The 144,179-nt window shown below is 34.1% G+C and overlaps 7 protein-coding genes across 11 annotated transcripts in view; 3 read left to right on the forward strand and 4 right to left on the reverse strand.

Moving 5' to 3' along the window:
• The first annotated feature begins 357 nt into the window (after positions 1-357).
• Positions 358-71,833, forward strand: LOC136415819 (uncharacterized). The gene is made up of 9 exons (XM_066400654.1): positions 358-651; positions 21,254-21,383; positions 48,812-48,926; positions 55,413-55,573; positions 56,846-56,994; positions 62,023-62,277; positions 62,337-62,576; positions 64,799-65,027; positions 65,088-71,833. The coding sequence occupies exons 1-9, from the start codon at positions 577-579 to the stop codon at positions 66,110-66,112; spliced, it is 2,379 nt and encodes a 792-aa protein (XP_066256751.1). The 5' UTR covers positions 358-576; the 3' UTR covers positions 66,113-71,833.
• An 11,926-nt stretch (positions 71,834-83,759) lies between these two features.
• Positions 83,760-86,546, reverse strand: LOC136416001 (anillin-like). The gene is made up of 6 exons (XM_066400953.1): positions 86,484-86,546; positions 85,768-86,424; positions 84,960-85,197; positions 84,555-84,889; positions 84,066-84,491; positions 83,760-83,997 (listed from the first exon to the last, which is right to left on the reverse strand). The coding sequence occupies exons 1-6, from the start codon at positions 86,544-86,546 to the stop codon at positions 83,779-83,781; spliced, it is 1,938 nt and encodes a 645-aa protein (XP_066257050.1). The 3' UTR covers positions 83,760-83,778.
• Positions 86,547-97,909: 11,363 nt separating this feature from the next.
• On the forward strand, positions 97,910-121,987 carry Mct1 (Monocarboxylate transporter 1). 4 transcript variants are annotated; one of them, XM_066400669.1, is made up of 8 exons: positions 97,910-98,334; positions 100,253-100,309; positions 100,373-100,606; positions 109,178-109,297; positions 116,754-117,414; positions 118,597-119,117; positions 119,900-120,100; positions 120,394-121,985. In XM_066400669.1, the coding sequence occupies exons 3-8, from the start codon at positions 100,489-100,491 to the stop codon at positions 120,546-120,548; spliced, it is 1,776 nt and encodes a 591-aa protein (XP_066256766.1). In that variant the 5' UTR covers positions 97,910-98,334; positions 100,253-100,309; positions 100,373-100,488; the 3' UTR covers positions 120,549-121,985. The 4 variants fall into 4 exon arrangements, with proteins under 4 accessions (XP_066256766.1, XP_066256767.1, XP_066256765.1 ...); XM_066400670.1 differs by having other exon boundaries at positions 100,379-100,606; XM_066400668.1 differs by lacking the exons at positions 97,910-98,334; positions 100,253-100,309 and having other exon boundaries at positions 100,316-100,606.
• A 120-nt stretch (positions 121,988-122,107) lies between these two features.
• LOC136415829 (SET domain-containing protein SmydA-8-like) lies at positions 122,108-127,104 on the reverse strand. Of its 2 annotated transcripts, XM_066400674.1 has the most exons (6): positions 126,803-127,103; positions 125,664-126,058; positions 125,229-125,609; positions 125,013-125,174; positions 124,788-124,957; positions 122,653-122,867 (listed from the first exon to the last, which is right to left on the reverse strand). In XM_066400674.1, exons 1-6 carry the CDS (start codon positions 127,042-127,044, stop codon positions 122,733-122,735), a joined length of 1,485 nt encoding a protein of 494 aa, XP_066256771.1. In that variant the 5' UTR covers positions 127,045-127,103; the 3' UTR covers positions 122,653-122,732. The 2 variants fall into 2 exon arrangements, with proteins under 2 accessions (XP_066256769.1, XP_066256771.1); XM_066400672.1 differs by having other exon boundaries at positions 122,108-122,867; positions 125,013-125,609; positions 126,803-127,104.
• Positions 127,105-129,097: 1,993 nt separating this feature from the next.
• ATPsynE (ATP synthase, subunit E) lies at positions 129,098-129,611 on the forward strand. The gene is made up of 2 exons (XM_066400710.1): positions 129,098-129,252; positions 129,327-129,611. The coding sequence occupies exons 1-2, from the start codon at positions 129,214-129,216 to the stop codon at positions 129,516-129,518; spliced, it is 231 nt and encodes a 76-aa protein (XP_066256807.1). The 5' UTR covers positions 129,098-129,213; the 3' UTR covers positions 129,519-129,611.
• An 870-nt stretch (positions 129,612-130,481) lies between these two features.
• On the reverse strand, positions 130,482-134,429 carry LOC136415821 (death domain-associated protein 6-like). The gene is made up of 6 exons (XM_066400658.1): positions 134,235-134,429; positions 133,433-134,155; positions 132,785-133,215; positions 132,478-132,728; positions 132,126-132,309; positions 130,482-132,069 (listed from the first exon to the last, which is right to left on the reverse strand). Exons 1-6 carry the CDS (start codon positions 134,307-134,309, stop codon positions 131,478-131,480), a joined length of 2,256 nt encoding a protein of 751 aa, XP_066256755.1. The 5' UTR covers positions 134,310-134,429; the 3' UTR covers positions 130,482-131,477.
• A 1,480-nt stretch (positions 134,430-135,909) lies between these two features.
• The window catches only part of LOC136415846 (uncharacterized), an 11,625-nt gene continuing 3,355 nt past the window's right edge, over positions 135,910-144,179 (reverse strand). The window contains exons 2-6 of the mRNA XM_066400700.1: positions 143,726-143,919; positions 143,541-143,663; positions 137,654-137,794; positions 137,419-137,550; positions 135,910-137,205 (exon numbers count right to left, since the gene is read on the reverse strand). Coding sequence (XP_066256797.1) covers positions 136,979-137,205; positions 137,419-137,550; positions 137,654-137,794; positions 143,541-143,663; positions 143,726-143,783 — 681 coding nt within the window. The 5' untranslated portion in view covers positions 143,784-143,919 and the 3' untranslated portion in view covers positions 135,910-136,978. The remainder of the gene's footprint in view (positions 137,206-137,418; positions 137,551-137,653; positions 137,795-143,540; positions 143,664-143,725; positions 143,920-144,179) is intronic.

The raw sequence follows: 144,179 nt of genomic DNA on the forward strand, positions 1-144,179 counted from the left end.
GATACTTCAATATTTCAGTGCAATCCTGAAGTTTGATGGCTGACCGAAAAACATACGTTTTTTGTTGATATACGTATATATGTTTATAGTATAACTTATTCTGTGATCTTTGTGTGATAGCAGTATGTTGTTAAATAATAATTTTTTGTTACTTTATCATCCCTTTTCTGTTTATTTTTTCTTTGAGGGATATTGAATTTTCAAAAAGTAGAAATTAGTAATGGCAAGAAACGACTGCACATGCTTACGTACCACTACAACAATCTATATTTTGTGTTGAAACTCCTACGTTAAGAATAACAGATCCCAGTAGATTGACGTAACGTTACGTCAATATATAATTCCAGCTTGAATCCTTTCCAAAGCAAAATTTGGTCAATATTCCTTATTTAACTGATATCCTCTACCAGCAGATGGCTCTATATTACATTTTACAATTGTGGCCAGTCACGTGTCCTCCCTGCAAGTGCGCGAGCTTTTTAAAAACCCGTATTTACTGTTCCCACGGACACCCGACAGACACCGAAGGTTTTATCATCAGTGTATCGCGCGAATCGGTCCTGTGAGGTGGCAGAAATGTCATCCGGTAAGCGACGTATCTTGATCATCTACGCGATTGTCACTCTCATTGGAATCGTCCATTCACGAGCAGTAAGTTTCTAGTACTAATTTAAAAAGTTAATTAGGAATGTTTTTAGGTACGCTTATGATAAATTTTTCGACGTAAAAAATACGAATACCTAATAAGTATATGTGAACATAATCTGATGTGCTATGATGCACGCTTTATTATATTTACTATTCAACTTAAGTTTTCACTACTCATGAATGGAAGTTTTACATATCCGATCAGGAAATGCATAATTTTCCATCTTTGAGTAAGGAGCGCAAATGAGGGAGACGTGAGGTTCCAAAATATGATATGCAATAGTATATTATATATCAAAAGATTTAAGTAAATCTTTTAATACTGCTGGGAGTTTGCTGCCCGACCGCAGAAAATCGCTAAGGGATTAAAAAACACTTTAGTTGCGAGGTATATATGCTATTTTTTGCACCCCGAAATGGGGGTATTCTTATTATTTTCAAGTAAAATAATGTTGAGTGTTAAGTGTTATTCTGTGTAGATTCACATGTTGTCATGGAACAATAGGTAATGTCGATTGTCAAGGAATGTCAATAATAACTGTCAAACATACATAATTATTTCAGTTATATAAGTAATGAGTTAAGTCTAACGTCCTGAATCTCACCATGGAAGATGCAGCCGAAAAAGCCACTGTAGCACTTGTAAATGCACTAACTTGATATACTTGACATGATGTATGGATTTCAAAAAATGGCGCGAAGAGTGAGAAGTAGGCGAAGATTGCATAGAAAGCGTGTTCCTGACATATTTTTATGATGGATCGAAACAACTACAGGGATTAACCCTTCAGGTCGAGTTCTTTATACTAAGGGCACCCTTGATCGCTAAGGATAATGCGAACCTTTCAGAAATTCCTACTGGATGCACCCGAGATTGCTATCTATTCGCGACATAAATGGTAATAATGCGGAACACATTTCCATACGCTTTTAGCACATCCCGGTGCCAATGTAGAACAACTGAAGAGACTGGAACGTTAGAAAAGTGGATCGTTTGCTGAAGGATATGTGGATAATTTTGATAATAGCAAGACAATGCAGCTAACCAATTTTTGCTTGAGCGATCAAGTAAAATTGGAAAGACGATGTTAGGAAACCCTGTGATACGTGGTTCTACTTATTGGCCTCATCAGACATGTACATGCATATAGTAGGTATACACACATCATGCTGCGCATGTCCAAAGGCATACGCACATACAGATGTAGCCTGAAAAGGATGGACGGAAATAAAGAGGGAACCACAAGCAGGGATCAGCTCAGCCTATTGTGGAAACACCCAAAGTTCCCCAATTTCCGGGATAATTTCAGGATATCCTTGGCAACTTTGCTATGGATACCTGCTGTGATTTACTACCCAGTCAGGAATGTCAAAAACGTGGAAAGTTGCGTGCGAATGAATATCGACATTAAAATTAATAGTGCTACTAGGAATTCGTGTAAATTATCTTAGAAATAGTTTTAAATATTGTTCAGAATAGAGAAAAGCAATAATATAAAAATTATTAATGAAAAAATAATTTAGTTCTTAGAATAAGCAACAACTTTGCTTTACTATTTATTTAGTATTAAAAGATATGTGTATTTAGAACGTGAACAACAGAAATATTTAAAAGAACGACAAATTGTATCAAAAAACCTTGGCAACAGTACTAATACCTCATCGGCACCTACATGGATAAGTATAAAGTTCTTCAAAAAGCTGTTTGTTTTCCAATACGCCTTTTTAGTCCTGCATGTATACACCCAACTCACTCAAGATCACAAATAAATTATAAAAAATTTAAACTTCTTGGGCACACTTTAGGTATTACAGTTCGCCAAGCTTTTGTATCAAAATCACCTAGCATGTTCATTTTAGGCATACGTATATTTTAAAATTACTTGACCTCTGCTAACAGTATCCAGAATACAGCGATATTTTGTATTGGTATATTAGAACGAGTATAATGAATGGGATCATTTAGTATTTTCTGAGAGGAGTGACTGTCATTATACAGGGTAACGCTATTCTCAAACGGCAATTTCAACTTTTAAGTCTTTTAAAAGTTCCTGCAAAACTGCACTTAGGTAGATAGCTTCTTGCGAATGTTAGCGACATGTTTAGCTTCTGTTTAAGGCAGTGCAATTGAACTCTGTTTACGACATCCTCATTCGACATTTCTCAAGATTAAAGCTTTTGGCCCTAAAAGCTTTTTAAAATACGATTCGGCCCGTATATATGTATATTATATAAAATTACATATATTACCTTTATTTGCTGAATATGCACTTTCTCACCAGTGTCTGTAAAATGTCTGTAAATTTTTATAAAGACCACGTGTCCGGTTTTTTGTAAATGTCTAACATATCATCGAGCGTAAATCACCCTGTACATGCGAGTGCCAGGGACGGTCTTGCAACAAACCAAAACTGTCCGTGGTCTCTATAACTTTTAAGCAACCATTTTTCCACTAAATTAACGTTATCAATATTTTTTGTTGTTCCATTTTCTTTATAATCATCAGAACCTCAAGCATATACGATTTTTTTCTCAATTAGAATTAAATCGCTTAATTTATAGTTCAATTTTGATTTCAGAGATTTTATTAAATATCTCAAGTAACCTGTAACCAATACCACTGTCCACTTCAATCATGTAGATCTGGATCTGAATTTCATCCCTGGTTATTGTTGCTATGCGTTCTAAACTAACAATAATAATAATAATGAGAAGGAAAAACAAATTTAACACAAGGATAGGAAGTATCTGAATCCGAAGGTATGATTTTTCTAGGAGATGTACATACTGCTTATTCTGCATTTCAAAATTAATTTCAAACGTGTAAATGTTAAACATCTATACAGACATAGTCAGCTGTATTGGAATAAGTTACGGATACTCCCGGCAAATTTGAGCAAAATGTGGCCCTACCTGGAACAATGATTTGTGCTACCTCCAAACACGCCATAAAGTTGTAATTTCTATAGGGATTGCAGAAAAAGGCTCTAAATGTATCTCTTTGTATAAAATTCCGCTTTAGAAATTTACATCTGTAGAAACTTTTTAGAACATGGCAATTAAACTTGAGCCGACTAAGTTTCGGTATTTACATCCCCACACTTATTCTCAAGAGGTTTGAGCCCTCTAAAATATAGGCACAAATTTACGATTCAAATAACAAACAGTGAAACCGTCTAAATTATCTTTCATTGCTGTATTTAAACCCTTCAATCACTATGAATATTCCGCTTAGCTTGACTCGTTAAAGAGAACTTGGGGACAAAAGGTTTTAAATTGCTGATTCTTGAATGAAAGGCAAGATTCTTATAAAATAAAAGATTATATACAATTATTAAATTTGGCTGCAAAATATGAGTTACTTACTTGCGGTTTCCCAAAGTGGTTGTGAAGCTGGATTGCTAACGTGCTTTTAGCCTGGGAATATGAGAATAGAGTAGAAATAAAAGGGCGTTTTGTAAAAACCTGGAAATCTTTCTACGCGATACCAAATTTCCTTAACGGAACGGTGTCCAGGTTCGGGAAAATTTAGAGCTCCGGGCCAAGTTTCGATAATATTATGTCAATACAACTTTTCTCATTTATTATCCAATTTGGTATCAACTTTGCGAGTTTAGAAAACTGAGTTGCCAACTTTATCTTGTTTCCGTTGCGACTTCAGAACGAGACCTTTGCATTTTGGTAACACGCCTGAATATTGTGTTCTGTTTTGTGAATGTCCAATTTAAATAAGTTTTAAAATAATGATTTTTAGTACGTTTTTTACGCATATTTAATTGTTTACTAATTAAGCGGTCGTGAAAAAATGAATTAAATTTTAGATTGAATCTGACTACCCTCGCGCTTTTTGGGGGCAATAATCTATTTTGCGGGTTTTAGTTAATAATTTATTCTACTACCCTAGGTGTGTTATTCCGAAGTCAAAACCAACCATTTTTTTTTACCTACTATCTTTACTAACCTTTTTTTAGATACTGATACGGCACCACCTTTCAAAAAGTTGAAATCACAGTTTTAGCCTTGCCAAAATCTGCACTGTTTCGTTCTTAAAAAGTTGTCGAATATACATACAGAAAAACACCGTAGCGGTAGTTAACATCTACAGATGCGTACTTTCAGAATAAAAGATGGAAATGCTAATAGCGCTAACGCTTTCCGGGCGTGAGATCTTACCGTACCGTTATGTTATGACAAATTGTCAATCGCAAGGAAACATACAAAGAAAACATTTATTTTTTAGAAGAAAATCTTAAGAAAGGCCTAGGGAAATTGTTGATGGTTTATAAAAGCAGAAGCGCGATAATATTTCACTATTGTATCGTCGACGACGCTTCTCGCGAGTAGTTCTAAAGAAAGTCTTTTCCACAATATTACAACCGTTTAAAGAACGGAGGCCCAAATCTGATTACTGATTTACGTAAATAGACCTAAAATACGAAACGTACATTTGACGTACACAACACAACTGGATTTTTACTAGGCAAGATGACAATTCGTTTCAGATTTTGGAGGCTTCGTACTTACCGGGTACTGCATTTCATATGACTCTTCCGAGACCCAGATGTTCAGTGAGTTTCTAGTCTTTCTTTGAAATACTTTCATTCTATTTTCCCGACTCTAGTTTCATTTCTTTATTTTGTTTATTACTCTTTATACGACTATTGTTTCAGAAGTCATTCTAACTTTTAGAAATGAAAACTTCCTCTATATACTTGTCTCATACTCCTAAAAGGAGACTCCGTTAACTATTGCAACTAAAATTCTCCTTTTCATTAAATCCTGTCTCGTCTCTTATTAATATTTAATGCAAATACGACAAATGATGTACCCCTGCGTTGTATTACACACATATATGTACATATATACATCTATATCCTTTCCCCGTAATTAACTGTTTGATTTAAATAAATTCATTTAGATTTATATGCATGTAGTAGGGCTGATATTTTATTATTAGTCTCGTTTTCAAGTACGCAAAACTCGTGAGGTGTACCCTAATGAACTACGTCAATAAAGCATTTGTTATGAACAGTTCAATTTACAACGAAACCATACAGAACATTCTATAAGAAAAATAACAGCTTTTGTCCACTCTAAGTACATTTCACTCAAAATGAAATCTTTAATAACATATCTAAACACTATGTAAAACTCTGATAATAACGAGTTTTTGAATACTGAAAATGTGAAAAAAAAATTTAATGTTAATTCCGGGATAATTCCCCATAGTTAGTCATGCGCAAAAAAATTATGACGTTAAAATTTGACATAACTTTGATTTTTTGACATTCATGTTTGTGATAATAAGTCAGGTTATTTGTGTAGTCAATGGTCAATTTTTTTAATTTGTCAAGTTTGTAGAAAAAAATAGTGAGTGATACTCGTGATAAAAGTGAGGTTAAAGAATTTTTCGTGAGTTATGCACTGTGATGTTTATATTTTCATGCTTTTTCCAATTTTATTTGATCGCGCCCAATTTTGCCGATGTAGTACTTTCCCACCAAACTTTTGTTTTGCTAGAATTCCTTCTGAAAACATTGAAACAATAAAGCAATTTAAATGAAAAGCCTTTCTACTGACATCAGATTTAACACCGTTGTTTGACACGCTTGTAAAGCCGTTTTATGTTCTTTGAATTCGAATAAAGCCCTCTTTACATCCTCGCTTTGTTGTCCCACAATCTCACAACTGATTTTATTAATTTCTTCAGCATTCACTGCTACACCTCTCGGTCTGCGCTCTTGTAACAATTTCGCTTATACTGATTCTCGGTGTTAAATATCTTTTGTACTACAATGGAAATGGATTGGGTTAAAATCTACAGCCACAGAAAATGTAATAAATCATTAAGGAATTGATTTAAGAAGGTAGTATCAGCGGGATCTACTTCTTTAAATTTCTCTTAGGAATGGACGCATTTAGTTATTGAAATATGAGTGCTTTATAACGCGGAGTAATTATAGCTAGCAGCCACGAAATTAATGAAGGCGATTAATAATCGAAACGGTTTAATGCGTAAACGAGCGCGTTAATAGAGTTGAGACATAACTAACATAGTTAAAATCATCTATAATTCCAATTTGAAAGAAAGGTGTGACAGTGATGTGTGAACGCTGTCCGCTATTGATGAATGATGAGGGAAATATGCAAGTTGCTTATTTCAAAAATTGAATTTCGATGACAATGACAGAACCATAACATGAAGCAGAAGGACAGATGACAAAAACTGAGTAGCTTATCTCTGTGTCTTGATAAGTATGCGTAAAGTAAGAAGACAATACCGGTGTTGTTGGATTTTATGTGCTTAGCCGCCTATACTGAAATCGTGCATTAAAGTAAAACAATTGAAAAATTGAACAGTAAAGTGGATTATTAATGATACCAGTGTTTTCGACAAGGAACTGATTCGTTTCGTTGCTCACTGGTCAGCGTTAGAGCTTCTTCAGCTCGTAAATCAATTGAGCATACATTTGTGCTAATGTCAGGGCCACCGTGGGTCATCTGATAAACAGGAACCATATTAACATTCTGCTCTGGTTTCAATTCGAAGTTTTCCAGTCGAATATAGCTGAAAGCGCATTTATTACGGGCGATATTCAAATTCATTGTTAAATTTGGTCTAAATAATTATTTCAGAATTAATTACTTTAGAAATAATTATTAACTCCAATCTAAAAATGTTTTAGGTGAATTGCCCCCCATGGTTTTAGTGTGCCATCAATTGTTCAGATTTTTCTAGTTTTTGCATAATCGATCGATGCAACTCTCAGAGGACCACTTTGTATATTCTGTGCCAATAGTCCATTTGGAAGGGACAACATAACAGGCAGATTTTCGTCGTTCGTGATAATGTCCTATTATTTCATATTATGAGAAATTAATATCTCAGTTTACAAACATTATGCATGATACACGCAAATCAATTTTTAGCTTTTATCAGTAGAATGACTAAAATAGGCTGTTCGCCAACTACATGTGGAAATCAAATAAGTGACTAAATGAGTACTGTAACAACGCATAATGGACATGCATCCTATACCATTTTTCCCATTACTAGCTTTAAAAGACACTATTGTTGGGTTTGTTGAGTGACTGAAGTAAGTTTTCTCACCTTTTTTTAAATAAACTAATCTAACAGGTAAATTATGACATCTACATGGCTCATTAATTACCTAGCGAAGTAATCGGCTACAATGTCGTCATCATCTCCGTTGTTTGAGAAGATTAAGGTCTATCACGACTTTATGCCTCACTCCAGCTCTGCGTTTAATTAACTCGAGCACCCCGAAGACCGGTTGCGATCCTATTAGATCTCGTCTGTTTGGTTCATCTCGAGTCAATGAAACCCAGGCAGAAATCGGCAATGTCAACTGCAAGTATGTTGAACCTCCAAGACAATATCCTACCACCGTCGTCTCCCGTGCCTTTTTTGCTGCATTTACAATCTTCTCGTGTGAGCAGCGGAGAGACTTAGTAAAAATTAGTCCTTGCTAAATCTTTGGACCTGGCAGTAGAGACCGAGTTTGACTATACAGGGTTATTCACCCAAACCGTTCATTAGAAGTTTACTAGGATCTAAAAGTGATACGAATTTGAAAATTTGGAGTTAAGTTAAGTTCGACATATACTATTTTTTTAAAATATTTTCAACTTGCTGTCACTTCCGGTTTAACCGGAAATAGCTGCAACTTGCTTATTTCAAATGGAACCCCCAGTATATTATTTTATTTTTAGATTCTACGTAATATTTTAGGTACATTTTCTGTATAATGTTCTATACTTAGTTCTTACCGTTTTTGAGATATTTGACTTTGAATTAAAAACGTGCCTCTGTAATGACCAATTTTAAAATTGCACATCTCCGCAGTTATTAAAGACATAATCACCATATTTTGCAGAATGTCAATACATAGTCTTAGGTTCACACTTTCACTAGTTTTATGGCTTAGTATTATACAGGGTGTCCAAAATTCAGCTCCTAACATTTACATTTTTGAAGTTGCAAAAGTCGTTTTTTTTAAATGGGACACCCTATAACTTTAAGCAGTATCAAGTAGAAAATGTAATTCTTTATCGAACTGTATTAGGGTTACCTATACCTATTCCAAACCATTTTCGAAATAATTAAGTTTATGTGAAACTAGTAGTACATATTCATTCTGGTAAATTTTTATTATTTGCGTAGTTGGCCGTGGAAAAGAAATAATGACAGTTATTTGTTAATAATGACAGTTATTGTACGTTTTTGTTTTTCGGTGGCTGTTAGTAGCAAAATTAAAGTGAAACTTTCAATCAAAATGGAAGAATACACAAACGCTGATATTCTCAATTTGTTTTATATTCACGGAGAATGTTACAAAATTTTGGAGAGAACTTGCCGTGTATTTAGTGAACGACATCCCCATTTGCCGCCAATGAACAAGACAAAATTCAGGAGAATTGAAACTAACTTTTTACAATTCGGGAAAGTTAGCGCTACAAAAAATGTTCCTAAATCATTGCTGAATAAAGAAGTACATAATAATAATAAATAAGATTAATAAACTAATTATTGTAACTAAATTTCAACAATCGTCTATACAAAGAAATTGTATTATAATAAATGTTCAATATGTTGACCGTTCATCTGAAGGCACAGATCAATTCTTCTTTGGACTCCTTCTACAGCTTGTCGGATTTGATTATTATCCAGTTCGTCAAACGCTGTCCGCACCCTGTTGAGCAAATCTTCGCGGGTATTTACTGGAGAAGAATAAACCTTGCTTTTAATATAGCCTCATAAAAAAAAATCTAAGGGTGTTAAGTCAGGCGACCGCGGTGGCCACCTCCAAGGGCCAATGAGTCCAATCCAGCGATCATCAAACATTCGTGACAATTGTAAGTAAACTTCGCGAGAATTGTGTGCAGGAGCCCCGTCTAACTGATACCAGCAATTTTGACGATCACCAATAGGAATTTCTTCTACAAATTGAGTAACAGTTTCTCGAAGAATTTCCAAATATTTGTCACTATTTAAATTTTCATTGTAAATACAATACCGAACCTGATCATGGCATAATACACTGAAAACATTAAAACTAAACATGTCTTGGAAATGTACATTGCGTAAAACATGTGGATTTTCTACTGCCCAGAAATGCTGATTCTTTCTATTTGTTATTCCTTCTCTAGAAAACTTCGACTCATCTGTCCAAAGTTTTTTTGGAAAGAAATTGAGGGTCTTCTTGAATTTTTAGCAGCATAAATTCGCAAAATTCTATTCGCCGAAGATCATCGCCTGCTCTAAAAGCCTGCACGTATTGGAAAGAGTAAGGGTGCATACGATGTTCTTTCAGAATTCTTTGAATAGACGAAGCTGAAACTCCCAAATCCTTTTCTGCAGATGTTGTTGAACTTTGCGGAAATGCGTTAAAATATGCCAGTGTACTTATTATATTACCCTCGTCATTAGTCACTCGTTTAGGAACATTTTTTGTAGCGCTAACTTTCCCGAATTGTAAAAAGTTAGTTTCAATTCTCCTGAATTTTGTCTTGTTCATTGGCGGCAAATGGGGATGTCGTTCACTAAATACACGGCAAGTTCTCTCCAAAATTTTGTAACATTCTCCGTGAATATAAAACAAATTGAGAATATCAGCGTTTGTGTATTCTTCCATTTTGATTGAAAGTTTCACTTTAATTTTGCTACTAACAGCCACCGAAAAACAAAAACGTACAATAACTGTCATTATTAACAAATAACTGTCATTATTTCTTTTCCACGGCCAACTACGCAAATAATAAAAATTTACCAGAATGAATATGTACTACTAGTTTCACATAAACTTAATTATTTCGAAAATGGTTTGGAATAGGTATAGGTAACCCTAATACAGTTCGATAAAGAATTACATTTTCTACTTGATACTGCTTAAAGTTATAGGGTGTCCCATTTAAAAAAAACGACTTTTGCAACTTCAAAAATGTAAATGTTAGGAGCTGAATTTTGGACACCCTGTATAATACTAAGCCATAAAACTAGTGAAAGTGTGAACCTAAGACTATGTATTGACATTCTGCAAAATATGGTGATTATGTCTTTAATAACTGCGGAGATGTGCAATTTTAAAATTGGTCATTACAGAGGCACGTTTTTAATTCAAAGTCAAATATCTCAAAAACGGTAAGAACTAAGTATAGAACATTATACAGAAAATGTACCTAAAATATTACGTAGAATCTAAAAATAAAATAATATACTGGGGGTTCCATTTGAAATAAGCAAGTTGCAGCTATTTCCGGTTAAACCGGAAGTGACAGCAAGTTGAAAATATTTTAAAAAAATAGTATATGTCGAACTTAACTTAACTCCAAATTTTCAAATTCGTATCACTTTTAGATCCTAGTAAACTTCTAATGAACGGTTTGGGTGAATAACCCTGTACAGTGAGGATAAAAAGTCTGGAACAAATTGATTTAAAATTCCTAAGTTTATTTTGGGAAAAAACGCTGGAACTCGCGGAATTTTATTTTTGGCTGTGATTTTTCTAACGGTAAATTCATGTATACGGGGTAACCAAAAACCAAATTACGACAACAAACTTGCGTAGAATTCAAAAATGAAATAAAAAATAGGTGTTTCCATTTGAAAAAACAAAGTTGGTGGTCGTACCTCATTTTTGGACTATCCTGAATACAAGAATTTACCATAAAAAAAACCGCAAGAAAAAATAAAAATCGACGTGTCCGAAGATTTTGGCTGCATATGTTCGGCATCTTAGTTATATGGACTGTTCCGTTGAAAACGTCCACACTGTATTTTTTTTTCATTTTGGAATTCTGCTTCAATTTCTAAGCATATTTCATGCAGCATATCTTTTACCTAAACTCAATAGTTTCCGAGAAATTTACAACTGAATATCATAAAACGCACTAGCGAAATAAATTCATCTAATTGTAAGTCAAAATGCTTTAGCTAATCTTGGTTGTCATGGAAGTTACCTTGATAACTCACTCGATAAACTTTTTTATGTTGTTAAATATTTTTAATGTAACATTTTTTCAATTATTTTTTCTTTGTTCTCTTTTGTTCATCATCATTTTATTTAAAGTTAAATGTAGAAATTTAAGAAGTATAAGTTATTTTGAGTTTTATTTTTAAAATGAAACTCACTGAGGCACAAAGAATAGTAATTCTTATTATGAAAGGATTTGGTGATAGAGCAAGGACTCAAGAAAAAGTGTGTCACTTATTCAATGAAAAATATCCTAATCGCCAGCCAATTTCACATTCAACAGTAACTAAAATAAGCACAAATTTCTTTTGCTCGGTCATGTTCAAAATGCCTTAAGAAACGGTCGTTCAACGATTACTGATGAAAAAAGTTGAACGTGTTATTAAGTGTTCAAGAAAATCCCCATATTAATTCTAAAAAGATAGCTACAAGTTTAGATATTGCCAAGAGAACAGTATTAAATGTACTGCATCAGAATAAGTACCATCCTTTTAAGATGCAAGTCCTTCAGGACCTTTATGAAAATGATTATGAGCGGCATCTTCAGTTTTGTGAACTTTTACAAGAAATGTGCTTTAGAGATCCTGATTTTGTTAAAAATATTATTTGTTCTGATGAATCCGCATTTTCCTTGAATGGTGAAATCATCACACAAAATTTTCGGTATTGGCCAAACGTAAATCCAAACTGAATGAGAGAGGGCACATATAGTATAAACAAAAAATAAATGTGTAGCGTGGAATTGTGGATGATGTCATTATAGGACCGATCTTTTTTAATGAGAGTTTAACTAGTAAAAGATATTTGAAGTTTCTGGAAGATGATCTTGTTACATTCTTTGCTACACTATTTCCTAAAGAATAAAATACAGATTTATCCAACCTTAATATTTGGTTACAACAAGACTGTGCCTCGCCTCATTACTCAGCAGAGTTCGTGCTTATCAGAATAATATTTTTGAAAACCGATGAATTGGCAGAGGGGGGTCTATTGGACGGTCGCCAAAGTCTCCCGACTTAACCTCTCTCGTTTTTTTTTCTGTGGGGGTTACCATAAAGGTAAGGTTTTTCAAACTAAACAAATTAACATTGAGGACCTAAAACATCGAATTACCCATAAAATACGATCAATCACTCCATAAATTGTTAAAAATGTTGAAAAAGAGATTATCGATCATGTAGATTACTGCGAATTAACTAATGGAAGACATTTGCAATATTTAATAAAGTGATAAAACATTGATTATTATTTAATTTAATTTATAATTTCAAACTTTAACTGTCGGAAAATCAAAAATATTTGAGTTTAGGTATAGGACATATTACAATTAGATGAATTTATTTTGTGAGTGCGTTTTATGATATTTAATTGTAACCTTCTCGGTAACTGTTGAGTTTAGGTAAAAGACATGCTGCATAAAATATGCTTAGAATTTGAAACAAAATTCAAAAATGAAATAAAAAATATGTTTCCATTTGAAAAATTGAAGTTTGTTGTCGTAACTTGGTTTTTGGTTACCCTGTATACATGAATTTACCGTCAACAAAATCGCAGCAACAAATAATAATCGACGGTTCTCAGCGTTTTTTCCGAAAATAAACTTAGGAATTTTAAATCAATTTGTTCAAGACTTTTTGTCCTCACTGTATATAGAGAATCCTAACTAAAATTTGCACTCCTTGAAATTTCCGATTTTGTCAAAATGTGGGAAAAATACTAAAATATGTCAATTTTAACTTGAAAGGGACCAAATTTATCTTGACTTGGAAATAATTTCTGCATCCCTCTCGCGCCCAAAGCCATCCCTTCAAAAACTTTAAATGGCAAGAGTGGCCGAGTGACATCATTTTGAAGCCTCTTCCATTCTCTATGCAAGCAAGTCGTTTTTTCAAGTTTGAGCGATTGGTTTTTCAGAATCACAAAATTGTTGAGGACTCATTGAAATTTTCAACATTCCGGTACACTCATTCAAATTGTCAATTTTTTTTTTGGTAGGAACGAACTAAAAATTATTACCTTATCTACACTGATGTTTGCAATTTTTAACCCCCTAGATTTGTTTTTCTAGGACCACTTAAAGTCTAACGTTTATGCTACACCACCTGCATCTCTACAAATGTTTCGAGAACGAATTGTCGCAAAGTGCCGTTTGATCACGCCAGAAATGTTGCAATACGTTAGAGAAGCTTTTCAAAACCACTGTTGTATGGAAATTAGTCGTGGACATTTTGAGCAATACATTCGTTAAATTAAATTGTTTTTTCATAATTACTTTTTTTTTTCTTTTCAAAGTCATCTAGACAGTGTTCTGAAAAACTAATCGCTCAAACGAGACACGAACATGATTATATAGAGAGTGAAAGCAGCTTCAAAATAATGTGTCACTCTGCCCCCCTTGCCATTTAAAGTTTTTGAAGGGGTGGTTCTGGGCGCTAGAGGAATGCAGAAATTACTTCGAGACTAAAATAAAATTTGGCCCCCTCTCAAGTTAAAATTGACATATTTTTGCATTTTTCTCACATTTGGACGAAATCAAAGATTTTATGGGGTGCAAATTTTACTAGGGACGCCCTGTATAGATCAGAATATCCATTCACTTAACACTTCCATAAAACTGGGCTTAAAATAAGATCATCATTGCCAGAAAGTAAACTAGGGGTGGACCAAAAGATAAGCTGACAGAGGGAAAGACATTTTCATTTATCTTCATTGTTAACAGCTTATTGCGTCGTGTATTTAGTTGTTTATCGACTTGAAGGATACGAAGCTTACGAACAAAGGATTCAGTACCGTTAATCAAGCTCCTGCAATATCTACATTATTGCGAGAGGTCATGTGTAAAAAAAGTATAGTCTTCTCAGTTCTCTAACTTAAGCGGTGAAAATTGAGATTAACGAGTGTGTATCCAGATCGCGGTGCAGCTCAAAATCGCATGCCCTTTTTTGCGGTGTTATAGTGAAATGAAGCCAGGGGTGTATATGATTTCGCTAATGGAAGGTAACAATGAATTCTTCACTCACCGAGATGAACTTACTTGCGAATTATACAATTCTGGTTATAGTCTGATAAAAACTGAAGGTACCCTTTTTCGCTGGTCTTCCGGGATAGAGGGCAAAAAAAGATAGGAATAAAATAATCTACGTCTACGAGCTCGATTCTTTAAGTTAGTTTTTTGGTCAAAGAGAATCGCTCTATATATTTACTACTTTTGATTCCTCATTAAAAAATGTATAGACATGCAACAACTGCGTAGCGTAATACTGCTTTGCAACAAATATGGGACCGTGATTGGGATTGCAAGTGTGAATGTGATTTCCAAATGAGCATTGTAAGTGTTTTGGTTCACGTACATATATACGTATGATAATATAAGAGTTCAGGTTAGTTCATCCTCACTCATTTTGCCATTGGCTATTCAGATGATGTCCCACCTAAAAGGGAAAGGATCCAAGTGCACTCTCCTCCTCTTCCGATTTTAATGAAATTTCGCAGAGAAGTAGTTTAGACCTATTTAAGAATAGTGCTGTATATTTTACGTGCCATTTTCAAGGCTTAAGGGGTGAAAACTACCCCCAAAGTTTTGTCAATTTTTTGTTTTTTGACGATGACTTTTGATCCGTATGAGTTAGAAGAACAAAAATAGCAAAATGTTCCTTATTCAATTCGCCATCGACTTGTCAAGGTCCGGAAAAATATCACTTTTAGTTTTTTTTTCGAAATTTCACTTTTTTTGGCCCCGTTTTACACGCGTCCAGCTGTCTTGTTCAATTTTTTACCATTTAATAGAGAAAACATTTCTCAATAAAAGCAGAGCTCGATACCATGTTTCTACCAAAAGTAATAAGTATGTACGCCATGTTCGACCACTTATAACGTCAGAACTGTAGGTAGCAGAAGAAAATTTCTCATAATAAAAAAGACTTTATTTAATGAGTATTAAAAAATGGTACCATCAAGAATATATTTTCAATTGAAAATTAGATTAACATTATCTTTGTAGGTAACAAGTATTATTATGTGTTATACATTAGCGTAGAGCATTTTTCCATATATGAATTAAATACTACCCAGATTTTCTGAATAAACATAAAAATTTCGTTGTCCCTAATCTATAAAATCACTTTGAGGCATTCTATCAATCGTCAGTATTTAACCACCACAGCAAAGAAACGATTTACTGGTTGTGCTGCTTTGTGCAGAATGGTGCTGGTTTTACACCGCCATGCAGTTTTTTCTCAATTCTGGGTATTTTTCTTCGTCTTAAAGTTTTTCTTCAATTTTTCCCTATATGTCTTGACATTTCCTTCAATATATTCATTTTATTCTTTTTTATAGCACAACTTGTAGATCAAGCGACACCATATTTTTTGTAATTTGTAATACTTGTGCTGTTTTCTAAACGTTTCATAATGTTACTTTTTTCTGATAACGTTAAAACCTTTGGCTTCATATTGATAAATGTACTGTACTTAAACCAGGAAATATGTACGTGTTACGCTTAATACAACCGACACCTTTATTATACTGAACTGGTATGTAATTTATAGGGCTTTTCGCGCTGTTAGGGAAAGTCCCGGATATTTATGGGAGATCCCGTTTTCAAGTCTACCAATATACCAACATGCAAATGCATATTACCCCACTCTGTTCACTTAATCGAAATCAAAGCTGTTCACTCTATAGAATCTGATATGATTGAATTTAAATGTTCACCGTTGCGAATAGTTCATATAATGAAGCGATAAAGCATTTGCGAGATGGAGATTAAATGCATGTACGATTTCGCGTGTAATTTGGCCATTTGGCCCACTTTCCATCTTTTCCATTTAAATCTACGAGTACAAACACTCAGAAATTATTGTAGATTTCGATTGTTCTCAAAATTGTTCTTGGAAGTAACTAACAAAAAACTTATTTTTCTCGTCCGACACGAAAACTTACGTAAAAAAGTAGAATCAAGGGTCTAAATTGCCCTTCCATGAGAGTAATTTAATTACATTGAATCTCAATCTTTTCAGTGATACAACAATAGTGCCAAATATGAAAAAGATACAAGTGGCGAAAAAGTTTTTAAATGAAACAAGGAATTGAAATTTAGTGGTATAAGGTGGCGCACCACCGAAAAGTTTTTGGGGGATAAAAAGGGGAATTACCGGAAGTAAAGGTGGGTCGGTCTGGCCGGAATCGTTTCGTCGGAAATAATCCGTAGTTGGACCGAATGAAAATTTTTAAACAACTTCTTTCAGTTTCAGTCCAGACTGGACCCCAGATTAGAGAAGGGCATTTATACGTTTGCAGATTTCTTAAAATTTTGACGTAAAAAATATTTTTACGCTTAAAGAAAGTAAAAAAACGTAACTAATACAATTGATATTTCTGATTGACATATGTAGTTAACATTAAACACAGCTCTAAAAGTTAGTAATAGGCAGTTGATAGCGTTAACCCTATTTAACGTTTACTTTTGTTAATTAATATAATATATAAAATAGTGGCACATTACGGTTTCTAAATTGCAACTGTCGTCTCTTAGGTTAATTGAACATAATATACCTATCGCATGGCCAGTAGCCAGTTTGGGTGGTTAGAGTGGCAGTAGCCGCAGGGTCTAAAACAAGCTCCAATGCGTAAATTTTATTAATTTGAAGTTTCGGAGGTGATTGCTGATGTCAATTAAATGTTGTGTAAATGTATTTAGTTGAATATTCATTACCGAACTAAATACCTTCATTTTATGCCCAATAATTAGATAAAGGATGAAGTTAAAAATAACTGAAATTCAACCTTGTATAATTGTGCAATAATGTGAAAACACCTTCACATTCTTAAAGGGTGCTAAATGAGGCATCTCCGTTTAGCCAACTCTGCAACTATGCCATTTCGAAGATTTGCCACGTGTCCCTCGTTATGGAGGGTTGGTAAACAAAAACGGTGATAAACGAAACAAAATAATCAATCTAAAGCCCTGACTCCATTAAACCGCGTTCACTAATTACTTTGTCCGCTTTAAGGGGCAAATATCCAGCAGCTACTCTAGAACGAAGAGTGGTCATGAGTATTATAGGACTTTAAAAATTGAATCTCCTACTATAATTAACCCAGGATGCTGCGCAGAGGGAGGGATGTAGAAACTATTGCTGAAAGTGGAAGCCCAATGAGACCGCTAAGTTCCCCGGCATCAGGACAAAGACAAGCGTCTTTGTCCTGATGCCGGGATTTGGATCCAATCTGTACATATTTATTAAATTAAACGTATTAAAATTAATTAATCCAAAGTGAAAGTGAGGTGTAGTTATAACACATTAAACACCAAAAACCTTTAATCTCGATAATCCACTCTACACTATTTACTTATTGGGGTTGGAATAATTAAATACATCGAGACAGGTATAATTTTGGGATCAACGAATAGGAGTGACGGAAAACAGCTACTGGGGGCTTAACATTTTAACGTCACAATTTATAATTAATAATTAAATATTTGTTTGGGGCTTGTGTTTCAAGACGCGTTTAATTAGTTTAGTATTAATAATTGTGCTAATTGAATCCTTAGATGAAGCAGTAATTCACACAAAACACGAGGTATACCTAGGTATGGAACATATACGTAGATTATCGTGTACAAAGGGGCAATATATGACATGATGGGAGAAGTAAAGCGAACTAAAGTTGTGAATATCTGATGGCTGTGAAGTATGGCCTTCCACATAGCCAGTAGTAATGGTTAACCCCAAATGAAATTGAACCACCCACCTGCGGTCTTGTGAACGATATTGAATTCACTAGTTTGTTAGCCTGAAACCAGTGTGAGGGTACCTACCCACACTAAAGAAGCATTAGTGATTGCAATAAACTCATTAATGTCACTCTATCGTTAATACTTCTTTGCCTAAATAATTCTGACTGCCACCACCGTTTTTCTTTTTTTGCAAGATTCCATAAAAATGAATGCGGCACTAGCCATATCTAGAAGGTATGGCTATTAACTAACGAGACTGATGCTGTAAAACATTTTTTTTTTAAATTTCATACGTATTTACTTATTGTCACCTTCAATATATACCTCTCCTCTAGCCCTATAATGCTCCACGCGAATCTACCATTGTTTGAAACAGTGCTGGAAGTCTTCTGTTAGCTCCTTCAGGGCACGTGCCGCTTTCTCCTTCACAGCTTCAACGGACTCAAATCTTGTTCCTTTTAATGCAGATTTCACCTTAGGAAACAGATAGGAGTCGCACGATGCAAGATCCGGTGAATAAGGAGGATGGTTTAACACTGGGATGCTGAACTTGGCTAGAAAACTCTTGACAGACAATGTGGAATGAGGCGGTGCATTGTCTTAGTGGAGAATCCATGACTTGTCCTTCCACAATTCGGGTTGTTTTTCCTTATTCCTTCACGGAGTTCAGCTAGAACGTGAAGTAGGAATATTGATTAATAGTTTGACCTTCAGTAACCAAATTACCTATTTTTTCGATATTGTCATCTGTTTTTGACGTGGAAGGCCGACCCGGGCGTAAATCGTCTTCAACGTCTTCTTGGTCACCTTGAAAAAGCTTAAATTATTCAAAGACACGTGCACGTAATAAACATTCATTGCCATACACTTCTTTCAATAAATTATAAGTTTCAGTAGCAGCTTTTCAAAGTTTCATATGAAATTTCATAACAATTCGTTGCTTTTTTGTTACATTTAACATTTTTCCATCGAAACTAAAACTCTAATGCGAACGAAGGCTATGGTTATACGAATTTGTTTATAAAAGCGAGAGGCACTGCATTCTAAAGAGAAAGCTCGTATAAATCTCTATATTCTAAATAGTCCAATCTATAAATCTGCAATTTCAACACCGACTAACCGCCTAATAAACAGCGGGACAACATAGAGTCAAGCATTCAAAATGAGAGCATTCGTGGCTCTAAGAAGACAGCATTGTAGTGTAACGTTCATTTTGTGTTTTACATTACAAAGATCTACTCAAGTCAGTTTTCGGAGTACCAACACAACGATGGCAGGTTGTCTGCTTATTGATAACCAGCTACTGTTAGTACCGCAAATTTAATAAACTTTTAAATCAAACAACATAAGCAAACATAAGCAAAACACCTGCTAGAAGTGTAAGTATATACCTAATTATAGCGGGTTTTCACAAGCTTTTTCTCGTTGATTTAAAAGTTATCTAAATTTTCGGCGCTTCTTGGAAACCGGGGTACGTTTATTATTGGCTAGTTACACCAGTGGGTATACTAAACGCAGGGATTGACTTACGAAGAAGCTTAAGCTTAAGCAAAGCTTACGAATCTGAGAACAGAAACGGTTCACACACTTGTTCGCAAATGTTTTTTCTAGCCCTATCCAAATTAGTGTTTCGTTTGCTGTACGGTTCGTTGGATAGTTCGTTCTTCGGCGAAATGTTAAATTCTGACAAAACTCAAATTTGGGACTTACTACAATATTATTTGAGATAGAGATGACGTCACATAAAAGTTTTTCAGTTTTTGTCGCCTCTAAATATGCAATTTTTAAGTTCCACTCAAAGTTTTAATGCTTTAAGCAGCCCGAGAAAGTTTGATTAAAAGTTGGGGAAAACTTTGAAATATTTAAGGAAAATAAATCCTAAGTTGTTTAATTTAAAGGCATTGGAAATCTTTTAGATGTAGAAAGTACAGGAATTTTCAGTAGGTGCTCTTTGAATATGTCTTTTGAGTAAATGTAAAAATTTTATGAAATAACCTTGCAACTTTTTTATTTTCAGATTACTCGTATTATATCTTTTTCACAAAAGTGGATGAAATTCTTTCTCTGCTTTATGGGTATATTTTTATAAATTAAATGTATGTCTTAGTATTACCTTCCTGCTATTTTTCCGAATCATCCAAGTTGTAAAGCCTCTTGATTAAATAATATTGTTCTGTTCCGAGCGTCTGCCTGTACAGAGGAGTAAGTGCTTAGAAATGTGGCCAAGGGACCGTTTAGATAGTGAAATTTTAAGTCCAGTGGTCTGCTCTTTTAGATTTTAAAGATTGCAATAAAACACAGAAGTATTATTTAAGAAACTCAGAAAATTGTTTGCATTTGCCAAATAATAAAAATATATTTTGCAATTTATAATAGTTATCGAGAAACCTACCAATCTTAAGTCTCTAACTAGTGAAGGCGGTGCCCTCAGGCTCTGCTCCTTAAACTTTCTGATTTAATGGTATTGTACGCTTCATACATTTGGAATTTATTTATAATGCCATTTGTTCCTTACAGGTGCTATGCGCCACGCGTTATAATATATCTAAGATCCTTTTCATCATTTTTCCCGTACAATTCTTCTGGAGTTCGATAAAGCCGGAAAAACTGTATGGGTCTCTAGATCATAAACTCGGGAATTCTCAAATCAATAAAAGAATTACTTGATGCAAGTTGAAGCTTTATTTCAAAGCCATATTTATTACTTTCGAACTGAGGGCAAAATCATTTATGTTGTTTGTTTAATGAAAATTAATTAAGTTGACTAATGATAAATTGCTTTAAGAGTTAGTAATACTAATCTTGTTGTCACTATACCTAGAAAAATTGAGTTCTAGACCATATTAACGAAGCGCTTCCTATCAATTTTCAGGTGAATATTAGCAATACATGGATGTTGCCTGAAGAGGGATTTTCCGTATTCTACCGCTATTTTCGAGATCGCATTTCGTGGTATGAAGCAGACGCTGTGTGCCAGTTTCATCATGCTAACTTAGTTACAGGTCAGTAAAATGTTAGGTTTAGTAAATTTTTTTAGAATACACAAGGTTACATTAAACAGGATGTCCTGCTAAGGTCGAAGGTCGACTCCATAACCGAATTTGCCATCAGTTGTCAAATGTGGAAGATATGCCTCTGTATTGAGTCTATTTAAATAGAAATATACTACTGTGTTTCAGCCGTTACCATAGGATGAACTCGTTTTAAAAAATGTATAATTATTAGGTATTTGCACTAACGGTTCTCCACATACAGGATATAGAAGTTTTTGAATGTCGAAAATCCTCCTAATTTTCTCATTTAGATTCCACCTCCTATTTACTAAAAGAAAAATTTAAATACACTTTCTTGTGTAAAATTTTTGGAATGCCAAATCCGCAGTCGGAATATACAGTAGTGACCATAATTATAGCAACTTTTAAAAAATCTAAATAACTTCGTCAAAACCATTTCAATTAACTTGAACTTAAAATACAATCTTTGTTGACTACTTTATTGTTTATGATTAAAAAAAGAACAATATTTTCTTAACACAAAAAATAAATACATTAATAAATATTAAGTTGGATAAAAATATAGCAATTTTAATTTCAAAACATATTTTTTGTAATTAAAGAAATTATAAAATTAATACTAATTTTTGGTGTAATATCCCTTTTGTCGTATAACTTCTGTACACCGTTGCGGCATGGACTCAATTAGTTTCTAGATATAGCACTTGTCAATATATTCCCCAAGTATTCTAAAGTTCTGTGAAGAATTCGTTAAGATTTGAATAAGTTCTATGCCTTATTTTATTATCAATATGATCCCACATGTTTTCTATGAGGTTCAAGTCTGGTGACTGTAGAGGCCAAGTCAAAACATTGACATTCTTATCCTGTGACCACTCTGATAAGTTTTAATTTGTGTTTGGGGTCGTTGTCATACTGAAAAATACTTCTTAAGGGCATTGTATCATCAAAATAAGAAACTAACTTGTTGTTTAAGATGTTCTTGTACATAAATCGATCCATATGTCCTTCTATACGATATAGTGGACCTACGCTAAAACCTGAGAAACATTCCTAAACCATAATGAAACCGCCACCATGTTTCACAGTGGGAATAATAAATTTTTCGTCAAGTCTTGACCCTACAGGTCGTCTGACATAAGAAGGCTCATCACTTCTAAATAAATTAAACTTAAATTCGTCGCTAAAAATTACCCGTTTCCATGGCTCTAGCGTCCATTGAATGTGTTCCTGAGCAAAGTGAAGTCGAGCCAACACATTTTTTTTAGAGCAGCAGCTTTTTTACCAGTCTTCGACGAAAAAGACCGTTATCCACCAACTTTTTTCTTATGGTACTTGAACTTACTGTAGCAAGTCTCATTTCTTCAAGGGTGGCTTTAATTTGCACTGATGATAAAAATTAATTTTGTTTTGACATCCGAATTATGCATTTATCGGTCTTTCTAGTCGTTTTCCTGATCCGTCCAGAGTTTTTTGATGCTGTCACTTGCCCAATTAAGCAAAATGTTTTGATAATTCGGGAAACGATCGATTTATTCAGATGCAAACTATTAGCAATATCAACTTGCTTCTCTCCATCTTGGTAATGTTGAATTATAATTTTTTTTATGACCAATGAGACAGTTTTACCACGATCTTTTATCAAAAATGAATAAAAAAACTAACAAATAATTCACAAACGTTCATTAAAAAGTCGCAAGGAGCAATGAATAAGGCGAGAATGACAAAGTTGCTATAATTTTGTCCACCTCAAAATAAAAAAATGTATACAGATTTCTAAGTGATGAGAAAATATTGGAATGTGATATGCTGTAAACAACAGGAACTCAAACCGACAAATATTTTATAAACTCGTGTCAAGTTGAAATGGTCTAGCTTATGATTTTTTTAATTTTTAGAAAGTTGCTATAATTATGGCCACTACTGTACGTCAGTTGTCAAATATGACAGATCTCTGATAGAAAGTTGTGATTTATAAACAGTATAACCTGCTGTATAGGTTACTGTACTATTTTGTCGGCAGTAGAAGACACTATTATTAATAAATTTGAACGGAGTTTCCCACTATTCTGTTAGATTTGACAAGCCAAGATTATTCTACGGAAGAAATTCCACATCATAACTGATGACATCACATACACCATGAGACAGATCCATACACAATGGAGTAACAAATCAATTTTGACGCAGAAATTTGAAGGAGGTCTGAGACATGGGACATCAAGGAACAAGATAATGGTGACATTAGATTTTTGTGCACGCACAAGATGTCACAGCAAATTACTTATAAACATAATTTGCATAAATTCGGCAGGCTTGCGCAACATTGTGAGACAAATTATGGTGCAAATACTCATTACCTTCGAAGAGCTGTATAAAATATGTATGTCAGATCTTCCGAAATTTCCCAATTATGGCATATATAACTGAAATGTCTTAAGTTTAGCCGGAACTTTAGTAGGTGGCTTTCATTTTCCGTACATGTTTGGCGCGATTAAAGTTACGAACCCTTATAATCCCGGTTTCCTGGCACGTAAATTTTGGCTTTACAAATTAGGTTATACTGGATTTGCAAACAAATGACAGGACTAGCTGAAGGGAGGTGCACTATCTAGTTCTGTTGAACAGTAAAAGAAAATAGTGTATTTTTTTGTCAAGCGAATAAAGTAAGTTTTCTCCTTCCGCGGCGATGTTTATTAAGGGATTAAAAGATGCTTTAGTCTCGAGGCATACTCGCTCTTTTTTGCAATTCAAAATTTTATTATATTTATATAAAATATATTATAATAATATAAAATTTATTATATTTCTACAAAATACAAAAAAGTAAACTTGCAGAAACCTTTGACCATATCATCAACTTTGTCAAAAAATAAAACCATTTTCCCAAATCACTTTTTCCAGAACAAAGTAATTATGTATTTTGATAAGATATTTCGGCATCCCGGAAAAATGTTTTGGGAGAAATATTTTAGTTTTGCTTTAAATGGCTCACTTAAGTGAGGCACTCTATAAAATTTATGGGTGCCCACATTCCAGTTTCACACCTAATATTTCAAAATCGTAACCTTTTTTAATCGGAGTAATCGTTTGGTTATTAGTCCCTGTATCGCTCGGTATAGCACAATATGAGGCACAATTCTCGAGATACTCTACCTAAAGAAGCCTCTTGAATTAGTAAACACTTTCATAAAACCGCAGACATGAAACTCGAAACTTGATAGTCTCTTTGGCTCTTTTGTGCCGTTCCTAAACGTGGATGCACATTTTCAAAGCTTTAGTGTTTCGCTAGAGTAAATTTAGGATTCTCCTTCGAGATAAAGTATCGTAGTTTTATTGTTCCACGGTGCCTAAATTGATAATAAATGATTTGTTGAAAAAGAATTTTTCCCTACCAAGAATATGAAAGGATGTTTTCAATACAAGAATTTGGTTTAAGTGATAATTTCACGAAAAATATCCTATACAGAGGGACCCGAATTCGCTACAGCAATAAATAAAATAATTTAAAAAAATACTAAGTAACATTTATTCGCTATGAGATACGCCATTGAAATTCAACTGAAAAGCTCTAAAATATTGCTATTTGACTTATTGTGCTTTGAAGCGCCTAAAAAGTTCCAAGTGAAGGGTGTAAATAGTTTTGCCAGTTTTATTTCAAATTCTTGGTACAATAATATGTACGTGAACGTCATCTTTCCGTTTCATTTTGTCACTTTTGACATGTGACAGTTAAGACAGGTATGTCAAAGTTAAAGATATTCAAAGTAATGCTACGCTCTCAAGGAATTCCATACAAAAACAATTCAAGTTATTAGATATTTACTATTGTACGTATGCAATGTAGATTCCCATATGAATTACGTGTAGGGGATATGTACGGCCGCTCCTGAGTTTATTTTAGCTTGTCACGCCCAATTGGCCTTTCGATCAGAACAGTCGATATAGATACTAGTTAATGAACATGATGCGATGTTACTGCTAGTTGTTTCGCTATACCTGGTGTAGGCAAGTTTAGGTCCAATTAAGTGGGTTGCTGTATCCTACACCCCCATTTATCTGCATTTTATTGTTCACTAAGCTTCATCATTGAAATCTAATAAATTTTACATTTAAGTTCAAATTCAAAATTACTTTAAGTTTAACAATTTCTTATCCTTTACAGTTTTACGTTGTCGTATGATTTTTGACTGCAGAGGTTAGCGGTGGGGTGGTGATGTCCGGCCGAATGAAATCAAAATTTATGGTCAAAACTCCTCCATACAGGGGCAATAAGGAGCCACACTTATCGTTGCTGACATGTTTCTAGAAATTCTTCGATGCAGCCACCATATCTCAAAATTAGATTTTGAGGACACTGAATTTTTCTTGTTCCGAGCAACACCGCTTGCAGCTGTATTTTCCCGTCAAAATTTTAAAATTATTATTCTTACTATTCCTCCTCGTATCTGTTCCAGGAGTTATGATAACGAATAACCATATATTAGACAGATGATATGTAGCAAACGGAGCAATAGAAATCGCCTTCGTTGCTAAGACAACAAAAAAACCCTAAAGGGAGAGATCGTCAATTATGGATACGTGCCGTCGACAAGGATAGCTTAAAATTAGTATGAGAACTTGGCTAGGAGTTTTGGGGTTGTGGTGCGGGTGATCATTAAAAGTAACGGGTGATCGTTAAAAAAAGAACTCGCAGTAGGCGGTGAACCATAAACGTAGGGTGTTGATTAAGACATCTGACTGACAGAAAGTAACAGATGAATTTATCTAAGACGCGCCTCTAATATTTTAACGGCTACTTGAAGCTCTTTTAACGGTTACCCTTTATTAAAAAGGTCTTTGGTTGTCATCTATATAATATAATCTGATTTTTTTCTTTTTTTTTCTTTCAGATGATCTTGTTCTTTTGTTTGATGCTTAATGATGGGATAAAGTTTTAAAGATATTTTGTTTCGTATATCGATTCTCGCAATTCAACAAAGCAGCTCTGATGTAATGCATGCACATAAAACCGATTCCGTATTATTACTGAAAGATTCTAAAACGATTCAAAACGTATGATTGTGATGAACTTTAGGACATCCATACGTATAGAAGGCAATTCTCCCTTTGATTTAAAGATAGATTTTTTTATATAGGTAATGGTCCGGAAATGCTTCGCTGGTGAGATATAGGATGTCAAAATTTGAAAATAGACCTGAATCTTTCTTTCGCAGCTTCTAGACCGCATTGCAGCTTTCAGGCTGGGTGCTAGCATTAAGACTATAGACGATATGACGTCTAAGTTGGTGTTGAACATCTACAGGGTGACTTTATTGTGGGGCATAATAAGTATTAAAAATGAAGAGGAAATGACTCCAAAACAATTTTTACTTTCTAGATTTTCAGTGCCAATTGTAATCCCATATCGTGTATACCTTTAAAATTGGGAGTTCCGTGAATTTGAATTAAATATGTCACAAATTTTACGAACGGATGCAAAGGACAAGATTGAGAGCCAATTTTGAACTATGACAACCTGTATCTTACTAACCAAGTATTTCCTTTACATTATGATTGTTATTCCTACTACATTGCAGTTGGAGGAAGCAAAAATTAAAAACATAGTCCGTGTTCATGCAGTTTTCAGGCTACTGCTCGTTTTAATAAATCTGGAGAATGTTAATTTAAAAAGCTCCCGCTAGTAAATACATACGCGTTTTAACAGTTCTTTAACGGAGAAGTGTATTAATCTTCGTATATAAAGCTAAAATAACTCTATGAGAATAGATGTCAAGATTATTAAGCGCTCATTAAAATACTTGTTAATTCCAACGTTGATACAAAGCATTTTAAACGTTTCTGCTTACTTTTATATTTTCAGTTCTTTTTTACTTACAGTAACTCTACTAAGCAAGATAGTGAATTAAGTAAGCGCTCTAAGAGGATTGCAGTCCGACACTGAAACCTGACCCCATTATGACTACCGTGCCACGTACCATTAATGAAAAATCATATGTTAATGGGGGCCATTAATGAATGGTTTTGTAGGTATTAAAGGAACGTGTCGATAATCAATTACCGGAAATAGTCATTAAATTTCAACTTAAAGGGACGTCATCAAATGAACAGGTTTATTTATAGGAGAGGATAACTTGCAAATTTAGCCTGCAACCCCATTTCAACAAAGAGAATTCTCATGCATATGTAGACCACCCGGTCAATAGACACTTTAGGTGCAACCTGCATCCCTACACTGCCATTCCAATGGGATACATTTGACCTACTTAATCCTCTCTAGGTTTGAAATTTTAATGATTAAATTGAAAAATTGCCGGGCTGCTAAAAGGATAAATAAGAGAGGTGTTGGGTTCCCCGTGTAATAGTTTTTCTCAGCTATGTTAGAAAGGTTATGAATAAACAAGTTGGCAGCAGCTTTAAGCCTGGATATCAACTTTTAATTAAATCCGTCCAAGTTCGGTGCAAAGAAAAGAATAATTCGACGGAGTAATTTGCGGTTAAACTTGGAAAATGCCGGCATTTTATCAAGATCAATTTCTCATTGGTAAAGATGCATAGACACCAATTTCCAACAGCGGTTTATCAGAATGCTTCTGGTAATGAGATTTTCAAACTGTAAATAGACTGTAAAATTGCTATTATTTTTTATTACTTCTTAATTTCAGCGTGTCCGGTATTCAATAGATCGTTAAGTAGATCTATATTCAAATGCAATTAACAGAATTTGTAATTGGGGACCTTGCCAGCCGGAAGCAGGCAAGTTTGAGATATAATTTACATATGCAAGAGCTGCTACTGCATGTGGAGATGCATGGAGATTTACATATATAAAAAATGTCCTCGGTGGTTTGGTATAGGAAAGGGGCACATCAGGTAATGACTGTACACGTTAAACATGCTTTTGGACAGCCATTTGCACTAAAAGAACGATTTTTTCTATGGTCATGTAAAAAAGACAAATTTCATCCTGTTTCATCGCAACCAGAAACATCGTTTTCATCTCTAGAGAGAGAGTATCCCATAACGTTATCTTTGGTCTCTGGAGATGAAAGTTTAACAGGGACGCGTGAACGCAGCCCGCCATTCATGGGAGTATTGTTGAAAGTTTAGAACTGACTGTTTTGTTGATTTTATATATATTTGATTGTCTACAAGAAAATCTTGAACTGTTGAAACACAGCGTGTGTGAGAGAGGTTGACAATGTTAATAATAATTAAATTACCGTTTATACCATGCATGGTCGTTAAAAGAGGGTTGTCTTCCCCTCGTTGAAAAACAGTTCTGTAATTCGAGGACATTATCTGGCCTCTCAGGACATAACAGACAGAAAATGCCATTTTCGCTACTCTCATTGAACAACATCGTATTTTGCCCCTCCTTAATAATTTCCAAATTTGGAGCTGTCCCCTTCTTGCGGCAAGGTCCTCAATTCAGGGCGAGTCTGATTTATTAATTCAGGCTACAAAATGAAAATAAAAATACCGTAAAGGGCACAAAAACTATGAGCATCGATCGAATAACTCGAATGAAATGTTCGATTGGGTAACGAGAATTTGAAGTTATTTATTAAAGTATCATTAGGAACACATCTTAAACGTTTATTCAATCTTTTCCCTTTACTGTTCTTAAATGGAAAACACAGGAAAACGCACATCCTCATGAAGAGAAGAATTGTAGAGTGTTACCAAAAGAAAACATTTTCTGGGAGGAGCAAAAGTTCAAATAAATAAAAACGGCACTTCTTGCCTCATTGACAAGGAGTTTCGGTAAAGGATTGCAGAAAACTTGAGATTGACAAAGAGCAGAAAAAAGACTGAAAGAGAACGTTGACAAACTCGCAATCAAACCTACGAGAATTATAAAATTATTTGGTTTAAATCTTTAAACATCAACCAAGCCAAACTAGACTTTACTTTCTCGGATGAATATTCAGATCCAATGTTCATCTTGGATACAGCTGTATACAAATATTTAGATATCAGTGCGATCGGCGCAGATTTGCAGCCCATTCATGTTTAGATAACGACAAAAAGAAGTAATATTTCAAACCGTCCTTCCTGACGAAGCATAAACTACCGGTTAAACAGTTTCTTTGAAAAAAAAACACAAGCTAAACCCAAGACAGTAACTAGCAGTGATATCAAAGTAAAGAAAAAAGGGCACGAATACAAGGAGGTTACTAGAAAAATCGATGAAATGGCTTTCAGTAAATTGGTGGATAATGAAGGGAAATATCAGAGATCGTTCATCGATAATCCTGAAGTTCCATTATTCAATTATTCTCAAATTTTCGGCAATTACTAAGAGATAAATTAATTTTCCGGAAATTGTATGAGCTTGTTATAAAATTCTCTTGAACTTGACTCATTTAACCGACTTTGGTCTCTTACGGTAACCGATAAAATGTAGAACCCATGTATTTTTATCCAACTACGTATTGAGCAAAAACTATTAAAAGCAAACATATTACCTTCGGCTAACATTTATCATGCTGAATATTTCACCTTTGTTACAGGAGAATGAAAATATTCCAGTTTCCACTATTTCCAGGGATTTTTTCCCTTTCTCCGCATATGACATTAGAAGTGAACCCTTAATGGACTTACGCGTATTAGGTATTGATCGTAGATTTACTGGAAATATTCAGCCCTACTTCTCGGAATTGATAACAGGAGCAGGAAATTGCGTGGTATCAATTAAAATAATCATATGTAATACTGCAAGTGCATTGGAAATTGTCCATAACTTTAGGGCATTAAGTTCTAAAAGCAATTTGAAACGAAAAGCAGGAATACACGGTAGTGCACGAGTGCTTTTTTTCTGATCCATATTTCATGAATGCGTATTGGTTTAACATTATCTAGAATTTTCGATGCACGAGTTATAGTCGAAGTAGAATTTCATGAACCAGATGAAATGTATTTGTTACACCTTTACAGAAAACCAACGAGTTCATTAAAGAGAGCGTATTTTACTTTTGAGGTAATTTTGTTTATCTTAAGAAATTACTCACTAAGTGGGCTCACCTAAATAAGACGCACTGTATATAACATGCATTTATATTGCTGTTGAAATTCTAGTCGAACTGTGGCCTTTCTACCCTGCGAAACAGGGTGCTGTATTCTCCTGAATATATTCATGTTACCGCTTTGTATTTATTCCAGCTAAAACTTTCAGGTTTAACATAATATGCTTTATTTATTTATAATTTGTCAGAATAAGTGCAATTTGATGAAAGTTAGCCTTTCTGACCTGTCCAATGAAATATAACTCCTTTTTTCTGTAGGGGAGGAAAACCTTCTTAGGTACATGGCCTGGTGAGCTGGCGGCCGAGTTATATAGGATTCGTCTGTGAAGGAGATGCCTACCCACTAAAAACCTCCCCTCTTCATCCTTTATTCACCCTTTAGACCATCGCTAGCCATTACTGGGAGGGGGGGGGGGGGGGGGGGGTATGAGATGTATGAGATGTAACTGCAACTAACCTAAATATATATGTATTTGAAATTATACATTTCTTTATGTTGGAAAACATGGAAAATAACTTCAATAAGTAAAATTAAACTTGAGAAGAAACAAAAAAATTAAATCTGGTAACGCCGTCTTTGAACCCTTTACTAGAAAATAATAAATATTTTACTGACGCTTTGATAAGATAATAATTGAGGTTTTCGGGTCAAAGAGAATAAAAAGTCCTAGTCATAACAATTTGATTTTCTTCTAAAAAATTAAGTATTCATTAAAAGTTGTAGAACCAGCAATTTGGAAATTTTAATTTTCAAACGCAATTTACGACAAATTTATATTGTCGACATAAGCTTCAAGTCAATAATTTAAGACGCCTGTGTACAACATGTCAAATTTTGACACAAAATTTATAAAATCAAGTTTTATGAATTATAATTTTTTTTATATCATACATAGCAGGTCTATCATACTAAATCGAGCAGTTAGAAAATTTATTCAATGTTAAAACGATTCTTACAGCAGAACATACTGCGTTCAAAGCTACAAAAACAAAACCACAAAACAACAATAAACACACAAAATGTGACGTATATAGAATTCTTTGTAAATTTGAGAAATTTTATATTATTATATCTATACATTTAAACAAGAATATTACAGAACACCAATATTAATATGAAAAGTCAAATACATACGAATTTAAATCTTACCTCAATTGAAATTCCAAAATGAATGATGAACGAAATGAATGACTTCAGCCGACGATGTTCCCGTGACCCGCCAAAACTTACCTGTGAACCCCAAAAAACAACAGTTAGGATCTTTCCTTTTAATTTAAACCTCAAACCTATCTTACCCGTATTTTCTACTCTTATCGCCCTATCCTGAGTATGACACCATCCATTGGGGTATCTTTTCACTCAGAGTATCTCTACCCCCTTGCAAGGTCCGCTCAATTATATCCTGACCTTTGAGCATCAACAGTCAGAAGTCAGAATAGCATTAGCAACATACAGTGGATCAGAAAAACATTCGAATACCTATGCTTTTGAACAGTATTTGCTTATAACTAACAAAAAATTAAAGGGTGTTCGTTTTTCTTTTTAATATGATTTTGTAGTCGTTTATTACTAACAAAAATGCAAAAATATGTAAATATTTTATTATTAATACAGAAAAATAGATAAAACTTTAATCCCGTATCGATTTTGGACATCAAAAAAATATTCGGACATTTGTTGATTCTTCAATATTCTAATGTTTATTCCAAGAAATATACTACGTGACAAAGAAAGGTAAACACCCATTAAAAACCATTTTATTTTGATAATTTTTTGCATGTTGACTTATCTTAAAAAAAGAAAGAAATGATCAAAATTTCAAGTTTATCTGTTAATTTTTTCTTAGTTTCCATGGGTCGTTCCTTAAAAAAATAAAATTTTGTTTAAACATTTTTGTTCACATTTGCATCGCAACTTTTGTGAAGTGTGTTGCAATCGGTCATAATTTTTACTCATTATGCCTAAAGTGCGTAGAATTGAACAGATCCGTCAGCTTAGTGACTTTGAGAGGGGGCGGATTGTTGGGTTGCGCGAAGCAGGTGTGTCGGTCAGAGAAGTGTCTAGAAGAACTAACAGATCCTTAGGAACCATAGTGCGATGTTACCAGGCGTGGACTCAGGAAGGCCGTGGGCACAGAGCCAGAGGCACTGGGCGACTCAGAGGAACCACAGAGCGCGAAGATCGTCGATTGCGACTTTTGGCTCTTAGAGACCGATTTAGCAGCAGTCGAGCTATTACAAATCAGTGGTTTGAAGAACATGGGAATAGGGTTGGTATGCGTACAGTATATCGCCGAATACGAAGTTTTGGCCTTTTGTCCTATCGTCCGCATTGGGTGCTGCCTCTCACTCGCGAACATCGATCTAACCGCTTACAATGGTGTAGAGAGAGGATTCAGTGGGACCAAAAATGGACTCAGGTGATCTTTAGTGATGAATCCCGCTTCTGTCTGGGGATGAACGACGGTCGGGCAAGGGTGAGAAGGCGACGGGGTGAAAGGCGAGATCCACAATTTGACAGAGAGCGTCATGTCCACCGTACTGTAGGCGTTATGGTATGGGGTGCTATCGCATATGGTAGCAGGTCACCCCTAGTTTTCATTAGAGGCAACATGACTGCCCAACGCTATATCCAAGAAGTGTTGGAGCCATATGTGATTCCATATTTTCGAACTATTACGAACGCTATTTTCCAGCAAGACAATGCTATGTTGTTGCTAAGCAAACAATAACGTTCATGGATCAACATCAAATCAACCGTTTACCCTGGCCACCTCGATCGCTGGATCTGTCTCCTATTGAACATGTCTGGGACATGATTGGCCGCAGACTGTTGAATTTACAGTACCCTCCACAGACTTTAGCAGCCCTTACTCATGAAGTTCAGATTGCCTGGAATGAGATACCTCAAGAAGACATTGACAATCTTATTAGATCCGAGCCCAGGCGTATCAATGAGTGTATAAGGAACCGTGGATGCTCAACACACTATTGAAAGAAAAATGAAGTTCTTTCTCTGATCTTGCTGAAAATGTAATTATTGATAAGTATGTGGTACTGAACACGTACAAAAAAAATTATCAAAATAAAATTATCTTTAATGGGTGTTTACCTTTCTTTGTCACGCAGTATAACTCAATTTGGCAATTTGAAATCAGTGTTATCCGTGAATTTAAAGTTAGAACCGAGGACAATGAATCGAATTAAAAATAAAAGAATATTAGTTTCGATATAAGACAATTAGTGATATCCAACTATGAATAGAAGCTTTTTTACAACAAAATCTCTGAAAAAGTAAATTTAGCGAAAAGTGCAGTTTGTGACATTATCCAACGTTATAAAAATGAAGATCGTATTTCTTCGCTAAAATGAACCGGACATCCACATGCCTTAAACGAAAGAGAAGAAAGGTGTATTATAAGCCAAGTCAAGAAAAATACCAAAATTAGCGCCCCTACACTGTAGGTAAATCTAGAACAACAAAAGGGTAAAAAAATATCTGCTGAAACTATTCGATGCTGCATACGCAGAAATGGATGAAATGGGAGGGTAGCTAGAAAAAAGCCCTGACTCAACAACAAAAGTAAGAACTTCAGATTCACGTTTGCTTCTGAATTTATTTTAAAGGAAGATGGCTTTTGGAATGACGTAATCTTTTGTGACGAATCAAAATTCAACATTTTCGGTTCCGATGGACGTCAAATGGTGCGCCGAAAGCCAAACAAAGAGCTAAAATCAGAAAACTTACGGGCTATTGTAAAACACGGTAGCGGTTCAGTGATGGTATGGGGCTGTATTTCGTATCAAGGAGTTGATGAATTGGTTTTTATTGAAGGTATCATGGACGAAAACAATGTACTTATATATTTTAAAAACTAATTTATTAAAAAGTGCAAGTGACATGGGCATAAGGAGATTTTTTAATTTTATCAGGACAATGATCCAAAGTATACTACTAAATTTGTGCGAGAATGGATGTTGTACAATTATCCAAAAGTCATTAAAATTCCTGCCCAATCCCCAGATCTTAATCCCATTGAAAACGTATGGCATTATTTAAACACAAAGATAAGACAACAAGATATTTCAAACAAAAGTGAATTAAAACGAATTTTACTTGAAGAATGGAAAAAAAATTGATATAAATTTTATAAAAGATCTTATATCATCCATGCGTAGACGTTTGCAATGTGTTATTGGAAAATAAATTTGTTGTAGGAAATCAAGATATCTTTCATTGTTGGGAATAATTTATTTATTATTTTTTTATTTATTTCCCAGTACTAATAACCCGATAATACAAGACGAAAATTTTTATAATTAATTGCTCCTTATTATTAAATACAATTTTTGTAATACAATCTTGTTTTCTTTTATCATAAATATATTTTTTCAAACCGCCATTTTCTCGCAAACAGGTAAATATCGACACAGGGTATGTTAATGAAAAATAATCGAAATTTTACGTAAAATCCATAAATGCAACAAGAAACGGGGGTTCTCATTTGAAAATTTTCACTTGAGCGTTGTATCTCAATTTTAGAGCACCCTATATATTCAATTTTTTTCTCAAAAAGGCGCATTTAAAACAATAAAATACGTGTCCGAGCATTTTTCTGAAAGAAAATTCCCCGAATTTTAATCGAATTTATTCCTTACTTTATGGACACACTGTATACGCTATGCTTATACATAAATGTCCAAATATTTTTGTGATCCACTGTACATGTTACCACTCACTAAATCATAGACACACTAGTAAGTTTTTGATGAGTCTTTGAAACAAAAAAATACCCGATTATCCCGGTTATTCCGTAACGAATATCTTGGTTGTTACCGCGCTGACACCTAAGTGAATCATCTAATAAGAAACGATATCGCCTCGAACCGTATAAAAAACATTATAGCCTTTTATAACATAAACGTACAGCTCACCGGTTGAAAAATCAATAAGGGATATGAAATAATATATGTATTCGAATTTTAACATTTCTAAACAAGGTGTCCCAAATACAGTGAGTTCCATAGGGATGATAAAAACAGTAAGAGATACAAGGTGGCTCAAATTAGAAAAAAAATGTACAGTATTGTGCCCATTCAGGAAATATTTAAAATTTAAAAATATGCACAGGGGTTGTCAAAATATGAGCAAAAAACTGAAAATTGTCATTTTCAAGAATCATCAATAATGAGTACACTGTTTGAGTAATTGTAGGAAATTTGGCAGTTCTTTATTATTGACAACTGCCAATCGAATGGTGTTTTCAGAATTTTTCCAGGACTTCTAGATTTTGAGAAATTATATCCAACTTTGTTATTTCTTATGGCCGCCATATTGGATTTTGTTGCCATCGAATAGACAATAAAAAAAACTTTTAACCATGTATCACAAAGGTGCCCTTGGACCTACCAAAGTAGAAAAAATAAACAAGAATATTTTTTCACTTTAGTAGGCTTAGAAACAAGTGTTTTAGTGTTACTATGAACATAAATAAAAATAAAAACAAGTGTTATGTTTTATATTATTCAAAGAGCAGTAATATACGACGTATTCTGTTTAATAGGAAAATAAAAACTTAATATATTTTTGTTAGTATTAATGCAATTACAATTCCATAATAACAAAGGAGCATAACGAAGGAATAGGTACCTTTACTTACTATGAGTAGGAATTACTAATCCTCTATCTATAAAAGAATCTATGAAAAATGTTCAAATATTTCTCCATTATGGTTAACACAAACTCTGCAGCGCTTAACAACGGGCGTATAAGCACTTTTTACCATATCTGAAGGTATTTCTTGAATAGTTCGCACAACTGCAGCCTCCAACTGTGCTACTATATAATAAGATATAATAATAAGAATATATAATAAAAAATATATAATAAAATCTGCAGTAAATCTTATTTTTTACATATCCCCAAACAAAAAAATCGAGAGGTGTTGAATCTCGGGAGCGTGCTGGCCAACTAACAGGGCCTCGATTTCCAACTCAATTATTTCCATATGTAACATTCAATTATTACCTAACAACTAATGAGTTATGTGGTGGTGTCCCATCTTGCTGAAACCACATATTAGATATAGTAGCCAGTAATAAATCTTCAATCATTTGTGTGACATTATGCTGCAGAAACTCTAAATATCTTTCTCCAGTAAGTGTTCCGTTAAAAGTTACAAATATTATATGTCCATTAAGAATTCCAAGCTATACATTAAAGCCCCATTTGACTTGATATCTCAATTCCCCGTTCATTTGTGGATTTTCGTCAGCCTAGTATACGTTGTTTTTCCTGTTAAATATTCCACAATTTGTGAAATATATTTCGTCAGACCATAAAACTCTAAGAGGAAATTCAGGATCTCTTCTAAATTTTTTCAAAAACCAATTGCAAAAATGAAGTCTTCTCTCAATGTCATTATCTCTATAACCTTAGCTAATATGTTCTCGGTACGGTTTAAATTAATTTTTCTTTAGAATCTGATAAGCAGTTGATCTAAGCATACCAATATTATATTCTATTTGACGCAGTGAGATGCGAGGATTTTGAACAACACTTCCAACAACATAATTCTCAACATTTTCATTAATCCTACGTGTTCTGGTTTTCTTCTCAAACGATCCATACTTAAGTAGATTTACTCTAAGGCTATTAAATATTGCGTGCCCAGGTTGACGCCTCTCTTGATACCTCTGAAAATACATATTTTGAGCTCTATTTGCATTTCTTCCACTTAAAATGTAGCAGTCATTAATCTCCAGCTTTTCTTGATTTGAAAACCGTTCCATAATTTTACTACTTGAAAATTTCTCCCGAATGAAAGCGTAAAACTGATAAAAATGAAATAGAAAGAATAAAAATTTACCTCAAATACCACAATAGTGAAGACTTTTTGTTGACGTTCGTTACATGTAGTGAAAGTATCCATAGCAATACTAAAGCACTTGTTTCTAAGCCTACTAAAATGAAAAAATATTCTTGTTTATTTTTCCTACTTTGGTAGGTCCAGGGCACCTTTGTGATACATGGTTAAAGAGTTTTTTTATTTTCTATTCGATGGCACCAAAATCCAATATGGCGGCCATAAGAAATAACAAAGTTGGATATAATTTCTCAAAATCTAGAAGGCCTGGAAATATTCTGAAAACATCATTCAGTTGGCAGTTGTCGATAATAAAGAACTGCCAAATTTCCTACAATTTACTCAAACTATGTACTCATAATTTATGATTTTTAAAAATTACAGTTTTCAGTTTTTTGCTCATACTTTGACAACCCCTGTACATATTTTTAAATTAAAAATATTTTCTGAATGAGAACAAAAATGCGCATTATTTTTCTTTTCTTCTATTTGAGCCACCTTGTATCTCTTACCATTTCTATGATATAGAACTCACTTTATTTGGAACAACCTGTATATTGCAGGTATGGAAAGTTAATTCAGTACATCCTTATCTTGCACATATTGTATTTATACACCATACATATCTTGGTCCCAAAAATTTCCATATCCCTTTAATAATAAATTCAACACAGCCCAAAAGCACATAACTTTTAATGAAATGAAATACTTTATCCATTAAAAAATATCCAAATCGTAGATAGAAAAATCTGCTCAATCCAATAATGCCGAAAATATGTTGATTATTCCATTTAAGAATCGGAAATTCGAAAATATGTAAATTCGAGTCAATAGTAATTACACCTATTTCTTCTTTTCGAAAAGATGGTACCACTAGCGGCTTGTAGTTAATGGGTAAAATGGAGTTGTCAGTGGCACCATCTCTTTGAATATAGAAGAAATAAATATAACTCAGCCAAATTGCCACATGGAAGTGGATTTAGAGAATCCGCTTGCTTTTTAGGTGCTGTTTTTAATGCATTTGACCGGAGTTCTGTTTTTAGTTAGCTATTCTGTGCCATGACTATAAAAAAGCATTTTTAACGGCCGCATAAAGCTCCACTTTTTTGTCTAAACCATTTTATTGCCGTATGAATAATTTTAACTAACCATTTAAGAAAACTGTTTCATATTTGAAGGTGACTTCAAATCTCATTAACTAACATATTTTTTCACATTTTGACAAACAAAGAGGTATTTTGTGTATTAGAAAGGAATGATAAATCTGGTTTTGTTTCGCTAACCAGTTAGGAGCATTTCGTACCTTCATTAGCAACCATTGTTGCTGGGACCAACAACAATGGTTGCCGTAGTTCCACAACAATATCTGCCTTTGTCTTGTTATTTTTTCATTATTCAGAAAAATAAGACAAAAATATTCATTAGTCATTAGGAAATAGCGTTTTTAAACTATATATACATATGTTATATTGCCGTATTGCGGAACCTTGCTTCGTTCCCCCGCAGATAGTCGTTGCACCAAACTGTGGTTTCCGAACTGGTTCCATAAATGGCCGTTCAAATATGCAGTTTTATTATTTTCAGATCAAAATTTCGGGGGAAATTACCAGCATGCCTTCTATCTATAATCTAATTTAGGGCCTTTAATGTCCATCATTAAACGATTTTTTAATGAATTTTCGTTGGGGTATTTAATTATTGCGAAAACATTTTGTAATATCTGACGCAAAAATGCCATCATTAACTTTTATAACCGATAAAAAGGATCCTCTAGCTAGCTGCAGTTTCATTCATTAGGGATTAAATAAATTAATTTTTCATCGGTTGTCAACAATTTTTATGCCTAAATTGTTTAAATCGTGTTTTTGGAAATTAACAAGATCCTGCTTCATTTAGTATCTGTCATTTGCAGCGATATTCACAATTTATTCTACAGGGTGACTTCTTTTCGACAGGATTTCGAAGCGATGTGGGAAGTTCACAAGTTACGATGTCAGTAATCTAAATGAGAAAAGTAAATGCAATTTTTTCAGATCAACTTAATTGACCAAATTAAATTGATGAACTTCTCCAAAAACTCTTTCGTGTTTTTGGAGAAGTTCATGATTTGCTAGATAATTTACATAAACCAAATTTTGTCGATTTCGTTAAATCGATCTAACCGAAATATTATTTGTCCGTGAGAAAAGCTGTGAAAGGTTTTTAGAATCTCCGCTTCGCGTTGTTCGGTGAACTGTAATCACTGTGCTGTAAAATGTCCGCACTAGTTTAAAAAGTTTGTAATACATTTTTACGCCATTTCATGCTAAAGACAAATAACGAAAAAATCCAAGAAAAATATAGGCACTGGAGCCTTCTTTAAGGACCTACAAAAGCGTTTTTCGTGATAAATTGGTGAGTAAAACATCCAGAGCTACTTCCAGCAAAATGATAAAAGCAAATTTTTTGGTGATTAAGTAAAATTTATATTCAAGACGTGAAGAAAAAACGAGCTATATGTATGAAACGAAAATTCAAACCGCTTCGCATGGCTTCGAGGTTTTGAGGCAATAAGCTGTATCGTACGGTATCCATTTTAATAGGGGAGAAATCCAATTCCAAGTTTTTGTCTTTATTATTCTCTATTTTGCTTTTAAGGAAACACGTTCCTAAGAATACATATTATAACTAACTTAGAATATATAAGGCTTTTATGCCTTATATATTCTATGTTTGATACGTTGCAGCGAAATTTATTTTTATTTATTGTGTATTCGCTTTGAAACTATTTTTGTTCACTAATTGAAAGGCTCCTTCTAGTTTTCTTTACGCTTTTAACATTATTTGCACTTTCCTTCCCCCCCAAATCACACAGACACTTAAGTATCTCGTATGATTGTAAACAGTAATCGGCAATTCGGTAATGTGAAGTCTTATTTACATCCTTCTAAGGTGCTTTTCTAGTCAGTAATGCAATATGATATTCTTTCTAACGCAATATAATATGAAGATCATATTTATTGTATTAAATTATGTGAAGGCGCTTCCCTACAGATCTCAATCTCTATAGTCGCACAACTTTGAAAATACCGACGGATTGATGGGGAACCCTACTTGCCAGACAATATTTGTTTCCTGAGATGCCGACAGCGAGAGTCGAGAAGTCGAATAGCGAAGCAGAGAATCTTGGATTTTCGTTTCGAAATCATCGTTCCCAATTAACTGGTTCCGCTAATTGCAGTAAGATTATACTAGTGTGACGTTGAAATTTAAAGGAGGAGGCTCTTAACTCAACTAGTAACGAACGAACATTTTCCAGAGTCTGGGCGACTTATTGTTTTGCGAATCACTGATTTTACTGTTTCTGGCAAATTACGATAGAAACGGTGGAAAGTGCTGAACTTGGGCCGAACAAGTGGCTTGTTATTTTCACCTGGCATCGTATTCGGGAATGGAGACGAGTGAAATAAAAAAAAACAAGAGATTGCGGTGGAAAAGCCTGTGTTTAGCATAAAATATGTATAACCCATTGTTTTACTGTTTGCAAAGCAGTAGACCATGAATCTTTGACTGATTTTTTTTTCATGTAAAAAGTGAAGTAGTGTCCATGAGAGAGAATATAATGGTCATACCTGTGAATTCGCCAGTTTGGAAAGTTATTACGGTTAATGAAATTGGACCTAGAAACATTCAAACAACAACTTCCGGCTTTGATCTTAATTGCCTGGGGAGTTGCCAGAAGCAAACCGATCTCGGTTAGGAGATGTTAATATAAGTTTCCTCAAGGGCAAGCGAAGCCGCCACACTGAATTTCCTCCTTTACCCCTCGACGCCCGAAGGCGCCAAATCCTGGAACGACTTTATCGAATCCCAATTTAGGTGCATAAGCCTTGGCTTTGCATTAGACTCCAGACTATTCTACGACCAGATTCTTCCATCAATTTTTTAAAAATGAGTATTTTTCCTAAAAGTTTCAATAGAAGAATTGTGAAAATAATATTGAAGCTTCGAAAACTTTACTATGTGCCAATTTTCAGGACATAATTTCAAAAGATGAATCTCCTAAATGGGAGGAAACACCTATTTATACAGGTACAGCTATGTTACACAGTGTGTTTTTAGTTGTCCCTTGCTAAAAATATACGGTATTTTTTCTGATTGTCATGGAAAGAGCAAATAAAAGAAAGCTTCTTCTGGATCGTCAAATTGAACCGTAAAATTTTCACTTATAATACCAATAGTAGACTCCAGAATATTTTACAACCAACTTTTTCCATCGATTGTTGGAAATAGAAATGTTCGCTGTGTTAACAAAGTTGGCTTCAAAGCGAATAAGCTAAATGGAGTTTAGCTCTCTAAAGTTCTCGACTTCGGACTCCAGACTTTTCTTTAATTGAACAGCTTGTTCGTTCGCAACAGTAAGAGATGAGCCAGGGTCTCTAAGTTAGGAAAAGATCACGTAACTTTATTTAGCTACCTGAAAAACTTACTTTCAGAACCCAGACATGGCTAGAAGATAAAGTACATCTATACAATACATTGAGAAGGAGGTTGAATGCAAAATGTAGGAGGTTCCAGAAATAGTTTAAAAGAAACAGTGTCTTTTCGCGGTAGTTATGCTTAGTTCATTTGCTCGTTTTACGCCACGTGTTAGCGTGAACACTACTCTATCTTGTAAGCTACATGGTGATATCTGTTAGCAGTCCAATTAACTATTCTGCGGAAAAAATTATTTGCCATTGCGTAGCTATAAAAATCAAAGTGTCTAAAAAAGTATATTCAAGGCTAGATAGCTCCTCCGACTCTCAGTTGCCTGGGATAACAGCAAAATAAAAAGCACAAAACGTTAAGAATGAAATATGAAATTCGTCTCCCCCGGGAAATCCAATCCCCAATCGGATACAGCTATTTCAGTAAAAATCCCCGTTTGATGTCTTTAAGAAACGAGGGGAAAATTAGGAAATTTAATAACGAACGACGTCGGCGGATTTATTACCGGATGGCGGAAAGCTGTGATTTTCCCAATTTGTGACATTTGTCACAAATTTTTGTGTGTCTTTACATTCCTCCTTCCAAGTAGTTCAAGTTTGTAAAACGAGGAGCGAAGCGACGAGTTGACATTGGATGAGGGCGCCAATGGCTTTATGAAAGATGCGTCTTAAATTATTATTTTTATCCACGCTTAGAAGCTATAAAAAACCCGGAAATAATTATAAATATAAAAAGTTGTACTCTTTTTTACAATCGTCAAGAGTAAAAGGCAAAGGCAGATTCGCACTTCTTTTACTACTTTAAGTGGAGGGCAAAAGGTAAAGCAAATGCTCCATATATTTAAAGTTAGGAACCGACACCGACGAAATATTTTCCTCCAGAAACATACCTTTTTCTCTTGAAAACTTTGAACTTCGATAAATTCTTAACTAAATCTGTATAAAAAGTTTTTTGATATCTCTACTCTTTTAAAGAATTCAGTAACTTACCATTTTATAATGTACTGAATGAGCGAGCCTTCGCGATGCTCTTTTCACCTTAATTTGCATTCATGCAAACTTCCCAAAAATTATCGATAGCTTTGACTGCACTTATCATATTACCCCCGATAATTCAATATTCAGAATAATAACTAGACAGCTATTTCTGAATATTAACGAGAAGAGTTTGTGTGAAAACTAGAAAAAGCTTTGATAGGTCTTGCTAGAAAGGGCGATCAAAATGAATCATTTACATCCATTTTTCGGCTAAAGTTTCTAAAATTTCCTCGTGCCTCATAGGATAACATACTTCCTATTACGGTCATCCAACATGACATTTTAAGGTCATGATGTCCCTACGTACGCCTGCCGAAGAGTTGCCAAGAATTTTCCAAAGCAGTGACCTGTATATGGTTCAGAATTCTGCAGATTTAAGAAATATGTTATTTGGCTTGACGCTTTTCCGATTAAATTGATCCCTATCAGTTGTGAGGTGCATTTGCCCATTTTGCAATATAAAAATTGCTCGAAAGAGCAGACATTTTCTGGAGGATTTATTGTCGTTTCGGTCAACTCGTCTCTGTAGCGTGTTGCCGCAGAACCCATAACAACAACAACCTGTAATAATTTAAGAAGTACTATTAAAAAAAGTACAAACTTGTTATGCTACGTTATCCGATTTCTGATCATTCAATAATTCATTAATGCATTTTGTCTATTTCACCTTTACCACACTGTTGTGCTGTCGGAATAATATTGAATTGAAGGTCCTTTGGTCACTGTTTTTTATATTTTGCTCTTTGATGTTAGCAATATTTCTCCCTTAACACATTCGTGTGAATAGCGCTTTCGCCTGCCGTGCAATAGCTAACGCTCGTGCGTTAAGTTACTTTCTTAGCTTGCTATGTAATATACCATTTCTACACACAATTGATTTGAGCACAGCCATATTTCAAAGCGTCACATTCATCATGTAATTTATGGGAATTAGCCGCATAATATACAACATTCTTGCCATAGTGACATTTCCATTTATCTTTTATATTAAAAAAAGGGTCAGGGAGAAGAGAGCAATGCATATTTCGGAGTTTTAATAAATAAAAATTGCTAGTATGTGTCTGGCAATTGTGTGTCAAAATTGTTGTGTATGGCAAAATTTGAAAAAAGGAAAGAACTGAACATTTGTTTGTTGTTTGGTGAATCATCGAAAACGGCTCCTGTTTTGTTTCGGATAGTGAAATATAATTTATTCTCACACAGTGCTTAATGCATTTTATCCCATATTTGCATTTTTGCTTTTCATACACAACATGGCAGCTATTTTTATTTATTTGCCCTGGATGCGATGGGAGGAAGCTGGGTAGAGAAATAATGAAGATTCCATGGCCGAACGCTTTGGAAATATAAATTAAAGGGATATGAGTGCCTTGGATGGAAAACTTGCTAATAGACAACATTTGAAAAATTATTTAAGTGCAATATCGTGTTTGCCTCTTTATTGTGTAAAATATAGCTAGATATCCCATTACCCTCACGCTAGTCAGAATTATTAATTTAATAGTTACTCATTCTTGCAGTCAGTCACTCATTCATTGCGAGTATCATAACATCCACATGTCTAACACTCGTTCTTATTACGAATTCTAGTCGTTAACTACATTACCCTTTATTTGACATCGTATCTAAGCTGAAAGCCCATCTTTTCTCTTAAAAAATGCATATATAAATTTAGTTCCCTTGACTATGAATCGAACTTCTCTACACATCCCAGGTTCTCTACTAAGTATGTCTATCGACAAGAAAATCTATATTTTCTCGACCTCCCAAAGAAGCGTATTTCATAGCAATTAATCTTCCTTCCTCAATCCCCACACAAGACACAAGAATCCCCTTTTGTTCCAAAGTTAAACGATCCTGAAAATAAGGGTAAACATCCAAGGGGAGAAGGAAATACTGTTTAGCTCTCAACATTTTTTTTACACATGGGAAATAAATAACTTAGTCGGTACGAAATATTCAAATAAAAAAATTGAAATGGCTATTTTCTGCAGTCCTCATAGAAGTGCTTACTTTCAGGCGTACTTTTAGTCCTAAATCTGTCAGATAGATCCTGGTTTTGCTTAAATATCCAGGTGAGAATATCCTGGTTACTCTGCAACCAGGGCAAATAACAGGCTAGAAAAATATTCACGTACGGCTGATTCCTTGTAGGTTATGTTTCAACTTACATATTTGAAATTGCTCATGATTTGCAGAAAAAATAGTATGTGCAAATACACCTCATGGGAAAATCACATTCTCGACCTCTCAAGCTTGCTAACCTCGATTATCATTTTACATCGTGAGTTGGGAATTATACAGGGTGATCCGGTTTGTTTCGGACAAATTGATATGGGAGATATCATTTTAAGCAAAAAAAGTTCATATGAATATACATACCATCTTGATCGGTAGCGGAGTTGCAGAGTGTTAAAATTTAAGAAAAAAATTGGTTTTTATTTTATTGTGCTTGACCTACTACAGATAGACTTTTTAAATGTTGTATGCATATTAGGTAATAGGTGCGTACTAAAACAAGAGTAAATTTCTTCCAATTAGTTTCATCCATTACCATTTTTCCGTATTTATTGATGAACTGCTTGAAATGCTTTGCGATTAGACTGTCGACGATTCGCTGATCTCCTTATATTTTTGTTGCCATGGAAAATTAGTATATCGAATTGAGATGTCAAATAATGAATGTGGTAAAAAACGATATTTTGATAGATAAATTAATATGAAATGTCAAAATAGTATGAGCTTTTTGACGTCTGTAGATCTGACTGAATTTATAAATTAATTAATTTATGAGGAAAGGGAACAGAATTCGACCAAAAACTAAGACAAAATTTAGGAAATAGATGAAAGAAGTTAAAAAAATATAAAAATTCACTAGTGGCGTACGAAAAATTATTTAAAAAGATTTTATAAACCAGGACCTCGGAAAATACAATACTCTATGTAGTATTTGGAGGAAATTTACTCTCGTTTTAAGCAGCACCTATTACCTAATATGCATATAAAATTTGAATGATCTATTTGTAGTAGGTCAAGCACAATAAAATAAAAACCTATTTTTTTTCTTTTCTTAAATTTTAATACCCTGTAATTCCGCTACCGGTCGAGATTGGGCCCATGTTCATATGAACTTTTTTGCTTAAAAAGATGAGTTCTATCTCCCATATAAATTTGTACGAAACAAGCCGGGATGCTCTGTGTGTTACTTTTCCTGCTATACAGGGTGATTCGCAACGCAACCGACACAGAACAGGTGCGTGTAGAGGACCTCAAAATATGTCGATTTTTTATATGAAGTTTTTTTCTGAGGCCTGAGAATGCTAAGATATCGGCTTCAGAAGATGAATAAAAAAATTTGAAAAAATTCTGTATTTCAGGAAATGCTTAACCTGGAATAATCATATTTGGGAAATATTTTTGTTTTATTGACGTCTTTATTTGTTAAAAATTTGAAGTGGCTGAAAGCTCAATAAGGGGTGGTTTAGGGATTGGTCACCCTTAAAATTATATGAATCTTTTTAACTCTAACCAAATTAACAACTAAGGTTTATCAATATGATAGTAAGTTTAATTTCATATCTTTTTATACTCTTGTACATTTTTCGAGAAGTCATTCGTTATTGAGAAAAAAATGTTTTGTGATTTGGTGTCAAAACTAATCAAATCGAGCACAACGAAATTATATTCCTCAAAAACTAAAAGGCTGTGCTCCAACTGCTCTTCAACTGTTTCGTTGCTAGGATACAGCTGTTGTTAAATCTGACATTATTCAAATTTGTGCAGATTGCAAGTTTTTCGCGGATCTTTTTTTGTTTGTAGCACTTTTGTAGTCAAAGTGGCTAGAAAATTTTCATTTCATGAACAAATTGATATGCTATGAGTATTGGGGTATTGCCAGGGTAATTGCCGAAGAAGTGTAGAAAAATATCGCAGAAGATTTCCTAATCGTATTATCCCGCATCGTGAAACGTTTGTTAATGTTGAACGGAGAGTTCGGGAAACAGGTACTCTTTACGTAAATTACGGTGGAGGACGCATTAACACAGTTACTGTAAGAAATGAAGAGCGCATTTTAGGGAATATTAAAAATGAACACCAAATCAGCACCCGACGAATATCCCGACCATTTAATATACCACAGGCCACAATCCATCGAATTATACGACGTAATTTGCTGCACACTTATCATTTTCAAAAAGTTGAAAAACTATTACCGCAAGATTTAGAGCCGAGGCTGATTTTTTGTAATTTCATGCTACACCAGAACATTCATTTTCACAAAATAATTCTCTTCACGAATAAAGCTTGCTTTACACGAAGAGAGATTCTGAGTCTGCACAACAGTCATGAATATTCAGAAGAAAATCTACATGCTACCATAACCCACCATTTCCAAAAAGAACTTAAAATAAATGTATGGACAGGTATTATAGGACATTATTTGATTGATTCGGTTATTTTACCAAACCGATTGAACGGTGAAGCCTATTTGCTTTTCTTGCAAAATACTCTGCCTAAGTTACTAGAAAATTTGCCTTTACAACTGCGTCATGAAATGTGGTTTATGCATGATGGGGCGCCTCCACATTTCAATAGGGACGTTCGAGAATTTTTAAATCAACAGTTTCCAAATCGATGGATAGGTCGTAGAAATGATTGCCCTCAACACTGGCCACCGCCATCACCAGATTTAAATAAATGTGACTTTTTCCTATGGGGGGATTTTAAAAGAATTTGTATATTTAACTCTGATTGAAACTGAGGAAGATTTGTAGAACCGCATCAACAATAAATGTACCATTATAAAGAATGACATACAGTTATTGAACAGGGTGGATTTTAACTTTCGACCAAGGGTGCATGTATGGGTAAGAAAAAATGGTAACCATTTTGAACAATATCTTTAGTGTTTATTTTATTTTAATAATAATTTGTTTCAAATATCATTAAATTTTGAATAAATTTTATTTAATATTTATTAATAATGAGACCACGTTTTAGTTATCGTTTGCAAAATCCTTCTAAATAAGAATATTGACGAGCTATGATTAAGTTCATAGTTTACTATTATAAAAGTACTATTTTTGTTTGATTTGATTAGTTTTGACACCAAATTGGAGCAAAGCCTTTTAGTTTTTGAGGAATATAATTTCGTTGTGCTCGATTTGATTAGTTTTGACACCAAATCACAAAACATTTTTTTCTTAATAATGAATGACTTCTCGAAAAATGTACAAGAGTATACAAAGATATGAAATTAAACTTACTATCATATTGATAAACCTTAGTTGTTAATTTGGTTAGAGTTAAAAAGATTCATATAATTTTAAGGGTGACCAACCCCTAAACTACCCCTTATTGAGCTTTCAGCCACTTTAAATTTTTAACAAATAAAGACGTCAATAAAACAAAAATATTTCCCAAATATGATTATTCCAGGTTAAGCATTTCCTGAAATACAGAATTTCTTAAAATTTTTTATTCATCTTCTGAAGCCAATATCTCAGCAACCGCAGGTCTCAGAAAAAAACTTCATATAAAAAATCGACATGTATTGAGGTCCTCTACACGCACCTGTTCTGTGTCGGTTGCGTTGCGAATCACCCTGTATTACTGTGCTACAAATTTCCAATTCTGGTGATTATTTCGACCGAAAACCGTAGTAGAAAGATTTCTTAAGACATTCTTAAGTTATCACCCTAGATCCAAGAATAAAGTAAACTTCCAAGTTAACCAAACGTTCGGCAATTTTTATTGCCTTCTTTGAGGCTATAGAGAAACCAGTAGTCGGAAAAAGATGAGTGAAGATGGTGAATGAAACCCTCCTAAAATTATTCTTGCAGATAGCTGTAATCGATAATGTTTTAATTCTGCTGTCGATTATTTCTCATTACCTTTAAATTCCATTGTAAATAACTCATAACTACCGTTATATTCACTTTTCGAGTGTGCCCGAAGAGATCTTAATAATCTAGACAATGATAATAATGCATTAAGTAGGTTTTTTCTTCCAGCTGACACTTCGTCCCAATATGATGCAATTAGGGCCTACCTCAAAGAACTTGACATAACTGAAAAAGTATGGATAGGTCTATCAAAACCACCAGATAACTCTAACTTCATTTGGACGTAAGTATTATACCTTCTAATATAATTTTAATATTATACTTTAACTTGTTAAATGCTTCAAATAAAAGCATTAATATTTATATCCCGCAAGCAGCCTTTTGCCGAGGCACGAATATTGACCTCCATGAATAAATTCCCTCAGACCCTCAAGTAAAATCAGATTATTTTCAAATTCAGGAAAACTTTTCCTGTAATTAAATTTGAAAGTTTAATGAAGAGGAAAGATGACTTTCAAATTGCCAATAAATATCTTCGAATGCGAAAAAGTTGGCAAATGCTAGTTTTTTTTTAACATTCGTCGACGCAGTTAGAATAAAAAGGTAATAAACTAGTGATTAATTCCATTTAAATTCGATTAAAAAATTCTTTTGTGGACGGCTCTATAAGAATATAGCAATTTTACATCTGTGTGTAATCACGTGAGAAAGATTATCAATCCCCATGTTGCAACAAATGCTATCAACCGTGATAGAATGTGTATTCTATCACGCTCTATTAGTTATAAATCCGAAATACCCCAAGCCTCCGCAAATACAATGTCTCCCTCCGGAATACTCAATAGGCTTTGAATTTTTGTATAAATCATGAAACGTCAAAATATTATAGATTTTGTTATTAATTATACAGACTAACAAAAAAACTGTTTCTATTGACTGAGCATTAATACATTTGTTCAATTTATGCAAAATCGATTACTAGTTTTGATGATAGTTATCTAATTTAACTAAATATTTCAATTGTTAATCTTTGATGCACTATTTTGTTATAGGCAGCCATGTATACACAAAATCAACAAAAACGATATTGTTACTCTTCATACTTAACGCTTGTGGTGGGCCGCATTCACGCGCATCAAACAATGAGCAATATTTGTGGTCGGCGCTATATCTTAACAAAATATAATTCTACTAAAACACCCCCTTCGCTCACGAGTTAAGAAATTCTATTATTAACCGCCTTCATTAATGCACTTATTGGTTATAAAACCATTATTTTACGTCTGTACTTTAATTGTTATGTTCAGATTTATTTATGATCAAAAACAGCTGTAAACATCGTTTTTAATTAAAAAAGTTTGCTTTTGTCTGTTTTCCAATGATCAACAGATACATATTTCAGTTTTTATGGCTATTTAAAATACAGGTTTTTAATGTTTCAAGATTTGGATTAGCGTAGAAAACATCTGCGAAATTTCGCGTTTTGGTACACATTTACTGAACTTGTGCAGGCTCTTGCAATACGATGTACTTATATTCCGTAATAAGAATTTTAAACGGCCATTACGTTCTTATGGGAAGCATTCCAGGAGCGGTAGGGTTTAAATTTCTAATTCAATGGTTTTAAAAATAACATTTCAAATTTATGTTTTCTTGCAATTGAATTTTTTAATACTTTGTTTATCTATGTAAATTTAAATGCAGTTGGCACATTTAACAAATTTGTTCCATTTTGAATATAATAAAGGTGAAAAATAAAGGAGAAAAAGGAATACATTTGCAAAATCAGTATTCAATTTCTGCTACGAAAGCAAACGTTTTTAGTGAAAACATTTTTTTTATAATTAGTTAGAGAGAGAAAAGTAGGAATCAGGTTAACGATACACAGACATAAAATTCGTGTTAACCGGTATTATTTAGTAATTTAAACCCGAATTGGTTAAAAATCGACATTAATATCTTGTTATATCCTCAACATAAAGTATTATACCTGCCTATCTAAAATTGAATACCAAAGTGCAAAAGAGATAAGGGATGCTTAAAAAATAAAACAATGTGTATCATATTATGTTATGTTGTGTCATACTATAAACCCGAAATTATAGTAATCATATCTCTATATACAGGATGTCTCTAAACAGAAGATCAATCCGCTAACTGCAGGTTATATATGATTTAGATAAATCTAAATTTTGAGAATATGTAACTTATGTAACCCTATATAGATTGATATGTATCGACCCTTGTTTACGCTTTTTTACAAATTAGAATTAGTTGGTCTGTGTACCTTTTTTTATAGAGGAGAAAATCTTTATAGGTACCCAGTTTGTTGGTTAGCGACCGAGTTATATGAGATTCGTCTTACATAGGAACGCCTACCCACTAAACCTTACGCTATTCGCCATGTTTCCACTTAGAACAGCCATTAGACATTACTTCAAACGATGGTACAGACCTGTGTACCTAAATTCAAGTATTCGCGATATTTGGTGGTTCCGTACGGATTAAAACCAGATCCAGAAAAGGTTGAAGCCATTATTAATATCTCACCTCTAAAAAGCATGAATTAAAAACGTAGATTTATTGAAACCGGATCATGGAATCGAGGTACCTAATTTTTCCTCTTTGGTTCTCATTATTTCTAATTTCTCTCCAGGTAGTACGTTTAAGGTTTTCCAATACGCATTATGAAATGCCAATTCAGAAACGTCTTGGATATTTATGTATCGATCCTTGTTTACGGGTTTTCTCAAGTACGAATTAGTAGTTAATTCAGTTTTAGTGTTTTTTTGCCACGGTTAATGGAAAGGATCATAAGGCTTGTCACCATTTCTCCCTACACAGTCTTCTCACCTATTTCTTCTCAATAAATAATGCGTTTTAATAGTAATTAGTTAATTGAAAATGTAAAAAATACAGGAGTTAAATTATTAACCCTTTCAGAATACGCATTAGCAGCGAGTTAAACGTTTATGAATAAACTTGAGATAATCTATTTAAATTGCATTTACCGAATACGCATTAAAACGCAAAATGCTCTTGGGGAATTGTTTACGATTCGGATTTAAGGGAATACGCCTTCCAGGATACGTATTCAAATAATGCATAAACGTACTAATTTTTGATTCCTATTTCCCACTAAAACACTAAAAAGATCATCAAACTGAATTTGACCCCTGAGTATCATCACTCATTCATTGCCGTGAAAGAATGTCTTATCTCAGCTCCTACATTGTCAGTGAATCACTTCGACAGGACCGTTTACTTACAAACTGATACTTCTTCGTATAGATTTGATACTGCCTCAACCCAATAATTTGATGATGGAGAGAAGGCTATCTGTTATCCTATTATCTTTTAAGCTTTAGAACGGCAGGAAATGAACGATATTATTACATAGAAGGAACATCAAGCTGTAAGTTGGAGCATGTTAAAGTCCTCATGAAACAATGTTCGTTTTAGAATTACCATTGATTGTGCCACGTTCCACCATATATTGAAAGATCCTCAAGGGTCCTTCGCTTTTGAGTTAATCTCGACTTTGAGTTAATTCACTGCGAGAGAAAAAGCCACGTAGTCCCTGTTTTGCTCTCTAGATTAGTATCTGTAGACATTGAAACTGCAGCTCAGTTAAAAATAACTTAGAGAAACTGTTAGTTTTAATTGTCAGTTCAGTTAAAATTAACAGCTTCTGTTTTCGTCCGAACCTTTAATAAAGAGTGATTGTTATTTTCTGTTCATTTTAACTGAGAATAGCGTGCAATTCCACCGCTTCAGCAACCCCTCGTGTGTGAAAGGAACTATTAGCAATTTGCCTCAAAGGTATAGAATATAATAAAGAAAATATAAAATAAAAATTAGCACCAATTATTTTCCTTATGTTTTTACCATTTTCGCAGTTTGATGTTCCGGTCATAATAATGTACTTCACAGCCTTGGCATATAAAATTTTATTTATTCGGAGCAAGAGCGAAGATTCCTTAATCGGAAGTAAAAATACAGATGCGAGCTCTTAATGAGACCAGAAGGGATTAAAACAAACCACTTCACTAATTTAACAATCTCTTCCTTTTTTAGCAGTGATGCTACGATAAATCTGAGTAAATGTCATTTGAAATTTCCTCTGCTGTTCTTTCAGCTCAGATCTGACGCGTTCATTCAATTAACCAACACTAATGAGTAAAACGAGATTATAAAATCAGTCCCATTTTGTCGGGAAAAAGAATCGTTTCGAGCAGGAAAAGAAAATTAGATAGAAGTGCAAAAAGTTCTGGTTAATGATCACGATGATTAAAGTCCTTTCCTGGTTTTGATTATATCTCTCCTAAAAGTAAAAAACTAGGATTAGAGCAAGTTCTCATAAACGCTACGCGCTAGTTATCTAGAAAAATTTCTGCACATGCTGTCAAATTGAATCTGCATAGATCTATCTTTTCCTAATTCCAATCCCTCAAAAATGTTAAATTGAATCAATCAATAAAAAAATTAAAAAAATTGCTCTAGAACAATGATCTAGAAGAATTGGATGTAATATCGTTTTTTGGAGTTTTGTTCCCCCTTTTTAGCCAATATGAGACACTAATCCATGGCGGCGATATTAAAACGAAGTGACATCACCACGTCTTATGTCTTTTGTCTTATGCCAAATATGTCAAATCACGGATTGTCACGTTATATATCACATTTTTTCCAATTTTTATCTCATAACTAATTATTTACTTATTTAGAAAGAATAATATTAAAATACAGGTGTATATATGAGGCATCACTGCGACAAAATGAAATAGTTGTAACCACAAAATACGACTAATTTTAGTGGAATAATGCCAATTATTTACTACATCCAGATTTTTCGAGATCATTTATCTAGGTCAAACACGCTAATTGAGATATCGAGGGGAATGCTGAAAATATGATGTAATATAATATGGATTCACCCTCAGATAACCTAACTTAGAAATATTTAACAATACACCATACACGTGTATTAATGACTAGAGTCTAGTGGGGGTTATCAACGCTCATTAATATACGTGCTTGCTCCTGGTTCTTTACCTAGGAAGTGCGGAAAGTGATACTTCACTATACGCTGATTGCAATTGACCGAACGACTCGAAGCGGAGTTCGGTCAGCCATTGAGTGCGGTAAATACACTTTCGGAGGTGTTAATTAAATAGAAGATTTATTTTCTGCGAGAAACAGTTTAAGTTTGAAATTTTTAGTGTTTACGTACGTAGGTACAGTGAATGTGGAATAATTAATAAAATTACAAAATGAAAATTTGCAAGCAAATCTGCTGTGCAGTCATTCCAATAGTTTCAACTGATTATTACAGATAAATAGAGAATTAAATCGAGTATAAATTGCCACTAAATTCTCACGTGTTAGGTATAATATTTTTCCTTTCAGCGCATGTGTGTTAAAAATTTTGATTACACAACGTAAAGAACATTGATATCAGTTGATTCACTTTTAAATCAGAGATAACGACTCGACATTGAAGAAATTTATATCTGTCTCGTTAGACATTTTTGTGAATGGTTTGTCGGTGTAGAAATAGCATTGCCAGAGACACCGAATCGAAACGTACGTGTAAAATATATTTCATTGCGAGTCCGGAAAATGCATTTCGGACGTGTATTGGAGGATCCTTTTGATTATTAGATTCTGAATTTTATTGGAAGCCCGGAAAGTGGCATTTTTCTGTGCGCTACGGGAGAGGTGAATTTCTCGTCTCCTTAAGCGAACGATGTATTTTCGGTAGAACTCACTCGGAACTGAACTAGCTGGGAAACACTAATTTTCTTCATCGTATAATGAACTGAAATATTGCAGGCGTTCCGTAAATAAAATTTCATTTTTCATATCTAATGACATCCAAAGATTTATCAGGATTATGGCTAGATGCAGGTCAAACTAACGTGGCTCCAAAATTTAAAAATAGCCACCATAGTTCCATATTCATGGAAAAATAGCACATCGACTCAAAACACGTGATGCCTTCTATCCAATTCGTTACGTATTCCAACGAAATAGGAATTATTAATTATCCGAAAATGGATTTGAATGGGAGCTTTCGAGATTTCATTAGTACCCCATTATTCCCAACTTGTCCAAAGCTGCCTGATTGTCCACGTGGAAAACTGCAAAGTACAGCAACTCCTACACTGAAGAGCGCTATTGTAATACGTGAACTAAATTTAAGGAGCGCATTCCAGTATAAGGAAATAGCAAGCCTTGTGTCGCAGTTGGAAATCAGCGAAATTGAAGATTATCAAAAATTCATAGATCCTGACCAAGTTTGCTATATACAATTCTCATGGGGCACTGTTAGAATCCCAAAAGCTCGCCTTCAAAGCCGGTTCTGATAGTTAAATAATTCCTATTTCGTTGGAAAATGTAAGAAACTGAATAGAAAGCATCGCGTCATTTATGTTTGTGCCATTTCTCCGTGTATGTGAAAATATAGGAACTTTTGGAGGTTCTTTAAAGTTTTGACCAATTTTGGTTTTCCTTGCATCTGACTATAAACCTAATAAATCTTTAGGTGCCGTTAGAGATGAATAGCGCAGTAATGTTTCCGGAACACCTATAATTCACGTAGACCTGATAAATAAAGTTAAATCCATATATGGATGATCTAAAACTTCCCTACAATATAAACGTGTTTTTATATTAACCCACATTTTAAGAAAATCCATCGAGGACGTAGTTCCTTTTGAAATGAATGGCTTGTATATGAATTTCTAGAATTTCCCATCGCTTTTAGGGATATTCGTGCATTGTCTGGAGAAGGTCACTGGCAAGAGTCGTTGCCAATTGGAGACAGTCAGTCGTTGTGTGCCGTAATGGACCCCGCAGCCGACTTTTTGTGGCGAGCTCTGCCGTGTGGTGGACCCGAAGTGGCCGCTTTCATTTGCGAATTGCCAAGTAAGTGCCCCCGTTTATTTAAAGCGAAATTAAGATTAATGACATGTCACTTGCACTTTTTACGACCATGTTTTGGATGTCTCATTCAAGAAGATAGCTCAAATTTAATATGATGTATTACGCCAAAGGAAAAAAATCTGGCATATTCAATAGTGAGAAATTTTTTCAAAAACAAATAATTTTACGTGCTTATTTTATACACCTCTTTGCATGCAATGGATTCAAAGAAGTAAATCATTGTTGTTAAAAATCGAGAATTTTATATTCATTAAGCCGTTTTCCGCCTCATTACTGAGAAATGCAAGTTTTTTTTTCATACAAAGCCCTTTGAAACTTAAGTTGATTTTCCAGGTATGAGAAGACAGCTTCTAAAACTTGCTTTGAAAACTTATATAAAACTTTTACCCTTTTTTGCGCTTTCTAGGCGCTGAGCTCTCTTTGAAAATGGAATTATTTTCTTAACTACCCAAAAAATTATGTAGTGTATAAAGAACTAATATCATATATGAAATTTCTCATTAACAATTATTATCCGTACGAGAAGGTAGCACTTAAATATTGGAAATTTCTTGAGCATGCCATAGAAAAACGTGATAACGTAATAATATTAAAATACAAAGCGGCTCTAAACTAAACATTAGTTTTTGAGGAAAAGAGCTATAAATAAAAAAAAAATGTAAAAATGAAACACAAATTTAGTTTAATAGGAAATAAACAATAAAAAAACTTGTGTATTCTTCTCAATTTTCTTGTACCATATATGTTATGTAAAATAACTGCCTAAAGAGACCTTTCAAAAGAACGAAATTTGCGGCATTTGCGCGTATCCGGAAACTTTTAAATTTATCATGTTTTAATATTTGCCATGATAAACTTTGTTGACCCACGGGCAACATGTACTAAAAGAAAATCTTAAGCTTTTACTTAACATCCCTTTTTAGGAAATTTTACCTCTATTTCCGGATAATCATCAATCAGGGCAAGCGCCATTTTTATCATACCGAGCAGCTTACACATATTGCTCCATCGAGGCTCCATCACTTTTCTTCGTTTTACTTGGAATTTCAGACTTTTAGATATAGGGACAAATCATCGGAAGTTTACAAACTTGATGGTATATTTTATAATAAAACTCGAGTGTCGTTTTAGCTATTTCCTTCAATGTCGCCCGCGATGATTTATAAAGTTTTCTCACATTTTTAGTCTTGTATGTATTTCAAGAAAGCAGTGTTCTTCCCACATCTGAGCATGTATTATTTACTTTCCATAAAGTTCCGTCTTGGGCACTGGGCCCCCAGGGATGTTTGCTGACCGAACTGCCCTCTTTGACAGTATTGTATGTGCCTGAACAAGCCGCCCTCGAGCTGACCTCAGACTGCGGCTTGGACGGCACAAAGAGAATCGCTTGCAAGGGAAATGCGGTAAGTTTTATACAAGAATGAAAAAAAAATACTTCTGACTGTTACACTGCTAATAACAACTTCCAATCGTTTAGGTTTATTTTCAGTCGCGCTTAACTTGTAGGGGAATTGTTACATGTCCTGTTTCTCTAAACTTCTCGCCGCAAAGTAAATATTTCAACCTTGTTCTATCTACAAAGTTTATTCTGCCCCAGGCTCGTTGAAAACGTGAGTTGACAAATTCTGGTTTTTCCAACCAAGTAATTTTGTTGTGGAAGTTGCAAACTTTGTACTTACGTCCGCTCTGCGGTCACCTAATATTTACTCCAGGGGCGAGTCTTAAAAGACTTGTTAAAATTACTGAGATTTGCTGGATTTTAAAACGTTTTCCAGGGTGAAGTAAAACATATAGTTAAAAACAACGTAACGTAAACCACCCGCGATGTCTCTGATAATCGCGTAAGACAATTACATTATGTATATACAGTTTTCTCACATTGAGACGTCGACGTGACGTTCGCCTCGACTAATTTGAACCATACGTCTAGAGCAAGCGTCCGACGTTAGATTGACGTCGCAGGGACATCTCACCACAACTTCCATTAAGACGTTATTGCACCCTAATTTAGAGCCATTTCGATCTCGGTGCACAGCGAATGGGAAGACGGAAAAATGCAATTTAGGATCTCAATTCAGACAAAAAAATACCTATAGCACAAGTTAATGATATATTTTTTTAATACTATCGTTCTAGGAATTATCATTATCTTTTTTGTGGTTATTTCTCCACTAATAAAAAAACACTCGTTCTTTTCTACAACGTAGAAGTAACTGGCGAAATACTCGAAAGCCGAAGCATTTCCTCTAAAGTTACCGACTTTATGCCGCTAGCGACTGCATGCAGGCAGCTTAGCCCGTCGGCCTATCAGGTTGAGATGGCGCTAATATTTTCGCGGCAAAAATGAGATGCCTAAGCTGCTCATGGGCTAGGCCGGGGGTTTGTGCCGCCGGCCTAGCCCAGTTTGGAGTAGCTCCGCCTTAAGAACAAAAATCAATATCGTATATATCTTATTTCCCCTAAGCTGCTGTCCCCGTGTATCAGTGAAACTCGAACAGTCGGTAAAATAACCACCAAAGGCCTCATCAAACCAAAACTTGTTTCATCCTGGCACAAAACTCATGCTCAACAAAGCATGGCTATCTAATAAATCCTGCGATGCATCTCTGCTGGAAATCTGGGTCACAAAAATAAAATCGCATGCGTCATAAAATATCTTAAGGTAGAGTAAGCTACGGCGTTTCATATAGTGCAATGTCTACACTTCCTCAAAGCAAAACTTGTGAATCCCTTTATAAGGACGCCATGCCTACTTTGCATACATATTTCAGCTATTTTACTTTGGGAGATGTGTTGTTTTGATGAACGACGACGAGTAGACGTGTTGTGATACGAAGTATAAGCTTAATCATTAATAATGTCAGCAGCATTGTCAGCAATATTGTTTTCTTGCAGATGAGTCTAATGTGCTGAAATTTATTGTGTTTGAGCAGCCAGTGACCATTCTAAGCCTCTCAAGTACAATATTTCCACCTGCGCTTAACAAGATTACTCAATGTATTCCTACATCTCACCAAAAATGCTTCGTGCTCTGTATTACCCACGATGATATAAAATACGCTTTGCAATCCCTTATCTTGCCAAATAAAATGGCAAACAAAGAGCTTTTTGAAGTCATTCATGCGAGCGACGATATTTCTGTTTGCTGGCCATGCCGCATGGGCTATGCTATCGATAAATTGAAAAAATCAGTGTGAACTTTCGGTGCGATTTTAATCTCCAGGAAAATGCATTTGTAAATGTACAGGACTGAAATTTCCCTCACATATTTCCACGATTTAAATGGTCTCAGGGAAGGCCGAAAAAGGCACTTTTTGTCGGCCGACAGTTGCTTAATATACATAAAGACATACATGAGTGCGCCCATTCACCGATTTTCAATCGGCCGATAAATGCATGCACATGAATATGCACCCCGATTATGACCAAATCGTCCGCCGACATAAAGTCGGCTAGTCTGCGGGGATCCTAAGGGCTGTCGAAGCCTTTAGGATCATTTATCGGCTAACACTCTAGTCACTGACTTAATTTACACGAAGACATAAGTTTGTCTGCACATTATTTGATTTTAAATTGGCCTAAAAAAATTTGATGGTTAGCACGATTACATGCCTACTAAACAATCTGCCGACTATCGGCCAACAGTACAACTTAAAACTAAGCGCGCATGAACGATTTTCTGTTCGGCCGATTTAAGAGTCGGGCACCAACGGCAATACATTTATAATCTTAATCGCGCGCATGAACAACTGAAAAATAGGCCGATTAGAAAATCTCTATATATATAGTTTTTAACGGAGTCACGTACAAGAGCCCGATTTTACTCGATTTATCGACACCTATCGTGAAATAGAATAAACAGAACACTGACATAAACCCTTCGTATTGCTTGGTTTAATGTTTATCGTTTCGTAACGTGCCCTTATGCTGCACCTATGTACATCACCATTTTTTAGCAAAATCCTCGGCATAGTCAGATTTCAATGTCCATTATTTTCAAAAACTCGTGGCCCTCCATAATGAACTTGGCACTCCTTTTCTTCGTAAAAAGTAGGTTTTTTTTGTTTTTTCTGTTGCGTAATTGAAGGAGTAAAGCAATAACACACGCGATTCCTATAAAATCCATTTGGTTTATTTCCTCGCCGATAATAAAATCGGACTATTCCGCGGGCATATTGAACCAACCGATAAAAAATCGGCCGATAAATAATCGGACCCAAAAATTCGGTCGATACTTTAATCGCTCATGCGCGCCTCGTCCAAATGAAATTCTGAATAATAACATTCTGTTCAGGAATCTATTATACCACAAACTTAATATTCGGTTGTTTCGAACACGTGAACACTGAACACAATGACATGAAAAATGAAGTGGAATTATCAGCTGGCAATTGGTGTCAAATTCATGGTCCAGTAATTTTATCCAAATAATTCAATAAGCGCACTCCCGAATTTTGACTACATGATTTGCTTCACAAATTCGATACGGTGGCATCGGATTTCAAGAGAGAACAACTGTAACCCCTGAGTATCCATTTTGCTGGACATGAAACACTAGAGACTAGTGGACAATATCTGTTTTAAATTGTAATTTAAAATATTTAATAACTACCGCACGCAGCGGATAGAGTAGAACGTTTTGGAGGTTTTATAAAGGAGGACTTCCGGGTTTTGATTATACACTTTATGCTAGCTGCGAGATCGCTTTTAGTCCTGGAAGATAGCCCCAGATGTGTCCTTTCCGGTGCAGCCATGCAAAAGAGTCTAAGAATTTCAAATAACGGGGCTATTGCGATTACAAGCGAGCCATCCAAGCGCAAAAATTTCGCAAGAATTGGGAGCTTCTCACGATTTCCCCATTCGACCGATTTCAACACTGAACAATGAACTTCTGTAGGCCCCCGAGGTCTCCGATCCTCCAAAATACGTCTCAACTCAACTTGCATACTTCGAATATTCTACGCCATTGCTCCGGTCCCTCTCATCGGACCGGCTCTCGTGGACAACACAAGAAAGATCAAACATTTCTCTTTCGAATGGGTCTCCTGGGCATCTCGCAGCCCAGGCAAAATGGAAATTATAGCGGATAATTAAGTAAAAAATATATGCATTTTTAGAAAATTTCCGGTTCATGGTCCTTGCGGAGCCTGACACTGATTATAAGAGTTTCGCCTTCTTTGGTTTTTATTAGCTGTAACTTAGTTACAACTAATTAAAAATCACAGTAGTTCGGCTTCTAAAGCAGTCAGCTTATTCCCTTTCAGGTGTCAGGTAAAAATTCAATTGTGCCAGCAAATCTCCTGTTATAAAAGAACTCCTTACAGTTTCATAGCCTTGACCTACCTCCAAGAAAAACGTGCCCTCTTTGACTTTATGCAATTGTGAGGCTTTAGCGTTAGGTTTTACTGTTAACTCTATTATTTATTCCTCGTTTTAGTGAAATGACTATTTAAAAGCCGCTTTAAATAAAAAAACTGAAACGTACTTTAAGTTCTGTAATGTTCTTTTAATGTAAGTAGTTGCAATTAGCATTACCGAGAAAACCGCTCTTAATATTTCACTTAATATATACAACATCAGCAAGGCAAATATTGATGTTTCTAATAACGTTGAAGGCATATCATAATCCAATATTAGTTTGTCTGAAATTGAATTTGTTTGAATTGAATTCCTGTAAGGAAACTGTATTTATTTAGTTGATGAGTTTATTCGATGGGAGTGTGTATGAATGGTGCTAAAATTTCGTGCCTTTATCTTTTTCTGCTAGTACGGACCTGACCCTCATGATAAAACCATTCAAGTGCAATCCTGAGGATGCAGAAACACGCCTTCAGAAAATCATTTGAAAATCGTCATCACTCCATAATAGTTGATCTGTGAAAAAATTGTGTTTTTACAATTGAGCATTAGAACATGTGATGAAATTTTTGTGCGCATGCATGGTTTTCCTACGGTCTGACATTACCGATGCATAACTGATACTGGCACATGTCACACTGAAACGTTCTAATTCAGTTGTTTTGTATTTTGACAATTGACAAATGCCTAGAAAAAATATCTCAATATCAGACGACAATTAAAAATATTCAGACTTGAAGAAACATTTTAATCTGAAGTTGAAAAACCTACTTCCAGCCATTAAAATACCTAAAAATTAAAACATACAGAAATGCGACTTTCAAACTTTACAGAACTGAAAATTAAAAAAAAAATTAAAATGGTTTGGACACTCTGAAAATATGACTGTTAAGGTGGAAAAACATATTCAACTAAGAGTGGTTGCTGTCTCAAATAATTCAAACACTTCATCCATTTGAAAATTAGAAATATCCCAATTTCTTTTTTTTACCCCAAAATGCGCATTTTATGCTCTAGCAATATACGAATAAATCATGCCACTAAGCTACCTCAAAGAATCTCCTTATTTTCAGAATCACGAAGAGATGCTGAAACAGCTTACATGTGTCATCTTGAGCGAGGATATAGACGACGACAAGTCAACGAAAACTTCCACGTTGGATTACGCCGAGACTTCCACATGGGATGATAACTCGATCGGAGATGGCAAAACGACTAAAAGTTGGACCTCGAACACAATTATTGGAGAATACGGTATGCCGACACGTCATAGACGAGAAACGGAGGATTCGTTAATCCCTCTATCGACAAAAAGTTCTGTCAAAAGGGTAAGTTTTATTTCCGTGGTGATTTTTCGTTCGATTCACGAATATAAGACGATTATCAGGTTTGGACAAACGATGTGTCGTGGCAGGACACACATAAGGAGAAAACGGTCTTAACTACTGAGCAGACCTTCGCAGGACATCCGCATTGGACCACCCCCGCAGCTACTGAACTTTCTGACATGTCGAACACTGGAAGAGACACTACTGCTGAGAGTATCTCTGTTACAGGCTTTAACAGTGTCGAATCTGATAAAGAGGGTACTACATTCACACTTGCGGGGGAGCAATACAAAATAAAGGTAAAGTAATATGGTCCCCATGTTTTTGACTTTAGAAAAGCAATCTCAGAAACTCGCGTGGAAAAATTTAGAACCCACAGCAGTCGGAAAAAATAACAGATAAAACTTGCTAAAGCTTCACCAAAGGAGCGAAATTACTTCTCACTTTTAGTGAATTTATCCAAGGACTAGTGCAATCCCATAATTTCTGTGCTAAACCTGGATTCGAAAGTTTCCGAAGGGGATTTTCCTTCATAAATCTAGTGTCGGGGATCCAGAATTAAACGAGACGTCTACGCCAAATAGCTAGGGTGACATTGGCGATAACGCGTAAAGGGCCCAGATAAAGATAGGGCCAATGTGTAATATATATGTTTGAGCCTTGCTCAAAAGCTAATTTCGGGGCTCACATGTTTCTTGTATCCAATTCCATCCATATTTTCCTCTGTGGTGCAAATATTAAATTCCATTTTGCAGAGAGCGGATATTACCAGGTATTTTAATTAATCAAATAACATAATAATATAAAATATGTTAAATGATATTATCAGGGAAGGGGGTGGGTGAGGGTTGCCTTACATACGTATTTGTCTAATTCGAAACGGTTATGACCAAATAATTTATTATAATTGTTCAACATAGGATTTCGCGTGTTAAAATTTTAATCCCATTTTAATCTTTGTCCTACTAGAGTAAAAGCTATAGAATTGTACAGTATGTTAATTAAGCACTACTAACTACTTTACATTAGTTATCAAGTAGTTCGTCAATCAATTGAGTCAAAAAATTTGCTAAAAGTCCTAAAAAACGCGATGACCTTCAAGCTGGTACCTTTTCACGCCCCTTGCCTATTGAAAATTGATGCCATTTTAAAATGATGAGTAAAAGCTCTAAACTTTTAGTAGCGAGAAGCATAAAAATATGCAAATTTAAAAAAAAAACATTTTTTAGGACTATTTAGATATTTTTTGAGTCAATTAATACATTAGCGTAAATTTACTAGTTCTAAATTATAATAACATTTTGCAAGTTTCATAACTTTAACTCTAATGGAACAGAGCTTAACGTGAGATTAAAATTTTCACACGTGAAATCCTATGTTACATGTTTAGCAAAACCCACTGTATAAAATACATGTTTCATAATACCATTGGCGCCCAGAGGCATTACCGACTCGGGGCTTTGCTCCTCCTTTTACAAGCATGAATTTTTGGCGCGCCAATGTGCGGTATTATAGAACTTGTATACTAATGCAATATTGTCTTATTAAATACATTTTAGTGATTAGTTTTGCCCCATTTTTGGAATTATGTTGGTATGTCGTAAAAACCCAATAGAATATTCATCATAAGTTTGAACAGAAAAAATAGATTTATGCTAGTAGCACACCATGCGTTCAAATCGTAATCAGTTAAATAACCGGCTAATAATGACAGGTATATGGATCATTATTTACCTAGTGAGGTAACGAAGAAGTTGGCTGCAATGCCACAATCATGTTCACTACTGTTTTACTTATAGTTGCCTTGTAAAAATTTATAGTCGCTAATCATAAGTATTAACATGTTATTTTCGCTCAGTTCTCTTTCCGTCCAGGGCTGTCCAGCGAACAAATGCCTCCAATATGTCGAGACCGATTGAGGCGAGTGAAAAGATCTAAATGGGAAAAAATTTAGTTTATGGACCTGTATGCAGGGCTGAAAGCGCTCTTTTTTCCTCACTATTATCGTTGAGAAATCGCTACTGTCGCATATTCTAAATTATGACCTGGAATTCTTGTTTCCGATCTGGAAAGAAAGCTTAATATCCAACAGACTTATGACCCATAGGAGTCGCCACGTTCTACTACGTTTCAACACGATTTCCAGCTAAAAAAAATCCATCATTGATTTTTTCCAACAAAAGGCCCTTAATACTGTCCATTTAATCAGGCGGGCATTTTGATAATTTACAGTAAATGTAAGAATTCTATTGTTTGCCTGTTTTGTCACATTGTTGTATATATTAATTTTTTATTACTCCAGAGGGTTGATATTTCGTATGGATCGGTGAGTTTAGAGCACTCCTAGTGCGGGCTTGCCAAGTTGTGCAATTCTCCCTAGAATTAGAGAATTTATATGTCCACCAGTAGATTTTCCCAAGGTTTTCCTAAATTAACAACCTTTATCTCTTCCCACACTGTATATAAAAATGAATAGTTAACATTTTTTGCAGTAACATACGTTTGTAAACCTTGTTTATAGCCTGCACATGAGTCGGCCACCGAAAGGTTATCGAAATTAGAGCAAGCCACTACATCAAAAGCATCAGAAAATTCTCTACAGATGCACAGCACCCCAGATCAAGCATTCCCAATAAATTCAAATGTGATGACTACTGAGGATTCGAGCACTACTGCCACACAAGACAGCAATGCTGGAGACTATCCCAGTGCAATTAATCAGGGCCAATTATTCAGTATCATCGAGAATGGTAAAAATATCATTGTAAGTTGGTAAAATTACACATAACTGGTATTATTTTTTTATTCAGGCACAATGTTCGACCTTATCGAACTCAACGAGACTGAGCAAGCTCAATTCGCCAAAGTCGCATCTTCAACTAACACGCATTCATCAACAGAAAATTCTTTACCCCCTGTTCTTGTGGTTGGTAAAAAGCCAATTGCGAAGAAATCCACTCAAACTAATAAGAAGACCTCTAAAATCCTCCCTATTACAACACAGATCACGACCGAAAACCCTGCTACGACCAAACACATACAATCGGTGGATGAAATGGAAGAAAACTTGACCAAGGAATTCGAAATGATGCCTGACATTAAGGATAATTCCCCAAGACTCAACAGGAGTTTCAGAAAGGAGTTACCACCATTTAACGAGGAGCACACCAACCTAGAGAATGGTGTTCAGTATGGATTACCCAAAGTCCTTAACTTTACTATAGTTAATAAGATTGACGTAGACGACTATGAAGGCTATCAAGGAGATCAGCCACATGAAGCTGTGAATGTTACTGCTACTATAGTGATTAATAACAAAATGGAACCAATTGCTGATAAGAATACATCGCAAAAGAGGGACGAAGGATTTAATGTTACTGAAGTTCAGAAAGCAAATAAAGGAGACCAACCTGCTAAAAATATCACTGATGACGAGCACATTGAGGTGTCAAAGAGGACAGTATCCATAACTGCTTCCCCACCAATAAACCCAGCGGATCCTCGTATTTACATGATCAATCACCACTTGGTTCCACGTTCGACCAACGTACCACACGCCAACCATTCGACTGTCCATCCCTCCACAGTTAAATCTACAGATTCTTCCACGGAACACCCTAAAATTGAAAAAAGAAACTTTCTACCTAAGTCACTTTTAGAGGAACACGGCCCGACAGTTACTCCTACCCCACAGACTGGCTCCATTTCCGAGGAATACTCAGACCATCCATTTCCTTCTGATGAACCTAAGAAAATTAACAGACACAGGAACTTGGGCCACGGTAACAAAGGAAGGAAATTTTATCCGTACTTCTTCAGCCGTATGTTGGGTTGAGCAGGAGCCAGAGGCACGCCCCAAGCAGCAATTTAATTCAAATTCCTGGTGTGTGTTGGAAAATTTAGTGATGGTGCAAGATTTTGATTTCCCTAATTTCTGTGAGCAAAATAGTATGTTTTATAATCAGCACAATGTATTTAACCTCGTTAAGTTTGCACAATATTTATTGATGGAACTATCAAATTTCTCGAAATTATGTATTTTTCAGGAAAATTTGGGAAATTTGAAAGAAAATTATTTATCTTGGTGCGTGAGAGATAAGTTTTGTTTTTCTATAGGATATTGTTAAACTTTACAACAAGAATCTCAATATTATGCCAGGACAAAGGATAAATTTTATTAACTGTGGCCTCCTAAGTATTAGACCGCTAGTCGCGACAATGCGATCCGTGCGTTTTGGAGAGATGAAATTTGCCTGTGTGCTGGTGAAACTGCATAACGTAACTTGGCCAAATTACTATCAAGGATTTTTGTTACTATATAGATAAAGTAGATATGTTACGATAGATACCTTTAGTACATTGAGACCTTATTTTCCTCTAAGAGTGAAGTGAATTTCTGACATATGGCCCCTGTGTATACGTATATTATTGATGTTGATACTTGTTGAGGTTTCTTCATTTGAAGTACAGCAATTTTTAACTAACTCCTAACACTGTGAAATCTTGAAAATGTTTCAAATAATTTCAACTATACCAAAAGAACGAGATGTCTAAAACCTTATCAAACGAAATAACACCTGAAGTTGCGATAAATATCAAGGTTAATCATATTGTCTTATACTTGCCAGAGAGATTTACTACAAAATTCTGACGCAGGTTACAAATTCTCTATCTGCCGATCTTCTCAATGTGAATCCAATTTTTTTACACACGCATAATTAACTTTTGTAGCATCTAATGCTGTTTTCGTTTTGAAGTAAAGAACATAATATAGTAAAGTACGAAATAAGTAAATTGTTTTTGATCTAGTTTGTGGTAACAAATTATTCATTTTAACCATTCTAGCATCTATCTTGGAAATAGCATATTACATAACAAGTGAAAGATGACATCCTTAACACACGAGCGTACAATGTTGCCAATTTCGCTAATGTGTTAAGAAATTTTGTAGCGTCACTTGCTTAATAAATTTTATATCGGTAGGTATATTTATTAATATATATAGTCTTATAATATGTCTGTATAAAATGATCACGCAGTTTGTAATAGCTCAGAGCGAGTTCATAAGTTTGAAATTAATTTCCACGTAATCCTAGACAATCGTTGAAATTAATTTACGACGTTATAGTAGAGTAGTTTCTTTGCTTTCCACCTCTAATATTTATAATTTTATTCGTAAATTACAGTAACATCAGCTCTTCGTTCTGTGTATAATAATCGGGATATTTCTTTGTTGCAATTCTAGATGTTGAAAATTGGTCTGCATCGGATCTTTCGGGTATTATATTACCGGTAAGAGGTATTAGAGAAGCCCGACGCTTGGAAGTTGAAAAATTTTAACCCTTGAACTGATTAAGATCAATTTTCCTCAAATTACTAATATTGAAAGGTTTTTATTGCATTGACAAGTTGGAGTTTAAGGTAAGTAAAACTGTGAAATCATACTGTAGTTTTTAAACAATTTTAATCACGCAAATCTGAATTTTCCAAAAAAATCAACTACTCTGTTTTATTTTTCCCCTGAATGAATATAGACTAGGAAGAAATCAAAAGATAATTTTATCAAAATAAATTTATCCAGTCATTAACCTAGTGCTATTATGATATTAACACCCGATACTGAACTGAAATCCCTAACAAATTTTCAAATTTTCTCTCATTAAATGCAGCCTGTGCAAATTTATTTTAATGGGGGTACCTGTTCAACCTTCTAAACATTTATTATTATTATTATTTTAAATTTTTATTATAATAGATTGTACTAAAATTTTACCTGGACAGTAAATCACGTTATTATTAACCAGAATGTATATCTTGCCTTATGAGGCAGATGAATATTTTGATTTTTTTACTTTGCCTGGAGTGGCTTTTCTTATCCTAAGCCAAATAACATGTGTTACGTGTGTGCAAAAAATTTATAGGTAAAATAACACTAAAAACCCCTGTATTTGACAGATTTATTATCCTATTATCAGTATTCGATTACGGCTTTGCAAAAAGTGTCCCTCATCCCTCTTTAATACAACCAGAGGGTAACCCCGAATCCACAACCAATCCCCACTTAACCCTATGTATTTGAAAGCATCAAAATATCTTTAGGGTCGATTTTCCTCATCTACAGGGTGTTGACTTACATGCATTTGATATGTAATTATATATAGGTTATTATATTATTATTTTGATCTGTTAATTAAAATGGGCGTATCTGTATTTTACCATCTTACCTTTAAAGGTGTATGCTCGGGCGTAAAGAAAAATAGACAATCAATCATATATCATTACGTTCAACTCAAACGTAGGTTGAAATTTTCCGCCCTTGTTAATGAACACAGCAGTATATGATTATTAGAACAAAATTTAATGTAATGCATGTGCCTGAATTCAAAGACTGCCTACGATTTGTATTACATAAAACACTATCAATTAAAAAATTCATAATACACATGCACGTCCCCATAAGACTAAATGTATGGCAACTTTGTATATTCAAATTGTAACATTTAATTTTTTTTTGAGATAATCAGACAATTGGAAAGAGTCAGCAAAACAAGTTTTATTATACATAGAAGTTACTTATGTATCCAAACTACTTTTCGACACAGCCACCAAGGGCATTAAGATATTATTCGTAACGGGGAATAAATTCTTCTATACCCTCTTCATACTAAATTGCCGCATTTGCACTAACTCCAAACTTGCATATACAATTTCAATTCCTCGTTTGTGTTGAACCGCCGTTTTCCCAACCACATTTTCATCCTAGCGAACAAGTGAAAGTCACTTGGAGCCAAGTCAGGATGGTATGGTGGACGGTCAAATACTCCCTATTCAAAATTCTTAAACAGTTTCTCAGTCGGTACTGTTGCATGGGGACGTGTATTGTCATGCAATAGAATTAGTCCTGAGGATAACGTTTTTTCACCTTGACAGACAAACAATTTCAGCTGAATTGTTGCGTTCAGTTTGAACAAAACGAATTATTAAACGAATCTCACTTCTAACGGCAGATGGATTGCAGTTGCCATTATCAAAACGCATTCAGACCAAAACTGTGACAGGAAATAGTTTACTCGCTTGATTTGATCTGACAGAGAGATGAATAAATGATACTAAACAAAAGCGCATCTCAATAGCAGCTGAGTATCCACAGCTAACTAAATGGAATTCGACAAAAATATTGGCCTTATGTAGATACCCTTATTGGTACCAAAGGACCCTGAATCATTGAAATATAATAGAGTAACGCCAACTTATACAGAAGTATACAAATAAAAATGTTCTTCATTTTTATATACATAATTTTTTACAGATGCTTAACAGGACGTAGGATTTAGAGGTGTCTGTTTTTAGGTGATTTCGACACAGTACAGTATATCAGGAAAACCGGAACAGAAATCTAGAAACATGCGATAAAAAACTTATTAATATATTTTTTAATACAGGTTTAAAAAGGATTTACGTTTATTCAAATTTCATTGTGGCTACAGAAGCACCGTAGCGTTGATTTAGTATGACGTTGTTTTACGGGTTTATTTTCGGAACTAAACAGTCATATAATAATCCTATGTAGTGAAGTTATATAAATAAGTGCATCTGAAACACAAAATGTTATAGAAATATTTTGAAAACATAAAATCAACATTTTAAGTTGGAAGTTTTAGCGTTTACGTAAAAGTAGGTACAGTGAATATGAAATAACAGTTACAAAATGGAAATTTGCGAGCGAATGCTTTGCGACCGTTCCATTATTTACCAAATAGTCACAAACAATGCAGATAATTGAAGAAATGAAGCAAAAAATTTGGTTTTGAAACGTGGTTTAATGTTAAATACGAAATAAATGAATTAAATTTATCCATTTTTCACTCATTTTTTGCCCAATTTTTTGAATCATCTACTTCACTTCGTAATTGTTAATGCTCAGTTGTTTATGCTCATTCAATTGAAATCGATTTCGCCTGCAACTTTCCCTTCAGTAATTTAAAAAATTTTAAACTATTTTTCGCACACAATAAATTTTCTGTTCAGTTAGTGGGTGGGTAATGATCCGAATGCAATCTCAAAAAGTTTAGCAATATCCTTTATAATATACAGGGGCAACATGTCAGAGTCACTTAAGAAAACACACAATATTTAAGGAATTTAGTATGCTTTTACAGTAGCACAACACTATTAGAGAAATAATATGCTTCGAAATTTACTACATTTGTAGTTATTGAATTTGAAATTTTATATGCAACATTAGGTAAATATAAGGTGATCATTAAAAAACCTCAAGTGGCCATTGAAATATTGGACGCATGACCCGGATAAATTCATCTGTTATCTATTGGCAATCCCAGATGTTTGACGGTGAATAGCTTAACCAACGTTCTACGTTTACGATTCGCCGCCTAATGCGAGATTTTTTTATGATCACTCTTTAGTTTTAGGAATTGTATGATACACAGCCAAATGAACTCTTGACTGGCGGGTCATCAGATTTGCCTCTAATATAAGGTGGTCCAATTGCTATGTGCCACTATTGCTATCTTCTAAACTGTAAACGTTACAAGTTCGGTTAAATTAGACAAAAGTTGTCAAATTTGATGACAAATTAAGATCTCGAGGCACTGTTGCCAAAATTTGTTCAGTTTCGGAAGTTTAGGAATAATTTTTTCCGGAAATGTTTTTTGTAAATAAACCGAAAACTAAAGGCTTTCGAAAAAGTTTTTCATTCAACATTTTATTAGTTTTTAAATCTCTACACACTAATGTTAAATTTTTAAAAAATAACACTTTTAGTTTCTGAAATATCGGCACTAACTTCAATTTTTTAAATGCGGACCTGAATTCAATGCAACAGACTTGGATTATTAATTTAATTTCTTATTTCAACAGAGATACATAATTTACTTTGTTCTACATTAGAGTTTTAGGATTAAAGCAAAATAAAATGTATAGTTTCCACAAGACAACCCTAAAAATATAAGAAAACGAAACAAATTTTCGGCAAAATTTCGTTTTTTCCCAATACTTCCAAACGAACAGAAATTTTGGCAACAGTGCCTCGAGATTTTAACTTGTCATCAAATTTGAAACTTTTGTCTATCTTAACCGAACTTGTAACGTTTACGGTTTAGAAGATAACAATGATGGCCCATAGCAATTGGACCACCCAGTATAACTTCATCAAATTTCGCTTTTCTTTTAATGTGTGTCATTATTAATATACATGTTGATTGTTCACATCGGTTTAGCTCTGATTCGCTCGGATCTTGGACCCTCCGTTAAGACCAGATTTGGCTGTGCTTTTGGCTGTTTTGGGCATTTTTCGTCACCATCCCCAAATCCAAAGTAATTAAATGAGCTAGATATTTGATGGGTTGGTAATGGCTTTTTTAAAGAAAACTAATTTATTCTAATGTAGCATTCAATTAGAAACTATTGTAGTAATTATGTCAATGTAATATAATGAAAGAAAATATTGTCACAGCTATATATGTTTAAGCTAACTACACACCGTCCTATCTGTTTAAGGTACACTAATGTGGAATATAATATGTGCCTCCTCTCATTGTTTAAATCATTTTTCTAAGCACTTATAATATATCCGGCTATCGCACTTTTGGTACATGGAGTTTCCCGCAAATAAAACGACTGTTGTAATCAAAAAATACGTATTTTGCTGTTTCTGCCAAACACGATTAGAATTACATGGCCACATGAAAATGTTTCTACGAAGAATCAATAGAATTTACCTTTCAACTATAACGACCAAACATACCGACCTGGTAAGTATAGAAATGTGAATTTGCATAGAGGTAAGTCGTATTAAAACTCCATCGATCGACTGTGGAAAAATAATTTTAAACACAGTACCGGCCTTAAGGGGGGAGGTTGGACGCCGGCCCAAGGCGACAATCCAGGAAGGGTGGAGGTCTTTCCTGGTGTACTGAGAGGTCAGAGGGGCGGTAATTAAATGTGTCGCCCAGAGCGTTAGGCTTTCTAAGACCGGCCTTGGTTAAACGCAAACTGAAAATGCGGATTCATGTGACATCACTGACTAATCCAGACCAGTGTTTGAACTCAATACGTTATTACAATAATGCAATTGTCAATGCTTTTATGGCAATAAATTCAACATCAGAATTTTACTAAAGATGCATATGTATGGGTGCTGAACTATGACCCCCTCCATTTCTTAAATTCCATCACACGGATCTTGGGAAGTTGAATGTATTGGTAGTTAGTACCTTTCTTCTTTTGACCATAGAGTTATCCAATTTAAATTCTTTCCCTATTTCCGAGTCTAGCTTCGGCTAGAACAATGTTCTTCGGCCTTTTTCTAAGTCAAAAAACAGCATTAGCTGGATATTGTTGTTGAAAGTCTCCCGCCGATTAACTATTATTGGGTCCACAACAAACACTTCGCAACTATTTGGAATGTTTCTGATACAGGGTCCTCTTAGATTTATTACTCCCATCTTCCATCCACATTGAAGTTTAATCCCTTCTCTTTTTGGAAGGGTAACTAGCCATTCCACTGCTCTGAACAGTTGATTAATTGTAAGTCGATAAACTTGGACTTCAATCGCTTACAGCTTCGTGGAGTGAATTGGGGGAATGTTAGGAGAATGACAAGAGGCCCAATTTTTTCTTAATTTGTTTAGATAGGTATAGGTGAGGTAGTGAAATTCATTTCTCCTTCGGAATTTACTACGTGGTAAATTGCTTTAAACCGACCCTTGGTCGAATATTAAATAAGTAGAAAATGGAACATTTTCTTGTGGAATGAAAAAAAAAAGACGAATGAAAGAATCAAGGTCCATTATCTCCTGGAAAAAATGATCCTATTTTGGCGATTGGCCCACTCGCTTCACATCAATGCGATTTTCTAATGATTTCATTTCTCAAACAGATTTTCAGCTTTAACGATACTGGAATGTAAAGTTCTTAGTTTGAAAAATATGAGAGAGTTCGCTACGCCCTGCACGAAAGAGTCAATGAACTCACATAGATTAATGATTTCATTTAGGGCTTGGTTGATACATGACAAATCCTCCCTATAAGTAGTTTACTCACGATCCAAGTAATTTGTTTCATTTTACAGTCTAAGATTTGTCCGCGTCTGCCCATTCAACTGATTGTTTCCTTCAGCTTATTTATGACCTGAACAGAAATTGAATTTTGTTCCAAAAAAATGTTGATTCGTTTGGAGGGTTTTAGTAATTTGATGTTTTCCATCAAAGGCATCTAATTTACCATTAGTGAGTTTAAATGCAAGCTTTGACATACATACATACAGTCGTGTGATTTGAAATAGCAGTGCAGTCTTTTTATTATTAAACAGAAAAAAAACCGTTGTTTTATAAGAAAATTTTAATTTTATAATAATGATGAACTTACTCAACTAAAATAGCTTACATTTGAACATAGAGAGTAATTAGTTTAGAACTAAAAAATATATACAATGCTTTCATTTCAAAACGAACCACCCTAAACAACTCTCGAATTATCCATTGTTTTAAAATTTCCAAAAACACGTCAATTGAGATGTCGAGGGAGAAACTTTTTGAGCTTATGTCCAATCCCCTATCTTTATCCCCTTGAGCAGGGGACGACTCACCCCTAAAATCTTAAATGGAATGGAGGCTCGAGTGATACCTCATTTTAAAGGGCATGCAAAGACCTTTTCATCTACGAAGTTTCAGCTCATTTCGTTCAGCCATTCCAAAATGACAGCCACATGAATTTTGCGATTTTTACAACGAAAAAATTATTTTATCAAATGTTCAAAATGCAACCCGTTATTTTCGAGACAATAACCCTAAAGAAATGCCAAATGCTTTGCATTCTTTTGATATCAAAGCAACAAACACTAGTTTTTAGAACTACTTAGTACTATTTTAACGTTACTGTTAAAATATTCATTTATCAGATAATTTGAAATTATTATTTAAAATGGTGTACACTTTGATCCGTCGAGGAGCAATAGATTGGCCCGCAAGATCTCCAGATCTTACTCCCCTCGACTTTTTCCTTTGGGGCTACTTAAAATCTAAAGTGTATAAAACTCTAATTGAAAGTATTCAAGAACTGAAATACAGAATAACACCGGAATGCAGAAGTATTACCAGACAAACTTTCATTAATGTTCGCAAAGAATTTAAAAATAGACTTTATTATTGTCTCGAAAATAACAGGTCGCATTTTGAACATTTGATAAAATAATTTTTTCGTTGTAAAAATCGCAAAATTCATGTGGCTGCCATTTTGAAATGGCTAAATGGAATGAGCTGAAACTTCGTAGATGAAAAGGTCTTTGCATTCCCTTTAAAATGAGGTATCACTCGAGCCCCATTCCATTTAAGATTTTAGGGGTGAGTCGTCCCCTGCTCAAGGGGATGAAGATAGGGGATTGGACATAAGCTCAAAAAGTTTCTCCCTCGACATCTCATTTGACGTGTTTTTGTAAATTTTAAAACAATAGATAATTGAAGAGTTATTTAGGATGGTTCGTTTTGAAATGAAAGCACTGTATATTTTCAGACTGTGAATTGAAATAACAGTGATATATGATATTAGTAAAAAAGAACGTAAATTATAGTATTTACGTTTTTTTTTACCCTGATAACGTGTTGAGTAACACTTCTACCGTAAAACTTGTCAATATCGATTGGACATAGAATCTACAAGTTTCTAACACAACCCAATATAGATAGCCTTCCATGCCAGTTCTATTTCTTGCCATAATTCTGCTTTGTTGCTGGAGTTTTTCTTGATAACTGCTTTTTTCATCACCATCTATAAATTTTGAATGGGATTAAGGTCTGGCGACTGAGGTGGCCAGACCAAAACTTCAATTTTTTCTTCTACAAACCAAGACTACAATACGCGCCGTGTGTTTTGGATCGTTATCCTGTTTTAACGTCTATTTTAACGGCATATTTCACTCGGCAAAAGGTAGCATTACATTTTTGAGGATGTCTAAATAAATATGGGCAGTAATTGTCTCCTTTATCCAAAAAATTGGACCCGATCCGTAGTAAAAAAAGCATCCCCAAGTCATTTATTTGCCGAATTTTATGGGTTTTTGTGGTATACTTTGGATGGAAGGATTGCAGCGAAGGACGTCACACATACCTTTGGAACATTAACGGATTGAATAGCATAACTTTGGTTTCATCAGTCCACAATACATTACGCCATTTTTCTGTCGGCCAGTTTACATGGTCTCTTGCAAACGTTAATCTTTTGGAAACCTGTCTTTTATTCATCAGAGGAACTTTTCTAGGCCTTCTTGATTTTAAGTTAGCAGCTATTGACTTTTTTTTAATAGATAACGTACAAATGGAAAAATCAAGCTCTTTTTTAATTTCGGTAAACGTTATAAAAGAATTTCATGTTATCAGCCTTAGTAGTTGTCTATCTTGTGCAGGGGTTATTCTACAGTTTCCTCCTCTCTTTTCCTTGCCAACTACAAATTTTTTTGCATTGAGTATGATTTTCGCTGAAAACTATAAAATATTTTGTATAAATTTGTATGTACTGCCTTCTCCTAACATTTTCAAAATTATTTTTCGCTTCTCCAGAGTGCAATGTGTACTTCGACCCATTTTAGTTCCTAAACAAATAAAAATAGAAATGTACAGTTGAAAAATAGTTTCAAGATTCTTACAGTTTACGAATTTCTCAAAATCGCTGACAGTTTTTTGTCCGAAATATGGAAATCAATCGACACTGTTAGTATTAGTAGTGCCGTTTTAAGTAACAGCCTAAATAGTTGTATGGTCAGATATGATCAGAACCAAGATATTAAATGAAACGTATGAAATCGACCTTCAATAGCAAGCATTTTTTGTTCTAGTCTTATCAACATTCCTTTCCATCAAAACAGAATGTAAATTTTTTTAAATATTGATAAAGGATAATATCTTGAATCTGTAAATTTATAGCACTGCTATTTCAATTCATACGACTGTATTTACTAACTGTCCTTTAATCCATTGAAAAGGAGATATAATCTCCTTAATTTTATTTTCTCTCCTAGCTTTAACTAATCAAATAACTGTGCAGAATCTGCAATACATTCGGCATGTGCTCGTATTAAAATTGTAATATTCTGGGACTTTGTGTGAATTTATTGGTTTCAAGGATTATAGAACTCAATGAGGTAACAGCCAATTAAATCCATATTTCTGGCGAATAAAGGGCCCCAATAAAGTAGATATATCCTCACGATTCGCAGTATTTTCGGTAATTATACCACTAGAGGAGATTTCTTTTAATGTACGAAAAGGCCTCCATCTTGCTCGAAATGTATTTGATCTTCTTGCAAGATGTTTCCACCAACTTGATCTGCTAAATGAGTTGTTATTAAAAGATTAATTACGTTTTCAAGTAAGTTTAAGTACAGCTCTCCAGTTAAGTTTTCCTGAAATAAACATATGTAAGTCTTATAATAGTATTTCTGAGAATACCAGCCCAAACATATTTTTTTTTCTGGCCACTGTGTAGCACCCTTTCTAAAAACGTGGAAATTTTCGTCGCTCTAATATCGGCAGTTCAGTTCATTGATCTGACTATTAAGAATAAAGGTGCACTCATAACGGAAGCAAATATTTGTTAAAAAAATATGGTTATTATTAATTATGTCGCTCATGGTTTCGCAAAACTCGATTATTGTATCAAAATTATCGTCATAAAGTGCGTGTAGAATTTACGTTTTGCAGAGATGAAATTTATTTAATTTCAGTGCTTATATAGTTTCACGTGGCATTCCAGTTTGATCTGAGATCGTATGCACTGAATTGCTGAGTTCTGCAACGAAGGTTCCTAGAAGCTCCATTTACGTCGCTTCATTTTAACACACTGAACAACCTTTTTTTATCTACAATTGAACCCGTTTCAATAAATGTTTTTATTAAGTCCAAAACGTATATATGACGCACATTAAAATTATGGTTTTTAGCATTTGATTTGCTGTTGATTTTGCGCGTTTTCCTTGCTCCTCATAATTAAAAATAATTTAACAAAGTAAATAAAAATAAAATAAAGAGATGTAAGGCTGTAATTAAACAAAAGAATAATTATACTAAATATTAACTAAATATGGAATCTAGTTCTCTTTCGTACAATTTGTTTCATAAAACATCTACAGAAATGTAAAAGTTCCCATCTTTTTGACTACCTAAAAATGAAATTATTTTTTAATACCTTTTTGAGTAATTTTTTCATTATGTTGTCTGTCAGTATCTTAAACAAAATATTAAATAACCATTGAAGAAAATACATATTGAGTTTTAAAAATGACATTTTCAGTTTTATTTCAGCTTTTTAAAAGTTGCTATATTTATGGTCAATACTGTATATATAATAAATTCATACAATCAATAAATACTTACAAGTATATATAAATAAATAAGTGTATATTATAAATACATATACAGGGTGTTAAGGAAATAACTTTCATAAATTTAACCAGTGATTAAGTTCCTTACAAGAGCGGCCACAAATACAACCATTTCCCCGGAAAATCAAAATAACATCTTGTGAGAATTAGCAAAGTCGATATAATATACAGTGTGTCCAGGTTAAGGATTTAACACTTTCGTAAAACCTTTATTTCTTAATCAATTTTGACGTTTTTTTTTTGTTAATTAGATATTCAAAATGCGCATTCGTCTAGTGGATACGATCCCTCTTTATCCATAATCATAACCATTTACGTGCATTTTTATGGGATCAAATTTCGGAAAATACTATTAGGGCTTTTTTTGGGATAAAAACGAAAACAGATTCTTAATTAGAATGACCTAAAACTTATCTGTTCCGATTTTCATTTTTCTACTGTACAGGATTTTCGAGAAAATCAATAAAACATGTTTTTTACGTAAACAAATTTTAAAATTGGCAAAAAGATTTATTTTAACAATAATTAACTAAATTTTGATATTTTCAATCAACCCCCCAAATTCTCGTATACATTTTTCAATACGTCGACGATTATTTCTCAGTACTTTACTTAGTTGTTGTGGAGTATGCTCTGACAAGTCTCTCTAATACGCGCACAAAGCTCTTCTCGTGTCCGGGGTCTTGTGGCATAAACTTTATTTTTTATTGTTCCCCAAACGAAAAAATCCATGGGTGTGATATCCGGAGATCGTGGTGGCCAACGAATAAGAGGACTATTTCGTCCGATCCAGCGATTGGGAAAATTATCATTTAACCAATTTCTCACATTAACCGCATTATGAATGGACGCTCCATCAAGTTGTAAATGTAAATTGTAGTGATAACTCAGGGGAAGCTCATCAAGTGCGTCACTAAACTCATTTTGTAAGAACCTCAGGAAACGAGCAGCATTCAAATTTTCGTTGAAAAAATATGGCCCAATAATCTTTTGATTTAAGATACCACAGAAAACGTTTACTTTTGAGGAGTATTGTCGTTTACATTCGATTATCCAATTCGGGTTCTGATCACTCCATATTCTACAATTTTGTGTCGATACTACACCATTTGTCGTAAACGTAGCTTCATCGGTGTATAGGATGTTTTTTAAAAAGTTAGGATCATCTTGATACATACTCTGGAGCCATAAACAGAACTCCATTCTTAGATTTTGGTCTCCAGCTTCAAGTGAATGAAGAAATTTTGGTTTAAAAGGTTTCTTACCACTTCTTTTTAAACATTCCCAGATATGAGTTTTAGAAATGTTTAAATTTCTGCTAGCATCCCTCAGACTTGAATGCGGATTGGTATTAAAGTAATCTAAAATTATTTGGTTTGCTTGAGGCTCGCGATTACGTTGCTGGTCCGGTAGTTTTACAATTGTCCCATAACGATCAAAACGTCTGTTGATATTTGCGACTGTTACATGACTAATATTGCGTTCTGGATGTCGTCGATTAAATTAATTTGCTGTTTCACGAAAAGTACGCGTCCCATCACCAACTAATCTTATTATTTCTACTTTTTCTTGCAGCGAATAAGACATTTTTCGAACTTTTTACTTCTGTGAAATTTATTATGTTACGAACAGCAAACCAACAGTTAGTACCTAACAGTAACAGTACTAACGTAACCATAGCAATATATTGTTCGTTTTCACAGCACACTTAACTTGTGGATACCGCATACATTGCAGGTAGCAAAGGAAAAAGGAAGCAAAGTAATGAATTAAAAATATCTGTCTAATGTTTAAAACACTTTGGCATAATTGAAAGAACAAAATTGCAATGTTCTTCAACAACTTGTATTCTGGAATAAAAAAAATCTTACGTTTTGTGCTCGTATTACTAGTAGAGAAGCTTGTCAGAGCATAACTCCACAACAACTAAGTAAAGTACTGAGAAATAATCGTCGACGTATTGAAAAATGTATACGAGAATTTGGGGGGTTGATTGAAAATATCAAAATTTAGTTAATTATTGTTAAAATAAATCTTTTTGCCAATTTTAAAATTTGTTTACGTAAAAAACATGTTTTATTGATTTTCTCGAAAATCCTGTACAGTAGAAAAATGAAAATCGGAACAGATAAGTTTTAGGTCATTCTAATTAAGAATCTGTTTTCGTTTTTATCCCAAAAAAAGCCCTAATAGTATTTTCCGAAATTTGATCCCATAAAAATGCACGTAATTGATTATGATTATGGATAAAGAGAGATCCACTAGACGAATGCGCATTTTGAATATCTAATTAACAAAAAAAAAACGTCAAAATCGATTAAGAAATAAAGGTTTTACGAAAGTGTTAAATCCTTAACCCGGACACACTGTATATATATAATAATAAATAGAACACCCAAGTTTCAAAATGATTATATGAAAAATAAATAAGTTATAGAAAAAAAAAAGAAAATCGACTTTTTTGGTACTTCTTTGATATCTTAGTAATTACATAAGATATTCCAATTTTGCTTTCAGCTTTTTTCAGAACATAAAAAATACGAAACTTTTTCTCCATTTAACCAACCTTGTATCTTTAACCGTTTGGAAAATCCCCATAGAATGCATCGTAAAAGTGACCACCCTGTATTTCCATATTTACCTAAGTAGCCGCATAAAATGGGTTTGCTTCTTTACACGGTTTTTTTGTATCTGGTAGGTTTTACAGTATATAATTAAAAAAATGCACTAAATTTGTGAAATTTAAAAATTATGTTATTCTTATTTCATTATTTTGAAAAGCCACTTATCGTTAAATCATCGCTGTCATCTCTAATTGCCATAACATGTTACGTTACATATTTTACACCACTAACATCTCAATATTCACACACTCTCAATCTCAAAAATACAATTTATTATTGTTTTTAATACATTAAATGTTCGAAATGTCCACCATTTGAGTTCATGCATGCACGACAGCGTTTTAACCAATTTTCTCGTATGCGATGAAAAATTCCTGGCGTATTCTTAATGTGATCGGTGCCAGCAAAAATACGTTGTCGTAACTGGCTTTCGTCCCTTACTTCAACGGCGTAGACCAAATTTTTCATGAAACCCCAAAAGAAAAAATCCAAAGGATTAAGATCCGGAGATCTGACAGGCCAATGATTGGGATCATTTCTTCCTAGCCATCTGTTTCCAAAGTTATTATGTAGGTGTTCGACAACTGGACAGCTTATGTGTGCAGAAACTCCATCCTCCATCATGAAAATACCACATCATGGCACGTAATTGAAGAGGCATATTTTCTAACAAATTTGATAAATCATTTGTTAAAAATTCTAAATAGAAGGGTCCATTGAACCTTGAACGTAAAACAAAAGGCCCAATAAACTGATCTCCTACTGTTCCAGTTTACAAATTTATTAAAAATTCGTGTTGGAATTTTTTTGGAGAAATGGCGTGAGAATTTTCATCTGCCCAGTTATGACAATTGTAAAAATTCCAAATTCCATTCCGTACGAAAGAAGCTTCGTCCGTTGATAAAACACTAGACAAGAAATTTGGATTTCTTTGTTATTTAATGAACTATTTACAAAATTGTTGCCTCGATGCAAAATCAGTGGGTAAAAGTCCTTAAACTTTCTGTACATGGAAAGGATAGAGCAATTGCTCCTTTAGCGTTCTATAAACAATCCAATTAGAAACACCTACATAACGAGCAATACTTCGGGTACTCCTTGTTGAATCTTCTTCCACAAAGTTTATAATTTGTGTAATGTACCCTTACGCTACGCCTATGTACGTCAGTATTTTTCTGTAATATACCCAGCATGGGCTACGTGTTGAAATTAATTGTTCTGAAAATATGTGGCCCTGTATAATAAAACTTTTTGGCCTATTTCCTTGTCGGATGTAGGATTTGAGAAGCAGCCCCGTCTCATAAAATCGGTACCACTGTAATATACCGATAAAAGATTCATTCCGATATACAGTGTGAATCAACAAAATTACAAAGTAACTTAATGAATTCTATTTAAATTTTACTCTGAAACTGAATATATTATGCGATTATTGTGTATTTTGTTTGAGAGTAAATTTTAAATCGAATTCATTAATTTACTTCGTAATTTCGTTGATTCACCCTGTACAACTAGGTGTTACGTTCTAAGATGATAAACTGTAAACTAGCTCGTAACTGTTTTTAGTCCTGGCACGCCTATGGGTAGTTACCTTCAGGCTTAGTACTTAAGAACTCAGCAATATTGAAATCGTTCTCTCTTAATCGAATTGTCGCGTTGACTTGTACTTCGATAACCGAGTTCCGAACCTTCATTTTTGTAACCCCAATTTAAGAGGAATTATAATATTTAACAGTAAAATAAACCACTACACAAGCTGTTTTTTAGTTTGCTATCCCAAGGTTCATTACATTCTTTCTTCGGCTTCAGAACCAACTTCTCGCTGGCGACCTCGTCCTTGATATGTAGGAATAACGCTACCTGTATCCAAAAGCCTCTGGGAAACTTGCACAAGTGCTTGTCGAGCTGGAAGCTTTCTTTCTGGATAACGATTATCGTAAATGCGGCTAGCTTCTTCAGAATTATGTAACGCCTCTCCATTATGTAACGCTCATGTCATGATACTCACGTACAGAATACATTGTCACGTAGGTGCTGTTAATAAGTTGGAATAAAATCACTTAAAGCTCGCCCAAATTAACTTTGCGGATGATCTGTTACGTGTACTGACAGAAGATGCATTTAGCGAGAACAAAATAACACTAAACTGTTAAAAGTATGGAAGGACATTCAGTCCATGACAAGACTGAAAAGTAAGGGCGATTTTATCTTATCCCTTCTCGATGGTCCCTAATAGGCTCCACTTGTCCATGGCACCAGGTGTCTTTGCACAGGATCATGTGTCAGGTAAGATGGGATGAAATGCAGATGACCACAGCATAATGTAGATGGCTACATAACTCATGTACTATTGAGGTACTAGGTCCACCTGTTTACTGCGCACTCTAATATCTACTGTTTACTGCGTTTTCCAATCTTATCCAGCCTTATCCCTTCACCCGCAAAGTTAACTCGGGCGAGTGACACTAATAAAGGCTGTAAAAAATACTCATAACAAAAACAAACTTCTCTTCCTCAGTTATGTGCAATGCGGGTTGTCTCTTACGTTTATTTTTACCGCTTAAGTTTTCAATTGCTTTTAGCAATGTTATTATTGAATAATTTTAAGTTTTTTATTACATGAATTATGTAGCCGTATACAGGGCGTATTCTACATATTCTATATTCTCCATATTGTTATCTGATTACATAACTTACTGTATGATACGCGTATGTTAATTATTAATTTTAACAGTATTCCTAGTAAGGACTGGGTATTCTCACCCATTATCTTTGGATAAAGAACATTTTATGTTGAGAATTCCAGACCATATTCTCTTCCGATAGAGAATTTTATTGGGATACAATTACTTTAGAGCTGAAGTTCTGACAAAAGTTTGACCATATAATTTACGCGCCACGCCTTATAACGATAGACAGCTGGGACACCGCTAACTGTCTCCTGGGGAGGATACGCCAATGAGCGTCAACCTTCCCTTCTAGTATTAAAGAACTGAGAATTTTGGCAAAAAGGACAATCGTATTATGGCAATTTGGCACTCCCAAGATCGAACAATTTATGGCTCACCAATTTGAATTGTTACGTTAGTATTAAGTTCCTTTTATAAACGTAATTAGGATATTTTACTAAACAATACAATACCAACGTTTTGTGAGTAGTTGCTGAGTGTGTTATTTCGCGAGTTGCATCAAACACAAACACAGAACCTTAATTCATGTCAAACAATCAGCATCTGTCAAATACGTTTTCCCACATTTTATTCAAATAAAGCTTATCATAGTTTTGCGGCTACCAACTTTGATATTTTTTCTAAAAAAACTATTAGATTTTCAACCCCTGTTGTAAGGAACTTTTTTGCTTAAAATGATGTTCTTAATCTTTGGTTAAATTTACGAAAATTATTTCCCTAATATCCTTATCCTTCATATTTACAATAGTGCTCACTACTTCACCAAATCTTACGTGCGACCTCGTTGCTCTTCCTACTCAAAGACCATTAACTTAAAGCCTCGTAAGGCCTGCAAGTGCTTTTGAATTTCATTTGTCCACTCGTGGTATTCCGAAGATGACAGTGCGGAAAAGGTGAACTTATTTATGCAGAAATGGCGTTCCAATCTGAAACACATCTGAAACTCTTCTTCGTTCTTGGCAGGCCTCTTAGTTTGCAGTTGGAAGCATCTCGGTTTAGAGCAATTTTCGACCTGAAAAAAATAAGTGTGGATAGTAAGCAACTGTGTGTATGGCGTATAATTAAATCTTTGCTACATACCTCGGTAATAAGAGAGTTGAAGCAGTACATCATGTTGATTTCCCCTACGGGCTTCCCGAAATCTTCATCTGAAGGGTGGCGATACATTCGCAGTTTAGTACCTTTTAAGACGCACCAAACTCTGTCCCAAAAGAATGCCTCTCCGATGATATTTCCCATGTCCAGAAATCCCGATTTAATGGCATTATTTAAATTAACGCCATCGCATCTGAATTCGTGCTTTACCACTCCATTTAGCTGATCGAAGACCTTATTGTATACTATCAATTTTGAAGACGGTTTGTTCAATTCATGTCGCATTAGTGTCGCCTCTGCACACAGCTTAAACGATGAAGTGAATACGTTTTTATCCTCATATTTTTTTATCAGGAGGTTCTCATAGGTTATTCCAGACATTGGAAAGCATCCAGAAGAGCGAAATCGGTTCTAAAATATACATAATTCAAATATGAGGCTACAGGCCCTAAAACAAATTCATCCATAACTTACCCAAATGTACTTATTAGAAGTGCGCAGCTTGAGACAGAACAATTTCAGCTTCACCTCATAATTCGACGCAACATTCGCAAAAGAGAACTTCTGTTTAAATTCTAACAGCCTCCGTTCTCCAGTTAAATATTCCGAGAATAATATTCTCGAATCATGACTCACGGTTAACATGAAAAACATGGTATAATCTGGTTCTATGCGATAAGTTTTCATGCGGTAATTTACAAAAGCCATCGATATGTTGGTGACAGTGATAGTGCCTGTGAGAAGAGGGAGTTCTGGAATGCTGTAGGTTGCATCCCGCATGAGCTGTTGAAGCAGTCGCATTTTTTCGCCTATAAATTAAGACATTTTAATCTCAGAACCAATTCAAGGTATTGTATAAAATGTAAGAATTAAACTTACTAGTTTCCAGTAAAACCCTTTCAGCCATCAACCTCTCCAACCAGAAATTGTTGGTTCTATTTTTTTTAATGTGGTAGAGTGCTTTAGAGGCCTGGGACATTTGGAGGCATTCAATGTCCCTGGCTTTCTTCAATGCCATGAATATAGCTAAGTGTCCGCTGGTTAAGTCAATGGATGACGGTGCGGATATGGTTGCTGTCGAAATGGGCACTGGGCTGGTGGCAATTACATCCATCTCCTAGTTACGAATTTAATATTTATTCTATATAATTTAACTATGCTGAAAAGAAAATGACGTCGTATTTTGAATACGTAGATTTTTGTTGTTCAGCATATTTCCACAATATTAACAAAGTAAATTAGATGATAAAACATGGAATTGAAGAAGTAGAGAGTGGAGATATACAAAAAATAAAAATCAGGGTAAAGAAGTCAAGTTAAAATGTAGCAAATAAAGGAGAAGTTAAAATACCTACAGATTCATTTTGGTAGCAATTATGAAAACCAAAGTGACTCTGAATCTCAAAAACCAAAAAAATTACAATCCACGAAATTTGGAATTTTAAACTAACTTTTAAGAAGTTTGGAATAGACATTCATCCTTCTTCACCTGTTCTAAATCACCATCGAATTAAGGATTTCAAGGTTCGGGATGAGTACTTAAAATTCCATTTACAGAAGGTAAATTTGTTGAGAAAATTGATCATTCGAAAGAGATTTAAAATTTTAAATTTAGAGCAAATTTCGGTGTTATCTAGTTTACTTCGAGTTACACATTACAACTCCTAGAACTTGTGGAGTTTCTTACCTGAATCTCAAAAGACTCTGTGCTTGCATACTCGGAATTTATCTTCCCAAAGCTGCCACTAATCACCCTGGAATCTTCCGTCAACAACTTCTTGTTTCTCCTTTGTTGGTTGATGGCACTCTTCAATTCTTCTTGTTTTTTATCCCAAGTTTCAAATAATCCACTCTGAAATAAATAGTTCACAATTTCCACATTCTCCAGAGACCCAGTTTCCTCCTTCTTGCACTCATGATCCGTTAGAACATCTTCAAGCTTCAAAGTCCCTTGATGTTGGTGAACAATATTTATTGATTTATTAGTTTCCTCGTCCATCAATATATCATTCACGGACGAAGTGAACTGAGGCTTGAAGTTGGTAGACTCTACGGTTTCCGTTGAAGTATTTTCCGAGTTGTTCTCACTTTCACTTCCAACAGAGGAAGGAGATTTTGGGGGTGTAAAGCTTTCAGGTAGGTCTTGAGTATGAGTAGAATATATTTTCATTAAATCCAAAATTTTACAGGTGACTTTCTGAGGTCGTGCAGGTTTGAGAGATGGAGTACTTTCAATTGCTCGGACACCTCCCAAATTTACATCGCGAGATTTAAAATAATGCAAAGTACCCTGGTTTCCAGTCCGTCCTAATTGCATTATTTTAGGTCTCTGAAGACTCGGACCCTGATTTACAAAAATCATTATTAAAATAATTTTGAGCGTTAACTATAAAAGCAACATACGTTGTAATATTTGATTCTCAAGCAGCTAACCGGTTGCTCAAGCCCTGTACTAAAATGAGGCATCCTTTCAGAAGAGCGGTTTTCAATCTCGCGAATTTCAGCAGTCGGTTTAAAGCGCAAATGCTTCAGCACCTTCTTTTTCGCAGGTTCGCAATAGAACATCGAAGCTTCATTCTCCGTGGAAGTGCACCTCGAGAAGTCTTCCGTACATGAGGAAGATTGTTGAGTTGAATAAGATTGTGAAACTGGAAAAAACATGGATAGAATTAACTTTTTTGGAAATCTAATTTATTACGTTTATCAAGTTCTGTTATGTTCTTTATATGAGCATATATGTATATGTACGTAAAATATGTACACCTAATTCTCTTTTTACACGATAGATACGTTCCCTACAAATTCGTGTAAAAAAAGATATTAGCTATATGGAAAAATAGTAGATTGGTTCCAGATCTAAAAAAGCAACTGAAAAGTACAATAAACAATATTAAAAAATTCTTGTTAGAGTTCACTTAAGAATTTATTTCGTGCTTACACATATTAATTCATTAAATATATTATAAAAAAATAAATTATACTTAAAAAAAGAAAATAATATCTGAAATTCGTTAATATAAAAAGAGTAAATATAATATAAACATAACAAAATTTTATGTATTGTCACTTTCTGACAATAAACGCATACATTTACGTAAGACTACAATATCACTGCTATCACTAGAGTTATTTTGTTCATCATCTTGTAAAATTATTTCTGTACTATCATCTCTAGTCTCGTGTGTTGATAATTCAGTAGTTTTTAGAAAGAAATCAATCTTTGAAGATTGTGTTTGATTTCGTGATAAACCGTTATAAAGTTCCCTGTAAGAAGGCATTAATGATTTCAGTTCACGTTGAAATTTTGCAGCTCGTTCCTCATCAGGATTATGTTGTTCAAAATGATTACCTAATTTCCTGGCAATATCAAGATCTTCTTTAATAAAAGTTGCATTTAAAATGGGAGGATCTTCTTCGTCATTATTGCTATGTTCTCTGTCATGACGAGTCTCAAGGGTGAAATCTACATATAATATAATTTTCACACAAGCTTTTATCAACTAATAATTCCTCTATATCTGCAAATGATAGATCATCGAATCCATCTCCACTAATTGTATGTACCAGCGTTATGATGTCAGTAAAAGCAATGTTATTATGGATGACAGGATCAGAATCTTTGCTCTTGACACATTCTGGCCAAATATTTTTCCAACATGAGTTTAAGGTTGATGGCTTTAAATAAGCTAACGCTAACCCAACTTGATTAACGTAGTTCATAATTTTTAAAAAATTCCACACATCAATCACTGTTAAATCCTCATTATGGTCTAGTTTGTGTAACACGTATTGGAATGAACGTTTTATGTAGAACGTTTTAAAAGTAGCAATTATCCCTAGGTCTAGGGGTTATATTAAGGATGTAGTGTTTGGTGGAAGAAAACAAAATTTAACATTTGGGTGTTCCAAGACCAGATGGCCAGGAGCATTGTTTAGAATTAAAAGAACTTTAAATTCTAGACATTTTGCATTCATGTAGCGTCTAACTTCTGAGATGAAATATTTCTGAAACCATTCTGTAAAGATTGCACTGGTCACCGAGGCCTTTTTGTTTGCTATCCAGTGAATTGGCAATTTATTGAAATCTACACTTTTCATCGAGCGTGGTTTTAAGGCACGATTTACTAGCAGTGGTTTTAACATACGTTCTCCTGAAGCATTGGAACAAAACAACAATGTTACATGGTCCTTTGCTACTTTAAAACCACCAGCAATTTTCTGCGATTTTGCAACATAAGTTCTGCTAGGCATTTTTTTCCAAAAAAGGCCTCTTTCATCTACATTCCAAACTTGATCTGGGGTGTATCCTCCATTTTCAATAATTTTTCTAAGTTTTTGAGGAAATTCTTTGGCAGCCAATTCATCTGCAGACGCAGTTTCTCCCTTAATTTTTATATTATGGAGAGCATGTCGTTTAAGAAAACCTGTCATCCAACCTGTACTAACACAAAATTCAGTTTGTTTTGACTGAGATGAAGTGCCTGGCTCAACTTCTTTAATACGTTTATAGATTCTTAAAGCTGTTTGCTTGATAATAATTCCATCTATTGGAATTCTTTTTTGTGATTTATCTTCAATCCACATTACCAAAGCTTTTTCCATCTTCTCTTTTACAACATCTCTTATGTATGATGATGATTTAGCACTTATTTTTGTTCCAGAACATACAGATTTTCTGTTCGCAGTTTCATTTTACTTAATCGTTCTTATGGTAACTGCATGAATACCAAAACGCCTTCCTACAGCCGTTGCACCTTGTCCTGTTGCAAGTTGATCCAAAATTTTAATTTTAGTATCTAAACTGACTGCCTTCCTCTTCGTTTTTATTACATATGAATTATGTAACATTGTTTTAAGGTTACCAAAATATATTTTATATTAATAAGACTAAAATTTGAAAATTATTTAAAACTTATCTGTTATTGACTTAATAATTCTATCCTCTTCAGTCCAGGAGTGTAGCCGGCTGGACATTTTTAAGCGGCGTTTTTGAAGTAATCATAAAATTAATCCTGGCTTGCGATCTATCTGGCCCATTCTGCTGATATTGCATTTACAGGCGATAAAATATTGAGTCTAAAATTCTTATGCGTATTCTTTCACCAGTCTTTGGTACGTAACGAAACTTTAGTTTTTGAGTCGTGTAAACAGAAATATGTGAAGTAAACAGATATATGGTAAGTTAGTGGTTTGAACAAATTATTTTTGAGTCTAGAATGTTGCAATATGAATGTTAACATATGGAAATCACATTGGATTACTGAATTTTTAATTAATAACTGCATAATCCTCTCCATTCTTCAGTGTTCAGCATTTTGGACATTGGGACTTAAGTTCATTCTAGTACACATAATGAATATTTTCAGAAAAGTGTTAGGTTTTTCTAGTTTTCAATAAAGTTAATGAGTTTTTTCCTTAATTGTAGACGCTAAATTTCTTAGCGATATTGAACTTGAGGAAATACTTAACCAAAGTGATTTCATGGTAAATGATAACGAAGAAATAGAGGAACATGAAGAAGATGATGGTGGTGGAACTATTTCAAATAACGATCCAGACGAGCATCAACAAGATAATATTTTACTTACAAGACTGGAAGATGGAATTGAAATTAACAATGTATTAGATGATGTAGACTGCGACGATGACATTCCTTTGTCGGTGATCATATAACAACTTGATGTGGTTCAAAAATGGAATTGCGGGATTTTTGAAGAAAAAGAAGTTGTCTCTTTGGATTCTGAATGGGAGTTGAAAGAAAGCCCTGAGTTCTGGACACCACTGGACTATTTTTCGCAGTATTTCTCCGACAATTTTTGGGAAAATATGTCGGTTCAAAGTAACATTTGAACAATATAAGCCAATGAAACAAGACAATTAAAATCAACAGCTCAAGAATACCGCGTGCTCACGTGAATTCATATTCTAATGGGAATTTTACGACTTCCAAGACTTAGACTGTATTTTACAAAAGGGATTGAAATACCGGCAATAACACAAATTCCTAGGGACCGGATCTTCAAATTAAGAAATTTTTTATACGTTGTTAACAACCTAGATAAAACGAATGAAGTAAAAAAGTCAAATAGGTTGTGGAAAGTACAACCGATAATTGACTCAGTTCGGCAGAAGTGCATTACTTTGCCAAGAAATAAAGAACTGTCAATTGACGAACAAATGATACCATTTTCAGGTACTAGTACTCTAATTCAGTATGTTAAAAATAAACCAAACCCTGTTGAACTAAAGAATTTTGTTTTGGCATCACCTTCGGGATTAGTTTTGGACTTTTTTATTTATCAAGGAACCAAAACTTGGGCCAATGGTACACCTGATAAGAATTTTGGAATTGAAGGAACAGTTGTAAAAAAACTGTCAGATAATTTGTCTACTGGTCATATTCTCTATTTTGATCGCTACTTCACATCAGTTAATATTATAGAATATCTATTAAGTAAAGGAATAATGATAGTAGGGATAATTATGAACAATCGGATTCCTCTGACCGTCAAATATCGCATCAAAAATGACAAAAATCTATTGTCTGAAGGAAGAGGAGTCTATAACGAATGGATTAGGGGTGATAATAAAATAATCCTGCTTAAGTGGATGGACAACCGTTCTGTTACAATGGCATCAACAGCTTTAGGATCTACACCTGTAACAAATGTCAGAAGATGGGATAAAAAAATTCCAAATATATTTTAGTGCCTTGTCCTAACTCAATAGTTAGCTACAATCGTTCAATGGGTGGAGTCGATCTCTGTGACCGACTAATTTCCTACTACCGGATTTCCATGCGTACTACAAAATGGTCGGTAAAAGTATTTTGGCACTTTGTTGATTTGGCAATGATCAATGCTTGGATTGAATACCGCCAAGATTGTAATGCTCGGGGCGACAGAAAGAGTTCTACAATGGATTTACTTTAATTCAAACTTTATGTTGGCAAATCTCTTGCTCAAGGCGATCGAACCAAGAGAGTATCCCAAGGCGCTCACGACGATCTCCGTGAGAAATTGAACAATGATGGAAAATCATTGGTAAGCCATAAAAAGGTAACGGAAATTCGTCCGAAGGATGTTAGAAACTCCGGAAATGATCATTTGTCAATTTGCAGTGTTAATGACAGAAATTTGTATATGCGATGCCGTAATCCAGGTTGTACAAAGAAGACTAGATTTTACTGTGTTAAATGCAACGTGTATTTGTGCATTTCTCCAGAGAGGCAATGTTTTTTCGAATTTCATACTTAACTATATTCTACTAGTTTAAATCCCAATGTCCAAAATACTGGACAATTCATAATTCATTTCTAATTAAAAATTATTTTACGTAACCTTTATTTAAGTTTTTTTTCAATGATTTTTAAGCTATTTTTCAAGAAATACCACAAAATATTCCAAAAACCAATCCTTGGGACTGAAGAGGCTATATGAGCACTAACTTTATTTCACTTATAACTTTTTAAATATGCACAACAACTAAACATCTTTGCTTTTCAACTCTCAAAATCAAATTAAATTGTGTAAAAAATACATTACGTCTTACTTACTACTTTAATTATGCATAAAGATGCATAATTAGGGGAATCCCATTCATATAAGGAAGAAGATTCCCAAACCTACCGTTCGTACCAAACCGACCCCCAGCGAAATCTAAGAGATGATAATGCCGATAATGACGAGAATTTTAATTATTGTGTTTGAAGGGTATTTTGGCACTGACAGTTTGGTTCTTAGGAGCCATAATTAATTTTGATTGTGTTTATGGTTATTTATCGAAACGTAGTTTTGACATTAGTGAATTTAATTTTGCATTTCAGTAAGATCTTGCAACATATTTTTTAATCGTGTTTACTGTTCGTAAGGTAAATAATTTTGATTACTTCAGGGCTACTTTAAACATACACTACATTTATTTGATTGCATATAATTGACAAAATCTAATAGAATTGTGCAAAATATAACGCGAAGTTACAATGCATATTTCTGAGGAGTGAGAATGAAGAAAATTCATAGAAACATAAAAAAAATTCATCAGAAAAATTCATTAAGAAAATTCATAATTGAAAGTCGTATTAAAACAAAATAATTCGCGTAAAAAGGGATTTTTTAAAATCTTTATCTCGTGTTAAAACAAATTCGTGTAAAAAGAAAATTAGGTGTACTTAATTTTATATATGAAAATGTAATATGATACACATATAACATTTTCATAACTATTAGAAAAAATAGTTTCAATAAAAAATTTTTAAAAATGTTCTATTTATCCGAAGTAATAGTAGGAAAGATATACGTAACTCATGTGAAAAGGGTTTTTATTCGGCGCCATGCCCTACCTCGCGCTCACGTCGAACAAGCAATGGCAACGCATGCTGGAAAGAATCTCTTGACGCACTTGTTAGGAAAATAAGTATATAATTTATTTATTTTCAAGATAAACACGATCAAAATAAACGCACGCGTATAGCAAAACTATTGAACGGGACCACACTTAGGCCTTCTTAAAATACAATAAAAAACGAAATATCAGCTTACTACTAAAAAAAATTAATAAATTAAAAGTTAAAATTTGTGGGAATTTCAACAACTCACAAGCAAAAATAAAAAACAATTAATGACATGTATGCAGGTACGTGCAAACGAAATTGAAATGAAATTGATTGCAACTGTGTAATACGATTCGTCACCTCTAGGTGTAGACCAATGAGCAGCTGGCATTCATCGTCTCTATCTTGAAGATGAATAGACTATAGTTGGATTGATTCATAATTAATAAACATTACCCCTTACATTTTTTTTAGTTTAGTAACAATTTCCGATGATTATCCTCAATGTTTTTCAAGTGAGATTAACCAAAACTCTAAATATTTGCCAATATCGCTAGGTAAAAACTGCTAAAAATTTTAATCAAATTTCTTCATTGGAACTTGGATGATTGAATTATATCAATAAATAGCAAATTCTCGATAGCTTTAATAACTTCAAAGACATCCCTAACTTGAAACTACTAAATATAAAATTGACCAGTAACTTCTTAAAACTATCTTGGAATATTTCCATGTATTCTTTCACTTTCTCTTTCGCTCTCTTTCTCTCTTTCTCTCACTCAGTGTATCTATATACAATTTTCATTGCAGAAGTTTCTGGGCCTTTGGGAATTTATGTTTTATTTGATCATGCAGATCCTTCTCTAAATTTAGCGTTTCTCCATTAGAATTAATTAAGGGTCCTTAATTAAGGAATACTGCTATATACTCGCTCCCTCTCTCTCTCTCGCACGCGCACATTCAGTCTCTCTCTTCCTTTCTCTTCACGTCTCTCCAGAACTACTGGCAAAAATCGAAATACAAATACTGTAAATTACACTTTAAATTCTTTAATTCCATATTTATTCCCTCTATCAAAATTATTGAAAATTGTACTCAAATTCTTCCTTACTTCAATGTGCTCATGCTAAAGAAATTGTAGCACTACATGGATTACTATTGTGTTTTAAGAGACGTGCAAGGAAAAGTACATTAGTTATAATAATAATAATTGATGATCAAAGTTGCTTCCACACGATAACAATTAATGTAATATTACACCATGAATACATACTCTTTATATTCTATACTCTTATTATTCCTTACCTTCGAAACTGCTCATGTTGATGAAGTCGCTTCACTCTTTTTAGTAAATAACTGTTAATTCAAAAATTATTGACTGATGAACACGGGATGATTTTAACTTCAGAAGCACTCGAGCTTTACTCGAAAACTAGAGACTGAAGACTAAACTAGAAAATTTGTTGGAGAGTTTTTATGGTTTCAAAATCATATTGCACCTCAATAAAAGTTGGACCCTTGAATACAGGTATTTTTGCCTCCCATTATATTTTATTGGCATAAGTAGGCAAAATTTAAATAGTGTCTACATTCTCTTTCTCTGAAAATGTCGGTCTGCCCTATATAAGCACAGGACAGGCTTTGAGAGATTTCACAGATGAAATTAATAGTCAAAAATCAACAGATATTTTATTAAAAAGTGTGGTAAAGTGTTATTTATCACTAAGTGAGATTTCATTTTCTGTTAGAGTTTGATCAAATTCCTAGCTTTCTGGGTTTTGCCACAAAGTCAAAATAAAAAAATTGCGCATAACTTCCGATGAGCAATCTGCGAAAGCCGGCCCTGGGAACGGAATTTTGGAGCTAATTGTACCACCTTGAAGTGGAAGGTCATTTTACTATGATTGCGAGATTTATGAGTTTATGACCAATAACTACTAAATTTGAATAGAACCCGTTATAAGGGTTGGTGCCTCGTCTGTGAATTCTCAAATCCCAATTAGTTCTTCCAACTTGTTGCAAATAAACTGATCTGACAATTATAAGAACCACGAGCGATGTCTTCATCTTTATTGTGCTCATCTCAGAAGTTTTTCTTACAGAAAAAAAGCTTCAGAGAATTTTATGACCAATTTAGACTACAAAAAAATTTCATTATATTCAATAATTGATTCAGACATATTCAGAATATTGTTTTCAGGAATAACTGAAACTGTGCAGGGTAACCTTAATATCGAGGCTCGCCATCGTAATTTCGGAAACCATAAGGGACACTATGTCGCTTAATTGGAGCAAAAGTTGTCTATTTGGGTAGTTATCAAATTTCAGTCATTAAAATTCCAAAATTCCGAATACTTGCGGAAAAAACAGAAATGTGTTAGTAATCAACAATTAAGCGAGCGAAATCTCATCGGGCCGTAGGTGCCGAGATTGGAATAATGATTTCAATAATTAAAAAATCACCCTGTATACTTCCCCATTGCTAGCTCCTCCACATCTGCTAATCATCTGCAAACAATTAAATTAATAGTGCAAGTCTATTCTCTCAAAGATAATCATTCGAAATACATCATAGATATCAAATAATAATTGTTTACAGCAGTGGGAGATGATTGTAATTTTTTTTTAATATATAAAGCTTTAATGACGTATCTGTTTATTTGATTTAGACATCCTTACTTATAAATATCTTTTACATTTACAATATACAATAAATTATTTATCACAGTCACGGTTGGGGGGTATGATTAAACTTCGATATCTAATCGTTAACAATCTTCAACAATTATTTATGTACCCAACTAGAAACCATTTCTGAAATGCTGACCAAAAATTAATATTTATTCGGGTACCTTGAGTATACATTAGGATATTAACACGGAAACTGAGATTGCCACAGCTCTAGGATATCGTGATATGCCTTATGAGATAGAGGCAATAAGGACTCTGATTGGAATAAAGTAAAAGAATATCTTGCCCGATCTATCCCGCAAGAAAACAAAAGAAAAACATGTTTATCTAGTAATTGCGATTTTTCCATATATTTGGAATAATTCAAAAAGATTTGTGAAAATACGCTCACAAATTGAATGCAAGTTTTTTCTTCATTCAAACAAAACTTAATTGTTAATTTTAAAACAAAACTAACTTGCTCTAATTTTTTTAATGTTTTTCCCGTTATTTGTTAGGCAGCAAAATTTGATCTAAAATTTGTATTAGAATTAATGTAAGAAGTACTACCACTGCAATTAAATGTATTGTTATTCATTCGTTGAAAGAGAAAATCTTTCGTTTTTGGGAAATTTCACATTTTTATTAAAGATCAACGGAACCAGGCATCGCGGATTAAAGTTAAAAAAACCTAATCAATAAGTTTTTGAAAGGATGGCATAATTATGTAAATGCCAATTGTTTATTCCTCTTAAAACAGAGATTGTTTATAAAAACGATGCCCGTTCTTGCCGTTACGAAACACCAAATTGCCCCACACTAATATCTACGTGCTAATAGATAATCAGTAAATACTAATGCAATTATCACGCGACAAGAAGGCTTAAAGTTATACGCAGCGCTATCAAAAAGCTATTTTACGTTACTATCATGGATTTAAAGCCAGACCATGAGCGTATCCGTATGTTTCCAAAATAACGTAACTATCAAATGTAAATGTTAAAAGTTACACCCGGTACGATTCGTGTACTTACATTCCCTGAGCAGAGGAATGTATTATACAGTATGATGCAAATGTTGGAATAAAATCATTTAAAATCCAGTGGTGTGGTTTTTGCAAAAACGCTCGGACACGTGGATTTTCATTTTTTCTTGAGGTTTTTCTGATGGTAAAGTCATGTATACAGGGTGGCCCAAAAATTAGTTATGACCATCAACTTCATTTTTCAACTGGAAATCACTATTTTTATTTCATTTTCGGATTCTACATCGAATTCTAAGTATGTGTCACGTGCCATTCCCTATACCTAAACCCAACGGTTATTAAGAAATTTTCGTTTAAACATATTAGTAACTAAGACAGCTCTTGGACCAAATGCACTTTGTATGGATGTCATTTTTCCTTTTTTAGCGTTAGCCCCATAATAGCACCAGGCAGGTTGTACTCGATAATAATTTACATCAGTCGACAATCCTTAAAATGCTAAAAAAGGAAAAAAGGCATCCATACAAAGTGCATTTGATCCAAGAGCTGTCTCAGTTACTGATATGTTTAGACGTAAATTTCTTAATAACCGTTGGGTTTAGGTATAGGACATGGTACGTAACACATACTTAGAATTCGATGTAGAATCCGAAAATGAAATAAAAATAGGGATTTCCATTTGAAAAATGAAGTTGATGGTCATAATTCATTTTGGGCCACCCTATATACGTGACTTTACCATCAGAAAAAATGAAATTCCACGTGTCCAAGCGTTTTTACAAAAACCACACATTTGCATTATACTGTATAAAATCAATCACAATATTCGACTATTCGAAACCTTCCGATTAAAAACTTTAATTGCTTATTAAGCCAACTCCAATAATTACAGGTTTTAATGTAATTTTTCAGGAATAATTATTTCCTGCTTCAAGTGGGTGGATGATATCTTTCTTGTGAAATTCATGTTTGAAAAATCAGTGAGTAAGCGAACATTCGATAATCGACTCGAGCACAGCGGCTGAAGTCAAAAAAGCAGCAGTAAATTGGATTTTTCGCCCCATTAAATAATGTCTTTAGGACTTAACTCTCTTGATTGAAGCTTTCTCCCTTGATGTGTCATTTTCTACACTCTATTTTTTTTGTTATAAAAAAACGGCACACAAGGAAAAAGCTCAAACAGTCATAAATGTTTTATAAAAGCACTTTCATAGTCTAAAAGATCATCTAATGGTCTTCAACGGGCAATCATTAAGAGTTGATTAAGATCGATAGGGTATATCCTACAAGGTGACTCAAAAAAAGTCAAAAAAGGGTTCCAAAATAAAATCTATACGTTTGCCGGAAAGTAATGTTATTTCGGGTTTAGAAAATGAATGACCATCAATTCACGCAAATGCAAATTTCACGGAATAGACTACAACTTTTTAAAAATGTTTATTATTTTTTTGATCTAAAACAGAGAAAACGACGGGTTTTTTTCGTATTGTTCGATGTTAATCAACCTTAATCAATTTTAATGGAGTCGAGGACCATCAGAACACCTCTCAGACCAAGCAACCAATATGGAGGTCGCCATCCTTCGCGAAAAGTTTATGACTGTTTAAATTTGGATGCTCATTTTGAACATCGTCAACATTTTTCCTTCAGTGTATTCACATATCGATTCTAAATTATCCCAATGGGCATCTTATGTTATTTAATCAATATATGAAGAAATAATTAATCCTGTGTCCTGGCCGATTGACCTGTTAGCTCAAAACATTACACCGCAAACTCTTGAGCCAACGCAAACAGCGGCTGCGCAAAAAAACATTGAAAATCAGCTGCATTTCCCAATAAATAGATTTACGTTGTGATAAGAATAGCTGTATATATCGTGTGTAGCACCTGGTGGAAAACTTCGGTAAAGACATAAATTAATGGTAGCAAAGTGCATACTGCCTTTCTTCGAAGCTTAAGCGACATGGTTAAATCACTGTGGGATTTACTTGAACAAACTTCCTCATTAAGGGGGAAAATCTTTTAGTAGGAATCACGGGGATCAGCTGATCGACAGAGCGCAGGTCATGTGCTTTCCTAATGTTGGACAAAGATACCTCCCTCGTGCAGTGATTTATCAGGAATCAGTAAGCAAGTTACAGACCTGACAATAAAAAAGAATGCTAAGCAGATTCATGAAAATGTAACTTCAGTGTCCTAAGAAGTATTTTTTTGTTAGGGAGTATGATTGAGAACTCACGTTCCGTGCAGGATCTTAAACGCAGGTAAGAGACACCTCTTAACCATTAATATTAATGACCTTTTTTCAGAACTAGTTTTAAAAGACACCATTATTGGGTGTGTTTAATGACTGAAAAGTATTTTTGTCGCCTTTTTCGTGCAAATGCCTTTCATTGTTCAAACAAGTGTCCGTGGTTTTCTAAGCCCAACTAACACTTCCTGACGGTTGCAGCTAAAACTTTAAGCAGCACATTTAGTGTTATACCTTCGAAAGCTCCAAGAACTCTCCTTCGGCATTCTTCATTCGTCTCAAAAGCTATGTTGATAAATATGATTTCTGATGTAGCCTCAAAGAATCGGGTTACATCGGGAGAACAGGCTGGTCAGGGATATTCCAAATGGGTGTCTATCAATCTTCGAGGAAATCTATGTAATAGATATCCTTGCATAATTGCAACCAAGACTGTCATGCTGATAAAATAATTGCAAAGGAAAAGCGGCTTTAAGTTTCATTTATTTGTGCTCTGGAAAAATTATTCGAAAATTTCCAATGTTTTCGAATTCATTTAAAAGCTGAAAATCATTTAGTTAGTACTCCCTTCTCGTTGATGAATCTAGACATTCAAGCTGGCGCGAGTAGCGAATTCGGGATTCGTGTCGGTCTGAGTGAGCCTCTAGCCCCTTTATTTTTGAAGAGATGGACTGACAATGCCCATAACTAACCTTAGTAATAAAAAATCATAACTATGACGTACGTTTGACAAGTGACAAAAATCCTATTAATGTTTTTCTTCTAAATTAATACCCAGTACCCAGGACACACTGCACGAGGAATCCCTAACTTCAGCCTTTTTTATAAAGTAAGACCCCTAGTTTTGATTTTTGGGGAACGATTCCTACGTTGAAATCCCCATTTTGCTTATAAATGGTGCAATATACATAGATCTCTGACGACATTCGCACCCATTAAATATTATCGGTACCGCTCTATCAGCTAAAGGGGTTATGCAGAGTGTCTAGCATAGGGATCTCGCAAACGGTAACAGTTAAATAACAAAAGAGTTGCGCATTCAAACCGTAACCTTTATACTATTATACTTTACATAGTGGAGAACGGACATTGGATGGTAGTGAAGTCCTAAATAAAACTCGGTGAATAACAGGTATTAGCTGCTATATTTTCACGTAGTAACTCTTAATCTAAAATTATTAGTAAACTTATAGGCAGAGAAGTAAGAGAAGACTGTGTCTTGATCAATCCGCTAAGTAGTCCATCCAACACTTCGCCTAATTAGAGAAAACCATCACTAAATAAATAGTAATACTGTAAGGTGGTATACGTAGAAGAAACTATTACAAAATAAACAGTAAAACTATACGATATCGGTGATATAATAGAAAAGATCTTGCTAGCCCATGCAATTCATCCCTGATCTAACAGTCAAGCTACCTCGTGGCCGGAATATACCTCGACTAGCTGATAGACAGAAACTTTAGGCCCTAATGGTATGTAATGCGGACGTAATAAGATTTTATTTAACTCATATAGACTCATATTCGACTCATAAACTGATCCAAAACCGTACATTACGTACTTGTTATATCCATAAATAATTATTATGAGAAGCTCTCAAGTGTATTGATCTCGCTATTGCCTGTAACACTAAACTGCACAGCATAGCCCAAGAAGAACCGCCTACAACAATGTGCTATTTCTTCCCTTAGATTTGAAGCGAAACAATGAAGGGGATAAAATGTTTGACATCAAACGATCAAAGGGAAAAAATCTGCAATTTCCTACCATGGAATAAATGGAGCTAATTATTGTTCCGGCTGTGTTGGACTTTTGCCTTCTTTCAAATCAAGTATAATGTACCAACAAATATTTACATTTAAATATCACGTATCTAATAATCGACAATAGAGACAATAGAAACAATGGATATTCAATTATCTTTCCAGGTCAGATACCCCATCCATGACTTCTAGCAGAGATAACGACGGTATCGCCAAAACCAAGTATGCACCGTAAAATAATACTCATTACTAAATCGTTCCGCGATTCGTTCAAGCTTAGTTTAGTTTTAGTACTCCAGTTTTTCGCTTTTGTTTGTGGAACTCGCACGCCTTCGTCCCGACGCCGCCGCCTCGGCGCCGACACACGTGTAACAGTACTGTTTAGTGTATTAGACGCGAACATGTCCCACCACGTGGCCAAGAAGCGGGACGAAGAGGAAGAAAGTGAAAGTGCCCCACCTCCGGATGGTGGTTGGGGATGGATGGTGGTTTTTGGCTCTTTTATGATCCATGTTATCAGTGAGTACCATTTCGCTATTCGATTTTAATTAAATAACCTTTCCACGGAAAAGGTTTTCTAATACTTCTAAGGACTCTAACATTCAATGCAAATTGGTTAAGTTTGATAAGCCATGAAGATTCTGAAATAAATACAGTCTTCCTTGTTTTAGGTAGGCTCTTTTTATCAGTTTAGAGGGCAAAATAAAATCTAACATAAAACTGTCAAATTTTAAGCCACTGGATTTCGTAGATAAGGCAATTTGAGAATTTTCGCTCTAATAAGATTTTCATTCATGTGTCAACCTTGATATTTCAACAATATAATATTGCATTCTCCTTGTCATGCTGAACACTCACAAGTGAATTCTAGCGATAATTTGCACTAGTGCAATTATCAGGGACAGCATATGCGACAAAAATTATTGATAGGTTTTGAGAACTTTGCACGAATGCAAATTAAATTGTACTCGTGCATTACATGCACTCTTGCATGTGGACAAAATTGTTTCTTTGCATTTTTTTGCACAAATTGTATTTAAGGAAAGAATTTCATGATTCACATACTTAAAAAATACGGCTGAAAATTTAGAAGACTTTAATTGGCAGTTGTTGCAACATTGCGGTAATTACACTAGTGCAAACTACCGCTTATTGATCAGTGATTGATTCAGTGTACCTTTCAGATACCACCAGTAAATTGTTGATATATCAAATTTGACGGATAAATGAAATTTTCTCAACAATTTCACTGGTCACATTAGAAATGTAACAATTTGAAATATTTCGAATCTTGCGTCCAGTTTCTTCGGGAAAGTTGTGATTCACGAAATTCTCTTCTTAAATAAAATTCATGCTATGAAATTCCATTGGTTGTACTCATACACTTTAAACTGAAAAAGGCACTCGTGCACTACATAGACAAAATAAGACAACAAATCTTTAAGAACTTAACTAGCATTCATGGAACCTTTTGAAAAATTATCGATAACTATCGTTACACTTATGTTACTCCTAATAATTCAATCGCTTTCGCCAATATTTCGCTCGATATATTGGTAGATATTTGACTTTTTTTATTATTCACTATATAGAAAAAAATTATGAGCTATTTTTATCAAGATTATATTTTCAATTAAGGGTTCTATGTCTGCAATTACATGGCTATACATCTATTCAAAAATAAACCTGAATATTGACATTTTATGTATCAATTTTAAAAGTGAATAACCCGGAAATAATATCATTGATCATTACGAAATTCTCAAATCATCAAACACTAGCTTTTTTTATTATCAACGAACGTGATGACTGGGTGATGTTTTCATTTTTTCGCCATAGTAGGTGCTACAGGGTGGATAAGCAGGTAAGTACAGCTAAAACTAAGAGTAATGTAAATTTTTGTTAAGGTGTCTATCCACCAAAGGAACAATGAAAAACCTTTTGTTGCCTTGTGTTGCTGTTTCTTTTAAAATTTAGAAACCTGAAACAGTATAAAGAAACTTTGTCTCCAACAAAAAAAAAACTGAAATTGGCAATATTTCAGTTTTGTTTCTCGTTTTATGTGCGGAAACAAACTTTAATATATAAATTGATGTGACAATTGTTGGCATAGAAGCCAGTAATTTCACACACAAAAAAACATGATTATTTATGCATTATTGCCTCTAAGCGCATCAATATTTGTCTGCTTTACAGAAATTACAAATGCTCAATTAACACTTTTTAATAGCTACCAAACAACGAAATTAGAGCAATAAAATCCGCAAAATACAGGGGGACGTTAATACAATAAAAGTGGTCTAAATTTAGCTAAAATCATTTATTTAAAAAAATGAAGGAAATTAAGTCTGCTCGGCATACCCAGGTATATACAAGGGGAATCAGAATTGCACGGCATTATTGGAGGTATGTATCCTCTAGTACAAAAAAAAAGTTCATACAAATTTGTATCCTATCTTAATCGATAGTGGAGTTATAGAGTGTAAAAAACGAAGAAAAAAAATTGGTTATTATTTTATTGTGCTTAATCTACGATAAATAGAGCTTTCAAGTTTTCTATTAAGTATAATAGTATATAAATATTAGGTAATAGGCCTTGCTTAATACGAGATTGCCTCTAACTATTAGGTGTACAACTTTGCTTCCGCCGTTTTTGAATAGATGTATGTAGCGGTAAGTAATGATCGAAATAAATAACCCCATGTGGGCATGCAGGAGCCTTGGGCACCTGTTAACATAACCTCATAAAAATATTAGTCTATTTGTGTCTTCATCATAAAGTTATTCGCAATTGAAAATGTCAGTGTACGAGCCAAATTCTCGTCATTTGCGGGAGGTTTTACTTTTCTGCTTCAATATGAAGAAATCTGCTGCTGAGGCTCATCGAATGCTCTCAGATACTTATGGGGAAGCCACTATTAGTGAAAGGACATGTCGTGAGTGGTTTCAGCGCTTCAAGAACGGTGATTTTCACGTCGAAGACCAACATAGCGGTGGAAGAAAGAAGGTTTTCCAAGATGCGAACTTGGAAGCATTACTTGACGAAGACTCGTGTCAAAGTCAACAAGAATTGGCACAATCATTGGGAGTGACTCAACAAACAATCTCAAAACGCCTCAAAGACATGGGAATGATTCAGAAGCAAGGATATTGGGTGCCGTACGAGTTGAAACCAAGAGATATTGACAGGCGTCTGTTCGCTTGTGAACAGTTGCTTGCAAGGCAAAGACGGAAGGGATTTCTGCATCGTATTGTGACTGGGGACGAGAAATGGGTTCATTACGATAATCCCAAACGCAAAAAGACTTGGGAATATCCCGGCCATGCTTCCACGTCGACGGCCAAACCGTCTATTCATGGTTCCAAAATCATGCTCTGTATTTGGTGGGATCAACTCGGCGTATATATTATGAGCTGTTACAACCAACTGAAACAATCACAGGTGCTCTTTATCGAACCCAATTAATGCGTTTGAGCCGAGCATTGAAAAAGAAACGGCTGCAATACAACGAGAGACATGATAAAGTGATTTTGCAGCACGATAATGCTCGACCCCATGTTGCGCAAGTGGTCAAGAAATACTTGGAAACATTGAAATGGGAAGTCCTACCCCACCCGCCATATTCTCCTGACCTAGCTCCTTCTGATTATCACTTGTTTCGATCCATGGCACATGGGCTAGCTGACCAACACTTCCGGTCTTATGAAGAAGTAAGAAATTGGATAGAATCGTGGATCGCTTCAAAAGATGTCCAATTTTTTCAACACGGGATTCGTATGCTGCCCGAAAGATGGGAGAAAGTAGTGGCCAGCGATGGACAATACTTTGGATCCTAAAGGTATAATTAGTTTTTTACAATAAAATCGCGAAATTCGGAAAAAAAACGGCGGAAGCAAAGTTGTACACCTAATACTATACAGGGTAATATATGCTCTGAGGTCTTGGTCATAAAATCCTTTAGAAAAATTTACTCGCATTTTAATATTTTTCTTAAGTTGTTAAATCTGTTACCTAAATTTTATTGCTCTTGATTTTTGGTCGAACTCTGTTCGATTTCATAAATTAATTATTTCGCAAATTCAATCAAATCTATAGACTCCAGGGTTTTCGGATTTTTTTCCCGAATTTCGCAATTCCATGATTCTTTAATTATTTTTACATCATTTTTTTAAAACTGACCGAATTTCGCAGTATTCCGTCACGCGAATATGTAATTTGTCTAATGTGAAAGGTTAAATAACCGTATAACTAAAGATTATACAATACGCACAAATTTTTTTAGAAGATTTTATGGAGCAAAACTCAGAAAATACGCTACCTTGTATAGTAATTAAATATAATCTACTCTCGTATTAAGCAGCACCTATTACGTAATAGGCATATAAAATTTGAAAACTCTATCTGCAGTAGATCAAGCACAATAAAATAAAAATCTAATTTTTTTCTTAACTTTTAACACTCTATAGCTCCGTTATCGATCAAGATCTGATATATGCTCATATGAACTTTTTTCTTTACTTTGTACTAGACAATACATATTGTGTCAAATAGAACGGTGCAAATCTAAAACGCCCTGTATAGGCCGACTATCTTCTCAAACACTGTAATTTTTTTATCACACATAGCAGAATTTTAAGAACGTTTTTTACTAATCAAATTAAATGCAAAATGCCTTAATAAACAGACATGAAGTATTAATTGCACATTTGTGAAATTTTATTCTCAATTTTCTTATGTCGTTCTGGAATAAATAAAGATTTAGATTTCTATCTCTTTTTTACTTATAACTTCAGTTTTTGTTTTTTAAATTCGATTTTTATGTTCTAATATTAATTGAAAACTTTTTTTAAGGATTTTTTCTTATACCAACTGGAATGAAAAAATAATATAAAAGGATATGTTATAAGTTGTTGTTATACAAAGGTGTACATATTGACGACTTATTAGATTAAAGTCATAAATGTAGATGATTATTTAAGTAATGTCAAAGATAAGGCTTGAAATGAATTATTGTCGTTAGAAAAACTTAATTAATCACAATATGTATTTTGATAGAGGTGCTTTATGGGCGCATTTGAGTTTTTCATCTCCCACGTTAATAAGACAAGCCACCTTTCTTGCCCTGCAAGACCGAGTAAAAAGGTACCACGCGCGGGGCGCTTAAATGCAGTTTGTGGACCCAACTGTTTTTGCATTTCTCTCTTGTCCTCATGTTTTGGACAATCAAAATAGAGCTGTGGTTTGCCTTTAAAAATCATCGAATGCTCTTCAAATTTATAGGCTGTTAAATACAAAAGTTAAAAATAACTGTTAAAAACACAAGTTATTGTTATATCTCCAAAACGAAAGAGACTGTGATTTTATTTTTTTTAGAAATAGATTCAACTCATAAAAGTTCCTTAAAAAAGTGTGAATCATTTCTCAATTCAACATCGGGTTGACGAGCTATAAGGTTCTCCTGCGAATGATAAGAAGACAAGGAAACGTGTATAATTTTTTTAATATCTCTGACATAAAGACATCGGAATTTCAATAGAGAACCCGGATAACACCTTAATGTTCAATATGTTGGTGCATACAAATTTGCGGGTTTTTGCACGCAAACCAAGAGAAACTAAAGCCTAACACGTTACTTTACGAAAAATTTTTAGTTAAAATACGATACAACACCCGGGCATGCAGTTGACAACTCCCCAGACTTGTAATATGCTTTCATCAAACTTTTTTTACTAAATACAAAAGTAAAATTAAAGCTGATATCTCACGAAACAGCAAAAAAATTTTAATTTTTCAGATGTTTTTATAATTTTCCTATCCGATCGATTTCAGCGACCATCAGCTGAAGACTTCTGAAAGTTCCCCCGGCCTCGCGATTCTCAGAGTTTCGTTGCGATACTCAACCATATCTCGCGACCCAAATTAAACAGAAATTATTTTCGACAATTGAAAAAAAATATGTAAATTTTTAGTAACGTTTTCGGATCAAGGTCATGTAACACTTTGCGTCTCATACCCACAAGCGTGCTGTTTGTTACCAACCGTCAACACGGTTGGTAACAAACAGCATGCTTGTAGCCTTTTAATTTCCTTTTATTTTTATATGTGTACTAAAAGTATTTTGAAATCGATTTGAAATGAATGTTGAAACGAACACATAAAATTGGAAGAAAAACAAAGCTATGAATAACTTGCGTTGACTTTGCCAAATTTATTTCTATTTTACACTTCTAAATATATCTGACAAAAGGTTATTAAACGCAATTGAAAACAATGCAATTCATAAGATAACGGGTGATCATTGAAACAAATCTCCCAGTAAACGGTGATTCGTAAATATAGGACGTTGATTAAGCCATTTGTTATTTACTATCAAACATCTGACTGACAACAGAAAATAAATGAATTTACCCAAGAGTCGCCTCTGTTATTTCAACACCTATATGAAGTTGTTTTAATGATTAATAACCTGGTGTTATTTATGGTTATAACTTATGATCTGAAAAAAGTTAAACTTTATCAATGTCTAAACGCAAATAGCAAACAACATTCTTACAGAGCAAAACAATAAAAGCTTTGACTGAGAACTCTTGGCAGTTACTTAACAGTTTTCATTTCTTTTCTATTACTCGCGTACTGAGCGAGACAAAAAATTTACGTCACAGATGTACGTTGGAAGACATTGCGGCTGTTCAACTTTTCTGTCAAAAAAAGCGATATTATGGTCCTTTGTTATTATTTAACTCTTTAATGGTTTTATCAAAGATACACCTATTTTTCTTAACTTTCTAAAATGAATATAAATATTGAATTTGCAACTGTCAAAAATATGTCAAAAATTTTGACACATGCCAAACTAAGAAAAATAGGTCATCAGATAGATCGTTATAAGGTAATTTATATCAAATATTCCTATAAATTTGAGGAGAATTTTAAAATTGTAATATTTAAGACTCATGGCCAAGAGAAGCAAATTTCATTCTCAATCTCCCTACAAACAATGTGTGGCAAATATCTTTCTTTTTTTTTTAGTGTTACAACACTTTTATTGTTGCGAATACATATACAGGGTATCTGTATAAAAAGACAACTATAAAATTTAGACATATAAAAAGAGAACAATTATGGAACAAGAAGGAATTGTAGCTGGTTTCAGGAAGCACCATAGATAATCATCTTGAATAATGCAGGATTGCTTAAAAGAAATCTATCTACCAAAGTTATCTCTTTAATTTTTAAACGGAAGACCTACATTGCTGGATATTGTAGTGATTGCGGAAGTACCTATTTTCGATTCTCATTCAGAATGACGCAATTTCACAGCAACCATGACGTAAGTCCCGTTATTAACAGCACCTCAAACCGTTTAAAAATTGAAAGTCTTTGTAGAAGACCGCCTCTACCATTACACGTTACATATATATATATATATATATATATGCGCATACCATTATATCTACTGATGGCTCACAAATTATATTACCGACACCTATTATAAGTTATGTTGGCGATGAACTATCTTCATACCGAAATAGCAATTTAAATACTATTCAGTCTTGCACTTATTTTGTAAAGGTTTTATGACAGATTGCTGGCAAATTTGTTTTATAATCGATTTACCAAAAACCAAATATACTTTTGGAGTAAAAAAAATATTATTTAAGATTTTATAGCACTTCTTAATACTATTTTTAATAGAACCCTGTATATTATTGAATATTTGGAAAGAGCATGTTTTCTGAATTACCTTTTTACAATTATTTTATAACGAAACCTCGTATATTATTGAAAAAACATGTTTTTATAATTTCAAATATGTGTACCATATTTCTATTCAGCCGTTTAGACATTTTTAATTGTTTTGGGATGGCGTAAGAGTGTCTTACGGTCATCAATGAAGCAATGCAAATGAAATTATTTCTACATGTTTATATTTCAAAATTAAATCAAAAATAATAATAATACCCTCGTAACCCTAATAATATTAATAACTCAAATCTTAATTTTAATTGTTGGGAACGAAAACTCGTTAGTTAAATTATACTATTATCAGTTATGGAGATTAATGCTATGTTATGTCTTCTTCAACGAATGAATTAATCAACATCATCTCAAATCTTGTATTTCTTCTTATCATATCATTTCCACATTATTTCTTGCTCACTTACCATAATATTCAATATTCAATTTTAACAGCAGATAGGATCACCAAATAGGTACTAAACACGCATAAGATAATTGACCATAACGTCCTGCATTATCAAAACTTGCCAACAGTCTATGTATATTTACCTATTTCGAAATGGGGCTTATCATAAAGGTTATCCCATTAAAACAAACGATGTTTACTTACTTCAGCGTAATAATATGAAGATGCAATTACATTCTGAAGTAATTACTTGAAAATTAAATTAGTTAATTACTTTTACCTTACGCATTATCTAAAAATATTCCCATAATTGTGTACCAGAAAAATAACAATGCATTAAGATCTAAGTATGTACATCTCACTGTAAACGAGATAAAGCTTCCTATGTGGTTTGTTGTTTTAAATGTGGTTTTAAATTATCTATTTAAAGCTTTTTTGTTACCAATATGATTTGAAATGGTGTAATATTCTCAGTGTGCGAAGTGCCTATTTCACACACTGTTTTTAAACAAAGCTGGCTTTAAATTTTAGTTTTCATTCCAAAATACCATCTGTTGTATATATGTGTAAGATGTTGCTTGCAGCTCGTGTACGAAAGCTCTTTGATGGATTCGATAGAACATTTCGCTTGGCTACGCCTTGTCAAAAACTTCATTTACCAAAGTACTATTTTGCTCACCTCGTACGAAAAAAACATCACTCCTGAGAAAAAGGATTGTGCGAGAAAAAAGAAAAGAAATCTGATGTGTTATTTTAGCAATTAATGATATTTTTGACAATTTATTTTATTAATAAATTTATTCACAAAAAACCCGACAACCGCGATAGGTGACCAAATTAAGAAGTGATTTTTTTGTCACTTCTTGCCATTTCTCTTCCCTTTTGCAAACTTAAGTTTAGAATCGAGGCCAAATCATATACCTGAAATTATTTTTTTTTTTAGCTGATGGTGTTACCTATTCATTCGGGATCTTCTATGATGAATTTTTGGAGTACTTTCAGGAAGGCAAAGGCCTAACGTCATGGATTTTATCTCTACTTGTAGGAGTAACACTATGTTCAGGTAAGTGAATGCTAAATGGGACAATTGCGAAACGCCTAATTGAATATACTTGCACGTTATTCCATCTTACTTCTTATTAAACAGATACTTTTCCCTTGTAAAAATACTTAATGGACAGTGACAATTTGACAGATGAGTGAGGTTAAAAATTTAGTAAATGTCACATTATGTGAACATTATTGGTTCAGGTTGTACAGTGTGTCCCAAAACTGATGGTAAAAAGTAATAGGGCGTACAGGGAACGTTAAAATGGTGCCAGCACTTCACATAACTTTTTCACCGATCCGGTTCCTTAACGACTAATACCAGTCACCAGCCCCTATTCTGTGAAAATCATATTCATTTTAAGGTCCCGTTAAATTTTACGTTATAACATAAGTGAGAACTTTAACCTCCGAGGGCTCAGACCTCTGCTAGCATTGAACTATACGATTTTTCTCATTGACTTTTTGGGGGGAAATATTTGAAATCTAACAAATTATACTAACGAAGTTCTTAGATTTTAAATATTTCTCTAAAAAAATCATTCAGAAAAAGAATACAATGTAATATCTGTAGGGGTATTAGCCCATGGAGTAGATGCTTCTGTTACCCTCTTCGTTAGCAGGGTGGCTTATGATGCTTTGCGATTGGAAGCAGTGGGTTATTTTGAATCCAAAGATTTCTTCAAGTCATTTGAAAATCCTCCAAAAGAGATCTGCTTTCCTGATGGATAGGTTCAGTCTCAACTTTAGAGGTTTCTCCAGATTTGCCTAGGGCGGTTAAGATCCCAGAGAGTAGTGAAGATAGCACTTCGATAAATTCTGCCTCTGGTGATAGGCTTGTAGCCTCAAGGTTAAGTGCCTAGCTATTCATCCAAGATGCTAGCTCGACTGAAAGATATATAATAATCCAAAAGATTGATTGAAGTAGATACGAAAAGGATCACAGAGAAGACTGAGAAGGGTCCTGGTTCTTGTTACAACATGATCCTCCCGAGACTTGTACAAATCGGCCGGGAAAGCCTTATAGACACGTCATATACAGGGTGGTACATTTGCAGAGGCCACTGGCTGTGTCTCCGAAATTGCAAATGGGAGAAATTTTATATAGAAATCTTGTTAAGGAATATAACCAGGGAACATATTTTAAAAATGTTTTCCCAGTTGCAGCGATTCTCAGTTCTATTCGAAATCAGCGACATCATAGAATTTTTGAAGGACAAGCCGTATATGTGGCAATGTTTGAATGCAGCCTCATTACCCGAGAAATTATTATCTTTAAAACTAGTCATTCTCGAGTAAGTGGTCTTGAAAACTCGAAATATTCGCTTTTTCTGGTTTCGTTATTACATACAAATACTCCTATAATACAGTATAAAGTTATATATGCAGTATAAGCTTATACATATAGTATAAGCTATAGCTGGTTGTTACAGACAAATACACACATTTCTTATAAAAAATAAATTATAAACTCGATTGTCGTGAACTTTTCCAGGTGGGCCAGTGAAAATATCTAAAAACTTCCTCTTTGCATCGCAAATTCCCTGCAAGTCCCGAACTAACCTGAACTAACCTAAACTGAGGGCAGATCATGTCGATTACAGTAAGTTGATTTATTTTTGTTTACAGGTGTCCGCACATTAATTGATATCCCATCTATACACCCAGGTATTCCAGGAAGTCCTGTAATCTGGTTAATGCTCGTCATAATATTGCATCTGGAGTATGTACAGGGTCTTCACGAGAGAATGCATCGGCCATTTAACTTTTTTATCTGAAGATTTAGTGTTTAATCTCGAACTAGTGGACTGTATTAATTTTAATTTTCTGCTTGAAAGAACGCACAAAAATAACTATAGCCCGATTTATTGAGACTAAAATCAACTTAAAACTTCTTGCTCTTACAGCTTGACCATCATATTGCGATACATAATATAAGCGACGCTTAGAAAAATGTCTCAAATACGAAAGTTGTATCGAATTTTCTCAAGAATTTTATGGCGTTTCGTAATGAGAAATTTAGCTATCAGCGAAGATATTTTGATGATCACAAGACGCAATCAATTTTGGAGCTCCCAAGTTGGTTCAATGGTGTTAACGGATTATTTTTGTGGAAAAGAAATTCTTCATTTACGTTTCATCCTGTATTTATAATATCAGAATGGAAAGTCTCATCTATAGACACAGTAACATACATAGTATTCTATTTAAAAATAATTAAGTTTTAGGTATTTTTCGACAAGACGATGTCCGACACCATAAAATTCTTGAGAAGATTTTATACGACTTTTATATTTAACACATTTTTCTCTGTGGTCAGATAAAAAAGGTAAAGGGCGTGTGCAATCTCGCGTTAAAACTCTGTGCATGCACACACACATACCGGCCAAAAGTCATTTTCTATATTAATCTTGTGTTCTTCTGTTCTTGGATAATATATGACTAATTTCCCATTTTCATGTAGAAATATATTAGTACGTATTGTAATTCTATCTATTGTGGCTTCATCCAACTGAAATCTTTCTTCAGCATCCCTTCACATAGAGCAGCGAACCTAGAAAACGAATCCCGTTACAAATCTCAATGCTTGCAATATTATGGAAATACTTTGAAAAAAAACATATGCTTCTCTGCTGTAATTCTTGGGCTGCCCCCATGATTCTCATTCGAGTGGCTTCGAAATATTGGGCTTAATGCGAATCCTAATATTAAACATTCCATAGCCGTTGGTTCCATCCTAAAATGGGCTTTAAACTAAAAAGTAATGATAAATTTCCAATTGATGTTATGAAACGTTAAAATATGAGAACATTAATATACAACCGTATTTTGGGTTTTCCTGCTCTCTAGTTACTTATCTGACGAGTTGAAAACTTTCGCTTCACATAAACATAATTTTTTTTCTTTTATTTTTTTTCCGGTATAAGATTGAAATAGTCTTCATCCTCATTACTGCTTGAACTTGCTGCGACATCCTCAGTAGTTTGTAAAAAATATTATTATTTCAAAACGTTAACTCCCGTCATTTTACCCTTAGGGCTGACGGTGAACCGTGGGGAGCGGGCCTAAAAATCATGCACTGAGGAGTAACCTATCGAGCACAAATAGTTCTATAAGAAAAGACAACTCTAACATTGTGTGGTATTAGATTTCCTCGAAATCTGACTAGAAACGGTTCATCAAGGACAACCAAGAGCGATCGGTGAAACCTATAAAATATGGCTTTTGGATTTCCTGTTAAATTGTATCCTCTTCTCTTAGGGCATATTATCATAGGTCTACTCTAGCAGAGAAGTAAACCGATTCCGGACCATCAGAAACTGTCAGAAATGTCCATAATATACTGGTCAGGACTCGTTACACATATTTCCGACTGGTTCTGAGGAGCGGCAATGGGGTTATACATCAGTTTTTTAAAGACTCTAATCAATACGACGCACTAACGAATAGCTTATCTCACATTCTAGAGCTATCTCACGAATTGATGTACTTAGATTAACTTCTACCATAGTTAAAACATCGATTTCTTTGTCTTCACTGAGAGTAAAGTGTTGTTCTTCATCAGCATTTCCCGTTTTCATTTTATTCACTAATTTTTTTAAAATAGTGGCGGCTTGGATAATTTCCAAGCGGAAACCTTTCCGCATAAACTCACGCAGCATTGGAAGGCCGTTGACGACATTCTCCAAATACTAACATATCAATTTTTTCATTATTACTGCAATTTTGCATTTTTTATAATTCAATTCACTTACGTTTTTAAGATTGCACAATTTCTACAAGTAGAAATATTTTATTCTTTTGTTCTGTCATTTGGAAAGCGGTCATATCGAAGGCGGCCATAACGTATTCCACGGCCAACGTATTTTTTTCTAAATTTGAACGTTTTTAATGAATTAACGATTTATTTCTAAATGAACTCACGTTGTGTTTAGTATCAAAAAATTCAGAAAAAATATTCTTTCAGAAAATCGCGATGAGCCACTATGATACCATTTGAAAAACAGAAGATAAATGGGAAAAACTGTTTCTCGGTATTTAAATTGCTCATAAAAGCAAAAGTACTCAATAAAATGACAAATTCATATTTTTTCCCATAATTCTGACCTAAAATTGTACCTAATATGTACACCTCAATGGCGTAGCTCGATACGAAAAAACGCCAAAAAAAATGTTTTTTTTAATTACATATTTTTAGATTAGAAATGACTTCTAGATTCTAAAAAAGTCGAAATTTATAGGGTATTATATTTAAAAATCGAAAGTTGAAGTCATTTCCGGTTAAACCGGAAGTGCTAGATAAATGTCATTAATGTCAATCAATCGGCTCTACTGTCATATAGCTTCCTTCCAAATTTCAACTTTCTAAGTTTAAAAACAAAAAAGTTATAAGGGCGAGCCACCTTCTTGGCTCACCCGGTATACATGGTCGATCGCAAATGGTGCGATTTTGACTAAAAATCTATTAGCACTTTTTTATTATTTTGCAGAGTACTATCGCCCACTGAAATCTCTCCATGATGATATAGTTACAATGTGTATAATCCCATTGGTTTTCTTTTCTGTTGTTGCATCAAAGTTAATGCTACAAATCATGCGTAAGCCTGTCAAATTTAATTTTACTCCATACTCATATTCATAAAGTGCTTTGTAATACATATATATATAGGCCACTTATGAGACACCTGTTCCGCAGATAATTTGAATTTTGATAATTAGATGTATTGATTGCTTAAAAGTCCTTTTCGAGGTCCGCATCTTAAATATACTATATGTATATGTATAATATATAATATACCATAATATATGTATATGTTGACTCGTCAACAAAGCTTCGATTGTACCTTTCTGATACATTGTTTAACACTGGGATGCAGGTAGTTGTCTTTTGGCGTAGCATTCCGCTTTTTCTGAGAAATTTCTCAAACTCGTTCTGCGGAATTCACCATCTTGGTTATTCCGAAAAATCTTCATTCAACTTAGCTTTCAGAGAATATACAAATGTCGGTTCATTATAGTCATCTATCAACAATAATGTATGTATGTATTAAAACTGGAAAACTACTATCGATAGAAGACTCTCGAACACACTGCTGAATTTTATTCTAAAATCTTTAAAATATTGCCCTTTGAAATTTTGCTCTATCTTCTACAACAGTCGAGTGCGAGAAGTCTGAATGGAAGATTTTTGGAACACGTCCTGTATATCAAAAACGATTTATGTTAGCCATGAAATAAATAAACCATACAATTTTACTTAGAACCCAGACACGAGAATATGCAATCTTTCGTTTATCTATTACCAATTTGCTTAAATCCCAAAAATCCATCGAAAAGGCGCCACTCTGTACATTCTCGCGGGAAGATCCTGTACAAAAAATATGTGTAGTATCGGGTTTTGATACTACTGTAGATATAGGATGGTGTTTATATCTTATAATAAAATCACAGATAGGAAAGGACTATAAGTATGCGTTTATTAATGTAAAGTGAACAAAAGAGAGTATAAAGTAACTTGTGAGTTTAGCGAGCGCGGACGAGACTTCTGAGTTACCAACGACAACCGAACCCAGAAGAAAAGAGAGCTTGTATATGCCCTCCAAAATCTTAAATACTAAAACCCATGGTGATAAACCATGGGCGTACCCTGGCTAGGGTGCCGTCTGCACCACCCGCCGCATCAAACCGTTATATCTTAAGCTGGGAATTGGAACTGCCACTATAGGGCCAACGAAATTTATCAAGGGCAATTCAAATGCCGACAAAGTATATGTCGGAGTAACTTGAGAAGTATTCTCCATTTTTTTTGTATTTTGTATATTGCTTCTTTTTATTAACAGAAAAAGAAAGATAGAAGAGACAGACAAACCAGTTCACTATTCCACGACCGCTCTTCTTCCCATCAATCTATTAACTGCCCGTTCTTTGTCCTTCTTGTCTCAACTTTCCCAGTTCTGGTGAGTCCTTCAGAACCATGGGAAAAGTACCTGCTAGTCCCTATTACAAAGGAACCAATAGTTTAGTGTCTCCCAAATAATTAGCACACATGGCCACTTAAGCGCGCCGTGGCAATAGTGACCTCGTTCGACAGTGCTTTGTCTTCAGATGGCCCTGTCAGCCTGCTCTTCATCTTATTGTCTATCCTAATGTTACTTTTACACATCTTAAAAACTAATAAATCTTCGACATATATTACAAGCAGTTCCAATGCCGACCCGGTTTATTGCGGGGATTTCCAACACCGACAAGGCATGGCATGGGAAGTTCCCATGCCCCAACTAATGCCCACCAGAGTCGTACCCCAGGGGTATAACAATCTTACAGTTAATTCCTACTATCTAATATGTATCCCATTTAACAGTAGCACCTATCTACAAGGGGCGCGATCCTACATATGGTTGATATTTTACTTGAGTTTCTGGAGCTTGAAAGATAATATGCTATTACTCTTATTGCGATCAGTAAGTGTGTCACAGAAATCGGTCAATTTCCTAAGGATTTTTAAAAAAGAAGAGATAAAATAATGAAATTGCAGACGTGGTCTTATTACCTAGATTTACTTCATTACTAAAAGGCTTTTGTGTTACATCAATTTTTACTGATGAATGACCATTTTTTAAATGGATCTGGAACATAACGATTTCCATTGTGTACAGGATGTTTCATAACACTATGTCTTATTTCATTTGATGAATCTATACATAATTCTATATAAAAAGTTGTTATAAATCAATGTAAACAAATGCTTCGTTGCCTAGCTACTGGCCGTTAAATATTGTATTTTTTTTTGTTTTTACCTTATTACTAATCTCATCGATTTTTTTAGGCATTTTGCTCAAACTTTGTTTACATATTACTCATTATGACCGACAGCTTTAGCCATTCCGAGGGCACCTGCACACTCACAATTTTTCAAACATCGCTGTTCATTTTTGAATTTCCTGTTCAATATAGATACTTTTACTAACATTTTTCTTTAAAATCATATACCGGGCGAGTCAATAAATGAGATAAGCGACTATGTCTCTGACTCCACTTGGTAGACGGTAGAAACAACAATCAAAATTGAATATCGTAAATCGTTGATTTGTCATAACAATACACAAAGCGGCTATTTTTAATTTTTAAAATAAATACGGGGTGACTCAAAGGAAATGGGTGTTCAATAATAGTTCTAACGCCCTGTATAGATTCGCCTCGAATAATGATATATTATTATGAAATATCCTATGGAATTAGAAAGCGCAGTTCAAATAAGCTGTACATATTGTAGTATTATTCAGGATAGTGACTATCTAGATAGAAAACTGACATTCATCCAAAGAACTGTAGTTCATTTCCCATCGAACATGCAGATGGTTTTATTCCACGTATATCGTTAATCTTCACCTAATAATATTAGTTATAAATAATTATTATTTTTGACTAAGCGATATTTATCTAGGCATATCCAGTAACTTGTGCATTTTCAGGTCCAATATCGAGTTCCTTAGTGAACCGATGGGGATGCCGTCCCGTGACCATCGCCGGAGCAATTCTCGCCTCCGTGTGCATGGTAATCTCTTTCTGGGCCCCAAACGTCATGACCCTTTGTGCCACTATCGGCATCGGGGTGGGTTTCGGTTTTGGCCTCATATATCTTCCTGCGATAGTGAGCGTCACAATGTACTTCGAAAAGAAACGTTCTTTGGCCACAGGAATAGCAGTTTGCGGATCTGGACTTGGAACGTTCATTTTCGCCCCAATAATCTCCAAATTGCTGACAGAGTACGGATGGAGAGGCAGCATTCTCATCATAGCAGGAATAGTAATGAAGTGCATCATATTTGGAGCCTTTTTCAGGCCTCTAGAAAGCAATCATCTGGACAAAAAAGAAGAATTGCTTTTGGTAAAATCCTGCGAGGCTAAAGTCGATATACACATTTCGGAAAACGATTTCATGCACTATTCACCGATGCACTTAAATGGGAATAGCCAGATGCAGAGGCCGCATAGTGTGGCACATTTCACTTTGCCCAAGACTTATAAGCATGAAACAAATGGGAATATTGCTGGAAAGGTGATGCCCTGCGATGTAACTAGATTGGCTTTAAGTCAGCCCATGCTTACTCAGTCCGAACAACACCCCTACAGGTTGTCAAAACCTACTTATGTACATATAGGGCATACTACCTTAAATATTTCAGGGGTTTCCAAAATATCACCCTACGTAAAACACATAATCTTTATTTTCAACATTTTTTAAAACTGATGTCACCTCCTTTGCATCAATCCTCTAGGTAAGATGGAAGCAATCCATTAAATGTTTTAAGAGAACCTGCGGGTGCGTAATGGCCCAACTTAAAGGTCGTTAATTTACTCGTGCAAAGATAGATAGATACCAACCTGGGACATACTTCATCTTTCGATCGAGTAACAAAATCTTCGGCGGCACAGCCCATGAGTGAGATTCGTGCAGATTCAGCACTTACGCAGCGTATGAATTTCGAATAAACCACACCATATTCAAACCGAAATCTAACACTACCTTCAAAAGTTCACGGCACGGTGAAGTCACTCCTTATAAACTGAAAGACCCGAATACTTCCAGAAACCCCTTCTGTGAATGAAAATGGCCCTCCCAATGTTTCGGAAAGCAGTAATTTCTAGTTATTTTAGGGGAAATCTGATAGATAGGTAATCGCATCACAGATAGTAGTGAAATAATGTGTTTCATTATGAGTCCGGAAAATAGCATTTTCGGGCGCGCGCGCGTAACCGTTCGGGTTCGGCTGCGCTAATGCCGGAAGACATGCGAGCACGGGAAATGCTTTTCAGACGTCTAATTAACAATATTTTTCATTATTAGACCTAAAAATGATAAGCAATACCTCTACTTGAGTTACTTGTACCAAAAGTTGTTTTTTGGATTTGGACACAATTTTTCAAAAAAATTCTGCTGTGCATATTTATCGGAAAAATTGACTCTACAAAGCAAACAATTTCAATTAATTCGACGCTATGATCGCTACGGAATAGTATCTCATTTCTCCGAAAAGAGGCCTCAAAACTATGCTACATCTAGTTCTTTTAAATCATTAGTCTATTCGAGCAGAGTTTAAGTTACTTTTTGCTGCTAAATTTCCAGCAGTTTGTGATTTCTAGAAGGTTGATGTAATTTTATTATAAATATGTTTAACAAATTTTCCACATGAAAATAAGTTAACGTGTTTTGCGATGTCGATATTTTGTAGGCGACCATTAATATTGAGGATGGTATGTTCATGTCGAACCCTTGTATGAAAATCTCACATACAATATTAATATTTGTTGTAGACATCACCACAGCAGACATCACGGGCCTCTAGACCGCCCAGACATCTTCTACCAGGGTAGCTTGATGAACATCCCCTCCTATAGGTCTCGCCTGGACCTCAAACCTGGAGAGTCCGGATTCGCAGATCGCAGGCACTCAAATTACAGCTGGAAGAAACATCACGTGTGTAATAATGAGGACGATGAGGAAGAGAACAGAAAATTGTGCGGGTTAATGTCCTGTTCGCCTGAAACCAAAGACACATTAAGTGAAATGCTGGACTTCAGTCTCTTCAAAGATCCCATTTTCGTTTTATTCTCCATGAGTAATTTTTTGACCAGCATTGGGTTTAACATACCCTATGTGTATTTAGTGCCTAAAGCGAAGAGTCTGGGCATGGATATTAACACAGCAGGAAGACTAATCTCCATCATCGGTGCCGCAAACACCATTGGAAGGATCGTATTAGGTTACCTGTCGGATAAGCCTTGGGTGAATCGACTACAGGTGTACAATTGGTGCCTCACTATTTGTGGTGTAGGTTAGTAGACTTATTATGACCATTAGGTATAAAAGATGTCCCAGCAAATGAGTATTGGATGCAAGAAAGTAAAAAGTAGAGCGATTCAATTCAATTTGCATTAGGCAAAATTTTCTTATTTTCATTCTAGAGGAACTTCTAAAAAATCCCAAAAAAATAAATCAAACAGACTTAAGTCTGGTCTTCGTGATGGTGGTCTCTCGAGCCTTCAGTATTTGAAGATATATATCCTCTTTTTGACCCACAGTGAGAATTTTTAGTCTTCCATTATTTGGTTTTGAACGAAATAAACTAGTCTCATCCAGTACGTCATAAAGCCGCTTGAAAATTCGATAATCTGGTTTCTATTATTGGCATAAAGTTCCAAATACCTTTCAGTAGTATGACAATTTTAAAATTGACTTGCGCATAAATACAAACTACATTTCTCATCTCAGTATTAATAAATCGATGATATTCATAAATCCTTGACGGCACATCGAAAAACTTAATTGAAAATATGTCGAAAACGGTTAGAGAGTAAGTTTTTTACAGAACGCTTTTTTGATGTGGAAGAGTTCAGAATTCGTAAAAATATTGAAATTATCAACACTGATCAAAAAGTAGCATTGGAACAGAGATTTTGAAATAATTTGTCGTGCCCAAAGCCCTCATTAGAAGCAATTTCAAGCCGATAATTTAAATGAATCGCTCTATTCTTTTATGCTCTAACACGCTTGACTCATTTGTACTAATGTTTCTGGAACACCCGGTATTAAACAAAATCGAAACTTCTTTTTCAGCCACGTTTGTCAGTGCCTTCTGTTTCGCCTTCTATTCACTTTCAATCTACAGCGCTGTTTTCGGATTCACAATAGGGGCATACGTGGGTCTTACATCAGTGATTCTTGTGGACCTCTTAGGGCTGGAAAAACTCACCAATGCCTTTGGACTTCTGCTACTATTCCAGGGCATCGCCTCTCTTGTAGGACCGCCAATAGCTGGTATGAAAAAATATTTTTTTTGTACTAACCGAAGAAAGAGTAGTTTATTTAAATTATGAGACTGTACTCATACTCATGTTCACAACTCACGCCGAAATTAAAATAAAATTGCGACAATACATTGTTAGACGATTTGATTAAACTGAAATCTGCCAAAAACCCAAGACACACCTGTTTAATATAATAAAATAAAAATGGCGGAGACGAGGTGTAAAATGTTTTTATTTATTATTTTAACTCATACTTCCTTATAGTAAATTATCACAAATTAGAAAAATTTATAATGTTTTCAGGAAGCCTCTACGACTTAACCAAATCGTACAATCCGGGTTTCTGCTTAGCAGGATGTGCCATTGCTCTGAGCGGTCTGATCCTCTTTCTGATACCGATAATTCAACGGTGGCAACTCAGGAAGTCCAGCGAAGCCAATAACGAAAGGGATATGTAACATTTGCTAGACCTGCTTAGAACGTAGAGAAGCTTGTATTGGAAGTTTTTCAAATTAACATACACCGAGCTCAAACTATTTAATGATATTAAATCAGGTATACTCGGTCAAGTCGATCTTTGTTTTTAGTTGTGCATTTTACTCAAAAAGAGTGATTTTCTTTCCATTTTTTAAATTTGAAATTTAATGAAAAATCAAATTAGAGGGCATAAACTACTGCTTTTCTATATGGGATTGAAGACTCGAGATCACCAAATTATTCTTCTTGTAGAACAGATAAAAATCAATATTTTTAATTAAACGTAAAAGTTTTTAAAATTTCAAAAAGCACCAGAAACGGAAGCTTTTTTCCGATTAAACCAACTTGAGGACTGTTTTAAAGATAACATCAGTGCCATATGGCATTAGTAAATAAAATAAAAAATAGTTGTTTTTATTTAAAAATTATTGTTAAGGTCGCCCTGTAAAAATGAAAATTGGTATAAAAACGCAAAACTAAAAATAAATATCCATGGCATAACAATTCACGGTCCCAAGAATTTGTTTAAAATGTGGACAAATGACTGAATTGTTTAAAATTATTTCCAACTTTTTTTGAGCTCTCTGTACCTACATATGTAAATAAGAACGTGTATTCGGAAACATATCTGAATTACGAATTTTGAAGGATTTTACATAAAAATTGCCTTGCACTAAGAATAGAGGATTCTCCATGAACTGCTTCCATCGATCATGGAAAAACCATTAGGAAAAATCCGAAAATTGCCCACGATACGAACGTCGACAGGGGCCAACGCGCCTACCTTATTTCTAAGATGACGGCACTTCCAATTGTGGAGGAATTATACTACCTTCTTTTATCAACACTTCCAATTATACTGGAAGAGGATATCATTCTTTTTTTTTGTCATGTGCTAACTTTTATATCGTGCTGAATTTTCGATTTTTTTTCCATTTATGATTTTCCATTCGATTGATGTAGTACCCGGACGACTACCCTGGTTAATGCTACTGGATTCGTGAGATTTATAACAATTCTTCTTCATTCCAAATGACTATCGTCTGTTACAATGACATAGTGATATAAGCTATAGTGGAACTAATTTAAATTTAAAAAGAAATAAAAATATATATGAACTCATATACTTTTCTTTTTTGTCTCATATATTTTTTTAAGATAAATTGATAAATAACTAAAATTACACTAGTCTCATTTTTAAGTTGACGCATAATAAGTTAGAAATAATGGATGGTTTTCTAACTTATCACTGAAGGTTTGATCAGTCAAAACCGGCAAAATTATTTTTCAATAATTGACCGGTCAATTGGTCCAGTCAATTGACCATGTATAAGTCTAATAAAAACAGAAATCTGCTTTTTGTAAATATTAAATGTTTTATTTCATTTTTTTACATACAGAATGTTAATTTAAAAAAATTGTTATACAGAGTATTCCAATTAAAATCAACTATAATTTCCGTTTTAAGCGAGGCACCTTTTGACATAAAAATTAAATGTGTCACGCTCATCTTCTTTTTTCAACACCATTAATGGTAAAAATTTCGAATTGGTACGGGGGCAAGTAACACTTGATTTGTTAAATATTTTGGTTGACTACTAGGACATGTGTTTTTTATAGATTCAGACAGTATTTTCTTAAGAAGGTTAAAATAAAAGGTGCAAAATAGCACAGAATGATAGGTTTGTTAGAATCAATAATATCAAGTACTGTAAAATGGAGAGAAATTGTTACGATTTTTAGCCTGCTGTTTGTGAGTCAGTAATAGGAGTATGTATTATCGAATATTTATCAAATTAAAATTTTTTTGGTGTATATTTTAGTAATTTTCTGAAAGCTCTGGAGAAACCATACGCTCAAATACATAACTTAAAGATAATACAGTTACAGTGTACAGTGTTTAAATACAAACCGAAAAGACCTTTCAAATAAGACTAGATTCGATCCCTCATTAAAATTTTTTACATTAATAGTGGTGGGGACAGGATGACAGTGACTCATTGGAACTTGTCATATGTCAAAATGCAATAGTCGACCTGTACCAAATTTTTTCTTTAAACTTAACCGCAACTTGATTATTACAGAGTGGCTCCTTTTAAGTTGTATACACTGTAATTTAAAGCATTGCTGCTCAAGTCACCAAGTCGCATGGCATTTTCGTCCACTCAATCCCAATCCCGGAGGCGAAGGTTCCATCCATTAGTTGAAGATGAACAATTTTTAATCTCTTGCGGCGCTGTGACATCGTGTTCAAGAATTTTGATTGCTTCATGAAGCAGTGCCGAAAGTTTATGGGGGTCCTAAACGAGATTATTACAACTACATTTATATTTACTATCATTTTCTGTTTAATGTAATACTAGTGAAAATGTGACAATTACGCTTGACGGTCAATAAGCATTTTTGTTTTGTCTGCAGTTGCCATGACGACAGGTAAAATTGCTACAATGACAAAAAATAAATCTAACAACAGACAACAACAAATATGTTCACCCTCGGCTCAGGAGAATTTTCGAAAAGGACCTGAAATTATTCAGGTAGTAGTGATGTGGTGGTATTCTAAGTAGCAATTTCATTCACCATCTATTCTACACTAAAAATATCAGGTATCTTCCAACTCTCTCAGTGTAAGCATAATTAGCCAGATCTTGTAAAAATACTTACTATTTTATTGGAATCATTTTTCCAGTTAAAATGAACCAGAAAATACACATATTTTCGACAGAAAAACTTATTAATTCACTTTTCCATCGACATCGAAATCCATTACAAATTCAAAAATGCAATGATATACAAGGGGTTCCATTAAAAAAAAAGAGAGTTAATTACGTTATTGCCTTTCCCTTGTATCAAAATTTATCCCTCTGTAAAACTTGGAACGGATATTTTTTCATCGGGTTCGGTATATTTACTTATGACAATCCCCAGAATTAGAACTTTATTAGATAGAGATTAGAGTTAGAGAGAAAATAGATCGGAAACCGTTCCTGAGATAATAACGGTATTCCAGACTTTTCTGACAATCAATACATAAAATTGCTTTCCAGCCCTAGATTCATGAGAAAATTTGTTGTCCTACGAAACTTGTATATTAACGTATTACTAATTCGCAGCAGAAAAACTAGTATTAACACCTGAAAATCTCTTTTATTCCGGACACCTTTTAGATTCTTGGTACATTATTATGGTATCAAAATATCAAACAGAGACTCCCAAAAACTAACTTCAGTAAATATGATGTAAAGTGTGGAATTTTACCACTAAAGTTCATATATTGTTTTAAACCGTACAAGAAACTCGACTGCCTGAGAACCAAATTACTGATGTAATTGTATACGAACTATAGGGTATAACATATCACAGAGATATTTCAGTGGGCAATAGTACTCCACAAAATAATAAAAAAGGGCTAATATACCCCATGGTCAGAAACGCACCATTTTCGATATACAGGGTGGCAAAGTTTCACATTTTTTTTAATATTTTGCGTTTTTCTCGCGTACACCTTAAGTTTTTTTTTTATTTTCATACACCTATTTTCTTTAAAAACCTCTATAATAAAATATCAAAATCGTCGGTACCTACGTACAAGGTGTTATGTTTTTGGGTCGTGTACTCTCATATATTTTGTACCTTTTGTGAAACACCCTGTATGAATTCTAATACCAAAGTCAAATTCCTTCTTCTATTCTTTAGCTTTTTGGTCTCTTGCTATATTTTCGTATATTTCATAATTTTCTTAGAATTTCCAAAAATATCTATCAATGCAAATTAAGAACGTAAAGTACGTAAGGGATAAAATAATCATCCGAATAGTTATCAACTATCTGAAGCAATTCGTAATATTTAATCAAATTTCTGAAAATAAAAATAAATCTAAACGAATACAAAATTATCAAAAACTGTTAAAAATGTCCTTTAAAAAACATGAAACCTTGCCATCCTATATTTCAAAAATAGTGTGTTTTTGACCAAGGGTCTATTAACATTTTTGCAGAGTGAAATATCTCCATGATGGTGTACTACACTCTGTATATGCGGGTTGAGGATAATTACTCGAACACGCATTTATAACGCAAACCAATACGTGAATATGTAGAAAACATGCGAAACAGGAATGAGGAAATGAGCTTAATTTAGCCTAGCACCTGTGGATTTAAGCCGCTTTCTAAAAATATTTATTTATTCTAAAAGAGGAGAATCTCTCCAGAATTACTCACCACAACGTATTTGGTTCCATTTAATCTATTTATACCTTCCCGTTTACAGCAGAACAGTTCATACAGCAAGAGACCTCTCATTTTGCACTGACCACATTGAAGTTTTTCTAAGAGATTTAGCAAATCAATGCAGATATCTTCTTTGATTTTCAATTGGTCTAGAGTTAATTCTTCAAAAAAATCGTTAGATCTTCCATTGAACATTCCCCGATATCAAATAGTTACCACTCCAAGTATAGCCGGGCTTATGACCTAAAACCCACACAATTTTCCACTTCAATTCCACTGCAACCTGGTTATACTGCGGAACAACCGATTTCAGCTTCCCATTTAACAAATTGTACATAAAAGGAAAGTCACTGGATTCCACCCCCTTCAAAATAGAGCCTGCAGAAATCCAATTAACTTGCAAAAAAGGCAGCCATATTCTAATCAACTGACCTAATAATGTAGTTATTGGTTCAATTTCCAAGCCTGTGGTAATATTTTTGCAATGCTGGCACTGCCAATTGGCATAAGCCTTATATGGATTCACTGGACACACCGGTCCTCCGCATAATTTACACAGAATTGAATTCACAAAGGTGCCAAATTCAGTTGGATCTTTGCACCTGGGACATTTGCAAACGAAGTGTTTGGTTTTATGCAGGTGAAAGAGACGGATGGTCGAGCCCCAAATCAGTCGTGTGTAGCAGTGGAACAACTCAGAATTTTTGGGTATGAAGACCGCTGCTTTCACCACCATTTCGTGCTTAGAGTTGAAAACGTGACTAATGTTCGGCACGCAAGAGTGGTTTGCCAGGCTGGACAAAGGGTAGAGACCTTGCAAAGATATGAATTTTATTCGTGTCAGTTGATATATCAAACGAATGGTACCTCTAACGCTGCTTTGACATCTTTCGTTCCCCAAAGCCACCTCAAATGCATTCGCGTCCATTACACAACACACAAACTTCAAGAATTGTTCGTCTAGTTCGTTAAATTTGAATCCCAATTTTTCCTTCAGAGTATCGATTTCACGGCCGTGGTCATCTCTGTCATGAGCTATTAAGCACGAGACCACTTCCTTGTCGATCTCGTCTAAAAAGAGGCTTCTAATTGGCGTCAAGTTTTCAAACAATTCTTGATTAAATTGCTCTAAAAAATTCGCGTTGAGTTCCAAATATTTCCGAACTGTTTTGCATTCTCTATGGTGGCTAGAGGAGTTCTGGCATGATTGGCTACAAAGCTCTAGTCCGCAGCCGCTAGTGCAGATACGCAAGTTTTCTTTGCTGAAATGTGTACCGTTACTTACAGAGTGCCCTGGAGAAACATGTAGGTACCACAGCTACCAGAAATTCCACAGGTAAAAATAGTGCAATTGAACTCGATTTTCGTACACAAACCCTCGTTTCGTTCCCGCGGTATGCAGCATTCCCCGAAATAAGCGACCTATGTATGTTAAACAACAGATCTTCAATCGAAAATACGTGATTCATAACGCAATGGACTCTGGATAGGTGCGTCTACAGGATCTCACAAGTCGATTTTCAATTGCCGAGATATTGGTATCAGAAAATGTCTTAAAAATTTTTTTTCCATTTGTAATAAAAAACTCTAGATTTCAACAATGAAATGAAATGAAATAATTAATATCATAAAGCAATGTAATTTCGCAAGAACTTCATCGTAAAAAAATATTTTTTGCACTTGTGGCGTAAAACTAATTTACGCAGTTAACACAAAAATAACTCCGGCGCCACCCAAAAATGAAGCATTTTTACGTGTAGGAAAATTAAGTTATGCCGGGCTACTTTCACCTGAGGAATTTATAGAAAGCTTTTATCCATGTTTTTCGGGGACACCATCATTACAAAATAGAGCGTTCATTTAAAAAAGACTTGAAGAAGTGTGCACAAATGTAATCAAGTAAATGCAAACTCGAATGCCCTTCATTTCAAATCCACACTAGATTTCCGTTTTTTATCGAAAGGGCGTTTTGTAATCATTAATGTTACCTAATGTGTGTTGATTACCTGAAGCAACAGACGCATATTCGAGGACACTTCTGTATGCACCTCGGACCAATTATTACCGGAAAATCTTTAAACACCACTTCACCCACATCGAAATCTCTGGTTGCAAACACTCCGAAACCACCTGTATCCGATTGTCTTATTTCCCACCCTGGCGAGTTTCCATCCAGAAGGTGATGTCTCTTCAAAAACGCCTTAATAGTTTCGTTTAAGCCAGTATTGGTTCTTTCGCACCGCCTCATTTCGTTTGTCGAAGTTGAATTAAAATTAAATCAACTGGCATTCGGTAAGATGTTGTGTGAGAAACGTAACTTACCTCCACCTGGAGAGGGAGGACACTTATTTGAATAGGAGTTCAGTGGCGGAGCATTTGACTTAGTTAATATTCGACAATGGATATTTTTGACTCAATTGATATGGTAGGTACATAGCGTGGACAAAATTTTTGTTTCATTGGTCTGGAATTCCAATTTTTTCCACGTTTAAAATCAATTTGCGTATTGTAATTTTTCTTCTCTAAGCCTATTCATGGCTGTTATGGTAAAGTACGAGTTTAGGTCAAACATATCTAGTAAGAATATCAGCAATATAATATTCTCGTTTAGTAGGTTCCAATAGGAATAAATCATCAGGAGAATGTGGAAACTTCAGGAGAGAAATAAACTTTTATTTAAAATATACTTTTTGCGCAATACCTAACTGCGTTAGACTTACAAATACAGGCACATTTTGCGTTCGCCATATTTTCAAGAAATATTATTTGTTTTTGCTTAAAATAAATTTTATATAAATTATTTCTTGAAAACACGGCGAACGCGAAATTCCTCTATATATAGCTTTCTAGCGCACTTAGGTATTTATCAAAACATGCCGATGTCACACGCATTTACTATTTGTGTTATAAATACTTGACTATTTACATGCAAAAACGTGCAAATTTCAAATTATATTATCGTCTTATCGCTTATCATATCAAGATGAGCGAAGTGAAGTTAAATCTTAGAGCGTTTCTCTACTGAACTGCGGTAGTGTGAAGAGACCTCCATCCCTTGTTAACCCAAGAGTAATATATGGTTACGAAGATATAAATGGTGCTCATATAGGACGTCTTGGGCTAAATGTTAAAAATAGTGAAAACTATACAAGGTCTTCAAAAAAATTCAAATATGTACTTTCTTAAATGGAACCTTCTATATATTATTATTCTACTACGTAGGTTTGTTCTTTCTAATTCTGAAAAAAATTGTCCATGATACAAGTTCCTTGACTACGCCAGTGTTTTAACATTATGATCATGGTGAACAATTTATTTTCGAGGAAAATATGTTAATTGGTTTTGATTGAATACGCCTAAACACTTGCAGAAAATAACATCCTTTGACTTTCGACCTCCAAAAATTCCACAAGCAAATGTCACTTGAGGCAATATGATGTAATATATTTTCGTTGCTGTATTTATTTCATGCTACAGATTTAGAACTGAATGAAATAACTGAATTTCTCCACATTAGGCTAACTTTGAAATTATTTAAGTGGCGCATGACTACAACCGAGGATATTTAATATATAGAGCATTACAGCCACGGCTGAACACTCTGTTTATTTGAGCCACTCTGTATTAAGAAAATAAGAGCCATTTTATATATTATTATCCGTAGAATTTAAGTGTTGTGAAAAAAATTATCCAGTATCAGTTCAAGCTCCGATGTAAAATGAAAGTTAATTCCACCGGTAATTTCCTCAAGAAAATCTTGTATGTTTCTAATACGTACATGAAAATTATAATAGGACCGGAATTTTTGAGTTATACGAACAATGAGTGCCCCTATGTATAGAAGAGGTTACTCATATCATAACAAAAATGTCTTAAAAAGAGCTATGGGCACTTTGTATAAAAATTTCAAGACTGCAATTTTGTAAAAAGATAACTTTTTCGAGGAAATGAAAACTATATAGCACAAGTACCACATGCACGTATCTACCACGGTGACCTTAAAGATAACAAAATCTCATCAAGAGTATATTCCGCCTCTTAACTGTGAAATGTTATCCACACGAAAACGCCATACCATCGAGCAAAGAGTGTTCCTGCTGTAACCCGCGCTGTCAAATTGTTGAGTATTAAGTGTAATAGGATTTTTCGGGAAGGACAATCTGAATATAATCGATCCTTATCAGCTGATTTCTAACCAATGTGATTGGTTAGTTAATACCGAACATCAATCCCATTGGTTGAAAATCAGCTGAAAGCGATCAATCCGACCCAGATCGTTCTTTCCGAAATAACCTAATTTTTTTCCCTCATACTTTTTCCTTCTTACTAATTTGCATCTGACCAGTCCAAAAATTGCGTTAACTTAAATTCCGCTCATTAATATTGCTTTTAAATTCAACTTCTGCAAATAATTACTATGTCTGCTGCTCCAGTTCGAGTCTCCCCCCTCATTAAGGTAAAAATCATTAAAGACCCAACCAAATTTTCAGAGTTGGTGAGATTATGTAATACTAATACCTCAATTCCCAGTTCTTCAGATGGAGTTTCCTTGGTGTCGGCGTGGTATATGGGGCTTTCAACCAGAGTAGACTGTCAAAGAAAGAAATAAAAATTAGGGAATATGAGTCGAAGCAGAAAGCCATTCGTGATGAGAAATTGGCCTTCGAAAAAAAGGTAGCTGCTGAAAAAGAACTCAAGGAGTTAGAAGAAATGTCAAAGTGAGCAGAATCATTTGTTAAGCAATGTAGAGGTTAAGTAATAAGAATTGTATGTAAGACATAAACAAAAAGTGCTATAAATTGTTTTTGTAAATTATGAATGTTTCTGTTGAGATCCAGATGATACAACAAACAGTCCCTTTAAGTAATAAACAGGCAAAAACAACTAATCAGCAATCAATATGTCATGGAGACAAACAATAAATGGAACTTTAAACCTGAGAGAGTAATTATATTTGAAGTTTCTTTTCATTTGTCAAGGCAGGTTATAGTCACCAAATCAACAAATATAACCAGAGGTGGTTCCAAAACATTTACAATAATAATTTAATTCAAATTGGCTAAAGGAGAATGTTGGCCATCAGTCTCATTCAGAAATTAATATGTTAAAGGTGCATTTGTAGTACTGCATGTGGTTGTAGGTTGTTAAAACGAAATTTTTAAATCATAATGCATTTGTATCCAAAATCATAAAAAGTATAGAGATTGCAGCTAATTCACATAACTATTATTTTATACCTAATATTGATGTTAATAAATGATTCCTTTTATTTTGAAAACTAATAAAATTCTATTAAGAGTTTAAGAACTATAAAATATCAAAAATTAAAACAAAGTATAAGAAATCCAACTTACTATAAGAGTGTTACAGGGTATTATTGGATTATGATTTGCACCAAAATACCTTAATCCCCAGTTAATTACCAGAAGTTTATGTCAACACATATGTATGTTACTATTCTACTTAGACCATAAAAATAAACATAAATTAAACGGAATAAAAAAATAATGGTCCTAAACTATGATTAAACTCTTTATTTTCGACGATCGTAGAAAAGATTTGTTATAATGAAACATATAGTGTGGCTCAAATTGATGATACATGTTTGGATCTTGAACAACTGAAGAGGTACAGGGATGGTTGAATAAAATGACATTGTAAGGTGGTCACTCTTATAAACACAGACCTATTTCTTCAATTCCTAAGCGTTCAAGACGATTTTGTTCATGACTCAAATTCCGCAGTCTCAAGGCTGGTGAATTATAAAATTCAAGTTTATGGCGAAACCATGTCAGGTACACAGATCATTTGTTAAGTTGCACTTAACAACGTGACAAGAAAAGGATATATTTCTGGGCTTGAAAAATTAAACCGGATGCTAGCAAAGCAGGCCTTGTGAAGACAATAATTCATTACACCTTATTAGCCATCATATGAGTTATACTGACAATCCTTTCCGGTTGTATATTGTTCGATGTCTTCATATGCATTCGCAACATTTTTATTAAAGCCCGAATCGCTTGACATGCGAAAGTCCAATTGACGAAGAATTAATCAATTAAAAAACCCTCGAAAACACGTAAAATTTAGTAATACAACAGAGGTGACAACTGAATTCAATTGGGTACACTGCTGCTTCTGTCGTTAATAGCGTCTTTATTTTTACCAATATGAATATCCAATGCTGTCCATAAAATTAAAAATTCGGTTAATGGAAGGCTACAAGGAGCATATATCCTGGGACACTCGCTATATTCAGAAAAACAAGCCAATGTTATCGTAGTCTCCACTATAGACTGAATCTATTATATTTCAGAAATAACTAATTTTCATGCTTTCTAAATTAGTTTTAATATGATACTGGGTAAAAGTGTACTGATTAAAAAACACTAAATTAAAGAATATTTTCGAAAATACCACCGCCAACTTAAGGGAAGAGGCAGTGATCCAACTCTTAACGTGTAAATTACATGGGATCTAATTATTTCTGAAATTATTGAGATTTGGACTACAACAAATTTTTCTTATGGATTCATTATATGGACACATGCATAAAATATTCTCCTTTCCTGCCGAAACACCCTGTATGTATCAATTTTTATTCTACCGCTGTATGTGAAAATATTTATTAGAAATATGAAGCAGTTTATAACTAAATCTCACCACTAAGTACCATCATATTTAAATCATTTGTTCCTCGCTATGAAACGTCAGACATCCCTCCTTATTTAAACAAGCCAATTCTTCAGTCATAGTATTAGTGTCTATGACATCTTTGATTTTTATATACTCAATATCCTCAACTTTACTGTTTATGTCAGCTTCAGCATCGGTTTGGTTTTCGGTCTTCTCATATCTCCCACCTTTATTCTTACTCTCCTTAGGACTTTCTTTGTGTTTAACCATTTCACCTACATCAGATTTGGTAACAGCTACCGGATCTCTTTTCCCGGATCCACTAGCCCCATTTTCTTTAGAATCTTCCGTGTTTTCAACATTCTTAACCCCATTAGATTTACTTCCACTATGACTCTCTTTTTCTTTATATCCACTATTTTCATTAGGTTCTTTAGGATTTTCTTTAGTGTTATCAGTTTCAAATCCGGTAGAATCAGAGTCACCACGATATCCATCATCACATTCCTTAGTTCCTTTATTTTCCTTAAAATCGTTGTGTTCAAGAACTTCAGCATCAGAGTCACTTGCGGATGCAGGGGATTCCTCTTCATTTGAAGAAATATGATCTCCACCTTGTTCCTGTTTATCTACATAACTATAATAAGTAATAATTCATTATAAATGTAATGTTTTCTTGTTAAAAGATCTTACTGTAAAAAGAATTTATCTAGTTTTTCTTTGCCTTCTCTGTAGTTCTTTCGGAGTGTATTTTCCAAAGATATGTCTCCCGATGCGGGATCCTCAGTATATTCAACGAAATCTAAATGTGAATCATATAATTCCTGTCTTCGTTTTTTTTGTAATATGGAGCCCAGGTATTTAAAACCTTTTTCACCTGCAAGTATCTAATCATTAGTTTCTCAGCCATTATTACTAAATAATTAATATTTTGTTAACTTTAAGAACTAATTTAACAGTTCATTTTCATAGGAGCTAAAAATTTTAATTTATATTTGTGCCAATAAAACCATGCATATAAATGTGAAATATTAAGTAAGCCTACTCTCAGTTTTTATTTCCTGTTCAGATAAGTCCAGCTTATGCTTAGTCACAATCTTCCTTATGAATTTTTCAAATTCATAATACGTAGGGAAATGCACACTATTATTGTATTTTTTACTCAACGCCTGATTAATTTCATTATACTTTGATTGTACGAATGAAATTCTGTCGTAAACCGGGCGTCCGCTAAAGGGATTACGTTTGATGTAAACACAATACTTTGCATATACTTTTTTTAAACGACTCTGGTACCTGAAAATGTATTAACAATACAACTAACTGACATTTGAAGTTAGAAGGTAAATCACCTATCAAGAATCATGTAGGATGAGTTGCCATCTTCCTCAAATTCTACTTCAGCTGCCTCTAAATGCTTGATTTTTTTTCTCAATAATTTCATAATTTTTTCCAATTTTTTTACTTTGGGCAAATGTTCTTCCTCAACCATTATACTGGTTGCTGTGATATGGGACTTTAAATGACTAAATATTTTGTGAAAAGCTATCACTGCCATCTTAGCTGCTCCACTATTGGGTGCTTTTTTTATTGATTCAATGTTATGCTTCAAAAGATTTTGGAACATAGTCTCATTAACATGAGACGCACTTTTTTTAAAATACTTTTCCAAGATAGGAACTTTTGTAGGCAACATTTCTTCAAATGTTGAACTTTTCAGACTCTCTTTGACTATTTCTAGGAAGGCTTCTAGTAGAGCTCTTGATTCTGGACAAACATTTTCCTGAATATGAGAGAAAAATAGTATCAATAGACGTTTTGCATGATTTACTATTTGCATTATTTTATTCTTGCTTTTCTTTATTTAGCAATGCTGATACACTGGTGAACATGTCAATGAAATAAATTCTACTCTAAGGGCACTAATGCCAGCAATGCTGAAGTTTGTCAAAGTACCTGTGAATTGACCTGTATATAGTTTAAGTAAATCAACATTTTACCTCTTTGGACACATTTGGAAGTATGGATCTTTCAGAAAAATTTTCAAGTGACTCAATATCTAAATTTTCCTTCTCAGTTTCCTCATCTGAATCAGGAATTACAATTGCTTTCTTAGAAGCAGTATTTTCATCAATTTTATTACATGAAGAGCTTATTACCTCTTCATTGCCTTCAATACCCCCACTTTCTGAAACATCATCAGGTCCTATTGTAATTACTTCCGTTTCAGGAACTGGAATTTGTGCTTTACTTTTTGAACTAATACTACTTTTCAGTTTAGAAGTCTTATTGTCATCAACAATAATAATAGGTTTTATTGTTTCGTTTAATAAAGACCTTCTACTTTCATTTTCTGCTTTTTCCTTGCTTTCAGAGTCACTGTCACTATCAAGCAATGAAACTGTCTCACTTTTTTTTTTCCATATAGTCACTCCATTCCGCTTAAAGGCAACATCACTCCCCATGATTGAATCAATGAGTGCATTAATCTCTTGAGAATTGCAAATGTTAGAAGCAGGAGATTTCTTGCCATTAACTGTAATTGCACCTGAAGTACTACCTGATGTTCTTGAAGTGGATGTCGCATCATCATCATCAGAATCCAAACTAACAGTTTCAATTCCTTTTTTCTTGCTAATTTGTTTTTTTTTATATTTTGCTTTTGATATTGGAAACATGGATATGGAAACGTTTGGGACAATTATTGGGCTTATCTTCCTTCTCTAAAATTGGCCAGGTTAATGTTTACCCTCAGATATGTTTTGTTTTGGTTTAAATTAATATTTTTATTTAAATTGCTACCTTTACAGATGGCTCTTTTAGCTTGTTCTCCTCATCAGAAGAGCTCAAAGAAATAACTTGATCAGGATTAGACATGTTTTCTCCTTCAGAACAGTTCTTGATTTCTAAAATTTATAAACTATAACCTTTTTAATTAATATTTCAATGAAAAACTGAATAACATCCTTCAAGGCGTTAGACACAAAACACACAAGCACCAAGCGAAGCCAAAATGTCAAACGCTATTGACAGTTGACAATGACTAGACATGAACAATATTTTATACCAGTGACCTTGATGATTATAGGAACAACTGGTGACTTAATGAACACTTTCAGACCCTCGAAATACTTAAATCTGACTACAAAATGTAAATCGCTTGGTAAAACGGCTCGATTACACAAGACTCCCCATATTAGACTTTGCATTTTAAAAGTCAAATAAAAACTTTCTAATCGAAGTAAAAAAATCTCTTATTGGACTAATATGTAGCTAATTCTATGAGATTTATTATTAATTTAAATAACTATTAAATTTAAAAAAAAGTCATGTCTTCTAAATGCCCTCCATCAACTTCAATGCAATTTCGAGTTTTAAGTACAAAATTTTGCATCACCCAGTGAAGTAAATCTTAATCTATTCTTGCAGTTTCATTTCGAATCCACTCTTATAGCTCCAGAATTATTGCTGGACGACTTTTAAAAACAATTATTTTAAAAATTTTTATCCCTGCTTCTTCGTCGTTAGCGTGAAAATTCTCGCACACCGTTTATCAAAACACTTTATAATCTAAAAATCAGTGTTTGGTGTGGTGTAACAAATATTCTGGAGCTAAAAGAGTGAATTCGAAACGAAACTGCAAGAATATATTGAGATATACTTCATTGGGTGATGCAAAATTTTAAACTTAAAATTCAAAATTGCATTGAAGTTGATGGAGGGCATTTAGAAGACTTAACATTTTTAAATTTAATAGTTATTTAAATTAATAATAAATCCCATAGAATTAGCTACATATTAGTCCAATAAAAGATGTTTTACTTCGATTAGAAAGTTTTTGTTTGACTTTTAAAATGTATAGTCTAATATGGAGAACCCTGTAGAATGTTAGAAATTATAATTAACATTGTTGGAAATTGTTATTGGTTGTGCGGGGAAATTGTTTGATATGTATTGATGGATGATTCATTTAAGATTGGGGTGTTAATAAGAATATGTTGTTGTATATAGTATATTATTGTGTTTGTATTAGTCTAGAAGAAGACTAGAATTGATGTTGAACGAATACTTATTTAAAGCTAAACATTTTAATGTAAGAAATATTTTTAATTCATTTAAAAAGTAATATTTTTTTTATTTATTAAGATCTTAAGAGTAACCGTTTCCTCTCATAATTTAATTTTCATTTTATTCGCACCCCAGCACAAATACAGGTTAAGTTCTCCATTATAATAATAAGAATAATTTTTTCTATTCCACCAAAATATCAAGAGTCCCCAATCTTCCCAATTAAAAAAAATTAAGTAAATATTCAAATCGAGACCGGCCTTAGCAAGCATGACATCGTGGGCGAAACTTTTAATCATCATTCCTCTGTCTCCAAGAAACAATACCGACCAGGAAAGTTTGCCGCCCTAGACAGTCGCCCAACCTCCTCCCTTCCCTCCCACTCCAAAAGCCGGTACTAGAATGACTATTTATAAAAATGGTACCTTTATTGGTAAAGAAAATACAATGTGCATTACTGTATCTACCAGAGAGGTATTTACATAGTAAATATACTAAATGTAATTCACCTACAACCATAAGCAGCTTCACTATACGTTACTTATTGTAGGAAACGGTAATTCCGAGAGTACACAATTGCATACAAAGCATTAAAACCCTAATCATGTTTGTAAACTTTTTGTGCATAATCTAAAAATAATTACAGCAAACACTAGAATTACTGTTAATTCTATTGAGTGTGTGAAGGATGCGTTTCACACATTGCGATCCTTTTACAAATCCATATTTTCGGGTATTAGAAAATTTTGGAGGAAATTTTTAACTTTTCTTCTAAAATTAAGAAGGAAAAAGAATGCATCCCTTATAATTTATAGCCCTGGGGAAATCCATACTACTCTCATACGAAAACGTTAAGTTTATTCTTGATGACATGGTGAAAGAATTTCTTATAGTTTCAGTAATTGAACCTAGAGTTAGTTCATTTGTTACCAGTGATTCAAAAGTCAGAGAAAAATGACGTTACAATATGTATGGATTCCATGATCCTGAACAACCCAGAAATTTGGTACAATTTGTATAGTGTCGATCGGTCATACATACATGTATGTCCCCATATCGACGATTTAAACTCCTGGACTAATATTTTGTTCGCTCGGACCGTGCTGGTGCCAGTCTATGTATACGTGTTATAAATGAGTCATCCTATTTCTTAGTTATTAAATAAACCGATATCTACACTAAAAACTTAAACTAATTAAATTTTAAAAAATTACTGCAGGTAAATTTTTAACTTAATTTTTAGCAAGATAGTTCAGATTAATTTGGCATTATAATGTATAATTATTCAAATTTCAAAAACAATATTAAAAACTTAAGTAGCTACAGATTCATCAAAATCGAGATCAAAATTACAATTGATAATGATTAAGAAACTTTCGAAATACGCTAGTTATGGGCTTGAACAAATGATTAGATTGCTAATCATCAAAAAGTTATGGCTAAATTTAATCGAATATAAATGATTTTTTATACACCAGCTACCTGCTTTTACAAAATTCACCTAGCAATACAGACAACTCCGAATTAATATTTACAAATAACACACATGCTAATACCAAGTAAATTGAAAATTTGGAATTACTGGCCATGGAACTAACTTTTTCAACACTTTTAGTGGTCTCTTTAATCAAATGAGAGATAATGGTAGTTTCTTCTAAGTGTTGAATCTGTTGGTCTGCTACAGTGAGTACCATAGGTTGATCAGCTGAAATTGACATAAGTACTTAAAAAATAATATAACTTTTTTCTCCTAAAACACAAGTATTTAATAGACCAATACACTTTATTGTTCCTACTCTTTATTTAAGGCATAAGATTTTGTAGGCAGCACATCCGCTGCTGTCCTATATAGATTTCAGCATTCATTTTCTATATGATACAAAAACTGTGCCATATATATCTTTACTCTCCTACTTACATATGCATCTTCTGCTTTTATAAGGGCTATGTCCAGCCTTACAGGAACAATTCTTGTGGATGCATGCAATTTTTTCCTGACAATCCGCCCCACAATAACATTGGCGATCATGATCGCACAGGTCGTGTAAATCTAAAAGGTTTTATAGCAACTTTCAATCTTAATTTATACTTGCATTTATCTGGAATATATTTTACCGGTATAACTAACTAAAATATTCTATGTTTAACGGTACCTCTGTTTTTAACGCACTGTCCATTATGCAAATGATGGAATGCTTTGCAAGCGCATTGGTTTTTCTTGGTACACATACTTTTAATTCCTAGGGCTTTGTGGCATTCTTGTTTCTTAGAACAGGTCACCCTTGGATTGGCCACTGAAAGATGTTCACAGAATATATATTGTATCCAAAGTAAAGAAGGTCGATTGTATATACAAAGTGTCTGTAAAAGATCTTTATAACGCTCTACCACAGATTCTTCAGATCAAAACAAGACGATTTGGCTATATTTACTCTAGTCCAAAAGTTGATAACAACAATGTTAGAAGGCATCAAAGTTGAAAATTAAAAATAAATTTTTTATCACATTTTCCATACTGTACAACATAAAAACGAGAAAGTTAGTGTAGGGGAGTTTTTTGAGACGTCGAATTCATATCTACATATTTAATTGATTGAAAGAATTTTGCCTCCTGATATAAATGATTTTCGAATGCAGTAGTGTATTTGGTCATCGTTTCTAAGTAAAAAAGGTATATCGTGATATTGTTAGGAGGAGCTGTTTACGAGATAAATGCATTTGAGTAATTTAGGTGTAAGATTTTAGATTATTTATCTACTACAAAAAAGATACTCTTGATAAAACTTTTAATAATTCGCAGTAGTTTTACAAAAAAACTTAATTAAAAAAATGTGAATGCAAAGATATCATAAAAAATATCATAAAAATTGTTGAAAGTGTCCATCATTTGCATGTATACAAAGATTTATACGTCGAAGAAAAAACTGTCGATAACGAAGAACAACTGTGGCAACGTATTTAAGATGCAATAAATAATATTAGAAATAAAGAAGTTATGCAAAAAATACATTTTAATTTTTTTTGGACGTATAAATCTTTGTATACGTGCAAATAGTGGACACTTTCAACAGATTTTGTGATATTTTTATATCTTTGCATTCATGTTTTTGAAATTAAGTTTTCTTGTAAAATTACTGCGAATTATTAAAAATCTCATCAAGAGTACCTTTTTTGTAGTCAATAAATTGTTTAATCTTAAATTTTACACCTAAATTACTCAAATGCATTTATCTCATAAACGAGTCCTCCTAACAATATCAACAAGGTATACCTTTTTTACTTAGAAACAGTGATCAAACACACTACTGCATTCGAAAATCATTTATACCAGGAGGCAAAAAATTTCAATCAATTAAATAGATATTAATTCGGCGTCTTCAAAAACTTCCCTACATTCACGGTTTTAAGTTGTTCAGTATGTAAAATATGATAAAAAATTAATTTTTAATTTTCAATTTTGATGGCTTCTAAGCGCTGTTATAATCAACTTTTGGACTAGAGTAAATGTGGCTAAATCGTCTTGTTTTGATCTGAAGAATCTGTGGTAGAGCGTTGTAAAGACTTTTAGACCTGTAGAATTGGGTAAAATAGGGGAAAAATTGTGCAATTTCAAAACCTAATTTTTTAGATTTTCACAATTTTTTAAATGTAATTTTACCATTAAACTAATCAACAATGCAAAAATTTCAAACATACAATACAAAAATGTTGAAGCTTTAAGGACAAAGGAGAAAAAAGCTCTGCTACCAGCGAAAGCGTAAAGTTGCAAAGTATTGAAACGAGTAAAATGGTTTTGGTTATTGTGGTTGAAAAGTACAGTAAGCCTTGGCCTCATAGTACTGTTAATAATTATTCTGTACATTAGAACGTGGATTTTACGAAAAACCTTGAGGCACTTGAGTGCGCTATGCCTTTGCGTGTTAGTTGACACAGCTCTAGAGGACCTCAGCTGCCCGTTTACTGTCTCTTGAACAAAACCTCATTGGGAGACGTTTTATCTCTGATACGTATCTTAAAAGTTTACATGTTATTATTTACGTCTCAGCTTTCACCCCCCTCACCGCAAAAATACCGTTATATACCGGAATGGCTATTAAAGAATAAAGTACTTACTGCATTTTACCAAGATTTTTTTACGATTCCTGTATATAACAATCATGCGACCTTTTGAAATCATTTTCAAAAACCTTCCCGTTTTTTCTTTTCCCGATTTTGATATTTCTGAAGATTTTTGATATATTGGACCGTGGGCAGACCTATAATCAGCGACTGCGCATATTCCGGACAGAGATTTCCAGGGGAAACCCCGGTTGTTTACGATTTTCATATTTGAATCAACATCGCAGTTTAGCATCAAAATGTTTTTTCTAGTCACGATTTCGATTTGTTTGCTCTCGTTTATAATTTTTATATCAAATAAGCCTGCATTTTGAGCCTGTAAATTGAAATTAAAAATAGCACAGCGCCCCAAATTATGTCCTTATTGGGATGGGAATAAATAGGTTTGAAAAAGGCATTTTGCTACAACTTCACATTTCCATCAATGAAATTCATTGTCTCCTAGGCAAAACGACTTAATATGGAACTGAATTTGGGATTAACTGATGCCTGGACATGTATATCAATCGATAAGGGGCTCTAAAATTTTAAACGAGCTTGTTGCATCGTTGGTAATAAAATTAGGAGAAATCGCTTGATGACCTTAACAATTCAGTTTAGTTTTTGTTACCAGGTCGTAAAAATTTATGCCATTCTTACGAGTTCCATACGTTTAGGAATAGCCGCTTTGTTTATAAATCATGTAATTAGATCACATCTTATAAGCTTCAAAGGTTAATTTTTTTTTAATTGATGTTAAATGTGTAGTCTGTTTTTAAAATGAAATTAAACTGATTTAAATTCTGATTTGTCAGTGACGGCGCCGATGTACGCTTATTTTACACATTTTCTGCCGTCTTACGAGTAAAGATTAGAAAAACCAAGTGAAAACACTCCTGCAAATTTTGTAAAAACTTCAGGAGTAGCGATATTCTGCCTTTCTTACTGTTCCCTCTTAAAATGTCTTTTTATGATGTAACTGATCCTGATGGTCAACTATGAGGAGAGGACACGAAACCCAGAAATTTTACAAGATATTTCTAATAAAATTCTTAAAAATATATTTACGGGCTATTAGACACAATACTCTCGTGGAACACCCACGGGGTTCATCCTGATAATATAATTGTTTAATAACAGTGTGAATGATAAATAATTACAAGTGTCGTAATAGTTGAACTGTTCTTGAGCTATTTAACAATTTTTAGAGGGCCATAAATTACTGCCGTGCATGCCGGTTTCTGTGTGTAACTAACCTTTAACGACTAACCTTTAATTACTGTCGGTTTCGACTTAGATTTATAAGGATAGAGTTGGAACAAGGAGGTGGCTAACAGTTCTATAGACAACTCCACTCATGAGTAAACCACATAAAAGTCATCAAAATAAAATTTGCTATCAGATAAATCAGAGTCCTTGTCAGGAGGAACCAAAAGAATTGCAAGTGGGTGAAAAATTAGATATATTTGAGTGTCATCCATAATTATAACTTGTTTAACCATTGTTTAAACATCGCTTCCTTTTTAATTGTCTTTATCGACTGTTTTGATTTTTTTTTCATGGCATTGTCTTATTAAATCCCCTTTGAGTTCATATTATGAGCTTGATATTTTTTCACTTGTCCTTTCATACCTACTTTCTTTCTGGTATAAACCACTCGACACGTTCCAACATTCTCGAGCTGCACTCTCGTGATGTTGATACAAACAGGTCTCGCTACTAGAAATATTTAACAAACACAAAAAATAGCCGGCTACATCTGAGCTCTTGTAGTGTTACTTCCGACAATCACAAAATTACCAATTTTAGCGCTTCTACCAGGGAATAGAAGTAGGAAGACGCAAGTCTCCATAATTAACCCACAAAAATATCTTTTGTTTCTTCTTTTTGCTAACACACATGGGGCGACAAACCCATTTAATTGTCATGTTCCTGCATTTCTGTTGTGTCTTCCGGGTCTCCAGAAATAAGTTTATAAATCTGACTAAGACCCGATTGTACAAGTAAGGCTTAAGTTACGCTTAACTTACGCTTTGGCTCTCTGAAGCCCTTTTATAAAAAATCTATTATTAATTTGTAACCGCACTTGGGAGGGCTCAAATAAGCTGACCCTTAATTTGAGCTTGGCTTAGAGTAGTGATTCGCTCACTGTATTTTGGGACATCTAGAACATGAATAAGTAATATTCATTTAAAAAGAAGTCATCATGTTTATTAAAATTGTAATAACTGTGAAGTGCAAAACTTCGATTTTATTTCGAATTGCATACAAACGTTATTTTTTTTAAATCAGCAGAAGTGAAATAGATATTTCAAGCTGCAAACGGTAACTGTATATTAAAATTTATGAGAGCATTTGAAAGAAATGGAAGCTTTATACGACTTTTCCCACCCTTTGCGTGTCTATTTAAACGAGGTGGTTATTGCTAGTTAATGGGAAGCAAAAATAAATATATACATTAAGCTGACAGACCCCTCAGGGCCATAAATTTAGTTGGAAATGCTCTCAAAACTACTAACAAATCTGAATGTTGATGAATTTGAATAAACTACAAATTAATGATAATAGAAACCTACGACATTTTTTGGGTATTGGCGAATCCAAATTAAATATTCCAAATTATTAAACTATTAAATTAAATTAAAATAAAAAACTTTATTAAAAATGGGTACAGAAGATATTAAGATTCTATTCTTCTATTATATTAAGAATCCGCTTGCAAATAATTAGTAAATAAGAAATGCAATAAAAAACTTTGAAAGATAATGTTAAAAACACTATACTAAAGATACTAGAGCCGATTGATTGATATTAATAACATTTATCTAGTACTTCCGGTTTAACTGAAAATTACCTTAACTTTCAATTTTTAAATGTAATACCCTACATATTTTGTCTTTTTTGGAATCTAGAGATCATTTTTAGTCAAAAAATATGTTATTTAAAGAAAAAAAAATGTTTTGTAGTTTTTTCATGTCGAGCTACGCCAGTAAGGTATACGTATTAGGCACAATTTTACATCAGAATAATAAGGAAAAATACTAATTTGTCATTTTATTGAGTACTTTTTCTTTTATAAGGAATTTAAATACCGAAAACAGTGATGAGCCACCATGTTGCCATTTCAAAAATGGATGATAAATGGGAAAAACTGTTTTTCGATATTTAAATTTCTTATAAAAAAAAATGCTCAATAAAATGTCAAATTACTATTTTTCCCCATAATTGTGACTTAAAATTGTTCCCAAAACGTATACCTCAATGGCGTAGCTTGACGTGAAAAAATCGTTCAAAAATATATATATTTCTTAAATGACATATTTTAGACTAAAAATGACCTCTAGATTCTAAAAAAAAATTATAGGGCATTACATTTAAAAATCGAAAGTTGAGGTCATTTCCTGTTAAACCGGAAGTGCTAGATAAACGTCATTAATGTTAATCAATCGGCTCTATTCTCATATAGCTTCTCTCTAAATTTCAACTTTCTAAGTTTAAAAACAACAAAATTATAAGGTCGAACCACCTTCCTGAATCACCCGGTATATGTATTTTGTCCTTATACTTAGTATTTTAGGAATATGTTAGGAGTTAGGAGAATATACTCAATTCACATTGCGCTATAAATGCAAATAATGCATGGTTGAGGCGTGGCGTTCCGATTGTCGCGTTCCCATTGGTCTGTTGGGTATTTGCCTTATTACTATTGGTCACCAGTCACGTACGATTGTTTACATAGTCGACATCGGTAGTCTAAATGCATTATAATTTCAAGACTAGTTTTACTTATCGACGCAGAATACGTCCATTTAAGTTCTGCTATAAAAAGTAAGCTGCCCTGTATAAACCAATTTTTATTATACTCTACATACCGAAAGATGCGTAAAGATGTCTCGCGTTTTTAATAATTATAAGTGGCCCAAAAAAATTAGTGATACTTACAAGGGACACAGGAATCGTACCAGACAGCAAAATTTTCTCTACATGCACACACGCCTCTGTAGCAAATTGTATCGATGGTCCCACAATCGTCATCGGTGTCGCATGGACCATGTAGTGCGGATCCTACAAATTCATTTTTTCGTTACATCATTTTAATGTTCTCAAAGATAAGAAAAAAGCACTACCTAGTGCTCCGCTGAGCCAAACAAAGACAAATATTAAAACTAGTGTGATACGCATCATGATTTTTCGCACCACTTTTCAATGAAGAGATATCAATGAGGCTCCGTCTGTTAGGCTCCAAAAACACCATTCATCAGATGATTTTTTTAAATTGTCTTATCTTCAATTTGCGGTAGTAAATAGTGTCTGGCATGATCTGGAATATTAATATTGTTGTTATTAAGACTATCAATAGTTCAGTCACATTATAGTATATTGCTTTGAAATGAGCAAAAGTTAATAATAATGAACAATGTTAGTACTGTAGATCTTTAAATTTACTTAGGAAAGCCCCAAATTCCCTGATAATCATATGTAAGCCATAATCTTAAACCTTCGATGATGGATTTGTTATAATAGATGAATGAATAATTGACGAGTATAATTTACATTACTTGCAAGCCGCAAAGGAATTGT

This window comes from Euwallacea similis, chromosome 21 (genome assembly GCF_039881205.1).
Source record: "Euwallacea similis isolate ESF13 chromosome 21, ESF131.1, whole genome shotgun sequence".
Taxonomy (NCBI): domain Eukaryota; kingdom Metazoa; phylum Arthropoda; class Insecta; order Coleoptera; family Curculionidae; genus Euwallacea; species Euwallacea similis.

Excerpts from the sequence above, each read along its gene's own strand:
- LOC136415821 (XM_066400658.1), bottom strand. The coding sequence starts at position 134,309 with ATGTCTAATCCTGATCAAGTTATTTCTTTGAGCTCTTCTGATGAGGAG. Across the intron at positions 132,310-132,477 it reads ACAGGAAATAAAAACTGAGA|GTGAAAAAGGTTTTAAATAC; the intron begins GTAGGCTTACTT and ends AGATACTTGCAG. Across the intron at positions 132,070-132,125 it reads CTAGATAAATTCTTTTTACA|TTATGTAGATAAACAGGAAC; the intron begins GTAAGATCTTTT and ends TACTTATTATAG.
- LOC136415819 (XM_066400654.1), top strand. The coding sequence starts at position 577 with ATGTCATCCGGTAAGCGACGTATCTTGATCATCTACGCGATTGTCACT. Across the intron at positions 56,995-62,022 it reads TCGCTTGCAAGGGAAATGCG|AATCACGAAGAGATGCTGAA; the intron begins GTAAGTTTTATA and ends CCTTATTTTCAG. Across the intron at positions 65,028-65,087 it reads ATTCAGTATCATCGAGAATG|GCACAATGTTCGACCTTATC; the intron begins GTAAAAATATCA and ends TTTTTTATTCAG.
- ATPsynE (XM_066400710.1), top strand. The coding sequence starts at position 129,214 with ATGTCTGCTGCTCCAGTTCGAGTCTCCCCCCTCATTAAG. Across the intron at positions 129,253-129,326 it reads GAGTCTCCCCCCTCATTAAG|TTCTTCAGATGGAGTTTCCT; the intron begins GTAAAAATCATT and ends CTCAATTCCCAG.
- LOC136415829 (XM_066400672.1), bottom strand. The coding sequence starts at position 127,044 with ATGAGGCGGTGCGAAAGAACCAATACTGGCTTAAACGAAACTATTAAG. Across the intron at positions 126,059-126,802 it reads ATATGCGTCTGTTGCTTCAG|CAAAGAAAACTTGCGTATCT; the intron begins GTAATCAACACA and ends TACACATTTCAG. Across the intron at positions 124,958-125,012 it reads GCCCGGCTATACTTGGAGTG|AATTAACTCTAGACCAATTG; the intron begins GTAACTATTTGA and ends ATTTTTTTGAAG.
- Mct1 (XM_066400669.1), top strand. The coding sequence starts at position 100,489 with ATGTCCCACCACGTGGCCAAGAAGCGGGACGAAGAGGAAGAAAGTGAA. Across the intron at positions 109,298-116,753 it reads AGGAGTAACACTATGTTCAG|GTCCAATATCGAGTTCCTTA; the intron begins GTAAGTGAATGC and ends GTGCATTTTCAG. Across the intron at positions 119,118-119,899 it reads CCTCACTATTTGTGGTGTAG|CCACGTTTGTCAGTGCCTTC; the intron begins GTTAGTAGACTT and ends CTTCTTTTTCAG.
- LOC136416001 (XM_066400953.1), bottom strand. The coding sequence starts at position 86,546 with ATGCCTCATTTTAGTACAGGGCTTGAGCAACCGGTTAGCTGCTTGAGA. Across the intron at positions 84,890-84,959 it reads AAGGGTTTTACTGGAAACTA|GCGAAAAAATGCGACTGCTT; the intron begins GTAAGTTTAATT and ends CTTAATTTATAG. Across the intron at positions 84,492-84,554 it reads CTTCTAATAAGTACATTTGG|AACCGATTTCGCTCTTCTGG; the intron begins GTAAGTTATGGA and ends TGTATATTTTAG.